Below are 129,687 nucleotides of genomic sequence, written 5' to 3' on the forward strand. Positions count from 1 at the left end.
GCAGGGGGTGTCACGGTCGCAGGGGAGGTTGCGGGGGGCTCGCAGGGGGTGTCACGGTCGCAGCGGAGGTTGCGGGGGGCTCGCAGGGGGGTGTCACGGTCGCAGCAGGGTTGCGGGGGGGGGGCTCCCAGGAGCTGCCTGCCCCGGCCCAGGGCCCGGCCCCCCCGCACGTGCCGCGTGTCTGCCCAGCCGGGGTGACACGTTCTGGGCCCGGGCTCCGGGCGCGGCTGCCGGGTCTGGGCGGGGGGCGGGGCCCGAGCTCGCGCGCTCCCGCCGCAGGGTCCCGAGCGGCGGGTCCGTGTCTCGCGCCAAGAGGCGGGGCCCGGTGACGTCGCTGTGGCTCCTCGCTCTGATTGGTTCGTGGAGGCCCGGACCCAGCCCCCTTCCGAATCCCTCCCCCCCGCCCTTAGTGTTTCTGGGGCAGCCCGTCACTCCCGGCGCGACAGCGGCATCAGGGGAGTCCCCGTCACTCGGGCGCGAGAGCAAGGGGCGGAGCAAAAACGTCATTGATGACGCCATACGGGGGCGGGGAAATCGCTCGTCACTCTCGCCTTACAGCCGGGGGTTCCCTTGTCACTCGGGCTTCAGAGCAAGGGGCGGGGCGAGCAACGTCTCTGAGCGGAGCCCCTCGGTCTGAGCTAAGCCCTGGCGCGGGACTCTCATCGGAGTCATTGACCGCTGCGCATGCGCGGTCTGACCGCGCCCGCGCCCGCCCCCGCCCCCGCCCCATTCCCTGCGTTCCCGGCCGTGCTCAGGCCCCGCGCCGCGCGCCCTGAGGCGGGAGCCGTTGGGAGGGGCCGTTGGTGCCGTTACTCGCTGAGGGGCTGGCCGCAGCGCAGCGCGAGGGAGCTGGGGGGAGGGGCTGCGACTCCCCGGCCTGCGCTGCGGGTGGGTCCGGCGCTGGGGATCGGCCCCCCTCGGGCTCTCGGCCCCTCCTGATGCTCCCGCCGGGCGGGGGGTGCGCGGGGGACTGTGGGGGGGATTTGAACACGGGGGGGGGCCTGGCTGGGCAGCGGGCTGAGGGGCGCAGGGGAGGCCCTGTGAGGGGCGGGGGGGAGCAAAGCTTTTGGGGTTTTTTTGGTTTTTAATTTTGATTTTTTGTATCCTCAGTGCTGGTGCCTCAGGCCCCCGCCCCCCCGGACCTGCCCCCCCCATTGCCGAGCGCAGGGAAGTGGCTGCCCAGCCCAGAGGCAGCCATGGCTGCAGAGAGCCCCGTGGAAAGTGTCCGGGAGGAAGCGCCGCGTCCCGTCTGCCTGGAGGATTTCACAGCCCCTGTCGCTCTGGAGTGTGGGCACAATTCCTGCCAGGCCCCCCTCAGCCCTCAGGGCAGAGACACTGAGCAGCAGGGACCCCTCCGGCCCAACCGGCAGCTGGCAAACGTGATGGAACTAGCCAAGCCGCTGAGTTTCCAGGCAGCACAGAGAGCAAGATGGGACGGGGTGTGTGGGGAGCACCAGGAGGCTCTGACGCTGTTCTGTGAAGAGGATCAAACTCCCATCTGTGTGGTGTGTGACAGATCCTGGGATCTAACGATGGCGCCTGTACAGGAAGCTGCCCAGGAGTACAAGGTACAGAGTTGCTGTCCAGTGTAATGGGAAGTAACGTTGGGTTTTAATTACAGGTTAATTTCACTGACTGTTACCGGGCACAGGTGTGACACAGCTCTGTGAAGCCTTCATGGTGCAAGCGATGCTGCAAAAAGTAAATGTTCTGGCTTTGTGGCAACTTACATCAAGTCTTTACAGATACCTGATGTGGGAAATGTTTATCTGAGGCTCTGAATCCTGAAACCCAGCCCTCACTGGTGACAGGAGGGGTGTTTGCACAACGGAAGGTGTTAACAATCAGAGAGGTTTAGATCACAGGAGCTACAGGCCACTCGGTCAGTGACTGGAGAAGAGGAAGTTACAAGCTGTTACTGATTGGAGGAACAGGACTAATAATCTGGCATTTGCCGTATAGACCCGCAGTGGCATCTGGGCCCTGCACAACACCCAGCAAGGGAAAGTCTCTGCCCTAACTGGTAGGGACCCAGCTCCCTGCCCCTCAGCATCACTGAACAGTGATGAATTGTGGCCCTTATGAGGGAAAGATGCCTTGATAAAGCCCCAGGCCAAGCAGGGAGAAGAGGTTTCCCACTAAGATGCTGAACTCCTGGGCTCCTCCATGCGGGGTTAAACTCTGATGCAGCAGCTGGCACTAGATGAGGTTGCTGGGCTGGATGCTGTGTGGGACCCCAAGCACCTTCAGTCTACCCATAGCAGGGCTTCAGGAAGCACAGGTCCATGCCAGGCAGAACTGGGATTCAACTGGATTGTAGCAAGAGTTCAAACTGGTTAACTGATGAGCTAAGTTTATCGGTGCCAGTTACCGGTTAAACTCCCCACTGCCCCTGCAGTGCCCGCTTACCTCTGGCAGCTAACGTCAGTCTGCAGCTGCTGGGAGTTCCCATCAGCCAGCAGTTCTTGTGGCCACCCACGGCAGACCTCACGAGAAATCCCCGATCCCAGGAGAGCCCATTTTCACTACCAGCCCTGCCTGTCAGCAGGTTAAAAAATACTGTCATTGATAAAATTGTAATCAGTTACATGATTAATATTGTTAACCATATTTACCTCCCTAATCCCCACCTGCATCATTCTTTATGAATGTGGCACCACCGATCTGTCCCTCACCCTCGCAGGTGTCCTGCTGCATCCTCAGGGTATGTCTACACTACAGCATTAATTCGAGTTAGCTTAATTCAAATAAAGTAAGATAATTCGGATTAACGCGTCTACACACGAAATGCAGTTTGAATTAGCTTTTTGCTAATTCGAACTACCACGTCCACACTGAGTGAACACAGAATCAGATTTAAGGCTGGCTGGAACCAGGTCAGGGGTCGGGCATCAGGTCAGGAGTGTCTTTATGTGTCTGTTGCCTGAGGCTATGTGAGGCTTGTGCTTAAAGTGACACACACACACCCCGTCCCCACCCCCTGGGCAGCCAATTCTTAGGTTTCCCTGCATGCTTTCCTGCCTCGCTGCAGGACAGCAAAGCATTTGTGTCTCGGAGTGCTCTGGTTGCCCTCACTCGAGACACCATAGCACTCTGCATCATGGAGCCAGAGCTGCCCCTGGGGACTCTGGTGCGTCTCATGGATGCGTTGCTACCAGCCTGGCTGCACCTGCTGCAGGCTGCCATCCGGGACATCCATCGGGGGGCTGTCAGTATCCAGAAGGCCCTGTGGGAGAGCGTCCACCCTGAGGAGCACTCAGAGCCTTCCTGGTTTGCCCCACTGGGGGCTTGTGCCTCATTCCTCCCTCACGTGGTTCCACTTACCCCTTCCTAATTCTCCTTCCTGATGTCAAATAAAATACACGTATTTTCATAAATAAAGACTTTTGGTTTAACAAAACTGGGGGGGTGGGGGGGTTGAAACCCTGGTGAGACTTGGGAAAGAAGGTGGGAGAGGGAAGGGGGACACCTCGGAAGAGGGAGCTGGAAGGGGGAGGCAAGGGGAAGAATGGGGAGGAGAATCTCAGGGTTGGGGGTTTTGCCGGCCTTCCTGTCTCCCAGCACTGTGTGCGGGAGCCTTGGCATTCCCAGGGGAGAGGAAGCTGGTATGGAGGGTGAGGCGAGGGAGCTGGTGTGGGGGGAGGAAGAAGTGGGAGGGGGAGGAGGAGTGATAGCTGGGGTGGCCACGGGGGCTGGAGCGGCAGCAGGCACCAATCTCTGCACCAGGTTCTGCAGGTGGTCGTGGATGGCACGGCCCTCCTCCAGCAGCTCCCACAAGCCCTCCTGCCGCAGCTGCAGGTCTTCCTCCACTCAGTGCCCCTGGCAGCAGGCCTGCCTGACATAGAGTGCCAGGTGCTGCCAGTTATACTCCTCCAGGTGCCAGGTCATCCTGCTGGCCCTGGTGCGGGAGGCTGTCCTGGGCGGGGTGGTGTGCCCTGCACTTGCAGCTGTGGAGAAACAAGAGACATGCTCAGTTATCCCTGGGGACACAGTGGGTGAAACCCTGCCCCGCTCTGCAAGGCAAGGATGGCAGGTCACCGCACCATCATGTCCTACTATCCCCGGGAGTGTGAATTGGCACGGGATTGCACCCATGCCCATGTGCTGTATATAGTGTGGATGAGTGGGGGCGGGGGAGGGGAGATGTGCCCTGCCTGTGGCCAGACAGCCCGCCTCCATCACATCCATCTTATTTGCCTCTCTGAAGCATACAGGACAGAGAAGGAGCAGTAAAATCAGCATAGTCTATGCTGGCTCATCTGATCCTGAGAAGCTAAAACATAGATATGAGAAGAGAGCGATTAAGGCAATAAGCTGGCCTTGAGGCTGCGAGAACTGCCACCGGCTGGCACCTATGTTGATTCGAACACACACACAGTCCCTGGGAGAGGAATTTCCCACTGAGAAAAGAATCCCTAGTAATTCCAATTTAGTTATCTCTCTTACAAGTGTAAATTAAGTTCACAACTCCCTTGTAAGAACTGGTCTCACAAAAGACAGACCAGCATCAATTGGCATTACAGATAAGAAAGAGAAATACATGACCCCATGAGTATAAAAGATGGGCCCAGCACACACTCACTTTGAGTGTCATTCTACCCTCTACCTGCTGGTCGGGTTAGGTGTTTGACCTCCCGAGGTTCTATGGGGACGCCCACCTCGTATTTTCATCTTTCCTAGGAATTGAGGGACCAGCCCTGGCCTGACATGCTGGAGTCGAGAGGCACAGAAGGGGGTAAAAATTGTACCTGGATGTGGTCCTCTGTCTTAAGTGTACACATAGAAAGAGTAAGCTGTTACTTGGTACCATTATTTCTATTTTTCTAGCTTTATCTTCTTTGTAACCATTTTTAAGATCTATATTTTGCTAGTAGTTAAGAAATAGAACAATAGCCATTGCAACCATATAATTTATAAGCTTCCTCAATAAACCTGTAACTGTTTAAGCTTTAACCTGACTCCTTCAGTTGCTGTAATAGAACCAAGCACAATTTAAAAGAACTTCAGCCGGTCTTAAGGGACAGATATAGGGAGCCCTGACCGTCGGCTGACACTGCCTCTGTTTAGAGGGGGCTTCTGGAGGGAGGGCATTGTGCAGTGTCTCTCCCAGGGGTCAGGAGCATGTCATGTGCCTTTATACATACATGCGAGTGGGTAACAGTCCAGGGCCCCTGTGTGGCAGTCAGCAAGGGCCATGTGCCCTGGCTGATGCAGTACATGCACAGGTTGCTGTATGATCCATGGTGGGCAAGGACCACATGCGCAGTCCCTGGGCTCCCTCCCTGCCCCACATGTCGAGGCATCACATGTTGAGGCCTCCCCAGCCTCGGATGACACTGGCATCAGGCTTACTGGGATGGCTCTGGGTTCCAGGTTGCGCGGCAGGCTCCCTCCAGGCTCCTGGCTGCCATCGTCATCCTGCTCCTCCATGCCCTGGTTAGGGCCCTCTGCTCCAGGGTTGATTACCACCTGGGGGGCATGCACTATCTGAGCCCCCAGGATGCGGTACAGGGCATCAAAATAGGGGAAGGGGTCTGGGTCCGCCACTGGTTGGGAGCTGCTCACTGTGGCCCTGGCATAGGCCTTCTGCAGCTCCTTAATTTTCATGTACACCTGCTCCTGGTTGCGCCTGTGGCTTTGGTGGCCAGGCTGTTGGCCATCTCTCGGTAGACGGCCGTGTTCCTCCATTCAGTGCAAAGATCATGGACATTGGAGGTCTCCCCCCAAACCTCTATCAGGTCTATGATTGCCGCACTGGACCAGGAAGGCGCTTGCCTTCTCCATCCCCTGGCAAGCTCCTGGGAGCTGCCAGAATGGTCCTGGAGAGCGGTGGAGGGCTGGCTGGCACTGGGTGGCTGGCTCATGCTGGCTCCTGGGTCGGGGCAGTGCCTACGGGCTCTGGGCTGGCAGGCCTGCGGCTGGCACAGGCGCTATGGTCAAACAGACTCTGCCCCTTTAAGGGCTTCAGGCCTGGGGGAGGGGAAGAGGGAGCAGAAGAGTTTCCCTGGTTTGGCCCAGAGTGTCCACCAGGGGAAACTGGGGGGGGGGGGGGGGGGGGGGGGGGGGGCTGGAGGCCCCCTATTTCAGAATAAGCGTCTACACACTTATTCTGAATTAGCTAATTTGAGTGTGGCGTTACTCCTCGTAGAATGAGATTTACCAAACTCAAATTAAGCACCCCGCTATTTCAAATTTAATTCAAAATAGTGGTTTTCCTGTATTGTGTAGATGCTATGAAAGTTAATTCGGAATAACAGGTGTTATTCTGAATTAACTTTGCTGTGTCGATATACCCTCAGTCTCCTCCTGTCTCTTTTTCTATGGACAAAGCCATGTCCAGGGCTGAGTCCCTGCTGGACAGGGCAGAGCTCCAGAAATTTGGGACTGTGCCACTTAAAGGCAGGCAAATGGGCCCCCGACATCTCATGGGGTTTGTCCTCGTGATTATATCTTTTTCTTCAGAAAAAATTGGAGGCCCATTTGAAGACTCTGAGGGAGGAGAGAGAAAAGCTGCTGGGAAGGAAAACAACAACAGAAGGGAAAAGCCAGGAGTATCTGGTAGGTGCCTGAGGCTATGGACCAGCAGGGACTGGCAGTGGGAGGGCTGTGTTAGGAGGCAGACTCCTGTGTGGCCTTGGTGAGGTTGGGCTTGTTTGTGTCTCCTGGATCATGATTTGCTGGGTGAGATACATGTGTAGACAGGCCCTGAGCATCCATGTCAGTGCATGAGTTAATGTCCAGCCTTTGTGGCTTTCCCAGGGGACCTGACTGTCCCTCTGAAGGGCTGTCTGCTCACTTGGTGTATTAACATGTTTCTTTCTTTTTCCTCCCTGGGTATCTCTGTCAGGCTGGTGCTGAGTCCTGCCTCCTCCTGCTCTGGGTCTGAATTCCCAGAGCCCATGAATAACAGAAGATGTTTCCCATGACACAGACCAAAGGAGATGCTGGGAGAGATGTCTCTGCCTAGTAACCACAAAGTAGAGTCAAATGTCACAAATTTTAGGGTTTTCCAAGAAATTCTCCCTGCTGCGCACTCAGCTTACCATGAAAGGGCTGTGGCTTCATCCGTGCCCCTGACCAGCTCTTTCCCTGTTTTCATACAGAAATGGACACAAGCAGAGAGGCAGATGATTGTGGCCGAGTTTCAGCAGCTGCGGCAGTTCCTGGAGGAACAAGAGCAGCTCCTCCTAGCCCAGCTGGAGAAGCTGCACAAGGAGATTTGGAGGTTCCAGACTGACATTTTCAGGAAACTCTCCGTGCAGATTTCCCGTATCAGCGAGCGGATCAGTGAGCTGGAGGGGATGTGTCCGAAGCCAGCCAGTGAATTCCTGCAGGTGAGACCGAGGGAGAAACGTCCCAGCTCCCCACTCAGGGAAGGGAGGCTCCTGAATCACAAACGCTGGGGTCCAGCTGTCAGAGCTCAGTGTAACACCTTGTGCATTGCTGTCATGCTGTGACAGGCCGGGTCTGGGCACTGCTGAGGGCATCTGCTCAGGGCAAATTGCTCAAATTCAGGGCTCCTTTCAGCTCCAGACTGGAGACCTTCCCAAATAGGTCACAAACAAGACCCTCAGAGCGCTTCTGCTGCCTGCCTGGACAGCCAAAAGCCTCACGAGCAAAACCTCTCTGACACCTCAGCACTATCCATGCCCCAGACGGCCCCAGGCTCATACACAGGTGAGGGGTTTTAGAGCTCAATCTCATCTACCCCGAACAAGTTCTGTCCGGTTCCAAGAAACCAGCCACAGATTCCAGGTCAATTTACACTCTGGATCTTACCCACAAGATCAGGCTGAGCCAATTGTTTAGAATCTACAATCTAAACTATTATTATTACAAGAAAGAAAGGCATGAGAGTAAGGTTGTTAAGAGTATCATACATTACATGCATCGAATCTCCCAGTTCTCGATGTAGGCCTGCAGCAGAGATGTTATAACTGCTGGTTTAAAAGCCTATGTCAGAATGGGTCCACAGTTCTTCTCGGCTCGTGATTCCCTGCAAGGCCGTATCTGGGGATCAGTAGCAGATCTGAAGACAAAAATGGAGGATGCCACATGGCATTTTATACCCCTTCCTCTGGCTTCTTCCAAGTTGGAGGGAGTCACATGGTCACAGGCCAGGCATCCAGGTTCTCTCTCTCGGGTGGGTCTCCGGTACTTAAGAGACCTATTGTTTGAAGCAGCCTTGCTCGTTCTCATGTCCATAGGCAGAGCTTTGCCCAATGCTCAGCCACATACAGAGAACTTTCAATATCCACACAGAGTACATGCTTATAACTTCACACACAGACGTTATACAGGTACATGAATAGCATACATGAAATTAGAAGAAAGTATATTTCTATTTGACACCTCCCTTTGAACCATTTTTGGGGAAAACCCCCTTCCATAGGTGTAGCAGTGATCTGGCTGCTCCCCTAAAATCCAGTAACGTGACACATGCGAGTGACTCTTGTGCTTTGTAGAGTTACAGGCATAGAGCTATTAGGGATGGAATAGCCCCATTCACTCAGAGGATCCATGTTCCTGGGGCCGGAGCAGGGCCTCTCTTCCCATGTTTGCAAAATCCTTTCCCTGAGGTCCTCTGTGTGTGTCCAATGGGGCTGAGATTCTTTTCTGTGTCTTTTTTTCTAGGACGTCAGAAGCACCCTGAGCAGGTAGGTGGCTCTCGCTCCCCTCACACTGCACAGAGCAGGGAAAGGGTTTGGAACAGATGTTAGCACCACATCTCCCCAGAGCTCTACAGCCAGATGTTAGATACAAATATCTCTGACTCATTTAATTTTGAGGGTCTCATCCTTGCACTTTAGACTCTGGAATTCCTCACATTCAGCCCAGAGCAGCAGCGACCAAGAGTCTGTCCCACCCAAGGGTTGTTTGGAGACCTGTATGGAAGGAGCTGGGGAGAGGGGAGCTGGTGTCTCAGTCTAGTCCCTAGTGGACAGATTCCTTCAGCCCTTCACCTGGGAACCTCCTGTCCATTAGCTCCTGGAGGCCAAGGAGTGAGTTGAGTTGGCCATGGAGACTCAATTCCCCTTTCGTCCTCCAGTCAGTCTCCCCAGGCCAGAAGTGAAGAACAGCAATGGGACCTTTCAGGGGAAGGTTGCGTGGCCATGGGATGTGTTGTCCCTGCTCCCAGGCTTGGAGAATTGGAGGATTCTAACTCCAGGCCTGTTACAGTTGAGACTTACTAGCCAGAACTTATCAGCAGTAACTAAATACAATCACATTGAATTGTTTCTGTCCAGGTGTGATATGGGGCAATTCCAGCTGCCAGAGATTTCCCCTGAACTGGAAGAACAAGTCAGGGGTTTCTCCCAGAAAACAATTGCTCTGTCGGAGACTCTGAGGGAGTTCAAAGGTACCTGGAAGGGATGGATGAGGGGAAAGTGTTTCAAGTATCTGAGACCATTGAATCTGGCCTCTGAAGCCAACCTTCCTCTGCCTCAATTCCCATGTGGAGAATGACGGCCTCATCACTCTGCTCTCCTTAGACACTTCTGCGAATCCACCCAGCTGCTTGCAGATAGAGCCAGTGGTCTGCAAACTCTGAACCTCCCATTCAGAGATCAAAATGGCTAAAGTTACTGTGATGACCACGTGTCCCACCACCACAGCTCCAGGTTATGATAAGAAGCAGTAAATGAATGAGATACCAAGTGGGAGGGGGTGAGGAGGGAAGAGTAAATCTCATTTCCACTTGTCTCTCCTAGGATGGGTGTGAGGCTGCAGGGATATTGGCTCCATTGCTGGGAGGTGCCCGAGTGAGAGGAAATGAAAGTTTCAGACTTTTTCATACTAGATACCTGAGTGTGTCCCTGTCTGGTCTCTAATAAAATTAAAACGTGGAATTTAGTGTGGAGACATTGTTATAAATAGGAGAGCCTGGAATCTCACCTCTCTTATTCCTTCCCTAACCAGACACGCTGCCCTCTGCACTGGAGAGAGCAAGAAGAAAATCCCTGGGAGCTTTCAGACAAGGTGAGTTTGCAGGTGGGAATTCTTTAAATGATGAGAAAATTCCTCTGAAAACATCTTCATAGGATTGTCATTGAAGTTACCAACCAAACCCAGTGACAACGATGCACAGAGCCCTAAATCTCACCCAGTGATCAGTGAGGAGACCCAGGGGCACTGCATGGGGACCTGTGGACACTTTGAATAACACTGGTCTCTGGGGTGTGGTGCTAAAGGGGTGGAGTTAAAGCACGTAAGGAATGGCACTTTCAGGCTCAGATTTCACTGCTCAGTCAATTTCAATCTGGGGTTGGTTTCAAACAAGAAATAGGCTGAAAGGCTGAGAGCTGACTGGCTTCCACAGCATCCGTTTGTTCAAGGCAAGAAACTGCTGGATCCCCAAAGGCTGTTAAGTCCAGTGCAGGCCCAAGCCCTCAGATCCAGCCCATGGATGCCACTCCCCATCTGCAAGTCACTTAGGGTATGTCTACACTACAAAGTTAGTTCGAACTAACGGACGTTAGTTCGAACTAACTTTAATAGGTGCTACACTAGCGCTCCGCTAGTTCGAATTTGAATCGAACTAGCGGAGCGCTTAGTTCGAACTAGGTAAACCTCATTTTACGAGGACTAACGCCTAGTTCGAACTAGCTAGTTCGAACTAAGGGCTGTGTAGCCCTTTAGTTCGAACTAGTGGGAGGCTAGCCCTCCCCAGGTTTCCCTGGTGGCCACTCTGGCCAACACCAGGGAAACTCTATGCCCACCTCCCGGCCCCGGACCCCTTAAAGGGGCACGGGCTGGCTACGGTGCCCGTGCCAGGTGCAAGCCTGCCAGCACCCAGCTAGCAGACCCTGCACCTGGCACGGCACAGAGCCACCCACCCGATGCCCCCCAGCCCTCCCCCTCTTGCCGGGACCAGGCTGGCGGCTCCCGGGAGCTTGCCCTGGACCGCAAGAGGCGGGCACCTTCCTGGGCTAGTGCGGACATCGTGGACCTCGTCCACGATCTCCGCACTAGGCACAGGAAAGTGGCTGTCTAGGGCAGGAGAGCTGCCAGCCTGGCCACCCAGGACCAGGTGTGCATGAAAATCAAGGGGGTCCACTGAGACCCCCGACACTGAGCCCTGAGCTTACAATGGCCGTCCTGGGTCAGACCAAAGGTCCATCTAGCCCAGTAGCCTGTCTGCCGACAGCGGCCAACCCTAGGGACCCTGGAGGGGATGGACCGAAGACAGTGACCAAGCCATTTGTCTCGTGCCATCCCTCTCCAGCCTTCCACAAACTTTGGGCAGGGACACCACTCCTACCCTCTGGCTAATAGGACTCCCTGGACCCAACCTCCATCACTTTATCTCACTTCCCTTTAAACTCTGTTCTAGTTGTAGCCTTCACAGCGTCCTGCAGCAAGGAGTTCCACAGGTTAACTATTTGCTTTGTGAAGAACAACTTTCTCTTACTAGTTTGAAGCCTGCTACCCATTCCTTTCCTTTGGTGTCCTCTAGTCCTTCTTTATGGGAACTCAGGAAGAACTTTTCTGAATGCACCGTCTCCACCCAACCCCTGCTTTTAGAGACCTCTATCCTGTCCCCCCTCCGTCTCCTCTTTTCTAAGCTGAACAGTCCCAGTCTCTGTAGCCTTTCTTCATCTGGGACCTGTTCCCAACCCCTGATCATGTTAGTTGCCCTCCCCTCTCCCAGCCTTTCTCTTCCCCTCTCCCACCTCCTTTTCCCAGTCTCCCCCAGTTTTGTTCAATAAAGACAGAGTCAATGTTGGAAGAAACGTTATCTTTATTTTGTACATCAATAAGAAGGGGGGCTAGGGAAGGGTAAGTGGAAGGAGGTGAGGGAGGAATGGGGTACGAGCCCCCGATGGGGAGGACTGGGCTGGCTCTGCGGGCTTCTGGGGGTGGAAGCTCTCCTGCAGCCCCCCAATTACTCCCTCTCCCCAGATGGCAGCCTGTGGCAAGTGCAGCCGGGCTGATGGCCGAGTGGTGTGATGTGCCCAGTGTGAGCACTCAGGGCACTCCAAGCCAGAACTTCTTTGCAAGCGGGGCACCCCTTAGAACTGTGTGTCCGGGGTGGGGGTCGGGACCCTTTAAGCGCAGCCCTAGGCTAGCCTGAGACAGCATCTCCACGCTCTAAGTCCTCCTCTGATGCCCTGCCGGCACGGCTTCCGGCCATCCTTAAGCCCTGTTCAGAGTCCACTCAATGTGGACTTGCTAGTTCGAACTAGCAAAACGCTAGTTCGAACTAGTTTTTAGTTCTAGATGCGTTAGTTCGAACTAGCTTAGTTCGAATTAACTAATTCGAACTAAGTTAGTTCGAACTAGCGCTGTAGTGTAGACGTACCCTTAGAAAGTGACAGCCCGGAGGGGAAGGGGAAAGGCTTCAGGGGCTTCTTCCACCCCCAGGGCAATCTCATTGGTGGATATCTGGCCAGAAAGAAAGCACCGTGCCCCCTCCCGTCTGGATCATAATTATACACACCCACATGGCCCTTCAGCCTGTGAGAGGGTTGGGCAGGCTCCCTGCCTGCCTGAGGTGCTTGGCCTCGGGCCAGGAGTCACTCAGATAAATCTCCTGTCTAGAGCTTGCCTCTTACACCCCAACTTTTCCTTTCCCCTCCTAATCTCTGCTCCCCACTCCTGCCCCCCACTCTGCATACCCAAACTCTGTCCTCCTCGTGGAGCTATATATGCAAGAGCTCTCAGTGGTCAGAATCCCACAGCCCCTTATTTGTCCACCAAGTCACTTCTCTAAATTAAAGTTACTTTAACTATCTAATGAGTAGTTGGCTAATCCAGTGTCCTAGATCACAGCCTGTCTCCTTCTCCCAATGTCCATCCCAGACCCTGCATTTCCTGCATTCATGTCATGGAAGAGTGCAGCTCTCAGCCACTTTCCATTTGGCCCCCCATCAAAATGTATTGCCCACGCTGTTGACTGGATAAGGCTCAGTGAGAGTCAATAAGTGAATGCTGACGCCAGACTATTTCAGGCTAGAAAAGAGATACAAATGTTTGATAGGAAAGAGGATTTTCTGCTGAAACAAATGAGCAAAGAACTGGTGGATTCTCCCTTCTCTTGATGTCTTGAAATCACTGGGGAACTTTCTAGAAAATACACTGTGGGGAATCAGAGCTTTGTGCCTGGGTAATTGGACTAAGTGTAATGGCTTGTGCCATAGAGGGGGTCAGACTGCATGACTAAGGATATCTTCTGATCCCATGAATTTTAAGATCTCATCCTGCTAACACTCAGCACACGTGTTTAATAATAAGCATCTGAATGGTGGTGTTAACTTCACTGATTCTCTGTTGTGGAAAGGGTTTATAACGTCTCTGTCAGATGAGAGAGCAAAGTTTGTGCTGCAAACCCATGAATGAAGACTAAGGGTTTTAAATACAGCAGCCTAAATTTAACCTATGTCCATGGTCAGCAAATGAATATGTGGCTTGTTATCAGAAACACTGGGTGCTGAGAACTAAATCCCATTGTTACAGACGCAGTAATGTTATAACTCAAGCTAGGTAGAGACAGAAATGAATGTGTATTTGGGATCTAATTCCTGTGCACTGTTTATGGAATTTCTAGACTAAAACTTTTGCTCACATTGGCAGAGTCTAGCATGTGTGTCAGGGACAGAGTCTGGGGAGAATGGGGGTGTGGAAAGGATTAAAGTCCCCTCTGAATTGTCTTCAATTCCCCTTTTCCCCCTGCCAGGCTGCAGAACACCCATGTCTGTCTCCGCCTCAGCCCCTAGCCTGCAGAGCCAGGGACAGGAAATGGCCGTGGCGGAACCAGTGAGCTTTGAGGAGGTGGCTGTGTATTTCTCTGAGGAGGAATGGGCTCTGCTGGACCCGGGCCAGAGAGCCCTCTACGGAGATGTGATGCAGGAGAATTATGAGGCCGTGAACTGGCTGAGTAAGGATTCTTGTCCCCTTGGGTAACAAAAGGTGGGTGGGCTCTGGAGCAGCTGAGTTGGGTTTGGTTCAGGATCATTCATTGTCTTTGCCCACAATGTCACAAGTATCTGCCCCAATAATCCTGGCTCTTGCTTGAAAGACTGTCCCCTCCGTATCCCTTCCCAGGGAAAGGAGGTTCAGGGACATAATAGTGGTGCTGCTTTTCCCACAGCTAAGGTCTCATTGCGCTTCCCCCCCATCTTGTGCCTTGACCAGAGGTGTGAGTAGAAGGGCTCAGGTAGGAACAGCCGGTACCAGAGGTCGGGCTCTGGATCTGGGTCTGGCTGCTGTTAGTGGCTGCAAGGTCCCCCTGTGGCAGTGAGCTCAGCCACTGTAAAGAGGGTGCAGTTCCCAGAGTTCTTCCCTGCCTGTAGCTAGTCTCTGTGACATGCTAGTACTTGCCAGTGGGATGGTCTGCATGCTGGGGCTGAGGGAGGGTGGATGCTCTGCGAGTATTTTGTCGGAGGTAGCTCTGTAGTAGAGAAACATGAGCAGAGCTCCCCTTGCATTTCAGGCACAGGCTGGGTTTTCTTTTCAAAAGTTCAGCTTCATTTTCTCTGGGGCTCACTTGCCTCTCTGTGCAGTGGAGATAAATCATGTCATCCATGTTGTCTGTGCGGCCCTGGAGGGGCACCAAATCAAAGGCCAGGCTCACCACAAGAGCCAGACTAGGAAACCACACAAAGGCTGCTGCTGGCAGAGAAGAACGGAGGCTGCAGAGGGGGAGCTGAGCAACAGCCACAAGCACCAGAGAAACAGCACGGCCCAGCTCTGCCCTGGCTTCCCCCAAGAGAAGCCCAGCACCACCCTGGGCAGCCACAGGAATGGCAACTGTTGTGGGCACTGGCAGGGTCCAACCAGACACAGGCAATTTGTAAAAGGAGCTTGGAGCATAGGCAGGACTTGAAGCAACCAGCCAAGGATTCACTTAGATGCTCAGGCAACTTCCTGTTCCTCCTTCTAGCCCAAGTAGAGCATCTGAGCCACAGATCAGGGGCAGCCCAGCTCCCCCAACCAGGAGCTTTTTGGGCACAGCCTTGGGGAGCTAGAGCTTTGCTGGGTCCTTCCTCTCCAAGTCCTAGTAACCTGCCATGTGGCAGCTGCAGTCTGAACTCGTCCTGGGGACCTTGGCGTCAAACCTGCATGCCCTTACTAGAGCTCCCCTTCTGAGCAGTGTGTTTCTGTCTGGCCCCGGGATGTGCAGGGATGGAACAAGCAGTGAGGAGGACTGAGTTTTCCTTAGAGAGTGCAGCAGAGCACTCAGCTCCTTTGGGGAATAAGCTGGACCATTCCCAAGGTGGGGTGGGGGAGGGTGATGTACCTTTAATGCAGCTGAGTGTGGCCTGGGCTCTTGTACCAGCCAGACCCCAGCCTCTGCAAGGTGGGGAAAGGAGCCTCTCTGGGTGGGTGACTCTGATCCTGGCTCTGGAAGCAGCAATAGCACAGACCTCAATGAAGAAGATCAGCACTTGGTTCACTGCTCTCCGAACAGGATTTCCAGTCTCTCAAACTGATGTGATCTCCTGGGTGGAGCAAGAGGGGGAGTTGTGGGTCCCAGATCCCCAGAGCTGTGAGGAAGGAGAGAGCATCAGCAGCACCCACACAGGTGAGCAATCAATTAAACTGACTCAGAAACCAATTTGTCTCCTTATAGCAGGTGTAACTTGTGTGTTTTCATGAAGTCTAACTGACTTGTCAGCCTGTCTTCAACTCCAGTCAGTGTGCTGGGTGGGGGAAGGGTGGGTTCTCTCCTCTGTGGAAGGGTTATGAAGGAGGACGATGAACTCAGCTTATGATAATTTAACCATTATTTGAGTGTGTCCCTTTTTCTATTCCTCTTTCAGTTCAACACTAATTCCTGTCTGTATTATTTCTCTATCCCAGCAGGTGATGGCATGCTGACTGAGAAGCATGAGAAGAGTCTTCTGCAGGAAGAACGGGAGGAAGTGGCTCCATGTGAGATGTTATTAGGAAGATCCGAAGGGCATATTTTCCAGACACGTGAAGAAGGAGAGAGCTATGAGAGTCAGCATACCCTAGAAAAGCAACAGGGAAACCATTCAGGAGTAGGACAGGGTAACTCCAGTCACAGGAGCAGAAGGGAGAAGAGAGACACAGAAACTGTTCAACAGGAAATCCCCCATCAACAGTCACCCTGCACTTGTAGTGATAGTGAAACTCTTATTGAACATCAAAGAGCCCACACAGGAGAGAAGCCCTTCAAGTGCTCTGACTCTGGGAAAAGCTTCAGTGAGCGCACTTACTTTACGAACCATCAAAAAATACATCCCAGAGAGACACCTCGTAAATGCTCTGATTGTGGGAAAAGCTTCAGTAGCAGCTCACACCTTGTTACTCACAGGAGGAGCCACACAGGAGAGAAACCCTTCAGCTGCTCAGACTGTGGGAAAAGCTTCAGTAGCAGCTCACACCTTGTTACCCATAGAAGGAGTCACACAGGGGAGAAACCCTTCAGCTGCTCTGACTGTGGGAAAAGCTTCAGTAGAAGCTCAGACCTTGTTACCCATAGGAGGACCCACACAGGAGAGAAACCTTTCAATTGCTCTGACTGTGGGAAAAACTTCAGTAGAAGCTCAGACCTTGTTAGACACCGGATGAGCCACACAGGAGAGAAGCCCTTCAGCTGCTCTGACTGCGGGAGAAGCTTCCGTAGAACCTCACACCTTGTTATCCATAGGATGACTCACACAGGAGAGAAACCTTTTAGTTGCTCTGACTGTGGGAAAAGCTTCAGTCAGAAGTCAAACCTTGTTACCCATAGGAGGGGCCACACAGAGGAGAAACCTTTCAATTGTTCTGACTGCGGGAAAAGCTTCAGTCGGTGCTCCTGTGTTACTAGCTATCAGACAATACATACCAGAGTCACCTTTTAACAGCTCTGAGTGCGGAAAAGGCTTCAAACACAGGTCAGACTTTGTTAAACAGAAGACAACCCACAGAGGGGAGAGAACCATTCAGCTGCTCTAACTGTGGGGAAAGCTTCAGTCAGAACTCAAATCTTGTTAGCCTTCAGAGGACCCACGGAGGGAAGAAACCTATAACCTGAGTTCCCTTAAGCTGTTTGGCCAGGTGGCTGTGGTGCAGCATATTATATAAGCTTATAGGGCTTTGGTGAGGAGAGATACCTCTACCCACTGGTCTCAATCCTGGCCCAGATGTGCTGTGGTCAGAGGACAGTTGGCTATCCCATGGCCCCGGCCCCAGCCCCAGAGCTACCATGTCAGGAAGAGGTGTGTCTTCCTCCTCCTCCTCCTTCAGAGTAGCACCTAAGCTGGAGGAGTGAGAGCTCATGGGATTTTTCTCTCCTCAATGTAGCCTTTCCATGACTTACGTGTAAGTCCCCTCCATCTTTGAGATAACACCCACAGCTGGAGCCCTCAACCAGTATTCCCTCTAAGATTTTCCATCCACGAGTGGAGCGAGTTTTTTCTTGAGCACAAAGAGTGACATTCTGTGCGCTTGTTTGGATGTGTGCCACTGTGATGCACAGGAGTTACTGAGAATTTTTGCATACGCACACACCTATTTTATTTACTCGTGCGCGCGTGCACACACACACACACACACACACACACGGCTCGACAAATACGTTTAGATTTCAGTCAGTTGCCCTGTTCCCCGGCGATCCGTGCATGAGCAATGCAGGTCTCGCGCATCGGAGGTGCGGGGATGGCAAGTGGTTTTCGCCAGGATCGTCTAGCTGTGTGTGTGTGTGCGCGCGCGCATGCACACATACATCCAATTTAAATTATGGAAGAAAAATACTGAAACAAATGATAATGAATATGGTTCATAACCCTGCACACACGCACCCTGAAAACTTCCCAGCTTGACACTGTCTCATTCCCACCTAGCCTTGCTCCACTGTTCCTGCATCCATTAGTTCCCCATCTGCTAAACCCCCACCCTGTGCACCCTTTACCACCAACCCTGCATTGTGTCCTCTTTGCCCCTAACTTCTGCAGTGTTCCTTTCATCCCAACCCCTGCACTTTCCTTACAGTCTAATCCAAAGTGGAGTAATTTGTAAAAAATGAATGCATTGTCCCTCACCATTGATTCTAAAGCTCATTCTGCAGTTGCAAGTTAATGACATTCAGCATATGAATTTAGGGATATCACCAGAAAATTTCATCCAGCTCTTTTTCCACATTACTGCGCTGTATATAGGACATATAACCAACAATTAGATTATTTCTTATATATCTTCATTCTTTAGACCCCTGTGAATCACAGAAAAGTCTCTTTCATTTGTCATCATCAATTTCATATTGATTTAGCATGAATAGAAAATAATCTGCATCTATTAAGAAAGTTGTAGTTGCTTCTACCCAGTGTGTGTGAGAGAGAGTGAGATTGAGAGAAATAATTTCCATGGGAAGAAAAATAGTCATCGGCACAGTCAACACTAGTGACTTGATTGATGCCTTCACAAGCAACAAGGCTATAGCCAGTGACAGAGAATTGTTCTCCTTGACATGGTTTAAGCTCGTAAATATGAACAGGGCACAGAACATTTCTCTAGTCATTTGCCATCTATTTTATCCTTCAGATAACCTGCAGATTTACCTTTTGAGATCCTGAGATAGAGCCCAGAACTTAAAACCCTCCTGAGAGCTGGAGCAATTGGGAGATCACAGCGGACTTTAGATGACCTGTGCACATAGGACCGAACTCCCGTCTGCCCTTCCCCCTCTTCTTCTTTCATTACACCCAGGCCTGGCCAGCCTTGGGTAGTGAGTGTGTGAGTATGAAAGTGGGTTAGGGCTTGGGCACTAACGCTTCCTTCCTTCCTCTGACATAGGAAGCACCCATCACTCTCTGCTGTTATTGTATTATTTTATCAATAAAGCTTTAAAACAGACACTTGGTGTGTTCCATCATCGCCTCCCTTAACGATCCTGTGGCCTCAGCTTGATCACCTGACACCTGCAGGCAGATTGGTAACTGAAATCTGACTCACACACACATACTCTGCCCTGTGTTGGGAGCAAAGGTAAAGAGAAGTATTGGGGTGGAGGGGTCATGTTCCTTGCTCTTGCTCTGCCTCTTCCCCCAGACATTGGCCAAAAAATTAGTAACAGAATATTTGTGCAAGTTTATGTACAGAAAAAAACTGACTTAAGCATGTTTCTGTGGTGTAGTTGTTTGCTTTACATGCAAAAGGCCTCTGGTTCAAAGCCAAGCAGAAACGGGGGGGAGGGGTGTCTGCTCTTATTGTGGTTCCCCTTGGCCCAACTTCCAGGCTGAGTAACAAAGAAATGGCAGGAGCCCTGTCCCAGGGGGAGGGGCCAGTGTGTGTGAGGGTGTCGTCCAGACAGGCAGCCCCAGGCTGAGAGGACAGAGCTGCCCCACATCTCTAGCGCTCCTGAGGCTGAGGGGATCCCAGCACAGACACAAGAGCAGCAGCCTTGGCCAATGGCCCCAGGTTTGCGGGGACCATCCCTGGCTCCCCGCTCAGACTGGCCAAGGGGGCACGTTGGTGCTAACAACATGCTCAAGTGGTGCCATGTTGCAGCCAGGCCCACAGGGAGTGTTTCTTGTGGCATCACCTGATGCCCCCCCAAGTGTGGCCCTTGCACTCACCCCCTGCTTTTCTCCTGGCCCACCTGGGGCTGACAGGAAAGAGACCCAGGGCCAGGCTGGAGACAGGGGAAAACAGGAGACAGGAAGCGCCCCGGACTGGAGCCCAGATCCCCTTTCCTCCCCTGGGCACCTTGAGCAGGGAGGCTGGTGCTGACACCTCCAAGGGAAGGCTCAGAAGCCACAGAGCAACTGAGGCAGGGCAAGAGGGGGGCAGAGCCAGACCTAAGTGTGGCTGGAGCCACAGAGCCCCCTAGCCGGGCTGTTCCCCACCCTCTGGCTGCCAACCGCTAAGCAAAGACCCCACCCACCAGCACATGGGCAGCTGCTGATGCTCTGTGATGAGTGTGAGAAGGGGGCAGGAAAGAAGGGCCCAGGCCCCTGTCAAGTTCCCTTACACCTCCCACTCCTGGGGGGCAGGAGATGTTGCCCGAAGAGGCTTCTTCCCCACAAATTAGAAGCAGAGAAACACCCACGGCCCCGAACTTGCTCTAAAAAGCCCCCTGTGCTCTGTGGTGGAGACAGGCCCCAGGGAGGCAGAGTGGCTTGGGTGAGGAAGTGCCTGATACCCCTGTGAGAGGTGCCAGTTCCCTGGGGGTGGGGCAAGGTCTGGCTTTTTGAGAGGAGGAAGGAAGAGGGGAGGGGGCTACTGCAAAACTTGGCCTTCTGGCTGGCTCTGCCAGTGAAAACCAGGAAGGAGGCCCCTGTAGAATATGGGGATCAATTCCACTGCCTCTTGCACACAAAGCAAGTACTCTGCCCCTTGAGCTAAATCCCCTGCCATTAGGTGCTCGCTCTAGGCCATCCAGCTCATTCCAGAGTCCACAACATCCCTGCAACTGCCGCTGGCTCTTCTCTGAAAATCCCACTAGTGACTCTGCTGGGGGGTGGCAACCTCAGCTGATTTGAGTTTGGTGCTAATAATTTCAGGGTGCTGTGTTCAGGCACCTTGCTGGGCCTTGCAGGCTGGTCTGTTCTCCTTTAGCTGCCTGCTCTGGGTAGGGAGGCCAGAACAAGAACCAGGCTGAGCAGCTTGCAAGGAGCAGGCAGGAGTCCTGGTGGGAGGAGGGAGCAGCAGACACAGACCCCATGCAGCCCCAACCTCGTGGGAGGGGGCTCAGGCCACCCCCTTCCTTCCTCTCTCTCAGCTCCCTCCTCCTGGGGCTGAAAGGGATTTGGATCCTGGATCTGCCTGCCCAGACACCTTCCCCAGTGGCAGGAGAAGATGCTCATCTCTTGCCCCCATTGACACCAATCCACTGACCTAATGACCCAAACTCTCGCTGCCTGCAGTGTCCAGATGAGACAAGTGAGTGAGTTTCTCTGTCCTCCCCTACTGCTTAGCTGGCTGGCAGCACATAAGGTCACAGGAGACTATCCACATGCACCCCTACCAGCACATCACCCAGAGCCACAGCCCTTGTGCCCGTATCTAGGGTCAGCTCTGGGTGAGCTTTAGCCAAGGAAGCAGCAACTCTCAGGAAGGGTTGGGAGGGACCAGGGCAAATCACATAAACATGATTTGCCATTGCCAAATTGCGGTCAGAAAGGTGATATAATGATCAAATGGGAGTATCTTAGAAAGAGAAGAAAAGGCCCGGACACATATAAGCACATGCCAACCCCTGGGGTTGAACCAGAAACTGTTAGATTGTCAGTCTAACTTTATCCCAGCTGAGCTACTTTCAGCAGCCCTGTCAAGCTGTTCATTCTCCGTCTGGGCTGTTGGGCAGCCGGGCTGCACAAAATGGACATCGTCATGTCCTGCCCAGGAAGGCGAGACTGGCCTTTCCACAGCGCCCCTCCCCCACAGCCAGAGCCAAGGTTCCCTCTAAGCCAGGCCTGGGCAGTACAGGCCAGCGGGCTGGATCCAGCCCATCAAGACACTCCCTGGTGGCCCCACCCCCGCAAGCTGCTGAGAACAGGGACTGCTGGGCCGTTACTGTCCCTGCTCCCAGCACAATCCCATTGGCTGATTTCTAGCCATGTGAAGCACCATCCCCCCTCCACTCAGGCTCTTATTCACCGACCCACATGGGCCCTGCAGCTTGTGTGGGGACAGGGCAGACAGGCTGCCTGAGAAATGTGCTGGGCTGCTGGCTGGGAGTGAGCCAGGTAAGTCTCCCAGCCAAAGCCTGCCTTTGGCACCCCAGCCCCTCCCTTCCCTCAACCCACTGGTACCCCACGTAAACCAAACCCTCTGCACCCAAACTTAACCCATACCACTCCCAGATCATTGCCCATCCCTGCTCTAAGCTGTGCAGCAGCCCAGCCCCAAAGCTATTTACTGATCCCTGCCCAGCCAAGGGCTCCAGACTGCCCACAGAGCTGCCATGTCCTCTCCAGTGCCCTTTCACGGGCACTGGGGAGGCCTGAGTCCAGGCAGTGCCCAGCAGAGGCAGAGGGAAGGGCTGGTACTTGGGGTGGGGCCGGGGGCTGTTCTGAAAGGCTGCAGGTGCCGTTAGACCCTTTTGTCCTTCCCTGTCTCACCCCAGCGCTGAGCAACACTCAGTGTCGGTCTGAGCATCCGTCCTGCTCTGGGACGTGTCTCTGTGGCAGGAACCTGCCCAGGCGGCTCTTGCAGTGAGGCCCCTCCCTGGCAGCACCGAGCAGTGAGAGCTGAGTGAAGGGGGAGGCAGGACCAGGGGGAGAAGGCTCCATGACTGTGTCAGAGGGAGGCTCTGCCCTGGCCAGTGGGGAATTGTTGCCTCTCCGAGGGGCCCAGGCCTGGTGGGTCATTTCCCCAGGTTACTGAGTGGGGGCTGGAGCCAGTTCTGGGTTGTCTCCTTCAACAACCAAACTGAACCAATGGATCTTGTGCCGACCTGACACTGCGCTGGGCTAGTGCTGTGTGTGCCACAGAGCTTCCTGTAGCGCTGGAGAGGGGAGGGGCAGTTTGAGTCACCAGCTCTGCCCCTTCTGAAAATGGCGAAGGATAGGTGGGAAGGAGCCTGAAGTAACCTCTTGGGTCTCAACTGCTGTAACATGTAACAGTGAGGTGAGAAAAATGACCATACAGTGGCCATGTGAAATTTCAGGCTGGTTTCACTAGAGATCCTGAGGGTGCAACCTCTGCAGCTCCTGCAGCCATGGAGAGTCAAGGTCTGTGGGCATCAGGTGCTTCTCACTTGTGGGGGAGAAACCTCTTGGGACTTGTGATTTCCTTCTTCCCTACACACCTCTCCAGTCAGCCTTTTCCTGAACCAGCAGTTCTTCTCTTCTGTATCCCAGAAGGACATAAGTAAATGTGAGCAAAGGCTGCAGCAGTAACTCCACTGCCTTACTTCTTACCTTACGTCTCCGTTCCTTTCAAAGGTCTCCACTGCCTCAGGACCCGCTTCCTCAGGGCGCTGCCCCTCTGCCCCTGGGCTGGGAGCAGGAGACTCCACAGTCTCTGCACTTGGGCTGAGAAGTCTCACTGGGACTCGTCTGTTGATGGGTTAGTCAGCCCGATGGCCAGCCGGATCCATTCGGTAGCACTGCCTGAGAGGGAGCTTTACAAGTGCCCAGTGTCCATTGGGATTTTCTGGGGCTCTGTGTAGGGGATTGGGCTTGGCCATCTTTCCACGGGAAATGCCTCTTCTTTGGAACAGCAGCTCCCAGGAGTTCATGGAACTTCTTCTTCTCAGCTTGGGAAAGGGACGACTAAGAGGCAATGAGACAGAGTTTTGTGTAATGATGACAGGGGTGCAGAAAACAATAAGAATTTTTTTCTCCTACTCAAAATCCCGGGTGACAGAATTTAACTGGTAAGTAACCAAGTTAAAAATAAACCAAAAAGAAGCATTTTTGCACCCAGTGGAACTCCTTGCCAGAGGGTCTTGTGAAGATGAAATCTACAAGAAGGTCCAAAACAGAACTGGATAATTTAATGCAGGAAAGGTCAATCAATGGCATTTAACCAGGATGGACAGGGCAGGTGTCCCTAGCTGGTGTATTCTAGAAGCTAGGAATGGGTGACAGGAGGGATCACTTAATAACTGTCTGTCCTGAGGATTCCCACTGGGCAATGGAATTGTCTGCTGTTGTGAGACAGGATCCTGGGCTAGCTGGACAACTGGAAAGGCCCGTCTGGCTGTTCTGATGTTCTGTTTGGTTTCTGTTCTTGTCCCCTTTGGGCAATGGAAAATGGACCCATATCCTGAAGGGGAGAGAAAGTCCGTGAGTGAAAGGCTAGTGTAGGTAAGGAAAAAGGCTTAGTCATATGTCCCTGATGGTCTAGTGGTTAGGATTCAGTATGTTCACTGCTGAGGCCTGGGTTCAATTCCCAGTCAGGGAAACCAACCTTGGCTTTCACATGACAAGTGTCCATTCATCTTACCTTATTGTTACAGCAGCTGTGACCCAAGAGGTTCTCTCAGGGCCCCTTTCCCACCTCTCCCTCACTGCCAAGGCAGCACCTGCCATTTTCACAAGCCCTTCAGAAGGGGCAGAGCTGGTGACTCAAACTGCCCCTCCCCTCTCCCATGTGGGCAGCCCTGCAGGAAGCTCTGTGGCACACACAGCACTAGCCCAGCGCAGTGTCAGGTCTGCACAAGATCCATTGGTTCACTTTGGATGTTGAAGGAGACAACCCAGAACTGGCTCCAGCCCCCACTCAGTAACCTGGGGAAATGACCCACCAGGCCTGGGCCCCTCGGAGAGGCAACAATTCCCCACTGGCCAGGGCAGAGCCTCCCTCTGACACAGTCATGGAGCCTTCTCCCCCTGGTCCTGCCTCCCCCTTCACTCAGCTCTCACTGCTCGGTGCTGCCAGGGAGGGGCCTCACTGCGAGAGCCGCCTGGGCAGGTTCCTGCCACAGAGACACGTCCCAGAGCAGGACGGATGCTCAGACCGACACTGAGTGTTGCTCAGCGCTGGGGTGAGACAGGGAAGGACAAAAGGGTCTAACGGTGCCAGCAGCCTTTCAGAACAGCCCCACCCTCAAGTACCAACCCACACCTCAGCTCTTCCCTCTGCCTGTGCTGGGCAGTACCTGGACTCAGGCCTTCCCGATGCCAGCCTAAGGGCTCTGGGGAGACATGACATCTGTGGGGCTGGTCTGCTATACAGTTTAGGGCAGGGGTGGGCAGAGGGCAATGACTTTTGATAGGGAACCGTTCCCAGGGCTGCACTTTTCCATGCTATTATCGGAGGAGGTGGGGGACTGGGATGCAGGTTGGTGCAGACAGGAGCTTGGGGCAGAGGACTGGGGTGCAGGATCTGGGAGGGGTGAGGGTCCAGCGGGGCAGAGGGTTTGGTTTATGTGGGGTACCAGTGGGTTGAGGGAAGGGAGGGACTGGGGAACCAGAGGCAGGCTCTAGCTGGGAGACACTCCCAGCAGCCAAGCACATTTCTCAGGCAGCCCCTTCCCTGCGCAGGGGGCACAGGTCACACGCCTGGGTGAATAAGAGCTTGTGGGGACTGGCCAGGGCTTCAAGCAGGCAGCTCCCATTGGCCACAAACAAGCTGGGAGCAGGGACCAGGCATGAAGCCTTTTCCTCTACAGCTGAGAGACACAAAGGCCCAGCAGCCCCTTCTCTCAGCTGTGCGTGGGGGCAGGGCGAGCAGGGAATCTGCCTGAGGCTTCTTGCTGCCATGTTGGGTGGCTTCATGGGCTGGATCCAGCCCGCTGGCCTGTATTGCCCAGGCCTGGCATAGAGGGAACCTTGGCTCTGGGCTGTGGGGGAGGGGCGCTGTGGAAAGGCCAGTCTCGCCTTCCTGGGCAGGGCATGACGACATGCAGCCCGGCTGCCAAACATCCCGGACAGAGAATTACAGGCCAGACAGGCCTCTTACCACAGCCAAAGTAGCTCAGTTGGGAGAGCGTTAGACTGAAGCTCTAAAGGTCCCTGGTTCAATCCCAGGCTTTGGCATATACTGATAGGGGCTAATAACTTCAAGTTAGTGGGTTTGCTTAGAGCTGTCATCAGAAGCTGCCTTGTAAGAGGGAAGCTGAGCTGCAGCGTGGGGCTCTATTCTTTTAGGGAGCAGGTACAAGGGCTGCACTTGCAGGATATCAAATGACACCACAAGAAACACTCCCTAGAGGACAGGCTGGAACCTGGCACCACATGAGCCTGTTGTTAGCACCAATGTGCCCCCCCTGGGCCTGAGGAGCACTAGAGCTGTTGGGCAGCTCTGCTCTCTCAGCCTGGGGCTGTCTGTCTGGGCCATGCACTTACACACACTGGCCCCTTTCTAGGACAGGGCTCCTGCTGTTCCTTGGCTACTCAGCCTGGGAGTTGGGCTTATCCCAAGCAGAAGGGTGTTTACTTGGGGAGACACAAATAGGAGCAGAACTTTCTGTTCCCACTTTCTGCTTGGCTTTGAACCAGGAGCCTTTTCCACGTTAAGCAAACATAATAACCACTACCCCACAGAAACATGCTTGTCAGTTTTTTTCTGTACATAAACTTGGACAAATATTCTGTTACTAATTCTTTGCCCAAGGCAGAGCAAGAGCAGGAAACAAGATACCCCCCCCCCCCCACAGTACTTCTCTAGACCCTTTGCTCCCAACACGGGGGGGGGGGTTCCTCTGAAGGAGTGACCCACATCATATCCCCAACATTTCTGCCCTTCATGGATGGACCTTTGGGGGCAGGCCCAGACGCTCCATCCTCTCACTCAACTCCTATCACACACTAGAGCAGGGCAGCGCCATGGGGTAGGGCTGAGCCATGGGGTGCTGGGCAAGGGGCAGAGGCTGCAGGAGCTGAGAGTTTCCCTAGAGCTCAGGGACCCATAATGAGGCCCCATACCCCGTGTCTCTCTCGGAAAGGCTCAGAAAGGGTTTGACTGGGGATGGGGAGAGTGGCTCAGGGGTTGTGCAGCTTGTTGTCTGCTTAGGGGTGTGGCCAAAACACAGGCCTCGCTGTGAGCAGGATTTGAACCTGCACAGGGAAACCCTATTGGATTTCAAGTCCAACGCCTTAACCACTCGGCCATCACAGCTATGAAGGCAGCACTGCCCCAGAGCCAGGGAAACTGGTAACTAATCCCAGTGCCCAGACCTGACGTCACCTCCCCCACCGAATTCACACAGCAAACCTGGCTCCCCGAGAACAGGGGGAGCTTGGGGGCTCATTGCTGGGCCATGGAGTGACGCATCAAACCAGCCCCCTCCTGTGGGGCTGTGAGTGTTGCTGTCCCTGCTGTACAGACAGGGCCATAGATTCACTGGTCTCATTAGCATCCCTTTTCCAGAAAAGGTGCCAACATAGACACAGCCAGCCTGTGTGTCTGTGAGTGCAGGAGTGACATATATATATATATATATCATATGCATATGATAAGTATTGATTATTCTATGTGTGTTCAGTAAATGTGGCGTGTTGCCTTATCCCTCTGAAAAAGATCCCTAGTACTTCTTTTAAGTACAACACTTGCTGCCTGTCTACACTGACGAGGAGTTCTTGCGCAAGAACACTGACGTTCTAATGTGTGAAATCAGGGCTTCTTGCGCAAGAACTATGATGCTCCCACTCAGAAATAAGCCCTCTTGTGCAACTGTTCTTGCACAAAAGGCCAGTATAGACAAGGACCATGAATTTCTTGCGCAAGAAAGCCCTATGATTAAAATGGCCATCAGAGCTTTCTTGCACACGAGAGTGTCTACACTGGCATGGATGCTCTTGTGCAAAAACACATCTCTTGCGCAGAGGTACATGCCAGTGTAGATGCTCTTGTCTGGAAGAGTTTTTGCAGAAGAACTCTTCCGCAAAAGAGTTCTTGCGGAAAATCATGCCAGTGTAGACGTAGCCACAGGGGAGAGAACGCTCATGCAGTGTAGATGCTCTGCAAGTTTTGGGGCAAGAACAGGTGTTCTTGTTCAAAAAGCCTGCAGTGTAGACATGGCCTTGGAGCATCTGCACTATGGCTGTGTCTAGACTGGCCACTTATTCCCGAAATCAGCCGCTATTCCGGAAAAACTTGCCAGCTGTCTACACTGGCCGCTTGAATTTCCGCAAAAGCACTGACTTCCTACTGTAAGAAATCAGTGCTTTTTGCGGAAATACTATGATGCTCCCGTTTGGGCAAAAGTCCCTTTTCCGCAAAACTTTTGTGCAAAAGGGCCAGTATAGACAGATGAGATTTAATTTCTACAAAAAAGCCCTGATCGCGAAAATGGCAATTGGGGCTTTTTTGCGCAAAAGCGCGTCTAGATTGGCCAGGGACGCTTTTGCGCAAAAGTGTCCATGCCAATCTAGATGCTCTGTTCCGAAAATGGTTTTAATGGAAACCTTTTCTATTAAAAGCATTTCCGGAAAATCATGCCAGTCTAGACACAGCCTATGAGTGTGTTTTTGCACAAGTAAATTTACAGCTCATCAGAAGAGAGGGCTTTTTGTGCAAGAGTTATTCCTCTTTCTATGAGGAATAAGCCTTTTTGCGCAAGAGCTCTGACTTTTTCCAGGAAAGCGACCAAGTATTGCTCTGTCATCACTGAAAGATGTTATGGCAGCTGTGACCCAACAGGTTACTTAGAGTTCCCTTCCCAGCCTCTCCCTCCCCACCTGCAGGAAGCTCTGTGGCGCACTCAGCACTAGCCCAGCTAGTTGTTGAAGGAGACAACCCAGAACTGGCTCCAGCCCCCACTCAGTAACCTGGGGAAATGACCCACCAGGCCTGGGCCCCTCGGAGAGGCAACGATTCCCCACTGGCCAGGGCAGAGCCTCCCTCTGACACAGTCATGGAGCCTTCTCCCCCTGGGCCTGCCTCCCCCTTCACTCAGCTCTCACTGCTCGGTGCTGCCAGGGAGGGGCCTCACTGCTTGTCAGTGTTCCCGTTCCAGGAGCAGGGTGAGTTTCGTCTTGTGCACCAATATTGAGTTTGTGGGCACTTGTTTAGGGGAGAGCCCCCGCGGCATCTGCCAGTTACTAACAAATATCTTAGCTACATGTTATGGGAGAAAGACACTACCCCAAGGGATAATTAACACCGGGCTGTGGCTAGTATCTGTCTCCCCCAGGGCCACTAGGGAACAGATGGGAGACAAGGCATGAGGCAGATCCAAGGGGCTGGCTAAACCCAGTGTAAGAAGCAAATGGAAAAAGACCCAAAAGCAGGTGAGAGAACAGCATGAAAACATCAGGATCAGGACCAGAGTAGCACATATAAAACCACGAACTCAAGAAAAGCCAGGACAGGATGATAAAGTGAAATCGCTACTCCTTTCAACTTCAAAACTAATTTAGAACTTTTTGACAGTAGCCAACCACTCAGCCTATGCTCTCTGCCTCCAGCTTCCCAACAGGAAACAAGGACCAATCATCAACAGCAGACAACAATTAAATCAAAGCAACACTGTCAGCTTGCTTCATGCTCAGAAAAAAACACTATCACTCATCCTCATGGCTAGTGAAACCAACCACTTACAACTGCATTTCTCTAATTACCAACTATAGAAATGATCTCTGAAAGTACAGTCTTAGCAGCCTGCTCGCTACACACCCACACTCCTGTGCATTCACTTTCTCCTCATGGGGAATGTTTTCACACAACACTTAAAAAACTAAAGGACAGAAATAATCTCAGCAAAGTGCTTGTCCCATTCAAACACGCTCCACCAGGTTTAGAAATCTGCATATTAGAATATGCTCCGTGTCCCTGTTTACAGAAACACGTCTCCTGATTAGCATGTGGAGCACCTGGTAGCCAATCAAAATCTCCTGCTGTTTCTTCCTGAAACTGCAGTTCCTGGGGCTCCTCTAAGTCAGTGGTAACAAACTTCCAGTCCGCGGACCAGCAAGGGGCCGAAAACCCCCTGCCTGCCAGGCAGAAGTGGAAAGTGACTAAGTAGAAATACTTGATTAAACTACTCAAGACCTTTTTTGAGTATTTGTACTTTCCTCAAGTAATTTATTTTTGTCACACTTTGATTTTTATTCAAGTTATTTTATTTTTTTAGACAATATTGTACTTTTTACTCCACTCCCATGTCCAGAGGCGCTGGGTTACTCACGACTCGCATCATTCTGATTTGCTAAAGCCCAGCTGCATGTGCAGGAAACGAGTCATCCAAGAAACATCCAATCCACAAGCACAATGCCCCTGCCAAGGAAGAAGCCTTTTAATAGCTGCTCCAACACCTTGTCATTCAAACCCAGTATCCCTGCAGGCCCTGCCAGCCTGAGACCTGAGCGAGCAGGGCGGCTGCCCAGGGCTCCGTGCTGAGGGGGGGATATGAGCAGTCTCATGTGACCTTGCCTGGGGCCAGGCAGCTAAACAGGAGGGAACCCAGCAGCCGGGGTCATGGAGGACAGAGGCACTTGCTTGTGTCTGGTGAGTCCTCTGCTCTGGTGGGAGCAGCAGCAGGGTGGGTGGGTGCCGGGGGCAGGGGCTCCCCATTCTCCCTGGGACAGAGGCCCCTGTGGAAGCCCTGTGGGGGGAGGTGGGGCAGGCTGTGCTGGAAGAGGCTGGGGGTGGGTATCTGAGGGGGTGGGGATTGAAGAAGCGTCTTTGTGGGCACTTGGGCCCGTGTGCTCTGATGCTCACTGACGAGCTGGCTGACCATCACACCCCAGCAAGCCCCCCAGCTGCTCTCCCAGGGCTGTGGCTGACCAGCCTACACTGCTGCCAGCCCGGGCTCAGCTCTGCCAGCGACCTGCCCAGCCACCTCCCTGCCAGGGTCTGCAGACGTGTCATCAACAGGCTGGTCAGCAGCAGCAGCTGCAGTTACCTGGGCACCGCAATAAGGGAAGACCCTGTGTTTCTGCCTGGCTTTGAACCAGGGACCTTTTGCATGCTAGGCAAACATGATAACCACTACACCACAGAAACACATGTCAAGGGATGGAACTTGTCTGACTGTTCTGTTCCTGGCTCTTTCTAACACCCTGCTCTGCAGGGGAGGGGGATGCTCCTTGTGAACACTCCACCTCTTGTTCTCAGGGAAGCGCCTCATTTCCTCACCACCCCCTTGAGATTTGTAGCTCAAAGCTGGAGCTGCTGTGGCAGGAGGTGAAGCTACAGAAGCTGACAGGGGACAATCAGCAGGAGGAGGGTTATTTTTTCTCCTCCCTGGGCTGATGTGGCTAGAACTGAGGAGAAGAAAATCCTCTTCCCTTCTCCTCAGAAGATGGAAATTGCAGTTGGTTCTCTCTTTGGTTCTACTAAAGCTGGACCCCAGGACTAGACTTTTTCTTTCTAAAACCATGGTGAAAGCTGAGAGCCAACTTCTCACAGGCTGAGAATGTGAGTTAAGGAAGGGCACCGCCCAGCATGGGGCTCGAACCCATGACCCTGAGATTAAGAGTCTCATGCTCTACCAACTGAGCTAGCCAGGCTGGGTGAAAAAATGGCTCCTAATATCCCATCTCATGGTAACAGGAGCCAAGTGTTCTCCACTGCCTGACTCAAGGCTCTTTCTTGCCCCTAATGGGGGGTTCTGGTCTGTGGAGAGGTTTGAACTCAAACCCCACTCCCGACACACGCACTTCTTTCCCCACGAGGAACGGCCCCATTTCCATCTCTCCAGGGACAGGAGAAGGGCTCTGGCCTGGTCTCTGCAAAATGCTCAGCCTGTTTCATTTTCTGCAGGAACGAGTGGGATCCATGCGCCCTGTTCCCCAGTGAGAGGTATGTGTCCTCTTCCCCCTTTCCACAGACACAGCAGGCCAGGGGGCTATGAGCCTCCAGAGGCCCCTTCCTACCTGGCCTCCCACAAAACTGGGGGGAAAAGCTGCTAGACCCAGCCCTCCTGGGCCAAGCCATGGCAGAGGTAGCAGGATTCACTCCCATCGTCTCCTGCCTGTGCCCTGGTGCTGAGGGGCCGGCCTCTTTCCTGCTGCCCCAACTCTTATTCCCACAATGCACTTTGTGCAGGGGCCATTGGTCTTTCTGCCAAGGTGCGTGGCTGGGAGCCAGGACTCAGGACCCTTCCTAAAATATACAAATCCCCTGTCCCCTCCAGGGGCCAGGTGAGTGACTTGCCTTGCATATGTGACAGCATCAGACCCCTCCCACCCGTCTGCTCAGTGTGCAGACCAAGCCCAAGGGTAGCACCTGGGTTGTGTGTTACACAAAAGCCTCTTGTTCCCTGCCCAGTTCCCAACATTGGCTGCTGATGCTAACTTCCATGGGGATGTAGCTCAGTGATAGAGTCTTTGACTGCAGATCAACTGGTCCTTGTCTCAACTCCAAGTGCCCCCTTGGAAAAAATTCCTTCTAGTGTAAACATTTTCCTTTCCACTTCCATCACACTCTGGCTTTACATTGCTTGAGGTTCTTGACATTAATAAGATCCCTTAATGCAGATCTACTCAACATTGGGATCCCTGGCAGCCATAATCAATGGCATTTAACCAGGATGGACAGGGCAGGTGTCCCTAGCTGGTGTATTCCAGAAGCTGGGAATGGGTGACGGGAGGGATCATTTAATAACTGTCTGTCATGAGGATTCCCTCGGGACAATGAAATTGGCTGCTGTCGTGAGACAGGATTCTGAGCTAGTTGGACAACTGGCATGGCCCAGTCTGGCTGCTTTGATGTTCTGTTTGGTTTCTTTTCTTGTCCCCTCTGGGCAAGGGAGAAGGGACCCCTCATCCTGTGAAAGGCTAGTGCAGGTGAGCAAAGAAGCATGTGTCCTGTTTCCTATATTGTATTATTGTAGTAATAAACCTTTAGATGTTAGATGCTAAAGGATTGGCTCAGCGTGATTTGTGGGTAAGATCCAGAGGGTAAATTGACCAGGGATCTGGCTGAAAGGTGAGTTCAAGGGGAAACCTCACAAAGGAGATTCCAGGCAGCCAGGACATGGGGGTCTCTGAGGTTGTTCTGTGAGGTCACTGCTTCCCAGCCAATGAGCTGAGGTGCTGTAAAAGTTCCTTGTGATGTCACTGCTGCCTTGCAGGCTCATGTCCTGCCCCTGGCCAGCCCCTTGGCATGTGTGAGCTGCTCTCCCTGCCCCCCTCACTCAGGGCTGGTTCTGGGGCTCAAGCAGGGAACATCAGAGGCTGGTCAGGGGGCCACATTGCTAGGCCAGGGACCCTCCTGTGGGGCTGTGAGTGTTGCTGTCCCTGCTGTACAGACACGGCCATAGAGCCTCAGGAGGCTGCAGCAGTGGGAGACACTTCCCTGGTTTCGGGAGGGAGACGAGATGAAAAGGCTCATGATTTGGAGCCAGCTACAGATACCCATGGAAAGCTGATTTTCAGAGGCGTGTGATCACCCCTTCCTGTGTATCTGGCTTCTTCAAAGTCTGCACCCAAATACTCTTCCCTTCCTCGACAGGTGAACCCCACCCCTGCTGAGCAGCCCTCCCTGCAACAGCATCCCATGGGCAAGAAAGCCAAAGTCCTCTGCCCACTGAGCTGTAGCTTTCTGTGCCCAGGGGGCCAGACACCGCCTGGGCTCGATGGCTGGAGGGAAATGGGGAACGGCTGCACTTTGGGAGTTAAAAGTGTTGTCTGGAAACATAAAGAGCCATTTTAAAGACACTTTGGAGGAGGCCACCATGGCTTAGCTGGCTCTCCTGTCCCAGCAATTGCAGTTAGAGCCCTGCCTTGCCAGTGCCAGCAGCTTCTGCAGGGGCTCCAGGCTTGTGATTTCCTTCTTCCCAATACCCCTCTCCAATCAGCCTTTTTCTGAACCAGGAGTTCCATGGGTGGCCACTGGCCAGGGGAGGCCTTTTCTGTGTCCCAGAAGGGCATAAGTAAATGTGAGCAAAGGTTACAACAAGGCACCACTGGGAGTTGAACCCAGGATCTCCTGTTTATGAGGCAGGTGCTTTAGCCAGCTAAGCCATGGTGCCCTCCTCCAAAGTGTCTTTAAAATGGCTCTTTATATTTCCAGACAACACTTTTAACTCCCAAAGTGCAGCCGTTCCCCACCTCCCTCCAGCTCTTGCCATGACTCAAGGCCTGCGCAGCCCAAGACATTTGATCCAAAACAGAACTGGATAATTTAATGCAGGGAAGGTCAATCAATGGCATTTAACCATGATGCACAGGGCAGGTGTCCCTAGCTGGTGTATTCTAGAAGCTGGGAATGGGTGACAGGAGGGATCACTTAACAATTGTCTGTCCTGAGGATTCCCACTGGGCAATGAAATTGGCTGCTGTCATGAGACAGGATCCTGGGCTAGTTGGGCAACTCACATGACTCAGTCTGTCTGCTTTGATGTTCTGTTTGGTTTCTGTTCTTGTCCCCTCTGGGCAATGGAAAATGGACCCGCATCCTGAAGGGGACAGAAAGTGGTCTGTGAAAGGCAAGGGTAGCTAAGGAGAGGCCCATATTCATGTTCATGTGTCCCTGATGGTCTAGTGGCTAGGATTTAGCACTTTCACTGCTGAGGCCTGGGTTCGATTCCCAGTCAGGGAAGCCACACTCGTCTGTATTAATGAAATCTGCTGAGTCTTTGCCCTTTTCCATCATGGGGAGTGCCTGTGGGTTGAGGGAAGGGAGGGGCTGGGGTGCCAGTGGGAGACACTGGGGGAGACACTCCTAGCAACCAAGCACATTTCTCAGGCAGCCCCTTTCCCTGGGCAGGGGGTACAGGTCACACGCCTGGGTGAATAAGAGCTTGTGTGGACTGGCCAGGGCTTCAAGCAGGCAGCTCCCATTGGCCACAAACAAGCTTGGAGCAGGGACCAGGCCTGAAGCCTTTTCCTCTACAGCTGAGACACACAAAGGGCCCAGCAGCCCCTTTCTCTCAGCTGTGCGTGGGGGCAGGGCGAGCAGGGAATCTGCCTGAGGCTTCTTGCTGCCATGTTGGGTGGCTTCATGGGCTGGATCCAGCCCGCTGGCCTGTATTGCCCAGGCCTGGCTTAGAGGGAACCTTGGCTCTGGGCTGTGGGGGAGGGGCGCTGTGGAAAGGCCAGTCTCGCCTTCCTGGGCAGGGCATGACGACATGTGGCCCGGCTGCCAAACATCCCAGACAGGCTTTTTAAAGGCAAAGTAGCTCAGTTAGAAGAGCATTAGACTGACGCTCTAAAAGTTCCTGGTTCAATCCCAGGCTTTCGCATGTGCTAACAGGGGCTAATAACTTCAAATGTTAATGGGTTTGCTTAGAGCTGTCATCACAAGCTACTCTGTAAGAGGAAAGTTGATCTACACGCTGGGTATCTATCCTTCCAGGGGAAAGGTACAAGGGCTACACTTGCAGGAAATCAGGTGGTACCCTAAGAAACACTCCCTGTTGGCCTGGCTGGACGATGGCACTGCATGTTATTAGCACCAATGTGACCCCCTGGGCCTGAGGAGCACTAGAGATGTCAGGCAGCTTTGTCCTCCCAGCCTGGGTCTGTCTGTCCGGGCCAGACACTGGCCCCTCTCTTTCTAGGACAGGGCTCCTGCTTTTCCTTGCTTTACTCAGCCTGGGAATTGGGCTTATCCCAAGCAGCAGGAGCTGTGTTTACCTGGGGAGCCACAATAAGAGCAGAACCCCTGCTCCACTTTCTGCCTGGCTTTGAACCAGGAGCCTTTTCCACATTAAGCAAACATGATAACCACTACCCCACAGAAACATGCTTGTCAGTTTTTTTCTGTACATAAACTTGGACAAATATTCTGTTACTAATTCTTTGCCCAAGGCAGAGCAAGAGCAGGGAACAAGACCCCCCCCCCAATACTTCTCTAGACCCTTTGCTCCCAACACGGCGGAGGGGGGGGCTGTGTGCCTCAGGAGGAGTGACCCACATCATATCCCCAGCATTTCTGCCCTTCATGACAGGCCCAGACGCTCCATCCTCTCACTCAACTCCTATCACACACTGGAGCAGGGCAGCCCCCAGGGGTAGGGCTGAGCCATGTGGTGCTGGGCAAGGGGCAGAGGCTGCAGGAGCTGAGAGTTTCCCTAGAGCTCTGGGACCCATAATGAGGCACCATGCGCCGTGTCTCTCTCGGAAGGCGCAGAAAGGGATTGACTGGGGACATGGAGAGAGTCTCAGGGTTTGTGCAGCTTGTTGCTCTGGTTAGGGGTGTGGCCAAAACACAGGCCTCGCTGTGAGCAGGATTTGAACCTGCGCAGGGAAACCCTATTGGATTTCGAGTCCAACGCCTTAACCACTCGGCCACCACAGCTGTGAACACAGTAATGTCCCAAGACCAAGGAAACTGGTAACTAATCCCAGTGCCTAGACCTCACCTCACCTGCCCCACAGAATTCACACAGCAAACCTGGCTCCCAGAACACAGGGGAAGCATGGGGGCTCCTTGCTGGGCCATGGGGTGAAGCATCAAACCAGCCTCCTCCTGTGGGGCTGTGAGTGTTGCTGTCCCTGCTGTACAGACAGGGCCATAGAGCCAGGGAGAGGTTCACTGAACAAGCCAAGGGCACCCAGTGAGTTAGAGCCCAGCCCTGCCCCCAGCTCCCTGCCCCACAGACCAATGTGCTGACTCCCTGGCTGCCCTGGGGCTATTTGCATTGGCCTCTTTTGCTGTCTTTTCTGCTGTGAGACATTGGAACAGTTGGCCAGGGCGTCCTGCAGTTCCCATCTCCCTCTGTGCAGGTGCTGTCCAGAGCCCCTACTCGCAAACGCTGACACTGCTGTTAGGTCCAGACCAGAGGTGAGTGTTTAAGGGTTATTTCGGAAGAAGGGTTTTCTCCCCAAATAACTGCATCTAAACAGTGTTTTTTATTTCATAATAAAGTATTTTGAAACAGCACCCGGACGCGATTATGCAAATGTAACGCAGGATATTTAAATCCCGGTTTCAGTTACAATTTTGAATGTCTCCATTTGCATCCCTCTCCTGAAGGAGACTGCAAGTGTCAACATGTCCCGGGTGTTGCAACCTCCCAGCACTCACCTGATGTTCCCTCCCCGCTGCCTGAAGACGTTTGGGAGTCCTCCTGCGTCTCCTGGAGCTGCAGGTCATCAGTGTTGTCATCCTGAAGCTGCCGCCGCTGCTGCCCAGGTGTCTCCATCCCAGACTCCACAACTATCCCTGGAGACAGGGGCTCCCCACACCCCGGGATTCGGTCCAGTTCCTCACAGTATGCACAGTGCTGCGGTGCTTCCCCAGAGCGGGACCTGCCCTCATGGGCCCTCACATACCCATCCCGCAATTTGTTGACCTTGGGTCTGACTTGGTCTAGGATGCAGGAGGGGGGAGGTGGCCTTTCTCTGCAAGGCCATCAGCCATTGGACCATATGTTAGATAATTTCATGGAGGTTAGGTCCATAAAAGCTATTAGCCAGGGAATAGAAATGGTGTCCCTGGCCTCTGTTTGTCAGAGGCTGCAGACGGATGACAGGAGACAAATCGCTTGATCATTGTCTTCGGTCCACCACCTCTGGGGCACCTGGTGCTGGCCACTGTCGGCAGACAGGACACTGGGCTAGACGGACCTTTGATCTGACCCAGTATGGCCGTTCTTATGTTTTTATGTTCATAAATGTTGCATTCCTCCTCCTGGACTGCCGGGCCTGCAGAGACTCCCCCTCGGATCACAGCTCCAAGAGGGTCTTTATCTCTGGCCCAGACACTGACAGTGCCCAGTGTTTCTGCCCCTTGCTTGGTCCTGTGATGTGTCCCTGGAGGGGTCTCTGGGGGCTTGTGCCTGTGACATGGCTCTCCGAAAGGCAGACGTGCTCGATCTAAGGGAAAGGACCCAGAAACAACACTTTACAGCAAAAAACACAAGGACGGCTCTTGGTCCTCATCCCTGGGCCACAAAGAGTATCCAGAAGTCACTTCCCCACCTCTCCCTTGGCTGCTCTAGAGCTTAGTCCAAAGTCTGATAAACTCTACTCTCCCACCCAACAACCTCTGGGACTCCTCTCCTGCCCAGCTCCTTAAACCATGGAGAGTGCAGGGCAGTCACTACCCCAGCGTCACCACTTCTGGTCTCTGCCTAATAGCCAAGAAGTTCTGCTTTACCCAAACCACACAGGCACCCTCTCGCCTCATGGCAGATGTAGGATTTCCTCACTAATTTTCTCAGCAAGTTTTCAGGCAGGCATTGGTGGTATAGTGGTGAGCATAGCTGCCTTCCAAGCAGTTGACCTGGGTTCAATTCCCAGCCAATGCAATTTAAAGAGGGAGCATCAAATATCCTTACTGAGGCTTTACTTGAACCCTGAAAAATGGGACCGGCAGGCTACCTTTTGTGGCTTTTCATCCTCTCCGAGAGCATGCACAGTAATGTGGTTCCTCCCTCACATACCTCTGCTGCGATTCCTTGACCTTGGCTCTGACTTGGTCTAGGATGTTGGAGGCTCATAGCCCCCTGGCCTGCTGTGTCTGTGGAAAAGGGGGAAGAGGACACATACCTCTCACTGGGGAACAGGGCACATAGATCCCACTCCTTCCTGCAGAAAATAAAACAGGCTGAGCATTTTGCAGAGACCAAGCCAGAGCCCTTCTCCTGTCTCTGGAGAGATGGAAATGGGGCCATTCCTTGTGGGGAAAGAAGTGGGTGTGTCGGGAGTGGGGTTCGAGTTCAAACCTCTCCACAGACCAGAGCCCCAATTAAAGGGCAAGAAAGAGCCTTGAGTCAGGCAGTGGAGAACACTTGGCTCCTGTTCCCCTGAGATGGGATATTAGGAAGCTTTTCCCACACATCCTGGCTAGCTCAGTTGGTAGAGCATGAGACTCTTAATCTCAGGGTCATGGGTTCAAGCCCCATGCTGGGCGGTGCCCTTCATTAACTCACATTCTCAGCCTGTGAGCAATTGTCTCTCAGTTTTCACCAGGGTTTTAGAAAGAAAAGTCTAGTCCTGGGGTCAAGCTTTAGTAGAACCAAAGAGAGAACCAACTGCAATTTCCATCTTCTGAGGAGAAGGGAAGAGGATTTTCTTCTTCTCGGTTCTAGCCACATCAGCCCAGGGGGGAGAAAAAATAACCCTTCACCGGCTGATTGTCCCCCGTCAGCTTCTGTAGCTTCACCTCCTGCCACAGCAGCTCCAGCTTTGAGCTACAAATCTCAAGGGGCTGGTGAGGAAATTAGGCGCTTCCCTGAGAACAAGAGGTGGAGTGTTCACAAGGAGCATCCCCCTCCCCTGCAGAGCAGGGTGTTAGAAAGAGCCAGGAACAGAACAGTCAGACAAGTTCCATCATTTGAAATGTGTTTCTGTGGTGTAGTGGTTATCATGTTTGCCTAACACGCAAAAGGTCCCTGGTTCAAATCCAGGCAGAAACACAGGATCTTCTCTTATTGCGGTGCCCAGGTAACTGCAGCTGCTGCTGACCAGCCTGTTGATGAGCCCAATGCTCATGTGACAGGGTGGGTAACGTCAGCTGATAATGCCCCTGGGTGCCAACCTGGGGAAGCCAGATAAATTAGGCCAGGCAGCTGCTTGTGCCTTGGCCTCCCCTGACCTGTGAGGCTGGTGCATTGGGCCGGCTCTGTCTGCTGCCTCCCTTGTGTGACTTGCCCAGTGTAACAGGCCAAATGTCGGAAAAGCCTCTTCCAAAAAAACAAACAGACAAAAAAAAAGCAGAAGAAAAAGCTGCACAAATTGGGTTTGGAAATTTGCGTAGCTTTTCCCAGAAGAGCAGTGTAGGGCAGACATAGCCTGAGTGTTGCTCAGCACTGGTAGGAGACAGGGAGGGATAAAACGATCTAATGGCACCTGAAGCCTTTCAGAACAACTCCCAGCCCCAGCAACAAGAACCAGCCCTTCCCTCCATCCTCACTGGGGTCTGCTGGGAACTGTCTGGACTCAAGCGCACCCCAGTTTCACCCTAAGGATTGCCTGTTCTGTAAAAGCTGCACCCTGGAAATGAGAACGCAGCTAAAGTGACACTCGTGGGACTTGAACCCACAACCTTTGAATGTCTAGCTGGGCTCACATGAATCACTGCAGCTTAAAATAGTGCTAGAAAAGTAGCCATGTTAGTCTAGGGTAGCTGAAACAAAATACAGAAAAAACCAGTTTCTTGCCATTTCAACCAGAAAGGACATTATCTCAATGACTTAATTACCTGCATCCTGCTTCAAAAGCCTTTTAAAACTGCACTTTAAAGGGAATCCTCTGAACTGTTATTCATGCTAAAATTCGACACTTTACGGCGGGGTCCTAACAAAGACTCTAGTTATCTTACCCATTACAAAGATAGCTTCCCCAATTATCACCTCTAATATCATTAGCTCACAGACATTTACCTTCCCCCCCGGCATCCCCGTTCTGTTCTGAAATTGGATTTGTCCTTTTCATATGTGTTCGGTTTTTTTTTGTATCCTTTGATATATATGGTGGTGACAATTTTCTTCCACTATTTGATCTGAGGAAGTGGGTCTGGCCCACGAAAGCTCATCATCTAATAAACCATCTTGTTAGTCTTTAAAGTGCTACATAGTCCTGCATTTTGTTGCAGCTTAAAAGCCCAACATGCTTTCCATTGCACCACAGAGCCTGATATCTCCACTCTCTGCTTTGCAGCACGGCAATTGCTGGTGGCAAAGAAAGGGGAGCCAGGTCTGTCTCTTTTCGGAGATCAGGTAGGAAGAGGGAGGGGGCCACTCAGCCCCTGACAGTAAAAATAATGGATAAGAGCTGAACTGCAGTTGGAGAATGTGGGCATCGATCCCACTGCCTCTCGCATGCTAAGCAAGCGCTCTACCACTTGAGCTAATTCCCCTGCTGCATTTACAAAGGCTTTTCTGGAGGCACTTAACCCTAACCCTTCTCCACAGTGACATCTGTCATCTAGGTTAGTTAGTCGTGGGAAAGGAGAAGGCTCCGAAAAGGCCTCAAGGGCAACTCTCAAGGAGACTCCCTGCAGCAAAGCCATGGGGGGGCTCTGAGATGGCCCCTGCCCTGCAGCCTGTCCCACCTGGCCATTGTCATGGACTCTCTGTGAGGTCACCACCTCCCAACCTCCTTTAGCCAATAAGCTGAGGGGCTGCGAAAGGCCCTTGTGATGTCACTGCCACACCCACCCCTGCCCTCCAGGGCTAATGTCCTGCCCCAGGCAGCCCCTTTGCATGGCTGAGCTGCTCCCAGGGGTGAAAGTGACACATTTCTCACAGGGAGTCCTGGGAGATGAAGCAGCTGGAGGGAGCCAGGAGAGCAGAGGCCAGCCTGAGAGCTGAGAGTCAGAGGTGCCCACTGCATTTTCCCACCACAGGTCCCATGGTGTAAGGGGCAGCACTCAGGACTCTGAATCCTGCAATCTGAGTTCAAATCTCAGTGGGACCTACTAAGGCTGAGCTGGTTGTTACAAGGTTGAGGTGCTTTGGCTTTTATACCCTGAGGTTCACTGGAGAAAATTTTGTTCCTCTTGCTGGGTGTCTGAGGCCACTGGAGCTCCATCTCCAGACTGAGCAGGTGGGTGGGAAGGGCCTGATGCCATCACAGCTGCAGGGCAGGTCACCCACCTGACTTCTGAGCTGAGCCCGTGCTGGAGGCAGCCAGAGAGTGTGAGCGGGTCAGAGGGGGAATTGGGGGAAGGGTCCTGAGTCCTGGCTCCCAGCCATGCACCTTGGCACAAACACCAATGGCCCCTGCACAAAGTGCACTGTGGGAATAAGAGTTGGGGCAGCAGGAAAGGGGCCGGCCCCTCAGCACCAGGGCACAGGCAGGAGAAGATGGGAGTGAATCCTGCTACCTCTGCCCTGGCAGGAGGGCTGGGGTCTAGGTATTTTTCACCCCAGCTTTGTGGGAGGCCAAGTAGGAAAGGGCCACTGCAGGTGCACAACCCCCTCGCTGCTGTGTCTGTAGAAAGGGGGGAGAGGACACACACTTGTCACTGGGGAACAGGGCGCATGGATCCCTCTCGTTCCTGCAGAAAATGAAACAGGCTGAGCACTTTGCAGAGAACAGGCCAGAGCCCTTCTCCTGTCCCTGGAGAGATGGAAATGGGGCCGTTCCTTATGGGGAAAGAAGTGGGTGTGTCGGGAGTGGGGTTCGAGTTCAAACCTCTCCACAGACCAGAACCCCACAGTATGGGCAAGAAAGAGCCTTGAGTCAGGCAGTGGAGAACTCTTGGCTCCTGTTATGCTGGGATGGGATATTAGGAAACTTTTTGTACAGAGCCTGGCTAGCTCAGTTGGTACAGCCTGACACTCTTAATCTCTGGGTCATGGGTTCAAGCCCTATGCTGGGCAGTTCTCTTCTTTAACTCACTTTCTCAGTCTACAAACAATTGGCTCTCAGTTTTCACCAGAGTTTTAGAAAGAAAAAGTCTAGTCCTGGGGTCCAGCTTTAGTAGAAGCAAAGAGAGAACCAACTGCAATTTCCATCTTCTGAGGAGAAGGGAAGAGGATTTTCTTCTCCTCAGTTCTAGCCACATCAGCTCAGGGAGGAGAAAAAAATAACCCTCCGCCCACTGATTGTCCCCGTCAGCTTCTGTAGCTTCACCTCCTTCCAGCAAATTGAAGAAGGCCGGGTCCCCCCCTGGGGACTCCAACCCAAACCCTAGGACCAAGGGATTTACAAGCCAGATGATCAATGTTTGCTGCACTTCTCCCTCCCCCAAACTATGCCAAACCTCAAAGGTAAATTCTACAGCCCCAGCAGCTGGGGGGGATGTGCATTTCAGAGCCTCTGCCCGCTGAGCTGTAGCCTTCTATGCCCAGGGAGCCAGACACCGCCAGGGCTGGAGGGAAATAGGGAATGGCTGCACTTTGGGAGTCAAAGGTGTTGTCTGGGACCATAGAGTAGAACAGTTTCACCAAACTCCCTGAGGAGGCACCATGGCTCAGTTGGCTTTTCCTGAACCAGCAGTTCCATGGGTGGCCAGGGGAGGCCTCTTCTGTGTCCCAGGAGGACCTAGGAAAATGTGAGCTGCCACCACACATGAATCCCTCACCGCTGCCGGAGCCACTCCCTGTGCTCAGCGGCCGGCTGCTAGCATGTGCAGGCTGGGATGCTGTGTGCAGGCAGCCTGCACGTGCAGGATATGATGTAGTGCGCTGTGAGTGGAATGGCCCCATTCCCGCCTCCCTTCCCGCGCTGATCCAGTGGCCGAAAGGGGCTGTGGCTGTTGCTGACAGGGAAGTAGCTGGGAGGCAAGATGCTGGCAGCAAGAGAATCCGGCTGCCTCTTTGCCCTGGGTCTCAGTGCACCATGTTAACTGCAGCCACCTTGACCAAACCTCAAACCAGCTGGACTAGCCAGCCCACATCACAGTGAGTCACTAGTGACCCTGTCAGAGAAGAGCCCTTGGCAGTTGCAGAGACATCGCTGCAGCTGTGTGAGGCGCATTTCTTGAAAGGGCCACTTGTGAATTGCACTTTCATTTGCCGGCTAGCTCAGTTGGTTAGAGCATGGTGCTAATAATGCCAAGGTCATGGGTTCAAGCCTCATGCTGGCCACAGAGGTGTTTGTTTTGTTGACTTGCCCTCATTTTGCCTCCTGCTATGGACAGGGAAGCAGAAGCAGGCAAAAGGCTCAGGTGTTTGCAGGACTCAGGCCAGAGAGCTGGTAGGAGGAGGCTCCAGCCTGCACAGCCCCAGTGGCTGAAAGGGCCTTGGCCTGGCCAGCTTCCCCCAATAGCAGGGAAAACTCTTCTCTTCCCTCCATTGTCCCCAGTGGGGTGACCTGATGCCCAAATTCCTGCTGTAGCAGTGGCTACCCCAAGGTTCCCTGCAGGGGTCAGGCTCCCCAGCACAAGGCACAGAGGGAGACTTAATGGGTGTGTCTAGACTGGCCAGTTTTTCCAGAAAATCAGCCACTTTTCTGGAAAAACTTGCCAGCTGTCTACACTGGCTGCTTGAATTTCTGCAAAAGCTCTGACTCCCTACTGTAAGAAATCAGTGCTTCTTGCGGAAATACTATGCTGCTCCCGTTCGGGCAAAAGTCCCTTTTGCGAAAAACTTTTGCGCAAAAGGGCCAGTGTAGACAGTTGAGATTTGTTTTGCGCAAAAAAGCCCCGATGGCGAAAATGGTGATCGGGGCTTTTTTGCGGAAAACCGCGTCTAGATTGGCCACGGATGCTTTTCCGCAAAAAGTGCTTTTGCGGAAAAGCATCCGTGCCAATCTAGACGCTCTTTTCCGCAAATGCTTTTAACGAAAAACTTTTCCATTAAAAGCATCTCCGGAAAATCATGCCAATCATGCCAGTCTAGACTTAGTCCCAGCGTTAGGTAAGAAATTGTCTCTCATGAACCTAAGCGGAAGGAAGGCAAAGCAGTGGAAGTGGGAGGGTTTTGCAGCCAAACACTAGCAGGTCCCACTGAAATTTGGACTCAGCTTGCAGGACTCCCAGGCCCAAGTGCTGCTCCTTACACCATGGGACCTCCACCCAACAGCACTTCCTCAGCTCAGTGACTCAATTATGCTGAACTGGAGCCTCAGCTCATGCCCACTGGGACCAGCTTTGCTTGTTTTCCTTCCACCCAGAGCCCCCTTCTTCTCCTGGACTGCAAGAAGCATCCCTGGGACAAACCCAGGCCTCTGCCTCCCGACAGCCAGCCCCACCCCCACAGGATTTGGTAGAACAAGAGGGAGGGTTCTCCTCAACCACTGAGTCCCAGAGCCTCTGGTTTGCCTCCCTCAGCTTGGCTTCCATTCTCTGTCCTATTCCTCCTTGGGCCAGTCTCACAAGGAGGCAGCAGGAAGAGGTGGCCCCATACCTAGCCTCAGGATGGGCAGCAAGACCTGAACTTTCCTGGGCACCAAGAGGAGCTGCAATGAAAGCAGAACATCTGTTTCTGCCTGGCTGTGAACCAGGGACTTTTTGCATGTTAGGCAAACATCATACCTACTACACCACAGAAAGCCACAAAAGTGCTTAAACTTGGCTAACTATTCTGTTACTAGCTCTTTTTCCAGCACCATGATGGGGAGGGGAAAGCAACTTTTCATGGAAAATTGCTGTGAGCTCTGAGTCTGGCAATTAATCCCTATAATTAGTATAAACAATTAGTAACACACATACTAAATGGAAACAAATCTGCCTACAACAAGTCACAGCCGGAGAGATCTCTGAAAACATCCACTCCATATGCAGCCACAAATGTGATGTTAGAAATTATTTTAAAAGGCCTTGACAATAAGACAGTGACTATCATATTACATCTCTGTAAATCCATGCTGTGCCCACAACTTGAGCACTGACTGGAAATGTGGTTGCCTTATCCCCCTCTCCCTCTGAAAAAAAAAGAACCATATCTTTGCATTAGAAATTTCAGACAAGCACAACAAAAATGATGAAAGGGTTGGATCAGCTGCCACATGAGGCGAGATTGGGACTTTTCATCTTAGAAAGATGGAGACAAAGTGGAAATAAAATAGAGGTCTATAAATCATGGCAGTTGTTGAGACTGTACATAAGCAAAGGTATTTTTCTTCTTCCCATAATAGAAGAACTAAGGATGCGCCATGATATTAGCAGGTTGAAAACAAACAAAAGGAAGTATTTCTTCACACAACGCACAGTCTATGGCTATGTCTAGACTGCAAGCCTCTTTCGAAAGAGGCTTTTTCGAAAGATACTTTCGAAAAAGCCTCTTTCGAAAGAGAGCGTCTAGACTGCACGCGGATCTTTCGAAAAAGCAAGCCTCTTTTTCAAAAGAAAGCAGCAAGTGAGTCTGGATACTCTCTTTCTAAAAAGCCCTGTTTGCTTTCAAGAATGCCTTTTTTCAGAAGAGCACTTTCGAAAAAAGGCGTTCTTCCTCGTGAAATGAGGTTTACCACCGTCAAAAGAAAAGCCGCGTTCTTTCGATTTAATTTCGAAAGAACGCAGCTGCAGTCTAGACTCAGGTGAAGTTTTTTTCGAAAAAAGGCTACTTTTTTCGAAAAAACCCCTGAGTGTGGACACAGCCTATCTGTGGAACTCCTTACCAGAGGATGTTGTGAAGACCGGGACTATAAGGGCATGTCTATACTTGGAAATTATTTTGAAATTGCTTAAATTGACCTAATAACATCCACTCTAAGAAAATAGAAATAGCATGTCCTCAGTATGGGGAAGCCTCACAATTAGTCCGAGGCAGGCTCTGTTAATGTTCCTTCCTGGGGGCATGGAATTCAAAACAGAGAAGCAAGGCTGGGAGCAGCTGAAGCCAAGAGCCCTGTTATACTATGGCAACCATCTCTGAGGTGACATGAAATCCCCTTTCCTATTTCTAACCCTGAAATATCATCATTTTTATTATGTCATTCCCAGCCTCTTGATCTCTGACTGCAGATAGTAGCCTGCCAGAGACGCCAAGACCTATTGACTAAGGCTTCTACCAAAGCATGGAATTGAACCAGGGACCTTTAGATCTTCAGTCTAATGCTCTCCCAACTGAGCTACTTTGGCAACTGCTTCAAGGTGTCTGAGGCCCAGGCTTCTCTCAGGCATGTTCTGTCCCCACCAATATTCAAGCGAGATGCTGCTGCCAGTGGCCCTGCAAGGCAAGTTGAGTTTTGCCTGCCCCCCTACTCTGACTTGCACTTGGCCCCATTCCTGCCTCTCTTCCCGGGGTGTTCCAGTGGCTGAAAGGGACTGTGGCTGCCAATGCAGGGAAGAAGATGGGTGGGGGGTCATGCTCCCTCTGAGACTTTCCATCCATGGGCGGAGTGAGTTTCATAATGTGCACCACTAGTGAGGTCGTTTGCGCTTGTGCGGATGTGGGCTACTGTGGTACCTGCCAGTTACTCACAAACAGCTTAGCTAAATATAGCTTTATACTTTTATAGGAGAAAAAATACTGAAACAAGGGATGTCATTCCTGGTTACTTGCTACAGCCTTCGAACTCTGACTACAGGGCTAGGTCTACACTGGGAGGTTCTCGCGCAAAAAATCCTGAAACCCGGCCCCTTGTCCTATCATTAGAGAGATGGAAATGGGACTGTAGAGTGGCTGTTAGGCGGGGAAAGAGAGGTGCTCCCGCCGCCTCCCTGAGCAACTCACACATGTAAGAAAACTGCCATTGGAGGGGTCTGCATAGGTGTCAGGATGGCCGAGTGGTCTAAGGCGCCAGACTCAAGGACCTGTCTTTCCCTTAGTTGGCTGTTCTGGTCTCCAAATGGAGATGTGGGTTCAAATCCCACTCCTGACACATCCTCTTTTCTTATATCATCTCTTTTATGTCTAGAGAGGTGACCTCATAACCCCATTTCTCCTGACATTGTAGGAGCCCTTGCTCCTCCCACATGCTCATGAAAGCATTTCTCCTAGGCTGCATCTACACAGCAGCGTTCCTTGGGCATAACGGCCACTATACTGCAATAACAATGGGAGCATCTACACAGCAATTCCATTATTCCGACTTCTGTAACGCTCCATCCAGACCAGTGGCCTGAGGAGCCAGGAGGTTTCCAGGCTGCAGACAGCCAAGCCCACAGGCAAAGACAAAGCAAAGTCCCAGCCACTTCCTGCTCAGCCCAGCGGGGTCTCTGTGTGGCCCCCAGACCTTTTGTTTGCCGTTCCCCAGGTGCAGGGGCCCAGATTCAGCAACACTCACAGGCCCCACAGGAGGAGGCTGGTTTCCTGCTTCACCCCACGGCCCAGCAATGAGCCCACAGATTCCCCTTGTGCTCGGGGAGCCAGGTTTGCTGTGTGAATTGTGTGGGGGCAGGTAACATCAGGCCTGGGCACTGGGATTATTTACCAGTTTCCCTGGGGGCCCTGCTGTTTTCACAGCACAAATATCTTTCCCATCCCCCGAGTCGTCCCTTTCCCAAGCTGAGAAGCAGAAGTTCCATGAACTCGTGTGAGCTGCTGTTCCAAAGAAGAGGCATTTCCCGTGGAAAAGATGGCCAAGCCCAGTCCCCTACACAGAGCCCCAGAAAATACCAATGGACACTGGGCACTTGTAAAGCTCCCTCTCGGGCAGCGCTACGGAATGGATCTGGCTGCCCATCGGGCTGACTAACGCCATCAACAGACGAGTCCCCGTGAGACTTCTCAGCCCAAGTGCAGAGACTGTGCAGTCTCCCACTCCCAGCCCAGTGGCAGAGGGGCAGCGCCCTGAGGAGACGGGTCCCGAGCAGCAGAGACCTTTGAAGGGAACGGAGACGTAAGGTAAGAAGGAAGGAGAACAAGTCACCTCTTCCCAGGTGAGATGTGGTGGGAAACTACCAGACCCGGTGCAAGCTGAGCTCCAAGGACTGGTTCCTGCCCGATGGCTCCTTGCAGGGCCTGGCTTGAGAAGCACCAAGGAGCAGTGTGTGGCCAGGAGAAAGGGTACAGAAGGAACGTGGATGAAGGATCAGGGTGGGGGAGCAGGAAGAAGGGAGGGTGGCAAAGGAAGCTGGGTGAGCTGGGGGGGAAGAAAGCAAGGGGAACGGGGTGGCTGGGGTCTGGGCATGAGGCAGGACATTATGTGGCTTTGTGTCCACTTGCACCAAAGGCCACAGCCACACTGCCCTGAAGGTGCACAGCAATGGCACTTCCAGGGTGGGTCCTGGACTCTGTGGCTGCAATTACCTGGTCCCAGGTAAAGCACTGCTGAGAAGTCTCAGCCCCAGCCCTGCATCCTCCTATCTCAGCCTAACCTGCTGAGCTGTCTCCCACATGCTCCTGAAAGCCAGCACACAGGCCACCCATCCCTGCACCAGGAGGCAGGCCTTAGAACTGCCTTGTTGGCACCCAGGGGAAGTGCAATAATAGGAGATGCTGTGTTTCTGTCTGGTTTTGAACCAGGGACCTTTTGCATGTTAGGCAAATGTGATAACCACTACACCACAGAAACACACTCAATAGTATTTTCTGCTGCACTTAAACTTGGGCAAATATTCGGTTGCTAACCCTTTGACCAACAGAGATTGCTGCGGGACAAAGGAATTCTCTGTTGTCAGTTTTGTGCCCTCAGGAAGGGACCAAACTGAAGGAGGCCGGGCCCCCACCTGGGGACTCCAACCTAACCCCTGAGACCAAGGGGTTTACAAGCCAGAGAATCAAAGTTTGCTTCATTTTGCCCTCCCCCAACCCTGCAGAAACTCAAAGGCAACTCCACAGTCCCAGTGGCTGACGGAGAGGTGCATGTTAGAGCCTCTGCCCACTGAGCTGTAGCCTTCTGTGCCCAGGGAGCCAGACACCGCCAGGGTGGGAAGGCAGGAGGGAAATGGGGAATGGCTGAACTTTGCACGACAATGGTGTTGTCTGGGACCATAGAGTAGAACAGTTTAGAGGTGGGTCTGAGTAGGGCACCGTGGCTTAGCTGGCTAAAGCATTTGCCAAATAAACAGCAGCTCCTGGGTTCAGTTACCATTGGTGCCTTGTTGCAGCTTTTCCTCACATTTACTTAAGCCCTTCTGGGACACAGAAGAGGCCTCCTCTGGCCACCCATGGAACTGCTAGCTCAGGAAAAGGCTGATTGCAGAGGTGTGTGGGGAAGAAGGAAACCACAAGTCCCAAGAGGTTTCTCCCCCTCAAGTGAGATGCTCCTGATGCCCACAGACCCTGACTCTCCATGGCTGCAGGAGCTGCAGAGGTTGCACCCTCAGGCTCTCTAGGCCCTGACTCCTTCACACATTCACAAGTGTGTGTGGTGCTGACTCTCCTGTCCCAGTAATTGCAGTGAGAGCCCTGTTATTGCCAGTCACAGCAGCCCCTGCACTGGCTCCAAGCTTGTTGTTTCCTTCTTCCCAACATCCCTCCCCAGTCAGCCTTTCCTGAACCAGAAGTTCCATGGGTGGCCAGGGGAGGCCTCTTCTGTATCCCAGAAGGACCTAGGAAAATGTGAGCAAAGGTTACAACAAGGCACCACTGGGACTTGAACCCAGAATCTCCTGTTTATGAGGCAGGTGTTTTAGCCAACTAAGCCATGGTGCCCTCCTCCAAAGCCTCTTTAAAATGGCTCTTTATGTTTCCAGACAACACTTTTGACTCCCAAAGTGCAGCCATTCCCCATTTCCCTCCAGCCATGGAGTCCAGGCGGTTTCTGGCCTCCTGGGCACAGAAAGCTACAGCTCAGTGGGCAGGTGGCTTTGGCCTCCTTGCCCATGGGATGCTGTTGCAGGAAGGGCTGCTCAGCAGGGTCGGGGTTCACCTGTCGAGGAAGGGAAGAGTATTTGGGTGCAGACTGGCTAACCTAGTGAGGAGGCTTTAAACTAGGTTTGATGGGGGCAGGTGACCAAAGCCCACAGGTAAGTGAACAACATGGACACCTGGGAGATGGGGCAGAAATGGGAGAGAGCAGGGGCTGTAACCGCAGAGATAAATGAGGGACGAGGGACCACTGGGAAGCAAAATCTAATCTGTGTCTTAGATGCTCGTATAGACACATGGAAATGATGGGTAATGGGCAGGAAGAAGTTGGTATCACAGGGACGTGGTGGGATAATACACTTTATTGGAATTTTGGCACAGAAGGGTAGAGCTTGCTCAGGAAGGACTGGCAGGGAAAAAGGGAGGAGGAGTTTCCTTCGATATGAAACATGCAAACACTTGGCCTGAGGCAGAGTTGGACACACCAGATAGACTTCTCAGGACAAAGGGGTAAAACCCCAGGGGATGTCACACTAGGCATCTATTACCGACACCTCCCCAGGCAGAAGAGGTGCCTGAGGCTTTTTAAACAATTAACAAAATCATCCAAAGGGCAGCTGGTTTCACACACACTCAGCCTCACCCACAGCTGGGAGGCAGTTTGCAGGTAGCTGAAAAGAAACAGAAGAGGGGAAATGAGCCTGGCAGAACCAAGTCTTGGGATTCTTCTGTATCCAGATGTGCTAAGCATCTGGCAGCCATGCTCCCAAGTGCTGGTCTGTTCCCACCCTCCCCAGACAGGTGAATCCCCTCCGCTGGGTGTTACAGGCTGGACTTTGCCTGCCTGATTTTAGCCAGAGAACTCCTCCCTGTGAGGCAAACATGACACCCTCTGGACTGCAGAAACCAGCCCCTTGCCTTATGGAAGAGGGAAGGAGCCCCTGGAAGCACTTAGCCCCTGGCTGGCTCTGTCTGTGGAAAAGAGGAAGCAGCAAACATCTATCACTGGAGAATGTGGGCATCGATCCCACTGCCTCTCGCATGCGAAGCGAGCGCTCTACCACTTGAGCTAATTCCCCTGCCTGTAAGTAGCTTTTCCTGCCCCACCCACCTTGTTCCTGAGCCCACAATGTCCCTTCTGATAAACCCTCATCTAAAACTCAGCAAATCTCCAGAGAAGTTGCGGTTCCTTTACAAGACTCTGCACAGCTCAGTTCCAATCAGCCGGTCTTCCCTAGAGCCCGGAACATCGACCGTGGCAGCGTCGCTCTTACGCCCAGCGTAGACACGGCCTTAGAGTGACACAAACCAGCCCCAGACACATTCCTGGCTAGGACCAGTCACAGTCTGGGCTCAGTGAGGGTCCGTCCTACCTGAGACGTGTGTGACACAAAAGCCTCCTGTTCCCTGCCCAGTTCCCAACACTGGCTGCAGACCCCGCGATATTTGGTGCCTTGGCTGCTGTCCCTGCTGGCAGGGAGCTGTCCCGCACCTGCAGTTCATCCGCCTCCCGGAGAGGCAGCAGCTCTGTGAGGGGGAGAAGCCGGGGAATTTCCCTGCTGTGTATAAAACCATCACTGCCGGCCCGGGCTGGGCCAGTGCGCTGGCATCCCTCATGTCTGGAGCATCTGCCAGGGAAAAACTGAAACCACATCAGGAGATAAGGGGTCAGGGTCCCTCCTGGCAGGAGCTATAGGGAATGGGGTACCTCTACTTCTCCCCAGCAGGAAATACTGGGTCAGGGGTCCCTCCACCCCTCCCCAGGAGGAGCTATGGCACCAGGGGACCCTCCACCCCCCAGCAGGCGCCAATGGGTGCCATGGGGGCTCACACACAAACAGGGTCACACGCCCTCAATATCGGTGCCCAGGGCAAAACTCGCTCTGCTCCTGGAACAGGAACAGTAACTAGCAGTGAGGCCCCTCCCTGGCAGCACCGTGTCAGACGGTTTCTTCTCGGCCTGGTGCCTCCTGAATGCCGGGAGGAGCTGCCTGGGTCGAGGGGCTGCAGTTCCCTGGAGAGAGGGGCTGGCTACATCTACCCTGCAGACTTCTTGCTCAAGAACTGTTTTGTGCAAAAGGTCTTACACAACAGTGTGTCCACACTCCCATGTGCTTTTGCACAAGAGAAGTGCTTTTCTGTAAGAGCGCCCATGGCAGTGTGGACGTTCTCCTGCGCAGGAAAGCTCTGATGGCCATTTTAGCCATAGGGCTTTCTTGAGCAAGAAACCCCTGTTACCCATCCACACTGCCTCCTTGTGGATGAGTTATTGCACAAGAGGGCTTATTCCTCGTGGGGAGAGGAATAACTCTTGTGCAAGAAGCCCTGTTGTCTGATGCTGCACTATAAATTTACATGTGCAAGAACGGGCCTGCAGTGTAGACGCTCTGCAAGTTTTTGTGCAAGACCATCTGCTCTTGCACAAAAAGCCTGCAGTGCAGACACAACCCTGGAATGTAGACACAGCCTGAGAGAGACAAGGAAAGGAAGTGGCCAGAACCTCCCCCCGGCAGGCTGGTCCTCAACAGGGTGGGTGAGTCTACACATCACCCTTACCTCAAAGTGAGCTGTGCAATGTGAGCGGGCTGCCCGGGACCCCCAGGGGAAGGTCTGTGGGGAGTTTCCAAGGCAACAACAACATTTCATAATCTACACTCATGTGATTGTGATTTATTCCTCCACTAATAAGTGTCTCTGAAGGGATGAGAAATGCAGGGCCCAGGTGCAGGGAGCCGGGTCACGTTCTCCTGCCTGAGTCTCTGTCCTGGCTGAAGCCTGGCGACAAAGAGAAGAGGCCAATGCAAACAGCCCTATGGCAGCGAGGGAGTCAGTACGTGGGTGCATGGAGCAGGGATCTGGGGACAGAGCTGGGCTCTAACTCATTAGGGCTGTGTCTACACTGGCATGAATTTCCAGAACTGCTTAAAACGGAAATACTATTCCGTTTTCAGTTTTTCCGGAAAAGGAGCATCTACATTGGCAGGCTGCTTTTCCGGAAAAGCCCTTTTTCCGGAAAAGCATCTGTGGCCAATGTAGACGCGCTTTTCCGGAAACGAGCCCCGATCACCATTTTTGCGATCGGGGCTTTTTTCCGGAAAAGGCTACTGGGCTGTCTACACTGTCCCTTTTCCGGAACAGTGTTCCGGAATAAGGACTTATGCCCGAGCGGGAGCAGAATAGTTTTTCCGGAATAGCGGCTGATTTTGTACAGTAGAGCATCGTTGCTTTTCCGGAAATTCAAGGGCCAGTGTAGACAGCTCGCAGCTTATTCCGGAAAAGCAGCTGATTTTCCAGAATAAGTGGCCCAGTGTAGACACAGCCTAGGGGTGTGTCCCATACCTCAGAATAAGCGATGCAATTGTATAGCTTATTTTGAGTCAATTTTGAAATAGCTTATTTTGTAATTTGGTGCTGACTACACAGCACTTAGTTCAAAATAAATCGCTATTGCGAAATGTCCCTCACTCCTCCTGCCATGAGGTTTGCAGGGACGTTGGAATAGTGAGCCCGTTATCGTTTGAAACAAGGGGCTTGCTCTTAAGACATGTCTGTGTGATATGAGCACCATGTTCTAAACTTCCGAGCTAGCCGGCCCACGGGTGTCAGTCCCGCAAGTGTCCCTTTCAGAAAGGAGCCTCAGGCCGCCACAGAAACCTTGTGGGGTCTAGAACAAGGTGGGTGGGGTAGGTGAGGTGCTCATATGCAGAGAGTTAACTCAAATGGGAAACCCCTTGCTTTGTGTGCAAAAAGTAGTGGGGTTGATGCCCATGTTCTCCAACTGCAGCTTTGTCCTGGTTTCTAGTTTTCAGTGTTGGGGGCTCAGTGACCCCCATCCCTCTTCCTACGTGCTCTCCCAAAAGAGACAGACCTGGCTCCCTTTCCTTTTCCTGCAGCAATTGCCAAGCTGCAAAGCAGAAAGTGGAGATATCAACACCAACAGTCCATCAGGCTCTGTGGTGCAATGGAAAGCATGTTGGACTTCTAAGCTGTAATAGTTAATGTGAGCCCAGCTAGTCATTCAAAGGCTGTGGGTTCAAGTCCCACCAGAGTCACTTTAGCTGCTTCCTCATTTCCAGGATGCAGCTTTTACAGACCAGGCAATCCTTAGGCTGACACTGGGGTGGGCTGGCATCCTGGCAATTCCCAGCAGACCCCAGTAAGGGTGGAGGGAAGGGCTGGTATTTGGGGGTTGTTCTGAGAGGCTGCAGGTGCCAATAGACCCTCCATGTCTCCTACCAGTGCTGTGCAACACGCAGGCTCGGAGCTTTGCTGGAAAAAGCACCAGTCTAGACGCAGATCTTTCAGAAAATAAAACCTTTTCCAAAAGATCCCTTAATCCTTATTTTAAGGGTTTATTTTCTGAAAGATCCGGCAAAGCTCCGAGCCAGAAAAAAGCGGAAGCCATTTGTATGCAAATGAAGTATTTAAATCCCCGCATCATTAGCAATTGCGATGTGTCTAATTTGCATCCCTTTTACGGAAAAGGGATGCAGTCTAGACACAGCCTTAGTGTAGATGTAGCCTCTGTGAGTTACCAGCAGTGGGGCTGTTAGTGTCGGCATCTAACTAATTGCACCATTAGGCCATGTCTTCACTCAGGTGGTGATTGCTGCTGCAATCCATCTCCCAGAGCTTGATTTAGCATGTCTAGCTAAGCCTCACTAAATCAAACCCCTAGGGTACCTCCTGCTCTTTGCTACTATCCTACTCCCACTGTGAGGACACCACCAAGCTCAACTGAAGGTAAAAACAACTCCAGATACATGTTGAAGAATAGTGGGAAGAAAAGACCCATTGACCTGGCAACAAGGCACCACTGGGAGTTGAACCCAGGATCTCCTGCTAACCAGGCAGGTGGTTTAGCCAACTACACCATGGTGCCCTCCTTATAAGCAGTCTTAAAACTGTTCTACTTTATGGTTCCAGACACTCCCTTCCCATTCCAAAGTGCAGCCGTTCCCCATTCCCCTCCAGCTCTTGCCATGACTCAAGGCCTGCGCAGCCCAAGACATTTGACTGGCAGCTGGTACCCAAAACCTTTTTGTCAGTTGTAGCACCAGGCCCCAAAGGGACAGACCCAAGGCAGTCGCCTGGTCCTAAGGCCGGGCCTGCAGCCAGGGGGAGGGAGAAGAATCTCTCCTTTCAGCTGGAGTTGAATCAGCAACCTAAGGGCACTTACTGAGCTCCCGCTACAGGCCTCTGCTCTGCCAGCTGAGCTATGGAAGGTGCCTGGGGCAGGATGCTTTGCCCAGGTGGCCCTTGGACGAGTGTCAGGGCAAGAGCCCCCCGAAGGGGACGGCCTCCCAGGGGAGGGGCAGAGGAACCCAGCAGCACAGGGGTGTCACAGGCGCTTCACCCGCAGAAGGACCCTTGAGTGATCCAGGCAGAAACGCCGCGTCTCGCTCCCTGCAGCTCCCCTTGCTGCCCTGGCAGGCGCTGCCCCTTCTCCCACTGGCCTGGGCCTGGCCTCCCTCCCCCGCCCGGCACCACAGAAAGCCCCTTGGCGTGAGCCTGGGCAAGCCAGAGGCCTCAGGCCTGTCCCCTCTGAGGGGCTTGTGCCTCGGCCTCCTCTGCCCTTGGTGCCGGCTCTCCCGGCTGCCCCTGAGCGCTGCTGGCCAAAGGAGGCAGCAAGGCAGGAGAGGGGGGAGGAGCAAGTCCCGCTGAGGCCGACAGCTCGGGCTCAAGCCTCCAGCCTCAGCACAAAACCTTCAGCCGGGCCCGTGTGGCTCCCTCCTGCCCCCGCACACGCTCACAGGGGGAAACGTGCCCCATGTCCCATCCCCGCGCCAGGCCTGGGCGACGGGCTCAGCCCTCAAGCAGCCCACAGGGCCTGTGAGGGACGGACTGAGAGCAGGGCCCCACGGACACCCCCCCGTCCTGCCTCACTGGCCTGTGTGCGGCGCTGGCACGGGACAGGCAGGAACGGCAGCCGGGGAGAAAGCAGCTTGGACTGACGGGCGAGTCTCACTTGCTGACCAGACTCCCAGCCCTGGGCTCTGGGGCAAGCCCAGGGGGGCAGGAGAGGGGGTGTGAAGAAATTCCAGGGGAGGGGGAAGAGGTGACCCAGCCCTCCCCTCGTCAATTTTTTTTCTTTTTTGCTCAACAAGTTTTGCTGCTATTTGCGGGGGGGGGGGGGGGAGGGGGGGGAAGATGAGGGAACCACTGCAAGGGGATGACCCAGCAGGGACTAAAAGTGAGTGCTCCAGGTGAGGTTTGAACTCACAACCTCAGCATGTCTCCTACAAGTACTGCCTTATAAGTACTGTGCGCTGACCCATTGCGCCACTGGAGCAGATATTTGCAGTGCTTCTTCAAAGTCCTTAGATTGAAAAAGTCAAGAAGCACAAAGTGGAATTGAAGTTTCTGCTTGTGCTCTTGTTCTTTCTTTTCACAGGCAGAGCCAGGGGGCTCCGTGCATCCAGAGACCCCTCCCTCTTCCTCCCTGGTCTCTGAAATAACCCTCCTTAGTGGGGCACAAAGCTGCTGGGAGTGGTGGAGGCCAGAGCACTAGAGATGAGTTGCACGTGGGTTAGTGCTCCCTTTGCACATGAGAGGTAGCAGGATTCACTCCCATCTTCTCCCACCTTCTCGCTGGTGCTGAGGGGCTGGCCCCTTTCCTGCTGCCCCATCTCTTATTCCCACTCTTTTTCCCACAATGCACTTTGTGCAGGGACCATTGGTCTTTGTTCCAAGGCATGTGGCTGGGAGCCAGGACCCTTCCCAAAGTATACAACTCCCCCGACCCCCGTTCTGCTCACACTCTCTGCCCTGCAGCTGTGATGGAATCAGTCACGTGAGCACAAGTCTGCTCACAAAGCTCTAATGGGCCTCACACAAGCAAACCCCCCCCTTAGTGAACCTCAAGACAAGGAAGCAAAAAAGCCTGGAGCACGAGGACCTCCCAGCAACCACCCCAGCCTGTCCCACTGAGATTTAAACTCAGATTGGAGGATTCAGAGTCATTAGTGCTGCCCCTTACACCACAGGACCTAGACAGAAGGCCTGGGGTAGACATGTGGGACACTCAGCTCTCAGACTGGCTTCTGCACTCCTGGCTTCCCTCCAGCTGCTTCATCTCTCAGGACTGTCTGGCTACATCTACACGGCACGTTTATTTTGGAATAAGCTATTCTGGAACAGTTTATTTGAAAATAGCACGTCTACACTGCAGGGAAACCTCAAAATGAGTCTGAGGAGGCTTCCCTAATGTAGACGTGTTACCTTGATTTAGAGCCCCAGGTTGAATAACTTAGAATGGCCCTAGGGAGGGGATATTTTGAAATAGCAGAAGTGGAGCATGTACACGCGCCTCATTTTGAAATAGCTATTTCAGAATAGGCATTTTTCTGCATACAGTGAGGTCTACAGAAGTTGGAATCAGCCTTCCGTTATTTCAGAGTTATTTCAAACTAACGGAATTGCTGTGTAGACTCTTGCCTTGTTATTTTGGAATAACGGCCATTGTTCCAAAAGAACTTTTCTGTGTGGACAGAACCTCTGTCCTGCCCCAGTTCTGCTGCTTTCAGGAAAACTCCTTGTTAGGACCAGTCACAATCTAGGGTCAGTGAGGGACCATCCCAGCTGAGATGTGTTACACAAAAGTCTCTTGTTCACTACCCACTTGTCAATACTGGCTGTAGACACTGTTCTCACATGGGGGTGTAGCTCAGCGGCAGAGTGTTTGACTGCAGATCAAGTGGTCCTTGGTTCAAATCCAAGTGCCCCCTGGGAGAGTGTTGATTCAATGAAGACATTTACCTTTCTTGAATTTCCATTGTATGTGAACTGTTTAAATCTGTGGTCACCAACAGGTTGATGGCAGGGCCTTGAGCAGTGGCTTGCAAGGTGTCCTGTCTGCTCTGCCCCCATTTCCCTCTCACCCCCAAGAAGCTCCACTACTTACCTCCAGTGAAAGTGGAGGTAGTGTGGGCTTCCTGGGGTTGGACAGAAGTCCTACAGCTCAGTGCCACTTTGGGAGATTCCAGAAGTGCACTGGCTGCTCTGCTGAGTGTACTGCAGGAGGGATGGAGCATGGGCTCCCTGCACTGCACAGGAGGGGTGAGTCAACCCTGCAGGAGGCTTCCCTGCACTGGGGGGTTGGCCCCAGGGGCAGGCAAGCACTGGTTTCCCTGGGGGGAAATCCTTGGAGAAAGGAGATGTAGGGGACTCTCTGCCTCTGCCTCCACTTGCTCCCCAGCTGCAGAACTCTGTAACTCTGTTCCCCCCCCCCACAAAATGTATATGTAGTATATGTATATATAAATGCTTCATTATAGATTTAGATTTAAATAGCATGATTCATGCATAAAAACCAGAAAACAGACAGACCATTTATCCATTTATTTCAGAACTATAAACACGTGATTTTATGTATCGCATAGTTTAAAAATAAACTGTTCATCAGAGTGTGTAAGTAAGGGCTGGGGATAGCAAGTGATGGACAGGAGGAGAATAGAGAGGGCAGGGCTCCAAGGCAGGGGTGGGGCAGTGGAGCTTTGCGTGTTCGGAGATTTAAAAAGCGACCTTGGGTGTGAAAAGGTTGGGGACCCTGCTCTAGTAGCACCTTAAACCCTAAGAAAACATGTCGATGGGATCGTGAACTTTCGTGGGCACAGCCACTTCTTCAGATGACCGGAGTGTTAGAGTCTAGATCCCAGAATAAATAAGGCAGGGGAAGAAAAAGAGAGACACGCTAGGTCTGTACTACACCCTTTTCCCACAAAAGCTTATGCAAATGAAGCTGTGCTTCATTTGCATAATTAATTAGGGACCACTTTGGCACAAGAGGTTTTTTTCCTGAAAAACTGAGAAAGAGCCGCTCCTGCACAAGAGGGTCCCAGGCAGGGGCAGTGGCCGGTCTCTGCAGCGGGGGTCCCGTTGCCTCACATGCAGCAGCTCCTAGGCCAAGTGCAGCCTGTAACCCCAGCGGGGGGACTCGCCTGCCCGGGGAGGGCGGGAACAGACCCGCACTGGGGAGCCTGGCACAGCTGCGTGGGAGGGGCATGAAAGGACCCGGGGGGGGGGGGGCAGCAAAGGCACCAGTTGCCCCGCCCCCACCTTGTCAGTTTTATTTGGTGTCACGTGATCTCTACCCCCCCCCCCGCCCAAGCTGCCCAGTTGCCCCGCAGCGATGTTTCTGCCCCGCCCCATCTGACACATCACCTGCTGCGCCCGCCTCCTCCCGCCCACTTCACCTCAGCGCCTCCGAGTCCTCCTGCCCCGCCCCCGCCCCCGCGCGGCGCTGACCAGAAGCCGAACCAGGCGCGCGGCGAGTAACGGCCCCAACGGCTCCTTCAGAATTCGCGCCACAGAGTCAGACGCCCAGGCGGGCGGGGCAGGGAGCGGCGGGCGGGACGCTCTGAAAACCCGGCCGGCGCGCGGCAGAAGAAGGGGGGAGGGGTAGGACCGCGCGTGCGCGGCGGGTCAGTGACTCCGGTCTGGCATCCGCGCCCGGGCTTAGCTCTGACCCGGAGCTGCCTGGCCCCGCCCCCGCCTCGCGCGATTGGGCGCCCGGGCCGGGCGGCAGCAGCGAATGCAGGGGGCGGGGCCGGCACCGCGTGTCACGACGCGGGGGGTTCCGCACGTGCCGCAGAGCTGGAGCGGGGGCGCTGCTGCGAGTTCGGCCCGACGGGGCCTTTCCCCGGGGTGAGAGCGGGGCGGGGCCCAAAGCGGGTCACAGCCCGTGTCACAAGGGGGCAGCTGGGGGGGGCACAGAGCCCCCTGGGGCCCATGGGCCTGAGCTTGTGGGGCCCGAGGGGAGGGGAACTCGAGGGCCTGGAGCAGGGGCTGTGGCCGCTCTGGGTCCTGCCCTGGGGCGGGGGGGCCCTTATCACCCCCATTCTCCTCCCCACCTGGGGCAGTAGAACACCCTGTTGGGGGGGGCAGCCCCGACTTAGCTGCTGGGGGACACTGGCCCCCAAATGGGCCCTGTCTCTGATGATCATTAATGACGGGGCGAGTCACGGGCCTCAGCAGCACCCCAGTATGATTCAGTGCAAAGGGGAACAGAATTTGATTGTGAAACATGAGGGGTAAATGGGGGGGGGGGGATTAATCCCACTGCCCCTTCAGGGTCCCTCCCCAGGCCCAGCTCGCTGCAGGGGACACAGTCCTTCAGCTCCTGCCTACGCCTATAAACAGGAGCACCACCAGCTTCTGGTGCCTTAAGAAACCCCTGGCCCTGTAGCATCAGAGAGACTAGCAAAAAATCTGGAGAGTGTCATGAGCTTCCGTGGCACAGCCCACTGCCTCAGACGGCAAACACGGAGCAGGGGGAGGTGCCCATGAAAACTCGTTGATTTTTAAGCTTCTTTTAGTTACAGACTAACACACCTCCCCCTTTTAACCAGGCAAGGGTCTGTGTGTCTGTAACTGCCTGGGAGTTTTCTTAGGTAGCTTGGTGCTTATTTGGGGTATTTCTGAGGGTCTGACTTCTGTGGCGGGTTTTTTAATTTCTGCATTTCCATCCAGCAAGTGTGATTGGCTCCGAGTTGTACAACCTGCTTAGAAAAAAATAAAGCAGCTTGAACAGGCTACGCTGCTTCCTCTGATTGGGAAACAAAACCAACCCGCAGGGCGGGGTTGCAGAGGGGCCATGGCTTCCGGGAACCTGGCCAGGAGCTTCCAGGATGAGGTGACATGTCCCATCTGCCTGGAGTATTTCACAGACCCAGTGACTATTGAGTGTGGGCACAACTTCTGCCGGGCCTGCCTCAGCCAGTGCTGGGGGGAGTTGGAGCCCAACTTCTCCTGCCCCCAGTGCAGAGAGACCATCCCACACAGACACCTGCGGCCCAACTACCAGCTGGGGAACCTCGTGGAGCTGGTGAAACGCCTGCGGCTCCCGGCAGGGCCAGCGCCCGAGGGGCAGCCAGGGTGCGAGAGGCACCAGGAGGCCCTGAAGCTCTTCTGCCAAGAGGATCAAGCCCCCATCTGTGTGGTGTGCGACAGGTCCCGGGCTCACCGCGCGCACACGGTGGTGCCCATCGAGGAGGCTGCCCAAGAGTGCAAGGTAGGGACCAGACTTACAGGGCAATTTCTCTGCAGCGCCAGAGCCCCCTGCGTGTTCTGACCTGCCCTGGGTAGAGCCAGGGGCCTTCCCGGGAACACGACCCAGCCACATGGAGCTGGGCCAGGCCCAGCAGTGCTGCTGGGCAGTTACCAAGGGCTGGAGGGGGGGGGGGGCCTGCTCCCCCTGCCTCACTGCTCCGTGGCGCTGTTCTCGCTGGGCACGAGCCAATGGCTCCAAGCAGCCCCCAGAGCCGCTGTCTGTGTTTGCAGGAGCAAATCCTGAGCCGCCTGCAGCGTCTGCGGGAGGAGAGAGACGCGCTCCGGGGCCTGGAATCCGACTGCGACGAGGAGAGCGAGAGGCTCCTGGTAGGTGCCCGGCCCTGCCCAGCCGCTTTGCATGGTGGGGGAGGAGCAGTGACAGCATCAGGCGGGTCTCTGTGCTGCCTGGTGTCTGGGTCCTTCAGAAGGTTAAAGGGTTTCCATGGTTAATGCAGGGACACAGCTCAGGGTCACTTCAGTGTGGGGCGGCCTCCGCTCACAGCTACCTGGTATAAATCAAGAGTGACCCTACTGGGGTACAGGTCAGGCTCCTCTGTTACCCTGGTGCTAGTTCCCACTGGAGTCAGTGGGGTTTGGGTCAGACTCTTGGGGGACGCTGGTGTTAGTTCCCACTGAGGTCAGTGAGTTCACCCCAGGCTGGCTGGGAGCAGCCTCTGGCTCTGCCTTTCTCCCATGGGGGGCAGGGGTGAGGCCTGTCAAACTGCTCTGTATGCCCAGCTGTGGCAGGGTCAGGCTGAGGGAAGATCTGTGCTGACCCCCAGGTGTGAGTGTCAGACACCCCAGGGATACCAGCAGCTGGCTTGGGCCCCATTTCCCACGGCCTAGGCTGCACCTCAGTCTGTTGGTGCAGTGATGGGGGTTGGGGTGATTTTCGGTGACATTTTTGCCCTGGGACAAGCCCTGGGCCAGGCCCAGCCGTCCGGGCAAAGACACGGAGTGAAACGCTCTGCGCAGCCCGGACAAGGCCCTGCCACTTCTCACGGCCCCGCTCACCCGCGACCCGGCCCCGTCCGCTCTGCGCCCCCAGAGGCAGACGGACGTGGAGCGACAGCTGGTGGGTTGGGAGTGCAAGCGGCTGCGGCAGTTCCTGGTGGAGCGAGAGCGCCTCCTGCTGGCCCGGCTGGGGGAGCTGGACGAGGAGATTGGGAGGAGGAGGGAGGAACACGCCGCCCGCCTGGGCGAGGAGATTTCCCGGCTCAGCGCCCTGATCTCAGAGCTGGAGGAGAAGCATCGGCAGCCGGCGCTGGAATTGCTGCAGGTGAGACGGGGGGTCAGACACGCCTGGAGCCCAGTGCAGGGAGGGGTGCCCCTGAGTCACTGGGGGCTCACAGGGTAACTCGGGGGGGGGGGGGGAGCAGGGCCCGGGGTGGCTGCAGGGCCGGGGCCCCAGGACTGCAGAGAGGCAGGAGTTTGAGCCATTGGGAAGGCTGGTGAAAAGCTGCCCCCCCCCCTCCCGCAAAGCAGCTGGTGAAAAGGGCTTGACTCTCCCTAGCACAGCCCTTCAGTGGGTCTGCCACCTGGGGGAGCAGCCTGTGGGGCAGGGGAGCAGTGTGACCTCTGTGGGGCAGGGGCCGGGCTGGGCCATGGGCAGTGACTCTCTGCTCTGTCTCCTTCCCCTCTAGGGTGTGAGAAGCGCCGTGAGCAGGTACGTCCGGGCTCCGTCTGCCCCTCACCCCCGTCATGCTGGGAGCAGGCTCAGAACCCAGGCAGTGACTGCAGCCCCAGCCCCCCACCATGGGCCTGTCTCACCCTCTGAACCCTGCCTCCTCCGTACCCACCACCCTGAGGCCACTGCCGGGGTGTGATGCACCCTGGGAGGGGACTGCCCCACAGCTCTGGGCTGGGGAACCTCCCTGGGACCTGGCTGGTTCAGGGGGTTATTAATAGAGCTGAGGCTGGTCATCCCAACGGCCCAGCTGGGACCCGGCCCCAGCTTTGGCATGGCCCATGGGGGGCCTGTGGGGAAAGAGCCAAGTGTCCCAGGCCAGGCCTCGGGGGGGTGGGAGTTTCCTCATCCGGAGCCTCCACCCCATGGAGAGTGACCCGGCCCCTGGGGGCTGAGCGGAGAAGCTGAGGAGTGGCTGGGCCTGGAGAATGGGCCCCTCTCTCAGCCCTGGGAGCGGCCCAGCCAGGTCCTAGGGGGGCACATGGGCCAGGCCGGGTGTGTGGGAGCTGGGCCTGGTGCTGCCTGGGCTGTTTTCCCTCTGGCTGGAGAGAGGCCCCCAGGCCTGGCCTGGCAGGAAAAACCCCCCTGAGCATCCAAGGTCCGGGCCCTGTGAGCTCTGCCTGTGGCCCAGCCCCCACCCGCTCCTCTGTCTGGCTTTGAGGGGCTGAGGCAGGAGACCAATAACGCCCTCGTGTCTCTGCAGGGGCGAGGAGGCGACGTCGCCGCATCCTGCGCCCAAGTGCCCGGAGCTGGAGCGGAGAATCCGGGACTTCCCAGGAGAGAACAGTCTCCAGGGGGCCGTGACGGGATTCCTGGGTACGGGGCGGCGCTGCTGGGGGCTCCTCTCTCACTGTCTGGGGATGTGGGGAGGGGCGTGGAAAGGCCCAGCTGGGTCCCTGAGACCCCAGGGTCTGCTCCTGGGGGGCTGGCGGGTTCCTGGGCAGGGGGAGCTGCACTGAGCAGAACGGCAGGATCCCAGAGGGACGTGGATGGTGGAGAACAGGCGCAGGAAGTGAAGGTGCCTCCCTCGCTGCCCCGGTCCCTGTGGCCGCCCCCTCCTGCTGCCAAGCAGAGTCCCCCAGCCCAGCCTGCGCGAGCCCAGGGGCAGGGGGGGTTTCTGGGGACGCTGGGAGCTGGTTGCCGTGGGAGACGACGTCACAGACTCAGGGCCCGAGTCCCAGCTCCCTGGACGTTCACGGAGCCTCCCTAACTGACACCAGCCACATGCCTGGGCCTGGTGTCTGAACCCCTTGGGCCAGATGCTCAGAGCTGGGCAGGTGCCCAGTGAGTCACACAGGGGCCTGGCGGGAGTTTCAGCAGCCCCGGAGCAGCTTGGGCCCCGAACTCCCACTGGTGCCCATAGGAGTTGGGCACCTCCCCTGTTCCAGTGCGTGTGAAATCCCAGGGGCTGTGTGGCTGGGGGTGGAAACATCTGAGAGAAGCTGGCTCTGGGGCCTTGCTCCCCAGGACCCTCTGGCAGCGCGGGGCAGAGCTGGGCCGTGAGCCCTGGGCACTGCCCCCCCACTGATGGGTTTTTCTCTTCCCTTCCAGGGGCGCTGGCTGCGGAGAGAGGTGAGGATCCTGGGGTGCTGCCCTAGGGCCGGGCACCGCAGCTGCTGGGAGCCTGTTCCCCCACCTGGAGAAGCCCCATGGCTGGGCGGGTGTAAGGGAATCGGCGCAGGGGGGAGTCCAGCCGGGGAGCATGGGACAGAGCAGCCGAGGGGAGTCAGAGGCTGTGGGGAGCCAGGGCAGAGCTGGGGGTGGTGGAAGGAGCCAGGACATCCCTGCTCCCGCTCCGGGGGGCTCTGCGGTGGGAATTCTCACCTCTCTCTCTCTCTCTCTGCTTGTTCCAGGACTCAGGCGAGCCCGAGGATTTGCAGGTAATTGGCTTTGCACTGGTGTCGGTGACGCCATCTCCCGCTCTGGGGAGTGACTGGCTCCCGGAAGCCTCCCCCCCCCCCGCCTCCGGCACTGTGCCAGTGCTTCAGGCCTAGGAGATGGCCCGGCCCTTGGGAGAGCAATAACACCAGACCCTTGGGCTCACCCCAGTGCAGGGACCCCACAGGCAGGGGCTGGGAGTCAGGGGGCCTCACACACCCTGCTGGCAAAGCTGGAGCCTGGGGAGGGGCTGGGGGGTGTTATGGAGCCAGGTTGTGACTCCAGAGCTAAGGCCAGGAGCCGCTTCTCACCTGAACCCTCTCATCCCCCCTCGGTCTGGGGCAGGAAGCGGCTTCCTGGCAGGGTCCCCTCGGCGCTCTGCAGCCTGGGGAGAAAACTCCGGGCGTGTCCAGCCAGTGGGGCTGGGCCCAAGGCAAATCCAGGGTCTGTCTTTGGGCCCTGTTTCCTGTTTAATTCAGCTTCATTTTTGCACACGAGGTTTTTGCGCAAAAAGGCACCATCTAAACCTCTCCTTTTATGCAACAGTCTCTTGTGCAAAAAGCGGCTGCTCGTTAATTATGCAAATGAGGTGTGGCAGTATTCCATGCTTTGCCTCATTTGCATATTTCTTGCACAAAACAGCGCAGTAGCCAAGGGGTTTGTCTGCTCGGCCCAGGGCAGTGAGTCTCCAAGCCGGGGGGAGCACACAACAGAGGGGTGGCTGTGTCAGCACAGGCCGGGCACAGGCCCTGATACCTGGGGGGGCTCAGTAGAGAAGGTCGTGTGAGAACAGCCCCCAAGCTCTTCAGGGCTATTTAGTGCTGGGGCACGAACCCCATAATCAGTGTCTGCCCCTCCCAGCTCTGGCACGCGCTGCCCGCCTGTGTAGCCAAACCTGCCATGTCTGCAGAGCCTGGTGTGAGACCCCCAGCGCGTCTGCCTCAGGGCTGGACGAGGGGAGCCAGGAGGGTGTCTGGGGCAGTTGCTAGCTGCCCCCCTGGGCTCTGGGAGGGGCTCTGTGGCCAGTGCCGGTGCTAGGAGATGCCGGGGCAGCGGCAGAGGGTCTGTGCCGCTCACAGGGCCCAGGGGACACGTCGCTCTGGGCAGAGAGTTCAGGCTGGAGCCGAGTCTCTGGCAGCCGGGTCTGTGGGCTGAGATCAGGGCTGGGGGGATTTTCCTGGCCAGGGCACATTTCACAGCCGCTCTGGAGTGTCCCAGCTGGTGCCCTGAGCCCGGCCTGCCCATCATCACGAGGGGCTGGGGCTGGGGACAGTCCCTCCCTGCCAGTCACTGGGCCAGGGCGCCTCAGCTGCCCAGAGTCCAGCCCCCAGTCCCAGCGACCTGCAGTTACTGACCCATAACTCAGTGAGGGGAGGGGCACGGCCCTGGGACAACAGTGTCTGAGGCCGTGGGAGCCGGGTTCCCTTGCACTGATGCAGCTGCCCCCGTGCAAACCCCCAGTGCAACCACATGGGTGTGAACTGGGACTGGCCCCCAGGTGAAGGGGGCAGGAAGTGGAGAAATGGCCACTCCCTCATACTCCACTCATTGGCAACAGCCCATTGGTTTGCAGTTGCACTCCCCTCCCATCCCCCGCTGCCCTGCCCCTCCTTTCAAGTAGGAATAAGGGATCTTGCGGAAAAGGGTTTATTTTCCTCAAGATCCCGTCTAGACTGGCGCTTTTCTCCGGCAAAACCCCGAGCTGGAAAAAAGCGGCAGCCATGTTCATGCAAATGCCGCGGGGGATATTTAAATTCCCCGCAGAATTTGCAATTCCAACTGGTCTCATTAGCATCCCTTTTCCGGAAAGGGGTGCCAATGTAGACACAGCCTTGGTGCTGAGAGATCCCCTCCCCCAGGCAGGCCCAGCCCAGCTCTGCTGCTGCCCGTCACTCAGACACTAAAAGGGTCCCAACATTTCCTGACTCCACATGGTACCTCAGTGGTTTGTGCCCAGCCCCAGGCAGAATGGATCCGGGCAGCCCAGCTCTGTGGGCCGGGCCCCAGGCAGGGCAGGCGTGTCCCTGTCAATACAGGCTGGGCCTGGTGCCTCTCTCACGAGCTGTTGGAGGTGGGAGGCTCACTCATGCCCTACTTACAAACTAGTGGGTTGGCAGCCAGACTAGCCCCACCGGCACAGACAGCAGCCAGGAGAGCTCGTCCGGGCCCTGCTGACACACCCGCCCTGCGCGCTCAGGGGAGAGTCAGGAGCTGCCCAGCGGATCAGCAGAGCGTTCACATGGCCACAGCCCGTGTGTCTCCTGGGCGCGCCGCAGTGCACGTCATAAAATGTATTCTGCACACGGCTAGGCACAGTTGGAGGGAGCACTGGTGTACACCCCTCGGGGGTCCTAGGGAAATCCCGGCTGGAACCTGCCCCTCCCTTCACCCCCCTCTGTCCTCATGGTGCCTGTTTCTCTTGCCCCCATGGTCTCCCTTCTTCCCTTCTCATCTGCCCCTCCCCTTCCCTCTCACAGCATCAGCCTGTCCCCTCCCTCCCCCACCCTGACACCTTCCCACCCTTCCCCCGCTCCTCCTGCCCTTTCCCTTCACTGTCTCCCTTTGGCCCCTGATAGCCCTGGTGCCTGCTCCTCCCTCTGCCCCATTGCTGCCACCCCATCTGCTCATCCTCTGCCCCCCATTCTTTACCCCTCCCCCTGATAGCCCTCTAGCCCCCTGGCGCCCACCCTTCCCTCACCTCCCCACCCACTGAGGATCAGACTGTCCACCCCGCCCCCATCTGCCTTGGTACCTTCCCCATCCCTGTCCCCTGGCATTTACTCTCCCCTGCTCTCCCCTTGGTGCTTTCGCTTTTTCCTCCTGCCCTGCTCCCTCCCCTCAGCACAAGCCCCTTTCCTCTCCCCACCCTCACCCCTGCTGCCTGCCCCCTCCCCTCACACTCCTTCCACCGTCCCCTTAGTTCTCCCCTGTCCTCTGTCTCCCGATCCTGCGCCTATCATCCCCCTCCAGCCCCTGGTACAAGCCCCTCTGGTCACTGCTCCTTTGCCTCCCTGAGGCCCCTCTCTGCCTTCACCTCCATCAGAATCACAGAACTGGCAGGGACCTCGAGAGTCATTGAGTCCAGTCCCCGGCCCTCATGGCAGCACCAAGCACCATCCAGACCATCCCTGACAGGTGTCTGTCCAACCTGCTCTTCAATATCTCCAAGCATGGAAACTCCACAACCCCCCAGGCAACTTATTCCAGTGTCTCACCACCCTGACAGGCAGAAAGTTTTTCCTCCTGTCCAACCTCAACCTCCCTAGTTTAAGCCCATTGCTGCTTGTCCTGCCCTCAGAGGCCAAGGAGAACAATTTTTCTCCCTCCTCCTGTGACACCCTTTTAGATACTTGAAAACCGCTCTCATGTCCCCTCTCAGTCTGCTCCTTTCCAAACCAAACAAGCCCAATTCCTCCAGCCTCCCCTCCTAGCTCAAGTTCTCTCGACCTTTCATCATTCTTGTTGCTCTTCTCTGGACCCTCCAATTTCTCCACCTCTCTCCTGAAATGTGGGGCCCAGAACTGGACACAAGACTCCAGCTGAGGCCTGATCAGCGCAGGGCAGAGCGGAAGGACGACTCCTCGTGTCTCGCTCACAGCGCTCCTGGGAATCTGCCTCCCTGGGGCCTGCTCTTCCCTTTGCCCCTCTGCCTACCTGGGGTCTCCTCCCTGGGCCCCCCTTTGGGTCCTGTGGTGTAGGCCCCACCCCATCTCTGCCCACATCTCCTCCCCACTCTCCCTCCCTAGAGCCTGCCCTTCCCCACACCCTTCTGTCTGCCTCTGTGCCCCTCTGCTCCCTTCCTCCCCCTCTACTCCCTGGTGTCCGCCCCTCCCTCTGCCCTCCTGAGGACTGCCCCTTCCCACACCCCTCTGTCCCCTTGTGCCTGCTCCTCTTGCCCCACATTGGCCCTATGGTTGCTCTCTGCCCCATCATCTGCCCCTCCCCTCTCCTCTCCTCTCCTAGTATTACCCTGCCTCTCCCCCCACTGACAGCTTCCCATCCCTCCCCCGCTCCTCCTGCCCTTTTCCCGCTCTGTGTCTCATCACCGGCAGAGGGGCCCTGACTCCCCTCAGACAATAACACCCCCCCCCTGCACAGCGATTAACGGGGGGGCAGGTTAATTTCCCCCTGACCCCAGGGACCTGCCCCTGCCCCCGGCCCTGACTCTGTGACTCTCTCCCCAGTGGACGTGACGCTGGATCCAGACACAGCAAATCCCAAACTCATCCTGTCTGAGGATCGGAAACGTGTGAGACTTGGAGACATGCACCAGGATCTGCCCGACAACCCCGAGAGATTTGACCCTTGTATCTTTGTCCTGGGTGCTGCAGGCTTCATAGGCACGAGGTGTTACTGGGAGGTGGAGGTGGGAAACAAGACCGGCTGGACTCTGGGGGTTTGCAGGGAATCTGTGAGCAGGAAGGGGAAGGTCATATTCACACCTGGGAACGGATACTGGGCCGTGTGGCTGAGGGACGGGGGATACAAGGCCTGCATCTCCTCCCCGACCCCCCTCCCCGTGAGCACCAGGCCTAGCCGGGTGGGGGTTTTCCTGGACTACGAGGCGGGCGAGGTCTCGTTTTACAATGTGACTGACAGGTCCCATCTCTTCACCTTCACCGGCACCTTCTCCGGGACGCTCCGCCCTTTCTTCTGTCCCGGTCTCAACGCCGGGGGCACCAACGCGGCTCCCCTGACCATCTGCCCGGTGCCGGCCCTGGCAGGAGGGAATCCCTGCTCCTGACAGTGACCCTGCGGCACCGACTGGCCCTTCCTCCTAGGGGCAGGGCTTGGATACTGCAGGTACCTGGATGTTTTGTGCCAACCAGTCACTGCCCCTTTCCCTTTGCAACTGGAGCTTCCACTGGAAAACCCGACACCTGGCAGCCCAGCCCAGGCTGGGTGAATGGGACCCCCTGGCTGGAAGGAGCCCAGGCTGCTTTCCATCCCCTGTCCCAGGTTTACTGCACCCAAGCACAGGGTGAGGCTGGTAAGAAACACGGCCAGACAGTGGGTGGGGTTTGCTGCCCTCACCTTGCCCCGTCCCCTGGGCCAGCGTGCGCAGATGGTACGGGACGGGGGAGGGGACCTCACTTCTCTCAGTTTTCTACTGCTGTGAAATCTCAATGTCAAACATGAAAGAAAAAATGTCTTCTAATTTAGAAGCCTGTCACTGTAAGAAGGTGTCGGCACAACATTTTCCTTTAAATTTTAACAGTTTTTTATTAAAAATCAATTTTTAGAAATGGAATTATTGACCTTTATTCTTCCCTCATGTCTATATCAACATCTGACAGGTTCACATTTGTATATATCATGTGTATTTCAGCTGTGACACTTCAAGAAATCCAAAACATTTCACTGAACCCAATTCATTATGGCAGTATCAGACTGTTCAGTCACAATGTCCATGTGTCATAACCAGCACAGCGCTACACGTGTGTGACTCTCCCTCACTCTCATCTTGATTGGCTCTCTCTAGACAGCAGAGCACATACACCCCATACAGCGCTGCACCTTTGAACATTCATAGGTGAAAAATCATAGAACGAATTAACCAATCTTGTTTGTAACATTCTTTCAACTTCTGGCTGCGTTAATTCCTGCGATTTTCAACTTTCTAGCCACATATCATTGGTAATCAAGATATAGCCCCTCCCTGCCTGCTCCTGCATCATTTAATATCACTCCTTCCTCAATCTGACATCCTGCCTTCCTCTCCATACAAATCTCTGCTGCAATATCCTCTTTCGTTTATTTTTCTGTAGAAATATTATTTGCAGTCAGTGTCCACTGTTGATTTCAGAGCAGCATTGGGCTCTTCATGTCCTTGGTTTTAAAAACACAACAAATGCAGTTTGGTAAAGAAACAGAGAAGGGATCCTTTTACCGAGTCTTCACAGATTAACTTAATTGTATTAACGGCACTGGCATGGAGTGTGGTGAAGCTCATAACATGGAGTGTGGTGAAGCTTTCTTCCCAGGCATAAAGCAACTGAAAAGATGATATTTTTGTTTGTCATACATTTAGGGGATGTCTGCACAGCGGTGTTATTTCAGAATAACTGACTTTATTTTGAAATAACACGCGCATTGCAACAGCGAGCCATTATTTTGAAGTAATGTTGACCTGGGGGCACCGTGTCTCTCATGGTGGTGGTTTGCTAGGCCAGTGTGGACACCTCAGGCGTTAGAGGAGTGGGATCCAATTCACTGCGCAGTCACAGGTCAGGGTAGGCGAGGCCGAGCTGGTTATTGCAAGGGCCACAATGAGATTTACTTGTCCTCAGAAAATATACCCTGCACTCGAAGGGGTGGTCTACCCTGGCCGAGGGACAGTGCTGAAAAAGGCCGGGCAGTGTTCCCTCTAAGGTGTGCGCCTATACAGCCACACACAAAAAATGACCCACCCACCCCACCTCCACAGAGGTGAGTGACGTGCTCTGGTGGGTGGGGCCTGCTGTGGTCTCTTGGAGAGGGTGCCGTAGGGGGTGCAGGGCTTTCTCTGGTGACATCCTGCATGTTGTGGCCACATGGCAGGGGGAGGTGGGGAAAGGGCCTGTGCCGAGGCCACATGGTGGAGGCCGGTCAGGTCCTATTCCGGCCACGTGGTGAGGAGGGCTTGCTCTGGAGGCTGGGGCTTGCTTTGGGAGCTGGCCCCTGCCACGTGGCTGGGGGGAGGCTGCTCCAGTGGGGAGCCAGGGCCTGCCACATAGTGGGGCCACAGCCTGATCTGAGGGCCTGCTGCAGTCATGTAGCATAAGGATGGGGTAGGCAGGATCTGCTCTGGCAGCCAGGGCCCTGGTCTGGTGGCTGGAGGCCTCCACCAAGGCCAGGGGTGGGGGGGTGAGGAGGCTGCTCCCACGACTAATTCCAACGCTTTCCCAGGGCTGGAGCTGGGCTGTGGTGCAGCTGCTCCTGGGGCTGTGCCCCTCTCCCCCTCCGTACCTCTCTTCTCTCAGAGCCCCCTGGCTCCCAACTCTCTCCCCTCCAACTTTCTCCCCCAGGTGGGAGCTCACAGCCCGCCCCCCGAGGGGCAGCCTAGGGCATCCTAGGAGTTTGCTGGGAGGCTTCCCCAGCCAGGCTGAGTCAGCTCTCCTGCTCCCTGGGTGAGAGGAATCACTGCATGGTCAGCTCAGCTCTAGCGGCGAGTTCAGGGCTGTTGCCTGCTGTGTGGGTCTGGATGCTGGGCTAGGAAGTTATAGTTTGAATTTTGGTGCAGTTGTGTGGCCTGCACCTTGAGCCCTGCACCCCTTCGCGGTGAGGGGAAATTCTGGGACCGAAGCAGCCTGGTTCCTGCCTGAAGAGGGTCCCTGCGAGAAGAGAGCAGCCCCTCTGCAGTGACTGAGTCATCTCTCAACCTGAGGTAGTTCATAGTGTGTGAGGGCACCAACTCAGCCTGGCTGGGGAAGCCTCCCAGCAAACACCACAAACTGGGACTCAACAGTGGAGACATAAAACCCAGCTGAGGGATCCTGCCTTCAAGTCCCTAGAGGCTAGTTCTCAGGGGGAACCCTGCATGCAGGCCTGGGGCTTACTAGCTCCCCTTGCCCTGCTGGCTCCAGACTCCCCTCCACAATGGTCTCTCCTTCCCCCTGGGAGGGGCATCTCACTCCCCATGGGTTGCAGGGCAGACTCTGTCCCTGGTAGGGAGGGGGAGGAAAGGCAAACTCAGAGCCTCTCCCCGAGCTGCCAGCAGACAAGGCCCCGGGAATCTAAGTCATCTCCTTGGGGGTTACAGATGTGTTTGGATAATCTCGTGTGACCTTACCTGGGGCCAGCCAGCTAAGCAGGAGGGACAGGGCAACGTTTCTCCTTCCTCTGCCGGAGAGGGAGCCAGCTCATTCCCATGAGCCCACATACAGATGGGGCAGGGTCTGGAGAGGTGACGCAGCTGAATGGCAGAAACAAGGAGAGCAGAGTGTCAGCTACCAGCTGAGAACCTCAAGCATGTGGCAGCGTGATGGTGCCATAGTGGAAGGGGCAGGGTTCCGGATTTTACGTCCTATAAGCTGAGTTCCAATCTCAGTGGGGCTTGCTAGTGAAATGTTGGCTTGTGTCAATCCTTGAGAATTGATCTTCTTGCCCCTCTCACTCAATTCTACTTTCTCAATGTAAGGACTTTGGAGAAAACTCTATTCCAGTGGTGCAATGGGTTAGTGCACAGTACTTATAAGGCAGTGCGCATAGGAGACATGCTCAGGATGTGAGTTCAAACCTCACCTGGAGCAGTGGTTTTCAGTCCCTACAGGGCTGTCCCCTTCCATTGAACTCTGTAGGAGCTGGGATTCCAACTCAGAGGAGACTGTCAGTCAAAATTCCCCCTTCACAGATTATGGCCTCATCAGAGTGAATGGTGGGTGGCCAGGATCTAAGGCCAAGTGGTCTCCAGGGTCTTGTTGCCCATCTTCTCCCCTTACCTGTCATCAGCAGCAGCTACTGTCCCTTTCAGCCATTGGGTCAGCTCTGGCAGGGAGGCAGGAAATGGGACAAAGTAGCCAGACAAGCTGAGGGAGGCAGGGCAATTCTGATCTCTGCATCTCCCCATGTGAGGGTTTGTCTACACATCATTCCTCTTCCCAGAGAGCAATGCAAATTCAGCTGAGTGACATTGCAAATGAAGCGGAGATTTGCATAATCATGTCTGGCCGCTATTTCAAAATACCCTATTTTGAACTAACAGGCGCTGTCTAGACACAGTTCTTTCAAAAGAAAACCCTTCTTTCAAAATCACCCTTACTCCTTATGAAATGAGGTTTAAGGGTTATTTCTGACGAAGGGTTTTCTCCCGCAATAAGTGTATCTCAACAGCGTTTTGTATTTCAAAATAAAGTGTTTTGAAATAGCACTGGTCTGTGAATATGCAAATGAAGTGCAGGATATTTAAATCCCAGCTTCATTTACAATGTTGAGTGTCTACATTTGCATCCCTCGCAGATTCTCTGGGCACTGACACTCCCAGGGAATCACAAGGGCACGTGGCGCTGGCTCTCCTGTCCCAGCAATTGCAGTCAGAGCCCTGCCTTGCCAGTGCCAGCCACAGCAGCCTCTGTACCCGCTCCAGGCTTGTGGTTTCCTTCTTCCCAACACTCCTCCCCAATCAGCCTTTTCCTGAACCAGCAGTTCCATGGGTGGCCAGGGGAGGCCTCTTCTGTGTCCCAGAAAGGGACAGGAAAACTTGAGCAAAGACTAAAGCAAGGCACCACTGGGATTTGAACTAAGGATCACTGATTTACAAGGCAGGTGCTTTAGCAGGCTAAGCCATGGCACCCTTCTTGGCTACACCTGCAATATGGAGCTTTTCCAAGATAACTTTTGTATCTGGGAAAAACTATGGCCCGTCCATGGAACAGGTCAACTTTTTGAGATCAGTTTCCAAAAAGTGAGCGTGTTCTTTCGGAAGCCCTGTATTCCTCATTTTATTAGGAATAAGGACTTTTCTGAAAGAGGAGGTTTTCCCCACATTCGGGCCCGTGTAGATGGGCCAAATGTCAGAAAAGCCTCTTCTGAAAAAAAAGTGTCTCCAAAACTGTTCTAATTTATGGTCCCAGACAACACCTTTGAAGTCCAAAGTGCAGCCATTCCCCATTTCCCTCCAGCCTTGGAGGGGTCTCAAGGCCTGTGCAGCCCAAGAAATGTGATTAGCAGCTCACACCCACAATCTTTTTGTCAATTGCAGTGCAGCCTAAGGGTCACTTACCAAGCACGCAGGACAGTCCACCACTCTACCGGCTGAGCTATCGAAGGGGGCCTGAGTGCTGCTGGTTTGTCCATGTTGGCCCGTCTACAAGTGTCAGGGCCTGTGCTCCCACAAGTGAGTGGCATCGCAGAAGAACCCAGAAGCACTTCCCATGCAGAAGGACCCCTGAGCTAGATCCATTCATGCCACCGCAAAAGAAAACTAGCTGGGTTCTTCTCATGAGTCTTTTTTTGTTTCAATGTCTCCAGGACTGCAGAAGGGGCAGATCCAAAAGAACCAAACCGGTCGAGTGCATCTGGGTCCTGCCTCTCACTTGTGCTGCTCGCTCTCCCAGACTGTTCCTACGCCCAAGGCAATAGCTCCACACCCAATGGATGGGTTAGCAGAGGCCAGGGGGCCATAGGCAGAGTCTGGAAGCTGCTGGTACCAGCTCTAGTTGAAGCCGTGTGATACTCTCCCCTCCCCCATCACGGCATGGACAGGTCACAGCCCCCAACCAGACTCTGAAATGGCCCCTGCATTTCCCCTGGCCCCATGGGGCTGGCAGGAAAGAGGCCCAGGGCCAGGCTAGAGCCAGGGGAAGCAGAAGGCAGGAAGAGCCCCAGTCTACACAGCTCCTTTTTGTGCAAAAGCCTCTTGTGCAAAAACGGACCCCAATTAATTATGCAAATGAACATGGCAATATGCTAATCTGTGCTACATTTGCATGAGGTTTTGCGGAGGAGAGATGCAGTATGGAGATAGCCTAGGTGGTAGATAGCCATGAAGTAACATAGACTCAGGAAAAATCCCTGGGCTGCAATCCTTAGTTACACACAATAAGAATAATTCACCAGCTCAGACGTGATTTCTAAACCCCCAAACAAGGAAAATAATAAAACCTGATGGACTAGGGCAGTGGTCCCCAATGCGGTGCCCGCAGGCGCCATGGTGCCAGCTGGGCCATTTATGTGGCCTGCAGAGCAATCTGGGCTGGCCCGGGCATGCGGCAGGTGCCAGTCCCAGGAGCATGGGCGGCCCCTGCCTGGGGTCACGGCACATGCTGGTGCCGGCCCTGGCTCCGAGGTCGCGGCACAATCCGGTGCTGGCCCCGGGCGCGTGGCGCATGCTTGGCCCCGCCCCCAGACACGTGGCCCATGAGTGGCCCCACCCTTGGAGGCGCAGAGCGTGAGCGGCCCTGCCCCCAGGCACCCAGCATCCCCAAAACATTGGGGACCACTGGACTAGGGAGACTTTTCCCTACCCACACATTGCAGGAAATCCAATTGTCTGCAAGTCAAGACTGTGTGGCCTAATGGATAAGGTGTCTGACTTCGGATCAGAAGATTGAGGGTTCGAGTCCCTTCACAGTTGTGTTTACCTTCCTTTGTCTGTGCTCATGGATCCTGATGCTACTGCCCTGAAAAGGTCCTATGTGACAAAGTGGTTTTTCTATAACCCCATTGGAAGGCCTGTAGCTGTTCAGTAGGTCTAAACTATGGGGGATATTGCAGGGCAGGAGGGTGGTGGTGCCAGGAGAGAAGTGGTGGCCTGTCTTGTAGGGGGAGAGCATCAGCCAGCGGGGAGGGGGATGGATAAGGGGGTGCACAGATCCTGAATACAAATGTAAAAGCCTTTTAAATATCCCCACTGCTGACAGTGAGGTTTGAAGGCACTGCCATGTGTCAGTATTGAGTTTCACTATATAAACTGGGGTCCAAAAAGGAGACCATCAAGAAGAAGAAAAGGGGAGAAGAGAAGAGGAAGGAAAAGGGAAAGGAAGACCAAGAAGGAGGAGAGAAGACCTTGAAGCAGAACTCACCTCCAAGGCAACCTGAGACCAAAACAGCCAGGACTCCTCTGCACAGCTGTTGCAATGGTTTGCTGTGTGAATTCTGTGGTAGGTGACATTAGGCCTGCGCACTGGGATTATTTACCAGTTTCCCTGGGTTGTTCCTGTCTGCAGCTGTGATAGCCAAGTGGTTAAGGTGTTGGACTTGAAATCTAATAGGATTTCCCTGTGCAGGTTCAAATCCTGCTCACAGCGAGGCCTGTGTTTTGGCCACACCCCTTCCTAGGGCAACAAGGGCCTCTGTGAGTTACCAGCAGTGGGGCTGTTAGCGTCTGCATATAACTAATTGCACCATTAGGCCCTGTCTTCACTCAGGGGGAGAGTTGTTGCTCAAGAAGCCGCCAGTGGACGCTCTACCTCGACTTAGAGTCTCCTAAAGCTTAAGTCTGCAAACAGGTGAGGAACTAGCTCAAGTGACAGAGTGCTCATTTTGCATGTGAGAGGTAGTGGAATTGGTACCCATGTTTTCCAGTAACCTGTAGGTTACTTTTTTTGTTTTTGCAAGCAGAGGCCCAGGTGCCTGCAGTGGCCCCTCCCTCTTCCTCCTCATTCAACTCAAAAGCCACCACGGCTTAGTTCCAAATCTGCAAACCCCATTGCCCGAGGGATAGCGCCTCTTCCGAAATAGCTACTTTGCAATAGCCGAAGTGTGGATGCTCCACTGCAGCTATTTCAAAATAGCTCCTCCCCAGGGCCAGTCGAAATAATTACTCCCCAGTGCCTGCGGGGGCACTAAGTCGAGGCTTCCCTGCAGTGTGGACGTGCTAATTTGAAACAAGCTATTGAAAAACAAGCCCACTGTGTAGACGAACCTTGAGAGCTGAGTGGCGCTGTTAGTGTCCCTGCTCCCGGCACAATCCCATTGGCTGGTTTCTAGCCATGTAAAGCACCACCCCCCCTCCACTCAGGCTCCTATTCACCGACCCACATGGCCCCTGCAGCCTGTGTGGGGGCAGGGAAGGCTGCCTGTGAAATGTGCTGGGCTGCTGGCTGGGAGTGAGCCAGGTAAGTCACCCAGCCAGAGCCTGCCTCTGGCACCCCAGCCCCTCCCTTCCCTCAACCCACTGGTACCCCACATAAACCAAACCCTCTGCCTCCCTGAATGCACACCCCTCCAAGATCCTGCACCCCAATTCTCTGCCCCAGGTCACAATCCAACACGCTGCAACCATTCCTGCACCCCTGTCCTCTGCCCCATGCTCCTGTCTGCACCCAACCTGCATCCCAAACCCCTCCCCCCGTTAATAGCATGGAAAAGTGCAGCCCTGGGAGTGGCTCCCCATGAAAACTCATTGCCCACCCCTGCCCTAAACTGTGCAGCAGCCCAGCCACACAGCTACCATGTCTCCCCAGAGCCCTTAGGCTGGCACCAGGGAGGCCTGAGTCCAGGCAGTGCCCAGTGAGGGCAGAGGAAAGAGCTGGGATGTGGTGGTGGGGCCAGGGGCTGTTCTGAAAGGCTGCAGGCACCGTTAGACCCTTTTATCCTTCCCTGTCTCACCCCAGCGCTGAGCAACACTCAGTGTCAGTCTGAGCATCCGTCCTGCTCTGGGACGTGTCTCTGTGGCAGGAACCTGCCCAGGCCACTCTCGCAATGACTAGGCAGCTGTCATGGGAAAGCTGATACTGATTGCCCTGACTGGGAACCAAACCCAGGCTCACCCACATTAGCCTTTCACAGGCCATTTTATGTCCACTTCAGGATGGGGGGGGTCCACTGTCCATTGCCCAGAGGGGACAAGAACAGCCAAACAGAGCATCAAAGCAACCAGACTGGGCCACGCCAGTTGCTCAACTAGCCCAGGATCCTGTCGTATGACAGCAGCCAATCTCATTGCCCAGTGGGAATCCTCAGGGCAGACAATTGTTAAGGCACCACCCCTTGGGCGGGGGGAGCCTTGAGGCAGGAAGTTGAAGGGGGGAGTTGTGATAGGACAGTACCTGTAAGAAATTCAAGAGTGGAGTGTGGGCGGCTCAGGGCAGGGATTTGGGGTGTGTGTGAGTGGGGGGGGGCTCAGGGCAGGGGTGAGGATGGGGGAGGGTAGAGAAGTCAGGGCACAGGATTAGGGATGTGGGGGAGGCTTGGGGCTGGGACTGTATGTGTGTGTTGAGGGGATCCCACTGCTCTGGGCTCCCTGAGGCCCTTTAGCACGCAAGGGCTTTCTCTGCAGCGCACTTGAGCTACGTCTACATTGGCATGATATTGTGCAAATACTCTTTAACGCAAGAGAGCATCTACATTGGCATGTGCCTTTGCACAAGAGCTTCCATGCCCAGTGTAGATGCTCTCTTGCGCAAAAAAGATCCGATGGCCCAGGCAGCGGCTTTGCTTGGGTGTCCCTGGTCTGCTGGGGGGGGGGGGGGTCCAGTGGCTTTGCTGGACCCCCCCAGCAGACCAGGGAGACAGGAGCAAAGCTGCACAGGCAGCATCCCGCCGCCTGTGCGGCTTTGCTCGGGGGCAAAGGAGCAAAGCCACATGGGCGGCGGGGTCCCTCCGCCTGTGCGGCTTTGCTCGGGTCTCCCTGGTCTGCTGGGGGGGAGGGGGCTCAGCTAGTGCGCCCCCCCCCCCCCAGCAGACCAGGCTGTTGTTGCGGGACGCCTTGGGTAGAGCAGCTGGGGTGCTGCCGGGTTGGTCCTGTGGGAACCTACCAGGCAGCGCCCCAGCTGTTCTGTCCCAGGCTCTAGATTCAGCAGCTGTTGAAACTGATCAGGCTGATTCCAGGAAGCTGGGGGCAGAGCAAATCTGCCTAGGGCTTCCTGTAGTCAGCCCCTGGTCAGTTTCAGTGGCAGCAGCTGAATCTGGAGCCAGTTCCGACTTACATACAAATTCAACTTAAGAACAAACCTATAGTCCCTATCTTGTACGTAACCCGGGGATTGCCTGTACTGTAAATTTACTTGTGCAAGAACACTAATGCAGTGTAGATGATGTGCACATTTTTGTGCAAGAACAGTTTTTCTCAAGAAACCTGTCATGTAGATGTAGTCTAAGGGTTTATATTCATTTAAAGAGTTCACGTACAATGGAAGTCCAGGAAAGGTGAATGTCTCCATTAAATAGACACACTTACAGGGGGCACTTGGGTTTGAATAAAGGACTACTTGATCTACAGTCAAACAGTGTGCTACACCCTCATGTGAAACACGTGTCTGCAGCCAGTATTGAGAACTGGGCAGGGAACAAGAGGCTTTTGTAGACAACACATGTCAGGTGAGACGGTCCCTCACTGACCCCAGGGTGTGACTGGTCCTAACAAGGAGTTTGTCCTGAAAGCAGCAGAGTTGGGGCAGGACAGCGGTTATGTCCACACAGAAAAGTTCTTTTGCAACAATGGCCATTATTCCAAAATAACAATGCAAGAGTCTACACAGCAATTCCCTTCTTTTGAAATAACTCTGAAATAACAGACGGCTAATTCCAACTTCTGTCAACCTCATTGTACGAAGAAAAATAGCTATTTCAAAATGAGGCCTGTGTAGATGCTCCACTTCTGCTATTTCAAAATAGCCCCTTCCCAGGGCCATTCTAAGTTATTCTTCTTGGGGCTCCATAATGGAGAAAACTTGTCTACATTAGGGAAGCCTCCTCGGACTCATTTTGAGGTTTCCCTGCAGTGTAGACGTGCTATTTTGAAATAACTATTCCAGAAGAGCTTATTCCAAAATAACTGTGCCGTGTAGATGTAGCCAGAGAGTCCTGAGAGATGAAGCAGCCGGAGGGAAGCCAGGAGAGCAGAGGCCAGTCTGAGACCTGAGTGTCCCAGGTGTCTACAGCACCCCCCTCCCCCCACCATCATCTAGGTCCCATGGAGTTCAAATCTCAGTGGGACCTGCAGGGGCTGGGGTGGTTGCTGGGAGGTCCTCAGGCTTTTCTGCTTCCTTGTCCTGAGGTTCACCAAAGGCAATTTTCCTGGTCTCAGGCCCAATGGAGCTGACTGAGCAGGCTTGTGCTCAGGTGCCTGATGCCATCACAGCTGCAGGGCAGGTGGCCCATCTTACCCCTGAGCTCAGCCTATGCTGGAGGCAGCCAGAGTGTGAGCAGAATAGGGGAGGGAGGGAAGATTTGTATATTTTGGGAAGGGTCCTGGCTCCCAGCCACATGCCTTGGGACAAAGACTAACAGCCCCTGCACAAAGTGCATTGTGGGAATGAGAGTTGGGGCAGCAGGAAAGGGGCCGGCCCCTCAGCACCAGCGAACTGGTGGGAGAAGATGGGAGTGAATCCTGCTACCTCTCACGTGCAAAGGGAGCACTAACCCACGTGCAACTCATCTCTAGTGCTCTGGCCTCCAGCAGCTTTGTGCCCCACTAGGGTGGGTTATTTCAGAGACCACAGAGGAAGAGGGAGGGGTCTCTGGATGTGCGGAGCCCCCTGGCTCTGTCTGTGAAAAGAAAGAACAAGGGCACAGGCAGAAACTTCAATTCCACTTGGGGCTTCTTGACTTTTTCAATCTAAGGACTTTGAAGAAATGTTTTAAATACTTGTTCCAGTGGTGCAATGGGTCAGCGCACAGTACTTATGTGACAGTATTCATAGGAGATATGCAGAGGTTGGGAGTGCAAACCTCATCTAGAGCAGTGATTTTTAGTCCCTCCTGAGCTGTCCCCTTGCAGAAGTTCCCAAACTTTTTGGCATCACGCCCCCCCCCCCCCTTTTTGATTTTTGAAAAACCCTCATGCCTCTCTCCAAAATAGCAAAAAAAAAAAAAAAAAAACCAGCTTGATGGGGGGAGGGCTGGGTCACCTCATGCCCCCCCTGGAATTTCTTCACACCCTCTGGGGGGGCACGACCCCCAATTTGGGAACCCATACCCTGCAGTGAACTCTGGGAGAGGTGGAATTCCACCCAGAGGATGGGATCAGTGAAAATTTGCACTTCACATATTATGGCCTCATCACAGTGAATGCTGGGGGGCCAGTACTTGGTTCAATGTCATGTGCCTCCTTCAAAAGTTGATTATCCTAAGTGAAGCATTTGCACCTCCAGATGTCATGTCTTAGCTTTCGATTGAACAGGGATTGTTAAAATGTCAGCAAACCCCTCGTGTGCTCTTGTGCCAATGAACATAAACCAGGCAGACGGGTCCCTCAACTGAAACCAGCTCAAACCTGCTGGGTGTCTGGTTTCTATTCCTGTCAGTCGAGAAAGGGGGAGATCTGAACGCCCATTGGCTGTTCTGTACAGAAGAACAAGAACCACGTCCAGCTGGAGAGGAATTGCTGTGATCAATCTTCTGGAACTTGATTCAACGAGTCAAACTAAGACTCACTAAATCAAACCCAGAGCACACCCCCACCAGCTTCCAGTACTCCTGCTCTTTGCTCCCTTTGGCTTCCCGCTGTGGGGACATGGCCAAGCTCAACTGAAGGAAGCCGACACCAGTTACATATTGAGGGATGGTAGGAAAAGCAGACACATTAGCCAGACACCACTGGGGGCTGCCTCCCCCATACTTGGCAGGTGCCTTGACCAGCTTAGCCATGGATCTTTTCTCCCAGCTGCTCCACATGTTGCCATTGCCCATCCCTTGGGAGGGGAAAAGAGTCACCCTCCATGGCTGTAGCAGCTTTGCACTTGCAGGATCTCTGGGCGCTGACCCCCGCCCACCCCAGGGCATCACAAAGGCATGTGTTCCTGGCTTTTCTGTCCCAGCAATTGCAGCAAGAGCCCTGCCTTGCCGGTGCCAGTCACAGCCACAGCAGCCTCTGTACCCGTTCCAGGCTTGTGGTTTTCTTCTTCCCAATGCTCCTCCCCAATCAGCCTTTTCCTGAATTGGTAGTTCCCTGGGTGAACAGGGGAGGCCTCTTCTGTGTCCCAGGAAGACATAAGAAAATGTGAACAAAGGCCACAGAAAGGGATCACTGGGAGTTGAACCCAGGATCTCCTGGTTACAAGACAGGTGCTTTAGCCAGCTAAGCCATGGTGCTCTCCTTGGAAAGCCTGGTGAAACTGTTCTATTCTATGGTCCCAGACAACACCTTTGACTCCCAAAGTGCAGCCATTCCCCATTTCCCTCTAGCCCTGGTGATGTCTGGCTCCCTGGGCACAGAAAGCTACAGCTCAGTGGGCAGAGGCTCTAACATGCACATCTCCCCCAGCCGCTGGGACTATAGAGTTTACCTTGAGATTTAGTGTTGCTGGAGGGAGGGAAAAGTGAAGCAAACATTGATCGTCTGGATTAGAAACCCCCGTGTCTCAGGGTTTGGGTTGAAGTCTCCGGGACTGAAAACCACCCCTGAGATCTTATCTGCCCTGAGCAAGGGCAGCAACTGTGAGTGGGGGTCAGAGAAAGTTTGGGCACGTGAGTGGGACACTTACATGGCTGGACTAACATTGCTGGCAAAGGACACTGCTCAATCCTCTTGAGCGGGGACTTACTTGCGGGTTGGTTCTGAACCCTGCTTGTGCCTAGGCCTGACATAACCTGCCCCACAGAATTCACACAGCACATGGGGCTCTCAGAACACAGCAGAAGTTTGGGGGCTTGTTGCCAGGCTGTGGGGTGAAGCATCAAACCAGGCCCCTCCTGTGGGGCCTGTGAGTGTTGCAGAATCTGGGCCCCCTGCACCTGGACAACAGCAAAACAAATGTCTCGGGGCCCCACAGAGACCTGCCTGGGCCTGGGCCATGAAGCAGGAAGTGGCTGAGGCTGCGGCCAGCCAGGGAGCTTCCTGGCCCCTGCGATTGCCGGCATTAGGGTTGCCAGATGATTCAACAGAAATACTGGACTCACTTGACACTACCTCACAATCGACATTACAGCTTATTTAGAAAATACCCGACATTTCTATTTCCTCATTTACACTTTCTCAGTTTGTTTCCTGAACAGAAAGCTCAAATACTGGACAGTCCGGTTCAGAACTGGACCCCTGGCAACCCTAGCCAGCATGGAAGCAAAGCGTAAGGCTGTGAGAGGAGGCCTCCTGTCACCTCCCCCGGCCTGAGGCAACAGGGCTTCCTCCTCCCCTCTGAGGAGGGAGCAACAGAGGCCAGGCTGAAGGTTTTGTGCTGGGGCTGGAGGCTTAAGCCCGAGCTGTCAGCCTCAGTGGGACTTGCTTCTTCTCCCCACTCCTGCCTTGCTGCCTCCTTTGGCCAGCAGCGCACAGGGGGCAGCCGGGAGAGCCGGCCGCCATGGGCAGAGGAGGCCAAGGCACAAGCGTCTCGGGGGCGACAGGCCTGAAGCCTCTAGCTTTCCCAGGCTCACGCCAAGGGGCTTTCTGTGGTGCTGGTAGGAGAGGGATGCCAGGCCCAGACCAGTGGGAGAAGGGGCAACGCCTGCCAGGGCAGAAAGGGTTGCTGCAGAACGTGAGACATGGCGTTTCTGCCTGGTTTCACTCAGGGGACCTTCCCTTTCTGCTACCGACTCTTCTCCTGTTACCTGAGAGACTGAAATGGGGCCATTCTTGTGGTAAAAGGCCAGTGTGCCCAGGCCTCCCCACACAGACCAGAGCGCCCCACTGGGGACAGGACAGAGCCTTGAATCAAGCATTTGAGAACACACTGATCCTCTATCCTGTGACAGGGTATTGCAGGAGGGACACTGTACACAGAGTGGCTAGCTCTGTTGGTAGAGTATGTGACTCTTAATTTCAGAGTCATAGGTTCAAGCCCCATGCTAGACAATGCCCTCCCTTCAGTTACATTCTCTGCATACAAGGCAATTCAGTCTTAGCTTTCTCCAGCTCTCAGGTAGGAAAAGTCTCTGATTTCTCTAGTAGAACCCAGGAGGAAGGACACTAACTAACATGTCCAGCCTCATAGGAGAGCAGAAACAAATTTCCCCCAAGAAAGAAGGGGGGGAAAAAACCCCCTCTCAGTATCTGATTGCTCCCCTTCAGTACTCTGAAGCTTCCTGTCCTTTGGCATCAGCTCTGTGATGGGACAATAAGAGCATGTCTGCACTGGAGAGCTATTTGGAAATAAAGTGCCTGTCTACACAGCAGAATAGTGATAGAAATGTAGCCGTCTACACAGCAAGCTGTTATTTCTAATTAAGTACAAGTTGGCAGGCTTCCTACTCTGACTCCAGTAACCCCCATATCATGAAGAGTAAGGGAAGTCAAAGGGAAAGGTCTCTTCCTGTCAATAGCACCCAAAGCCAAGTTAAGCTATTTTGACTTCAGACTTCAGCTACACAAACAAGTAGCTGAAGTTGTGTATCTCAGTTTGACTTTTGCCCTGCTGTGTAAACATGCCCTAAATGAGCTACTAGTTAAGAAGCTGGCAAAGGATCCCTTCCCATGGTATTATAGCACCAGGGAAGGGTACACACCGGGGCAGAAGGCAAAGCAGCTGGGGCTGTGTGAGAGACTGGAGTGGGCCTGAGGGTGCAGAGAAGGAATTGAATGGAGAAAGAGGGGGGGGGCTCTTTCCACCTGGGTTTGACACAGACCTTTTGCATGGCAGACAAATAGGATAACACCAGGGAGCAGAAACAAAAGGCAGAGGAAATTTTTCAATGAAAGCTTCAAACCCCTCACTTGCAGGAACCGTTTACATCCATCGACATTTACAAAATGCTTCCCCACAAACATCTTTCCAGCCTGTGTGTCTCTGGGAAAGATTTCTGCCAAGCCCGGTCCCAGCCCACTGGTCAGAACCCCCTGAGAAACAGGACACCCTCACTCCCAGCCATGTCCCCGCCCAGGTGAGGAAGGTGAAATGAGCCAGAGGCTGCTGCCCGCTGGGTCAACAGAAGAGTGGGTTGACTGTTCTCAGGGACACCACAGCAACATCCCTGCTTCCCCCTCGGAGGGGGTTTCCTCAGGGCCAGACAGAGCCATTCCAGCACCCTGGGTAGTCAGGTTAATTGCACCCTGCATTGGGGAAGGGCGCAAGCATGGCCCAGCCCTTGCCCGGAATGTGGGAGAGGGCGCACGGAGCTGGCGGTGGCAGGAGGCATGTGCCTTGCCTGGCCACCGCTGCTGGTGCTCAGCCTGGTGCCACAGAGAGCAGACCGAGCCTGACCGTGCAAGGGCCTCGTAGCCGTGGGGGGAAGGGTGCTGCTGGCCAGTGCTGCGGGGATTAACACAGCCCCTGTCTTGGGCGGCCGCTGTAGGGTGACTGGTGGGAGCTGCTGCAGCTTGCAATACGGGCGCGTGGCACCTGAAGGCAGTTATCAGCTGTAAGGGTTGCACAGCACCCCTTATATCAGGCGCCCCAGGCAGCTGCCCAGCTAGCCCATGCCTTAATCCGGCCCTGGATTTCCTGCATAGAACAGCACAAGCCCCAGCCTCCAGAAGAGGGGTTCCCAGTTGGGGATCTCCGGTAGCAGCCATGGGATGGTGGGAGCCAGTTACTGCAGAACAAAGGACACCAGGGCTATGTCTACACTCGTGGCTTCTTGCACAAGTACAGCCGTTTTTGGGCAAGAATCAGCAGTGTCCACACTGCCTGCCTGCTCTTGCTCAAGGAAATTTACAGTACCACGTGGTAAGAGAGGGCTCCTTGCGCAAGAGCGACGCTCTTTTTTAACAGGTGTAAGCCCTCTTGCGCAGGAGCTCCTACTCAAGAGGGCAGTGTGGACGCTCGGCAGGGATTTCTTGTGCAAGAAAGCCCTATGACTAAAATGACCATCAGAGCTTTCTTGCGCAAGAGAGCACCTACACTGCCATGGGCGCTCTTGCACAAAAGCACAGCTCGCAGATGGCAGTGTGAATGTTTTCTTGCACAAGAACCCTTGCACAAGATGTTCTTGTGCAAGAAGCCATGAGTGTAGACATAGCTCAGGAGTGGGAGAAACTAACCATCTGCTTTATTTGCAAAGGAGAAACAAAGAAACTCTTGTCCCCATCTCCACCCCCCTCAGCCTGGCACTTTGCACCCCAGCCAGGGCCGGATTAACGCATGGGCTAGCAGGGGTGCCAACCTATGAAAGCACCTGATTGAAGGGGTAAGGGATGCCGCATCAGGTGCCCCCATAGGTTGCCACCCTGGGGCAGAGATGTGCATGCAGCACGCGCCCGCTGCCCAGGGTGCAAGAACCCTGCAACCAGCCCAACTCTCCCAGGCACCCCCAGAGAGCAGCACTCACATATGGGGGGCAGGAAAGTGGAGAGACTCCCTGAGACACCAACTCAAAAGGAATCTTTCTGGGTATGTCTGCACTGAGATAGCAGCCCAGTGGCCAGGCTGTAGCTAGCCCAGCTCAGCTGTACCTGGCCTGGAGAGTTTTGGTTGGGAGATTAGAAACCTACAGACAGGGGCATCTCTGGGAGGTGGGGGGGATGTCACCATGTCAGGGCAACTGTCATGCCCCCCCCATCTTCCTTTGCTCCAGCCCCACCACTGAGATATATTGACCATAGTCATTGCTTAAACTGCACACAGAGCTTATGGCAAAGGCTAGCATATGGTTAAAATACAATGAACATTCTGGTAAGTTATCAGAGGGGTAGCCGTGTTAGTCTGAATCTGCAAAAGCGGCGAGGAGTCCTGTGGCACCTTATGCTCCAACACTTCAGTTAGCCTATAAGGTGCCACAGGACTCCTCGCCGCTTTTATTCTGTTATGTTCTCGTTTGTGTTGTGCTGTCTGCACATCTAACTAACCAGAGATCAAAGTGCATGACCCGATGGCCTTCACAGACAGACAAAACCCACAACACAGGGTAGGTTATTCAACACGTTCACATTTATAAGAGTGAAACATAAGGAAATCTTTTAAGCCTCAGAATCTAGGAAATAAATAAACTTACTCGTTTTCTTCTGCAGTGGCTAAACCTGCTTTATTTCTTGCCGCATTACATGTCTGTGTTAGTTAAAAAGTTCTATAGGTCATTGTACTAAAACAAAAACACAAGTTCACCTGAACAAATGATCTGGAGTAGTCCAGAAAAGCCCAGCAGGAACTATACCCAGAGATGGAACCAGGGCTCTGAGATGGGACCAGTCACACTCTGCTGGGAGGTTCATTGGGATTTCCCTGTCCACACCAGGTCTTTCTCCTGCAGCCCTCAGACGCCGGACTTAGGACCACAGAAACCACACTGGGATTCCTGAGTATGGGGAGCCCAGGCCACTGGTCAGTGACCCTTGGGGTGCATCTACACAGCAGCCTTATTTCGGAATTACAGTGCATGTCTACACCGCAAGCCATTATTTGGAAATAACATCCACCTGGAAGACTTGGTCTTTTGACCAGGCTGCATCTGAAGGAAGGAGCCAAAGACCCCAGGGTGGGGGAGAGCCCTGGTTTGGAGGGGTAGCTGGGAAAGAGGTTTTAGGGGGAGTTTGTAAAAGTTTGTACTGAAGTTTCAGTGGAGCACTAACAAAACATTGTTTGTTACCTTTGAGTCTGTAACCTGCTTTGCTCTGCCTGTTCTCACTTATCACTACTTAACTCACAGAGCTTGTACTTAATAAAACCACTTTTACTTACTATCAAGCCCAGTGTAAACAATTACTACCTATGGGAGCAATCCGTGTGCACTTTCCCCTTTCATTACTAAATGGGGCTTACCCCATTCTTTGGGGTTTGATCCCATTTGGGGAGTGCTATCCCAGGAAGCTGGGCCCTAAACTGCTCTCTCCTCAGACCTGAAGAGGTTCAGCATCTGTAGCACTGCTCAGAGGCGGGGGTGGGGGCAGGAATCTCAGCTCAGGGGAGACTAAGGAGCTGAACCAGCAGGACCAGGTGGTGAGAAGCCCCAGAGAGTAGAAAGGTGAGTGGCAGTGGCCAGGTCAGTACCCCAGGAGGCCCTTCCAGAGAGGTCTTCTGAGACCACAGCCACTTGGCCAGGCAGCTTAAAGGGAACTCAGGTTATATGTTTCTCCCCTCTGTGGCTCCTCCAAAGGCTAAGAAGATTTGAGCTCTGACTGAAGCTTTCCCCACAGTCAGAATAACTGAATGGTTTTCTCCCCTCTGTGGACTGTTTAATCTTTAACAAAGTCTGACCTGTGTTTGAAGCCTTTTCTGCAATCAGAGCTTTTATAAGGCGACACTCTTGTATGTATTCTGATAGCTAGTAACGCAGGAGCACTGACTGAAGCTTTTCCCACAGTCAGAGCAATTGAAAAGTTTCTTTCCTGTGTGGGTTCTCTTATGGTATAAAAGGCTTGAGCTGCGACTGAAGCTTTTCCCGCAGTCAGAGCAACTGTAAGGTTTCTCTCCTGTGTGGATCCTGCTATGGATAACAAGGTCTGCGTTTCTTTTGAAGCTTTTCCCGCAGTCAGAGCAATTGAAAGGTCTCTCTCCTGTGTGGGTCCTCCTATGGGCAACAAGAATTGAGCTACTACTGAAGTTTTTCCCGCAGTCAGAGCAAGTGAAGGGTTTCTCTCCTGTGTGGGTCCTCCTATGGTTAAGAAGGTGTGAGCTTCTTCTGAAGCTTTTCCCACACTCAGAGCAGCTGAAGGGTTTCTCTCCTGTGTGGGTAATCCTATGTCTAACAAGGTCTGAGCTGAAACTGAAGCTTTGTCCACAGTCAGAGCAATGGAAAGGTTTCTCTCCTGTGTGGCTCTTCCTATGGGTAACAAGGTTTGACTTCTGACTGAAGCTTTTCCCGCAGTCAGAGCAATTGAAAGGTTTCTCTCCTGTGTGGATCCTGCAATGGTTAATAAGTTCTCCATTACTACTGAAGCTTTTCCCACAGTCAGAGCAGTAGAAGGGTTTTTCCCCTGTGTGGGTCCTGCTATGTCTAACAAGGGTTGAAATCTGACTGAAGCTTTTCTCGCAGTCAGAGCAATTGAAAGGTTTCTCCCCTGTGTGGCTCCTCCTATGGGCAACAAGGTATGAGCTACTACTGAAGTTTTTCCCGCAGTCAGAGCAAGTGAAGGGTTTCTCTCCTGTGTGGCTCTTCCTATGGGTAACAAGGTTTGACTTCTGACTGAAGTTTTTCCCACACGCAGAGCAATTGAAAGGCTTCTCTCCTGTGTGAGCCATCCTATGGATAACCAAGTGTGAGTTTGTACTGAAGTTTTTCCCGCAGTCAGAGCAATTGAAAGGCTTCTCTCCTGTGTGAGCCATCCTATGGATAACCAAGTGTGAGTTTGTACTGAAGTTTTTCCCACAGTCAGAGCAGTTATGGGGTGTGTCTCTTGTATGTATTTTCTGATGGTTTGTAAAGTGTGAGTGCTCACTGAAGCTTTTCCCAGAGTCAGAGCACTTGAAGGGCTTCTCTCCCGTATGGACCCTTTGATGTTCAGTAAGAGTTTCACAGTCACTACACGTGCAGGGTGACTGTTGATGGGGGATTTCCTGTTGGACGGTTTCTGTGTTTCTTTTCTCCCGTGTGCTCCTGGAGGTACCCTGTCCCTCTCCTAGATGATTTCCCTGCTGCTTTTCTGGGCTATGCTGACTCTCACAGCTCTCTCCTTGCTCACGTATCTGGAAAACATGTCCTTCAGATCGTCTCAATAATAGTCCACATGGAGACACTTGCTCCAGTTCTTCCTGCTGAAGACTCTTTTCATGGTTCTCAGTCAGTGTCCCGTCACCTGTTGGAATAGAGGAATGATCCAGACAGGAGTTATTCTCCACGATGAACTGCAAGGAAACTCTAAAAGAGGAATAGAAAAGGGGACACACGCTCAAATAATGGTCAAATTATCATGAGCTGAGTTCGTTGTCCTCCTTCACAACCTGTCCACAGAGAAGAGAACCCAGCCTTTCCTCGCTCACCACACTCTTACTGGAGTTGAAGACAAGCTGAACAGTCAGTCAGACTTCATGAAAACACACAAGTTACATCTGCTATAAGGAGACAGAAATTGGTTTCTGAGTCAGTTTAACTGATTGCTCACCTGTCTGGGTGTTGCTGATGATCTCCCCTTCCTCACAGCTCGGAGGATCTGGGATCCGCAGCTCCTCTTGCTCCACCCAGGAGATCACATCAGTTTCAGAGACTGGAAATGCTGTTTGAAGAACAAAAAACCAAGTGCTGATCTTGTTCATTAAGGTCTTTGCCATTCCTGCTTTCAGAGCCAGGATCCGAGTCACCGACCCAGAGAGGCTCCGTTCCCCACCTTGCAGAGACTGGGCTCTGGCTGGTACAAGATCCCAGGACACACTCACCTGCAGTAAAGATGCATCACTCACCCATCTTGGGAATGGCCCAGCTCATTCCCCAGGGCAGCTAAGCGCTCTGCTGCACTCTCTAGGGTACAACTCAGACCCCCTCACAGCCCGGTCTATCCGCCCGGAATCCCACAGTTGGACAGGAACACACTGCTCAGAAGGGGAGCTCTAGTGAGGGCATGAAGGTGTGACACCAAAGTCCCCAGGTAGGGCTCAGACAGCAGCTGCCACATGGCAGGTCACTAGAACTTGGAGATGAAGGACCCAGCAGATCTCTAGCTCCCCAAGCTCTGCCCACAAAACCCCTGGCTGGTGGGCTGGGCTTGCCCTGATCTTTGGCTCAGATGTTCTACTTGGGCCAGGAGGAGGCAGAGGAAGTTGCCTGAGCATCTAAGTGAATCCTTGGCTGGTTGCTTCACGCCCTGCCTATGTGTCACACTCCTGATCCCAACGGCCTGTGTATGGGTGGGCCCTGCCAGCTGCCCACAACAGTTGCCATTCCCATGGCTGCCCAGGGTGGCGCTGGGCTTCTGTTGGGGCAAGCCAGGGCGGAGCTGGGCCGTGCTGCTTCCCTGGTGCTTGTGACTGTTGCTCAGCTCCCCCTCTGCAACCTCCATTCTACTCTGCCAGCAGCAGCCTTTGTGTGGTTTCCCAGTCTGGCTCTTGTGGCCAGCCTGGCCTTTGATTTGGTGCCCCTCCAGGGCTGCACAGAATCTATCACCTTTACACCTTGTGAGTGTGTTTCCCTCAGCTTTGGCCCACCCCTTCTTGGAACTTCATTTTCTGTTCAGAAGATCCACCTGGGACATGACCATGGAGATCACTGTGCTACTGCTGTTAAATAAGATAATCATAGTCATCACATCAGAACATTCCCATTGACGTGGCACCCAGCACACTTCGCAAAAGGTTTCTTGCAGCTGTGTATGTCCATTCTTTTTGAACTAGAACAGGCTGGGCTTTGGCAGAATGGTGGAACACTGGGGACCAACTAACCAGGAAAGCGCATTCCTGAGCAGGAAGAGGCCAATCAACACACATCTCCACAGTAGCTGGAAAAACAGTCCTAAGAGAAGGCTCAGAAAGACACTGACCCTTGTGCACAAGAGCGGGATGAGAGGATAATGGATACAGATGTTTTGTTCAAAATAAACAGGCAGGAGGCTAAGGGGGTAGAACACATGGAACATGCATCTTGTTTGTGTCAATGTATGAGAAGTCACAAGAGGGGCATGTTGATGCTGGCTGAGGGGCAGCATTCTCACTGCTGACTTATTGGTACCGTTATTGGGTTGGGACAAGTCTCACTATACCTGTGCCTGAGGAGCTGGGACACTAGCACCCTGCTCCTTTTCACAATAAACTTGGCCGAGTGCCTTAGCCTCCAAATGGAGCCTGAATCTTTCTTAGTGGCAACCCTGAACTGTGCTGCATGGATAAGCCGCAGGCTCTGCCAGTGCTGCTGGCATCAGAGCTCCAGAAAGAGCCACCCTGAACAGCCATAACAACGCTCTGTGGCGCTAGCAGCAATTCTAATGGCATTGCAGTCACTGTGGGAAGCAAAATTATCAATCACAGCAGCACCTGGGAACTCTGGTATAAATCAGGACCCCACTGTGCTATTGGGGTGCACAAATGGAGCTAAGCATCACCCCTCTTTAGTGCTGGTATCCTTCCCAGCCCTGAGAAACAGGGACACACTATAATAGCTATTGCAGAGAGAGGTGACTGCACACAGAGGCTGCGTCTAGACTGGCATGATTTTCCGCAAATGCTTTCAACGGAAAAGTTTTTCCGTTAAAAGCATTTGTGGAAAAGAGCGTCTAGATTGGCACAGATGCTTTTGCGCAAAAGCATCTGTGTCAATATAGACGCGGTTTGGCGCAAGAAAGCTCCGGTGGCCATTTTCGCCATCGGGGCTTTTTTGCTCAAAACAGTTTTTACCTATCTACATTGGCCCTCTTGCGCAAAAGCATTTGTGCAAGAGGGCTTTTTCCCGAGCGGGAGCATCAGTGTATTTGCGCAAAAAAGCTGACAATCATACATTAGATAGTCAGTTTTCTTACGCAAATTCAAGCGGCCAGTGTAGACAGCTGGCAAGTTTTTGCACAAAAGCAGCCACTTTTGTGCAAAATCTTGCCAGCCTAGAAACAGACAGAGAGTTTAAGGGACTTGATTAAGGTCACACAGGAAGACTGTGATGGCCAGAGAACTGAACACAGGTTTCCTGAGCATGAAGCCAGACATTCACACAGGAAGAAGAAGTCCCTACTCGAAAATATTGCACTCTAAAAACACAACACAGATGATGTGATTTATCTCCATTGCACACAGAGGCAAGTGAACCCCAGAGAGAATAAAGCTGAACTCCTGAAAGGAAACCCAACCTGTGCCTGAAATGCAAGGAGAGCTCTGCTCACGTTTCTCTACTACAGAGCTACCTCGGACAAAATACTCAGAGCGTGAACTGCCTCATCCACCCTCCCTCAGCACCAGCATCCAGCCCCTGTCACTGGCAAGAACAGCATGTCACAGAGACTAGCTACAGGCAGAAAGGACTTAGGGAACTGCACCCACCTTCCACTGGCTCAGCCCACTGCCACAAGGGGAACCTGCAGGCACAAAGATCAGACAAACCAAGAGCCAGACCCAGACCTCTAGTACCTGCTGTTCCTGCCTGAGCCCTTCTACTCACACCTCCAGCCAAGGCATAAGATGGGCAAGATAGGGGGGAAGAGCACTGAGACCTTAGCTGTGGAAAGAGCAGCTCCACTCTTACGTCCCTCAACCTGCTTTCCCTTGGAGGCAGTATGGAGGAGAGTCTTTCACAGAAGAGCCAGGATTATTGGGGCAGATACTCATGATATTGGGGGCAAAGACAATGAATGATATTGAACCAAACCCAACCCAGCTACTTCAGCGCCCACCCAGCTTCCGATACCCGAGGGGACAGGAATCCTTACTCAGCCAGTTCACAGCCTCATAATTCTCCTGCATCACATCCCTGTAGAGGGCTCTCTGGCCTGGGTCCAGCAAAGCCTATTCCTCCTCAGAGAAATACACAGCCACCTCTTGGAAGCTAACCAGCTCCGCCACAGCCATTTCCTGTCCCTGGCTCTGAAGGCCGGGGGCTGAGCTAGAGACAGACATGGGTGTTCTGCAGCCTGGCAGGGGGAGAAAGTGAATTGGAGACATTTCAGAAGGGGCTTTAATCCTTTCCACACCCCCATTCTCCCCACACTCTGTCCCTAGTGACGTGACACACGTGTTAGATTCTACCACTGTGGACAAAAGTTTTAGTCTAGACATTCCATTAACAGCGTACGGGACTTAGATTCCAAATCCATATTCATTTCTCTCTGCACCTGGCTTGAGTTACAAGATTACTGCATCTGCAACAATGGGATATAGTTCTCAGCACCCAGAGTTTCTGATAACAAGCCACATATTCATCTGCCTGAACATGGACATAGGCCAAATGTAGGCTGTTGTATTTGAAAGCCTTAGTCTTCATTCACAGATTTGCAGCACAAACATTGCTCTCATCTCACAGAGATGTTATAATCCCTTTCCAAAACAGAGAATCAGTGAAGTTAAGCATCTGAATGGTGGTGTTATTATTAAATACGTGTGCTTATTATTAAACACTTGCGCTGAGTGTTTGCAGGATGAGATCTTAAGATTCATGGGATCAGAAGATATCCTCAGTTATGCAGTCTGACCCCCTCAGTGGCACAAGCCATTACACTTAGTCCAGTTACCCAGGCACAAAGCTCTGTTTTCCCACAGTGTATTTTCTAGAAAGCCCCCAGTGATTTGAAGACATCAAGAGATGGGAGAATCCACCAGCTCTTTGTTCATTTGTTTAAGCAGCTAAACCGCTTCCCTATCAAACATTTGTGCCTCTTTTCTTGTCTAAAATAGTCTGGCTTCAGCTTCCAGTTATTGGCTCTCACTGAGCCGTATCCACTCGACAGGGTGGGTAATTCATTTTCATGGGGTGGCCAAATGGAAAGTGGCTGAGAGCTGCACTCTTCCATGACATAAATGCAGGAAATGGAGGATCTGGGATGGGCACTGGGAGGAGGAGGATGCATGGGGTAATGGTTTGGGATACAGGACAGATAGAGGGGTCTAGGAGGGAGTTTGGGTGAAGGAGCCTTTCAGCCTATTTATTGTTTGAAACCAACCCCATATTGAAACTGACTGAGCAGTGAAATCTGAGCCTGAAGGTGCCGTCCGTTTTGTGCTTTAACTTCACCCCTTTAGCATCACAAACCTATTGACCAGTGTTTCTCCAAATGTCCACAGGTCCCCATGCAGCACATCTCGGGCTCCTCATTGATCACTGGGTGATTTAGGGCTGTGTGCACCGTGGTCACTGGGTTTGATTGGTAACTCCAATGACAATCCCATGAAGATGTTTTCACAGGAATTCTCACATCACTTAAAGAATTTCCACCAGCAAACTCACCTTGTCTGAAAGCTCCAAGCGATTTTCCTCTTGCTCTCTCCAGTGCAGAGGGAAGAGTGTCTAGTGGGGGAAGGGATAAGAGAGGTGAGATTCCAGGCTCTCCTATTCATAACAATGTCCCACTCTGAACTCTGCATTTCAATTCTATAAGAGACACACTCAGGTATTTAGTATGAAAGAGTCTGAAACTTTCATTTCCTCTCTCACTCGGGCACCTTCCAGCAATGGAGCCAACATCCCTGCAGCCTCACACCTGTCCCAGGAGAGACAAGCTGAAAATGAGATTTACTCTTCCCTCCTCATCCCCTTCCACTTGGTTTCCCGTTCACTTACTGCCTCTTGTCATAACCTGGAGCTGTGGTGGCGGAACACGTGGCCATCACAGTAACTTTAGCCATTTTGATCTCTGAATGGGAGGTTCAGTGTTTGCAGATAGAACCAGGGGTTTGCAAGCAGGTGGGTCTGTTCGCTCAGTGTCTCTAAGGAGAGCAGACTGACGGGGCCATCATTCTCCATGTGGGAATTGAGGCAGGGGAAGTTTGGCTTCAGAGGCCAGATTCAATAGTCTCAGATACTTGAACCGCTTTCCCCTCATCCATCCCTTCCAGGTACCTTTGAACTCCCTCAGAGTCTCCGACAGAGCAATCGTTCTCTGGGAGAAACCTCTGACTTGTTCTTCCAGTTCAGGGGAAATCTCTTCCGGCAGCTGAAATTGCCCCGTCTCACACCTGGACAGAAACAATTCAATGTGATTGTATGTCGTTTACTGCTGATAAGTTCTGGCTAGTAAGTCTCAGCTCTAACAGGCCTGGAGTTAGAATTCCTCCAATTCTCGCAGCCTGAGAACAGGGACAACACATCCCATGGCCATGCAACCTTCCCCTCAAAGATCCCATTTCTGTTCTTCACTTCTGTCCTGGGAAGACTGGCTGGGGGTGCAAAGGGGAATAGAGTCTCCATGGCCAACTCACTCCTTGGCCTCTAGATGCTGAGGGACAGGAGGTTCCCATGTGAAGGGCTGAAGGAATCTGACCACTAGGGATTAGATTGAAACACCAGCTCCCCTCAACCCAGCTCCATCCACACAGGTCTCCAAACAGCCCTCAAGTGGGACAGACTCTTGATCCCTGCTGTCCTGGGCTGAATGTGCTCAGTGCCCAGCAGTGACAGGCCCATGTTCCACCCCACAGTCCTGCGGCAACCAATCCCCAGGGAGGTGACAGTTCTAAGAAACACTTGATCCTGAATGGGGAATTCCAGAGTCTAAAGTGCGAGGATGAGACCCTCAGAATTAAATGCGTCAGAGATATTCATGTCTAACATCTGGCTGCAGAGCTCTGGGGAGATGTGGTGCTAACATCCGCTCCAAGCCTTTTCCCTGCTCTGTGCAGCGTGAGGGGAGTGAGAGCCACGTACCTACTCAGGGCGCTTCTGCCATCCTAGAAAAAAAGACACAGAAAAGAATCTCAGCCCCATTGGACACACACAGGGGACCTCTGAGAAGGGATATTGAAAACCTGGGAAGAGAGGCCCTGCCCTGGCCCCAGGAACATGGATCCCCTGAGTGAATGGGGCTTTGCCATCTCTAATAGATCTGTGCCTGTAACTCTACAAAGCACAAGAGTCATTCACATGGCAGCAATGCACAAGGTGTTACACTGAGATCTGACAACTGGGACTGAGCACTTGTGATTCAGAAGCCCCTCTTCGCTGTGTGAGGAGCTGGGATGTCTGTCCCTCAGTCTCACCTGCAAGAATTCACTTGCTGGCTTCTGACATGTCCCCTCCAGCTCACCAATCCCCTCACTGATACGGGAAATCTGCACAGAGAGGTTCCTGACAGTGTCAATCTGGAACCTCACAACCGCCTCATCTAATTTCTCCAGCTGCACTCATGCACTGACACGGATGCTCAAGGCCTTTTTACAGCCAGCGATTCATAATCCAGGAGAAACGCAAACAAGCCCAACCTCACCAAGCCCACACAGGAGTCTGCCTCCTAACACAGCCCTCCCACTGCCAGTGCCTGCTGGTCCATAGCCACAAGCACTTACCAGATGCTCCTGGCTTTTCCCTTCTGCTGTTGTTTTCCTTCTCAGCAGCTTTTCTCTCCCCTTCCTCAGAGTCTTCAAATGAGTCTCCAGTTTTTCCTGAAGAAACAGAAATAAGCACGAGGGCAAACCACATTAGATGTTGGGAGCCTATTTGTCTGCCTTTAGGAGAGTCCCAGTTTTGTGGAGCTCTGCCTCTGTCCAGTAGGGACTCAGCCCTGGACATGGCTGTGTCCATAGAAAAATACACAGGAGGAGACTGCGGATGCAGTAGGACACCTACGAGCATGGGGGACAGATCGGTGGTGGCACCTTCGTAAAGAATGATGCAGGTGGTTAACAATACTAATCACGTAACCGATTACAATTTTATCAGTGTCAGTATTTTTTAACCGGCTGACAGGCAGGGTTGGTAGCGGAAAGGGGCTCTCCTGGGGCCAGGGATCTCTTGCGAGGTCTGCCGGGGTGGCCACAAGAACTGCTGGCCAATGGGAACTCGCGGCAGCTGCAGGCTGATGTTAGCTGCCAGAGGCAAGTGGGCACTTCAGAGGCAGTGGGGAGTTTAACCAGTAACTGGTACAGATAAACATTAGCTCATCAGTTAACCAGTTTGAACTCTTGCTACAATCCAGTTGAATCCCAGTTCTGCCTGGCATAGACCCGTGCTTCCTGAAACCCTGCTATGGGTGGAGTGAAGGTGCTCGGGGCCCCACACAGCATCCAGCCCAGCAACCTCATCTAGTGCCAGCTGCTGCATCAGAGTTTAACCCCTCATGGAGCAGCCCTGAAGTTCAGCATCCCAGTGGGAAACCTCTTCTCCCTGCTGAGCCTAGGGCTTTATCGAGGCATCTTTTTCTCCTAACAGCCACACTTCAGCACTGTTCAGTGATGCTGAGGGACAGGGAGCAGCGTAGTCTAACAATTGGACCAGGGTTCGGGACCGAACTCTATCCCTGATCTGTTTGGCGACTATGAGCAACTTGCTGCCCCACCTTCCCTTCCCACAGTTTGTCTAACTGGACTGTGACCTGCTCAGAGCAGGGACTTCCCCGTGCTGGGTATTGTGCAGGGTCATTGAGGATCTGTAAGGCAAATGACAGCTTATTATTCCTGGTCATCCAATCAGTAACAGCTTGTAACCTCCACTTCTCCAGTCCCAAGGCAGCTCACTGACAGAGTGGCCTGTAGCTCCTGTAATCTAAACCTCTCTGATTATTAACACCTTCCCTTGTGCAAACACCCCTCTTGCCACCAGTGAGGGCTGGGTTTAAGGATTTAGAGCCTCAGAGAAACATTTCCCACATCAGGTATCTGTAAAGACTTGACATAAGTTGCCACAAAGCCAGAACATTTACTTTTTACTGCATCTCTTTAATCATGAAGGCTTTACAGAAGTGGTCACCAACCAGAAGATCGGGATCTACAGGTAGATCTTGGAGCCTCTGACAGGTGATCTTGACTGGTTTGGCCAAGAGGCTATCAAGTGCAGCACTTCAGCTGCCCCCTCTCCCTCCTGCTGCACATCTCCTGCCCTTTGCCTTGGAGCTGTTTCCTTCTCCCACCCTGCAGTCTATCTCCACAAACAGAGGGAGTCTGTAGGCTGCTTTTGAGAGTGGTGCAGGGGCGAGCCTTCCTCAGCCCCACTGCACCACCACAGAGGAGCCACCTGTAGCAAGCAGTGTGCAGCTGGAGCCTGTATCCTGAATCCCTGTTCTAGTCATGTACCTCTCCTGCACCCCAAGCCTCTTCTCTAACCCTGAGCCCCCTGAGCTCAAACTCCCTTACAGAGTGTGAACCCCCTCCTGCACTCCAACCCTCTGCCCCCTGCTTGATGAAAGGGAGAAAGGATGGGGAAGGGAGAAGGGATGCAGTGAGCAGAGATGGGGCCCCAGAAAAGGGTCACAAAGGAGGTGGGGCAAGGGTATTTGGGTTTGAGGTAGATCCTGGGTTGCACTTAAATTCAAAAAGTGATACTTTAAAAGGCTGGAGACCACTGCTTTACACTGGTTGGTTCACATCTGTGGCCGGTAACAGTCAGTGAAATTAGCCTGTAATTAAAACCCAATGTTATTTCCCATCACACTGGACAGTCACTCTGTACCTTGTACTCCTGGGCAGCTTCCTGTAAGGGCACCACCATGTGAGCCTGGGATCTGTCACACACCACACAGATGGGAGTTTGATCCGCTTCACAGAACAGCTTCAGAGCCTTCTGGTGCTCCCCACACACCCCGTCCCATCTTGCTCTCTTTGATGACTGGAAACTCAGCGGCTTGGCTAGTTCCACCATGTTTGCCAGCTGCCGGTTGGGCTGGAGGGGTTCCTGCTGCTCAGTGTCTCTGCCCTGAGGGCTGAGGGGGGCCTGGCAGGAATTGTGCCCACACTCCAGAGTGACAGGGGCTGTGAAATCCTCCAGACAGATGGGACGCGGCGCTTCCTCCCGGACACTTTCCACAGAGCTCTCTGCAGCCATGGCTGCCTCTGGGCTGAGGGTCGTGTCACTCTCCTGAGCTCAGCAATGGAGGAGCAGGTCCGGGGGGGGGGGGGGGGGGGGGGGGGGGAGGCGTGAGGCATCAGCACTGAGGACAAAAAAACCCATCAAATTTAAAAATCAAAAAAGCCCCAAAAGCTTCGCCTCCCCCCAGCAGGGTCTCCATTGGGCCTCCCCCGCCCCCCCATCGCTGTGCCCCTCATGGCAGGGCCCTCCCCACCCTGTGTTCAAATCCGCCCCCCCGCACACTCTGCAGCCCCCTCACAGCAACAGGAAGCGCCAACAGCCCGGGGGGGGGGGGCGACCGCAGCGGTGGGAGAGGCCATCGCCCAGCTGGACCCGCCCCCAACGGGCGCGCCCCAATACCCAGCCCCTCCCCCACCCAGCAGCGAGTAACGGTCCCAACGGCCCCTCACAACGGCTCCCGGCTCAGGGAGCGCGGCGCATGCGCAGTAACCGCGGCGCAGTCTGGTCCCTTTCCCTGCCCGCGCGCGGAGCGATGGGCGGGACCCGCCGAAAACCCAACCGCGGCAGTAGAACGGGGCGGCCCGTCAGACTGCGCATGCGCAGCAGCTCCGTGACTCCGACCAGACTCCAGCGCCAGGGCTTAGCTCAGACCGGGCGCTGCTTGGCCCCGCCCCCCGGCCTGAGGCTACTTCCGCTTCTCGGAGCCCGGGCCGGTGTATAGGCAAAAAGTGAACCCTCTGTTTTTGTGACTGTCACAGTTTCTGTCATACATACATGACATTCGGTACAACTGCTCAGGAATTGCTACCTTTGCTCCCCCTCCCTAAACGGGGGTTTTGTCCGCGCACAGGGTCTGGCAGTGTCCCCCCGCCCGGGGTTAACCAAGGCTACCACCCCCCACCCCCCTGATTTTTCAAATTTCGCCCCTCTTCTGCAGCTAAAAAAAGAAGATTGATGCCTCCAGCCGGTAAATTTCTGCCCCATGCTCAGAACCAGACACACACACCCCTGCAATTTGCCCCCTTCATCATTTTAAACACCTCCGAAGAGGAGGGGGCAAAGCTGAGGAGGCAGTGAGGGCAGAGAGAGGGCAGCGGCTACAGCGAGGGACACTGAGTTTGCTCAGTTCGGTGCGCATGCTCAGTGCACCCAAAGTAGCAAATCCTGAGAAGTTAAATGTTCCGGTCGCACGCGCACCCTCGGCCCCACGTGGCCCGCACTGGCCGGCGCCGGGGAATTTCGAAAGTGCGGCACAATCCTCCCCGCCCCCCCCTCCTCCTCCCCCCGCCGCCGCCCTATCCCGCTGGCGCGGGGCATGTTGAAGCCTCCCCGAGTCCCCGCTCGCCCTAGAACCCACCAGACCTGAGTCCACGTGGAGCCGCGTCCCCCTCGGGACACTCGCAGCGCGCGGGCAGAGACGGGCCAGGGCTGCGCCAGAACCGCTGCGCATGCGCAGTGCCCGGGCAGGAGCCCACAGTGGCACCGCCTCTCAGGTGAGCATCCCCCGCCCCCCTCCACGCGCCGCCCCGGGACCCACCAGACGCGCTGGGCAGAAGCCGGGACTGGCCCACGTGGGCATCTCTCGGCCCCGCCCCCGCAACAAAGGGCCGGTCCCAGCCTCCCCCCCCCCCCCGCAGCCACGTGGAGCCCAGAGCGAACCTGCAACCCCAGCAGCGCGCGCCGGCCCCGCCCACCTCGGGACACGCCCCCCGCTCCCAGCCCGGCAGGGAGGGAATCCCCCGGGTCGCTCCACGCGCTGCAAAAGCCCCGCCCCACCTGCGAGCCGGCCCGGGCTCCGAGAAGCGGAAGTAGCCTCTGGCCGGGGGGGCGGGGCCAAGCGGCGCCAGGTCTGAGCTAAGCCCTGGCGCTGCAGTCTGGTCGGAGTCACGGACCTGCTGCGCATGCGCGGTCTGACGGGCCGCCCCGTTCTACTCCGCCGCGGGCAGGGAAAGGGACCAGACCTCGCCGCGGTTACTGCGCATGCGCCGCGCTCCCTGAGCCGGGAGCCGTTGTGAGGGGCCGTTGGGGCCGTTACTCGCTGCGGGGCGGAGGGGCTGGGACCCGCCGTCCTGCGCTGCTGGTGGGTCCGGCGCTGGGTATCGGGGCGCTTCCTGATTCTCGCGCCGGCCTGGCGGGGGGTGGGGAGCTGGGTGGTGCCGGGCGGGGCTGAGGGGGCTGCAGAGTGTGCGGGGGGGGGGGGGATTTGAACACAGGGCGGGGAGGGGCCCTGGCCTGAGGGGCGCAGCGATGGGGGGGGGCGGTTCTGGCCGGGGCAGTTCGCGGGGGAGGCCCAATGGACCCTGCGGGGGGGGGGAGCGAAGCTTTTGGGGCTTTTTCGGTTTTTAATTTTGATGGGTTTTTTGTCCTCAGTGCTGGCACCTCTCGCACCCACCCCCGGACCTGCCCCCCCACTGCTGAGCTCAGGAATGTGACACGGCCCGGTCCCCAGCCCAGCGGCAGCCATGGCTGCAGAGAGCCCCGTGGAAAGTGTCCGGGAGGAAGCGCCGCGTCCCGTCTGCCTGGAGGATTTCACAGCCCCTGTCGCTCTGCAGTGTGGGCACAATTCCTGCCAGGCCCCCCTCAGCCCTCAGGGCAGAGACACTGAGCAGCAGGGACCCCTCCGGCCCAACCGGCAGCTGGCAAACGTGATGGAACTAGCCAAGCCGCTGAGTTTCCAGGCAGCACAGAGAGCAAGATGGGACGGGGTGTGCGGGGAGCACCAGGAGGCTCTGAAGCTGTTCTGTGAAGAGGATCAAACTCCCATCTGTGTGGTGTGTGACAGATCCCAGGCTCACATGGTGGTGCCCTTACAGGAAGCTGCCCAGGAGTACAAGGTACAGAGTTGCTGTCCAGAGTGATGGGAAATAACATTGGGTTTTAATTACAGGCTAATTTCACTGACTGTTACCAGACACAGATGTGAACCAACCAGTGTAAAGCAGTGGTCTCCAGCCTTTTAAAGTATCACTTTTTGAATTTAAGTGCAATCCAGGATCTACCTCAAACCCACATACCCTTGCCCCAACTCCTTTGTGATCCTTTTCCAAGGCCCCGCCTCTGCTCACTGCATCCCTTCTCCCTCCCCCATCTTATCTCCCTTTCATCAGGCAGGGGCAGAGGGTTGGGGTGCAGGAGGGGGTTCAGGCTCTGTAAGGGAGTTTGAGTTCAGGGGGCTCAGGGTTAGAGAAGGGGCTTGGGGTGCAGGAGAGGTACATGACTAGAACAGGGATTCAGGATAGAGGCTCCAGCTGCACACTGCTTACCACAGGTGGCTCCTCTTTGGTGGTGCAGTGGGGCTAAGGAAGGCTCACCCCTGCACCACTCTCAAAAGCAGCCTACAGACTCCCTCTGTTTGTGGAGATAGACTGCAGGGTGGGAGAAGGAAACAGCTCCAAGGCAAAGGGCAGGAGATGTGCAGCAGCAGAGAGAGGGGGCAGCTGATTGGTGGCTGGTTGGTGACCACTTCTGTAAAGCCTTCATGATCCAAGAGATGCTGTAAAAAGTAAATGTTCTGGCTTTGTGGAAACTTATGTCAAGTCTTTACAGATACCCGATGTGGGAAATGTTTCTCTGAGGCTCTAAATCCTGAAACCCAGTCCTCACTGGTGGCAGGAAGGGTGTTTGCACTGGGGAAGGTGTTAATAATCAGAGAGGTTTAGATTGCAGGAGCTACAGGCCACTCTGTCAGTGAGCTGCCTTGGGACTAGAGAAGAGGAGGTTACAAGCTGTTACTGATTGGATGACCAGGAATAATAAGCTGTCATTTGCCTTATAGATCCGCAATGACATCTGGGCCCTGCACAATACCCAGCATGGGAAAGTTCCTGCTCTGAGCAGATCGCAGTCCAGTTAGACAAACTGTGGGAAGGGAAGGTGGGGCAGCAAGTTGCTCATAGTCGCCAAACACATCAGGGATAGAGTTTGGTCCTGAACCCTAGTCCAGTTGTTAGACTGCACTGCTCCCTGTCCCTCAGCATCACTGAACAGTGATGAAGTGTGGCTGTTAGGAGAGAAAGATGCCTTGATAAAGCCCTAGGCTCGGCAGGGAGAAGAGGTTTCCCACTGGGATGCTGAACTTCAGGGCTGCTCCGTGAGGGGTTAAACTCTGATGCAGCAGCTGGCACTAGATGAGGTTGCTGGGCTGGATGCTGTATGGGGCCCCAATCACCTTCACTCCACCCATAGCAGGGTTTCAGGAAGCACAGGTCTATGCCAGGAAGAACTGGGATTCAACTAGATTGTAGCAAGAGTTCAAACTGGTTAACTGATGAGCTAACGTTTATTGGTGCCAATTACCACTTAAACTCCCCACTGCCCCTGACGTGCCCACTTGCCTCTGGCAGCTAACGTCAGTCTGCAGCTGCTGGGCGTTCCCATTGGCCAGCAGTTCTTGTGGCCACCCTGGCAGACCTCGCAAGAGCTCCCTAGCTCCAAGAGAGCCCATTTCCGCTACCAACCCTGCCTGTCAGCAGGTTAAAAAATACTGTCACTGATAAAATTGTAATTGGTTACGTGATTAGTATTATTAACCACCTGCATCATTCTTTCTGAAGGTGCCACCACCGATCTGTCCCTAGGCTCGTAGGTGTCCTGCTGCATCCGCAGTCTCTTCCTGTGTATTTTGCTATGGACAAAGCCATGTCCAGGGCTGAGTCCCTGCTGGAGAAGGGCAGAGTTCCTCAAAACTGGGATACTCTTAAAGGCAGATAAATGGGCTCCCAACATCTAATGTGGTTTGCCCTCGTGCTTATATCTGTTTCTTCAGGAAAAATTGGAGACTCATTTGAAGACTCTGAGGGAGGAAAGAGAAAAACTGCTGAGAAGGAAAACAACAGCAGAAGGGAAAAGCCAGGAGTATCTGGTAAGTGCTTGTGGCTATGGAGCAGCAGGGACTGGCAGTGGGAGGGCTGTGTTAGGAGGCAGACTCCTGTGTGGCCTTGGTGAGGTTGGGCTTGTTTGTGTTTCTCCTGGATCATGAATTGCTGGCTGAGATCCATGTGTAGAAAGGCCTTGAGCATCCGTTTCTGTGCATGAGTTAATGTCCATCCTTTGTGGCTTTCCCAGACATCCTCCCCAGGTGAGCTGAATGTGCCCCTGTAGGACTGTCTGCTCACTTGGTGTATTTATATGTTTGCTTCTTTTCCCTCCCTGGGTATCTCTGTCAGGCTGGTGCTGAGTCCTGCCTCCTGGTGCTCTGGATATGAATTCCCAGAGCCCATGAATAACAAAAGATGCTGCCCATGACAGACATGGGAACATCCCTTTCAGAGGAACATGGGGCAAAGGAGATGCTGGGAGAGACACATCTGCCTAGTAATCACAAAGAGGCAAACTTTAGAGTTTTCCAAGAAATTCTCCCTACTGCGCACTCAGCTCCCTGTGAAAGGGCCGTGGGCGCCATCCATGCCCCTGACCAGCCCTTTCCCTGTTTTCACACAGAAATGGACCCAAGGCAAGAGGCAGATGATTGTGGCTGAGTTTCAGCAGCTGCAGCAGTTTCTGGAGGAACAAAAGCAGCGACTCCTAGCCCAGCTGGAGAAATTAGATGAGGAGATTGGGAGGTTCCAGATTGACACTATCAGGAACCTCTCTGTGCAGATTTCCCGTATCAGCGAGAGGATTGGGGAACTGGAGGGGACATGTCAGAAGCCAGGAAGTGAATTCCTGCAGGTGAGACTGAGGGACAAACATGCCAGCTCCTCACACAGCGAAGAGAGGCTCCTGAATCAGAAGTGCTCGGTCCCAGTTGTCAGATCTCAGTGTAACACTTTGTGCATTGCTGCCATGTGAATGACTCTTGTGCTTTGTAGAGTTACAGGCACAGATCTATTAGAGATGGCAAAGCCCCATTCACTCAGGGGATCCATGTTCCTGGGGCCAAGGCAGGGCTGCTCTTCCCAGGTTTGCAAAATCCCTTCTCAGAGGTCCCCTGTGTGTGTCCAGTGGGGCTGAGATTCTTTTCTGTGTCTTTTTTTCTAGGACGTCAGAAGCACCCTGAGTAGGTACGTGGCTCTCACTCCCCTCACAGTGCACAGAGCAGGGAAAAGGCTTGGAGCAGATGTTAGCACCACATCTCCCTAGAGCTCTACAGCCAGATGTTAGACATGAATATCTCTGATGCATTTAATTCTGAGGGTCTCATCCTCGCACTTGAGACTCTGGAATTCCCCATTCAGGGCACAGTCTGACCAAGTGTTGCTTAGAGCTGTCACCTCCTTGGGGATTGGTTGCCGCAGGACTGTGGTGTGGAACATGGGCCTGTCACTGTTGGGCACTGAGCACATTCAGCCCAGGACAGCAGGGATCAAGAGTCTGTCCCACTGGAGGGCTGTTTGGAGACCTGTGTGGAAGGAGCTGGGTTGAGAGGAGCTGGTATCACAGTTTAATCCCTAGTGGACAGATTCCTTCAGCCCTTCACATGGGAACCCTCCTGTCCCTCAGCATCTGGAGGCCAAGGAGTGAGTTGGCCATGGAGACTCTATTCCCCTTTACTCCCCCAGCCAGTCTCCCCAGGCCAGAAGTGGAGAACTGAAATGGGATCTTTGAGAGGAAGGTTGCATGGCCATGGGATATGTTGTCCCTGCTCTCAGGCTGGGAAAATTGGAGGATTCTAACTCCAGGCCTGTTAGAGCTGAGATTTACTAGCCAGAACTTACCAGCAGTAAATGACATACAATCACATGGAATTGTGTCTGTCCAGGTGTGAGACGGGGCAATTCCAGCTGCCGGAAGAGATTTCCCCTGAACTAGAAGAACAAGTCAGAGGTTTCTCCCAGAAAACGATTGCTCTGTCGGAGACTCTGAGGGAGTTCAAAGGTACCTGGAAGGGATGGATGAGGGGAAAGCGGTTCAAGTATCTGAGACTATTGAATCTGGCCTCTGAAGCCAACCTCCCCCTGCCTCATTTCCCAACATTATACAATCACATGAAGAGCATATATGAAATCAGAAGAAAGTAGGCTTCTATTTGACACCTCACATGGCCCCCCCCCTTTGTGCCACTTCTGGGGCCAACATCCTCCCATGGGTGCAGCAGTGATCTGGCTGCTCCCCTCAAAATCCAGTAGCGTGACACCTCCCATTCAGAGATCAAAATGGCTAAAGTTATTGTCATGGCAACGTGTCCCACCACCACAGCTCCAGGTTATGATAAGAGGCAGTAAGTGAATGAGAAAACAAGTGGGAGGAGGTGAGGAGGGAAGAGTAAATCTCATTTACAGCTTGTCTCTCTTGGGACAGGTGTGAGGCTGCAGGGATATTGGCTGCATTGCTGGGAGGTGCCCGAGTGAGAGAGGAAATGAAAGTTTCAGACTCTTTCATACTAAATACCTGAGTGTGAGTCTGTCTGGTCTCTAATAGAATTGAAACGCAGAGTTCATCATGAGGACATTATTATAAATAGGAGAGCCTGGAATCTCACCTCTCTTATCCCTTCCCCCACTAGACACTCTGCCCTCTGCACTGGAGAGAGCAAGAGGAAAGTCCCTTGGAGCTTTCAGACAAGGTGAGTTTGCTGGTGGAAATTCTTTAAGTGATGTGAGAATTCCTGTGAAAACATCTTCATGGGATTGTCATTGAAGTTACTAACCAAACCCAGCGACCACGGTACACACAGACCTAAATCACCCAGTGATCAGTGAGGAGCCCCAGGGATGCTGCATGGGGACCTGTGGACATTTGGAGAAACACTGGTCTATAGGTTTGTGATGCTAAAGGGGTGAAGTTAAAGCACAAAACGGACGGCACCTTCAGGCTCAGATTTCACTGCTCAGTAAGTTTCAATATGGGGTTGGTTTCAAACAATAAATAGGCTGACAGGCTCCTTTACCCAAACTCCCTCCTAGACCCCTCTATCTGTCCTGTATCCCAAACCGTTACCTCAAGCATCCTCCTCCCAGTGCCCATCCCGGATCCTCCATTTCCTGCATTTGTCATGGAGAAGTGCAGCTCTCAGCCATTTTCTATTTGGCCCCCCCCCATGAAAATTTGGCCCTCCTCTTCGAATGGATACGGCTCAGTGAGAGCCAATAATTGAAAGCTGATGCCAGACTATTTCAGGCTAGAGAAGAGGCACAAATGTTTGATAGGGAAGCGGATTAGCTGCTGAAACAAATGAACAAAGAACTGGTGGATTCTCCCATCTCTTGATGTCTTCAAATCACTGGGGGACTTTGTAGAAAATATACTGTGGGGGAAACAGAGCTTTGTGCCTGGGTAACCAGACTAAATGTAATGGCTTGTGCCACTGAGGGGGTCAGACTGCATGACTGAGGATATATTCTGATCCCATGAATCTTAAGATGTCGTCCTGCAAACACTCAGCACAAGTGTTTAATAATAAGCACACGTATTTAATAATAACACCAACATTCAGATGCTTAAAGTCACTGACTCTCAGTTGTGGAATGGGTTTATAACATCTCTGTGAGATGAGAGCAGTTTGTGCTGCAAATCTGTGAATGAAGACTAAGGATTTTAAATACAGCAGCCTGCATTTAACCTATGTCCATGTTCAGGCAGATGAATATGTGGCTTGTTATCAGAAACACTGGGTGCAGAGAACTGGATCCCATTGTTGCAGACACAGTAATCTTGTAACTCAAGCCAGGTACGGAGAGAAATGAATATGGATTTGGGATCTAACTCCTGTACGCTGTTAATGGAATATCTAGAGTGCAACAGAGTGCTTAGCTGCCCTGGGGAATGAGCTGGGCTATTCCCAAGGTGGGGGAGTGATGCATCTTTACTGCAGGTGAGTGTGTCCTGGACTCTTGTACCAGCCAGAGCCCAGTCTCTGCTAGGTGGGGAAAGGAGCCTCTCTGGGTGGGTGATTCAGATCCCAGCTCTGGAAGCAGTAATGGAAAAGACCTTAATGAACAAGATCAGCACTTGGTTTTTTGCTCTCCAAACACAATTTCCAGTCTCCAAAACTCATGTGATCTCCTGGGTGGAGAGAGAGGAGGAGTTGTGGGTCCCAGATCCTCTGAGCTGTGAGGAAGAGGAGGTCAGCAACACCCAGACAAAAGGGGAATCAGTTAAACTGACTCAAACCAATTTCTGTCTCCTTATAGCAGATGTAACTTGTGTGTTTTCATGAAGTCTGACTGACTGTTCAGCTTGTCTTCAACTCCAGTCAGAGTGTGGTGGGCGAGGAAAGGCTGGATTCTCTTCTCTGTGGAAGGGTTGTGAAGGAGGACAACGAACTCAGCTAATGATAATTTGACCATTATTTGAGCGTGTATCCCCTTTTCTATTCCTTTTTTAGAGTTTCCTTGCAGTTAATCGTGGAGAATAACTCCTGTCTGGATCATTCCTCTGTTCCAACAGGTGACGGGACACTGACTGAGAACCATGAAAAGAGTCTTCAGCAGGAAGGACTGGAGCAAGTGTCTCCATGCGGACTATTGAGACGATCTGAAGGACATGTTTTCCAGATACGTGAGCAAGGAGCGAGCTGTGAGAGTCAGCATAGCCCAAAAAAGCAGCAGGGAAATCATCTAGGAGAGGGACAGGGTAACTCCAGTAGCAGGAGCACAGGGGAGAAAAGAAACACAGAAACCGTTCAACAGGAAATCCCCCATCAACAGTCACCCTGCACGTATAGTGACTGTGAAACTCTTACTGAACATCAAAGGGTCCATATGGGAGAGAAGCCCTTCAAGTGCTCTGATTCTGGGAAAAGCTTCAGTGAGCACTCACACTTTACAAACCATCCGAAAATACATACAAGAGACACACCCCATAACTGCTCTGACTGTGGGAAAAATTTCATTAAAAACTCACAATTTGTTATCCATAGGATGGCTCACACAGGGGAGAAGCCTTTCAATTGCTCTGCGTGTGGGAAAAGCTTCAGTCAGAAGTCAAACCTTGTTACCCATAGGAGGATCCACACAGGAGAGAAACCCTTCAATTGCTCTGACTGCGGGAAAAACTTCAGTAGTAGCTCATACCTTGTTACCCATAGGAGGAGCCACACAGGGGAGAAACCTTTCAATTGCTCTGACTGCGAGAAAAGCTTCACTCAGATTTCACACCTTGTTAGACATAGGATGACCCACACAGGAGAGAAACCCTTCTATTGCTCTGACTGTGGGAAAAGCTTCACTAGAGGCTCACACCTTGTTACCCATAGGAGGATCCACACAGGAGAGAAACCCTTCTATTGCTCTGACTGTGGGAAAAGCTTCACTAGAGGCTCATACCTTCTTACCCATAGGAGGATCCACACAGGAGAGAAACCTTTCAATTGCTCTGACTGCAGGAAAAGCTTCAGTCACCGCACAAGCCTTTTAAACCATAAGAGGACCCACACAGGAAAGAAACTTTTCAGTTGTTCTGACTGTGGGAAAAGCTTCAGTCAGTGCTCCTGCATTACTAGTCATCAGAATACATACAAGAGTGTTGTCTTATAGAAGCTCTCATTGCAGAAAAGGCTTCAAACATAGATCAGACTTTGTTAAGAGGGGAGAAAGTCATTGAGTTATTTTTACTGTGGGGAAAGCTTCAGTCAGAGCTCAAATCATCTTAGCCTTTGTAGGACCCACAGAGGGGAGAAACGTATAACCTGAGTTCCCTTTAAGCTGCCCGGCCAGGTGGCTGTGGTCCCAGAAGACCTCTTGGGGAGGGCCTCCTGGGGTACTGACCTGTCCACTGCCACTCACCTTTCTGCTCTCTGGGGCTTCTCACCATCCGGTCCTGCTGGGGCAGCTCCTTAGTCTCCCCTGACCAAGGCCCCGAGCTGAGATTTCCGCCCCCACCCCTGCCTCTGAGCACTGGTACAGACGCTGAACTTCTTCAGGTCTGAGGAGAGAGCAGTTTAGGGCCCAGCTTCCTGGGATAGCACTCCCCAAATGGGATCAAACCCCAAAGAATGGGGTAAGCCCGGTTTAGCAATGAAAGGGGAATGTGCACACGGATTGCTCCCAGAGGTAGTAATTGTTTACACTTTGCTTGATAATAAGTAAAAGTGGTTTTATTAAGTACAAGCTGTAGGAGTTAAGTGGTGATAAGTGAGAACAGGCAGAGCAAAGCAGATTACAAACGCAAAGGTAACAAATGCATCTGAGGAAGTGGGTCTTTGTCCACGAAAGCTTATGCTCCAACACTTCAGTTAGTCTATAAGGTGCCACAGGTCTCCTCGCCGCTTTTGCAGATTCAGACTAACACGGCTACCCCTCTGATAACTTACCAGAGTGTTCATTGTATTTTAACCATATGCTAGCCTTTGCCATAAGCTCTGGGTGGAGTTTAAGCAATGACAGTGGTCAGTATCTCTCAGCAGTGGGGCTGGAGCAAAGGAAGATTGGGGGGGGCATTACAGCTGCCCTGACACTGTGACATCCACCCCCCTACCCCCCAGAGATGCCCCTGTCTTCAGGTTTCTAAACTCCCAACAAAAGCCCTCCAGGCCAGGTACAGCTGAGCTGGGCCAGCTATAGCCTGGCCACTGGGCTGCTATCTCAGTGCAGACATACCCAAAGCGGGTCCTTTTGAGTTGGTGTCTCAGGGAGTCTCTCCACTTTCCAGCTCCCCATGTGTGAGTGCTGCTCTCTGGGGGTGCCTGGGAGAGTTGGGCTGGGGGCAGGGCCAACCTGAGTCATTCTTGCACCCTGAGCAGCGGGCGTGTGCTGCATGCACGCTTCCGCCCCAGGGTGGCAACCTATGGGGGGCACCTGATGCCGCGTCCCTTACCCCTTCAATCAGGTGCCTCCATAGGTTGGTGCCCATGCATTAATCTGGCCCTGGCTGGAGGTGCAAGTGCCAGGCTAAGTGGGGTGGGGATGGGGACAAAAGTTTGTATTTGTTTCTCCTTTGCAAATAAAGCAGATGGTTAGTTTCTCCCACTCCTGAGCTATGTCTACACTTGTGGCTTCTTGCACAAGAACATCTTGCGCAAGGGTTCTTGTGCAAGAAGTCTTGCGCAAGAAAACGTCCATACTGACATGTGCATGCTGTGCTTTTGTGCAAGAGCACCCATGGCAGTGTAGGCACTCTCGTCTGCAAGAAAGCTCTACTATATTGGGAAATTGCCAAAGTAGCTCAGTTGGGAGAGCATTAGACTGAAGATTTAAAGGTCCCTGGCTTTGGCAAAAGCCTTTGCCAATATGGCTTAGTCTGTTTTGGCATCTCTCCATCTCTGGTAAGCAAACGTCTGCAGTCAGAGTTCAAAAGCTGAACCAAGAGGCTTGGAATTACATCATAAAGATGATGATATTTCAGGGTTAGAAACAGGAGAGGGGATTTCATGCCACCTCAGGGGTTGTTGACACAGGAGAACAGAGCTCTTGGCTTCAGCTGCTCCCAGCCTTGCATCTCTGTTTTTAATTCCATGCCCCCAGGAAGGAACATTAACAGAGCCTGCCTCGGATTAATTCTGAGGCTTCCCTATACTGAGGACACAATTTCTATTTTCTTAGACTGTAAGTTATTAAGTTGATTGAAGCAATTTCAAAATAGTTTCCAAGTATAGACATGCCCTTATAGTCCTGGTCTTCACAACATCCTCTGGCAAGGAGTTCCACTGGTTGACTGTGCGTTGTGTGAAGAAATACTTCCTTTTGTTTGTTTTCAACCTGCTAATATCATGGAGTACCCTTAGTTCTTCTCCAACCCTCTTCCAGCCAGCCCTGCTCCCCTCCTGACCGGTCCCCCCTCCTCCTGTTCTGAGATCATGTGTGTCCGTTATTGTTTTGAAACCCAACTGTTAACCCTAGAGGCGTGGTGATGAATATTCCCATGCCTTATTTGCATACGTTCTTGTGCAAGAAAGCACAATGTAGCTGTAGCGAGAAGGTTCTGGAGGCTGGATACCAGCTTGGACTTGTGGGACTGGCTGGTCATGGAGTGGTGGGATGACCAGTAGTGGCTGCAGAACATTTGAATGTGCAAGATCACCTTCCTAGAGTTCTGTGCCTGTCTCGCACCCACCCTCCAGAGACACAACACCCACCAGGGGTCCACCATCCCCCTGCAGAAGTGGATTACAATCACCCTCTGGAAGCTGACCACCCCAGACAGCTACTGCTCAGTGACCAACAATTTGGGGTGGGAAGTCCACTGTTGGTGCCCTGCTCATGCAGGTAAGGAGCTCATGGGTTGCTGTTCCTGCCCAGATGGGGGGGGGGGGAGGGGAAAAGGTTGGATAAGGGGGACACTCAGGAGAGCGGGTTGCGGAATGTGTGGGATAGAGTGGGGGTGCAGGTGCAAATATGCAAATAAAATGTTACTGATCTGCCAAAAGTTTGTGAATGGGTTTGCTGGTCCACAGTGTTCAAAAGGCTGGGGAACGCTGGCCTAATCCAGCTGGGTCTGGCTAAATATAAGCCAGGGGAAACACTAGGTTAAGGGGGGATTCCCCCCCTCCCCCTTAGAGCTTTGTCCCTTGCAATCTCTGGGAACGTTGGGTTTTTCTTTTCTGATTTTCCTTTCCCCTGTTTCCCTCCTCACTGGTGGGGAGGGGGCGGCTTTCTAACCCTCGTGGTGGGAAGCCCTGTTACAGAGGTGGGATGGTCAGATGCCCTGAGAGCAAGTCCCTGGGACAACTGGGGCGAGACCTTTCATGCTTCTGCCCTTTTTCTGCTGGCTAAAGTGTTGGGCTTAAGTCTGTCTGTTTGGGTTCAAACCCTGCCCCTGGTTCCTGCTGTTATGGAGAGACATGATTTAGATCAGGGCTACTCAACATGTGGGCTGCATGCAGTTTGGGTTTCCACAGGACTCAACAGGCAGCCCATGGGTGGGATCCTTTGAACGTGGCCTCCACTGGAGACATGCTTCACAACGGCGAGGAGACTCCAAGGTGGGGTTAGCACTGAAAGACACAAGCAGATTGGCTCTAAGATCAAGTGCCTCTTTGCCCTGGGTCTGCCGGCCGCCAGCCACCTTGACCAACCCTCAAACCAGCTGGACTAGCCAGCCCACGTCACAGTGAGTCGCTAGTGGCCCTGTCAGAGAAGAGCCCATGGCAGCTTCAGAGATGTTGCTGCAGCTGCCTGAGGCGCCTCTCTTGAAAGGACCCCTGGTGAGCTGCATTTCTGTAGGCCAGCTAGCTCAGTTGGTTAGAGCATGGTGCTAATAACATTAAGGTCATGGGTTCAAGCCCCATGCTGGCCATAGGGCTGTTTGGTTTGGTTTGGTGACTTCCCTTTCTTTAGCTGCCTGCTATGGACAGGGAAGCAGAAACAAGCAAAAGGCTGAGAGCTTTGCAGGGAGCAGGGCAAAGAGCTGGTAGGGGGAGGCTCCAGTCTGCACAGCCCCAGTGGCTGAAAGGGCCTGGGCCTGGCTTCCTGTCCCCAAAAGCAGGGGAACTGATGCCCAAATTCCTGCTGCTGCAGTGGCTACCTCAAGGCACCAGCTGGGGGGCAGGCTCTGGAGCCCAAGCCACATGGGGAAACTCAATATGGCCTGGAGCGTGTGTACCCTGCACAGAGGCTGCTGCTGGTGGCCTGCTTCAGTGGCCCAGCAGCTCAAGTTCCCCTGAACCAGCTTCTCCCCATGGAACCACCCCAGCAGAGCCAGACAGAGGCATGGGCGAGCCAGGCAGCTGCCCAGGGCGCCAACCAATGGGAGGCACCTGATGGCAGCTGTAAGTGCCCTTACCCCCATGGCTGTGGGGCCCTGCATGGCCCAGCATGCGGGCCATCAGTGCTGGCCAGGCCGGGCTGCGCAGTGTATGCACCGTGTGCCCTGGGGGCGGGCCCCAGGCTGCACGCCAGCGGCCACGGCTGGCCCACACATGTGCTGTGCACCCTGGGGGTGAGCCCATGCTCCCTGAGGGGGCAGGCCCGCTCATGTGCCACGTGCCCGGGCCCAGGGTGCCAAAAGGGCTCGGGCAGGCCCTGCACTCCAGAGTGGCTGAGGCCCCCTAACATGAGACAGTGGGACCACCAGAGGACGGTGCCAGCCTGAGGCCTTCCTCCCAGCCTCCTCCCCCTCCCAGGTCCTTTCCCCAGGCCCTCCCCAGTTCTACATTCCCCAACCAGAGAGTTTGTTCTTTCAACAGGGAAAAGTCCTGTTTGTGTTAGCAGCGGGGGGAGGGGGAGAGGAAAGTGGGAAGGGGGTGTGTTGGTATGTGTTGGGGGGATTGGTGTGTGTTGGGGGGGTGAAGGCACAGAGGAAAAAAAATGAGGAGCAATGTTAGTTAGAACCAGGGCCGGCTTCAGGTATTCTGGTGCCCTGGGCACGGGTATGTGGCGCCGCTCCTGGGCGCATGGCGCATGCATGGGCCCACCCATGGGGAGAGGGCCTGCATCCCTACGGTGCACAGGCCTGCCCCCAGGGTGCACGGCTCATGCGCAGCCCGGTTACAGCTGCTGGCGTGTAGCCTGGGACCCGTCCCTGGGGTGCACGGTGCATGCATGGCCCAGCCACGGCTGCTGGAGTGCAACCGAGGGCCTGCCCCTAGGGTGCACAGCTAAAGCTCGGCCCAGTATGGCCCAGCCGTTGCAACTGGCGTGCACGCAGGGCCGTGTAGGGCCCCGGGTTAGAACCAAGGGGCTTGGTTTGAACTAATGCAGCAGCCCCAGAGTGCACTTTCACTTTCAAAACAGCACATGGGTGAGCGTATGCAAATGAAGCACTTGCTATTTAAATCCCTGCTTCATGTGCAACTCTGGAGTGTCTACTTTGCTAGAAATAAAACCCCAGTGTAGATGCACCCACACAAGGGCTCAGCCACAGGAGCGAAGATTTCCACCAAGGACTGGGATTGAACAAGGGGGCCCTTAACGCTTCACATTAATGCACCCCCCACAAAGCTACTTCAGGGGCTACTCTCACATCCCCACTTCTCCCTCAGGGATGCTTTACTCCACAGCTGTGCACAACAGAGATGCTGTTGCTCGTGGCCCTGCAAGGCAAGATGAGCTTTGCCTGCCCCTCACACCCTAACTCGCTACTTGGCTATTTCTTGCCCCCCTTCCTGTGCTGACCCAGTGGCTGACAGGGGCTGTGGCTGCTGATGGCAGGAAGAAGATGGGTGGTGAGACCCTGGTGTCAAGAGGGCCCACCCTCCTCTTTCCTCCTTGGGCCTGGCTCTCAGCATGGGGCAGGCGGGGGCGCCCTGAGAGGCCATGCTGGCCACAGGGGTGTCTGGTTTGGTGACTTGCCTTTGTGTAGCTGCCTGCTATGGACAGGGAAGGAGAAAGAAGCCCTGGGAGGTGAAGCAGCGTGTCGAAGCAAAAACACGCTCCTCTGTGTTTAGGCAGCTAACAAGCAGCTTTATTAATTAATAAAGCACAGCATGAGCCAAACGTGGTCACAGCAGAGCCAGACCCAGTAAAGCTACTAATACAATCAATCCTAGTATCTTTATACCCTTAACCAAACAGTCTGACGTCAGGGCATCCAATTACAGAAATCCTCAATTAAATTTGGAAAAACAAAGCCTTATCAACAAGATGGCGGACAGGTGCGAGGGAGTACATCTCCTGTCCCAACCAGCCCAATTAACACATACCAATAGCCCATCCTGTAGGCCTCTTCTCACGGGGTGACAGAAAGTTCACTCTGGTCTACGTGCTTGAGAGAAAAGCTGAAATGGTTTCTGATATACAAGATGGCTTCTAGCTAAATATGAAAATGGTTTCTACAGCTTCTACAACTCCCCCCTTTTAGCCTTTTAAAGGCTAACCTTGAAACCATTTTATACCTCCATTTTCCATTAAAGTATTTATGTACATTTCTTGTTCCTTTTTCTGCTCATCCTATTTTAACATCATGAGTTCCACATTCCCTTTGGTAAGGGTCTATCTTGTGTTTTCTAGAATACAAGAAATACAGCATTTGATTAACAAGAAACAGCAATAAGCACAAAAGAATATAGCCAATACTAAAACTACTCTTTGCAAAATCCAAGTTCCCACATGTCCAAACCAGCCTCCCAACCAATCCCAGAGGGTCCAGTCTTCCCCCTGCCTTAGGCGTTTCACAGTTCTTTTAATTTCTGAGGCATCTTCCTTTACTTCTTTGCTGGTGTCAGAAATATACCCACAGCATTTTCTTCTTACTAAGGCACAAACCCCGCTCTTACTAGCTAGGACATAGTCTAGGGCCATTCGGTTTGGCTTTTTCTCACCCTGGCTCCTGAACCGTTACATGTCTAGCAGTACTTTTCAATTGGGGTCAAGGCTAGGCGGATATACCCTGGGTTAGTAAACCCTTTATCCTGCCAAGTATCATTTGGCTTAGTTTACTAAACAGTGTGCCGTTTATTTGAGTGTTGTTTAGTGGGACTGGAATCATTGGGATGCCTCCTTCTGAATATACCGGACTGTGAGCACATATCCAGCAACCTGTAGAATTAAATTCTTGGGAAACTTGGTTCATTAAAAGCATAAACACATTTGAACCATATAGGTTATAACTACTAAATATTAAAAATAAGATTAAGCATAAGCTTAACAGGAATTGTTTGTCCAGCCTCATGCTGGCTGTTCTTCAGGACTTCGTAGTTTGCTTCACCTATCGCTGGCAGGTTCTTAGCTGGTACCTTAGCCTTGGTCTCTCAGGCTCGTCTGCTTCTGGGCCTGGATTGCCGGTACCAAGCCTGTGCTGATCCTCGTTTACTTCTGGACCTGGGTTTCTGGTACCAGGTCTGTGGTGATTCCCATCTGCTTCTGGACCTGGGTCTCCAGTACCAGGTCTGCGGTGCTCCTTGTTGGGGACAACCTCTGTAGGGACTGGAACGGGTTTGCAGTGGGATGCGTGAATCCAGGTGGGCAATCCTTCGCACTTTACAGCAGTATGGGTGGTCAGAAGGACTTGGTAGGGATCCTTTCACCGGGGTTTCAGGGCAGTCTTCCGCTGGTGAACTTTCACGCAAACCCAGTCTCCTGGTTGTAGTTTAAGGCACAGCTCAGTCGGGGCCTTAACCTGTGAATGATAAGACTGTACACACCTCATAAGTTCCTGGCAATACTTGACTATGCTTCTTTTAACGAGTGTGGCATCAGCCAGGTCAATTTCTGGGCTGCTTAACAGTCTCATAGGTTGGCCACATGCAATTTCATGTGGACTGAGTCCAGTTTTCTGATTAGGAGTGGCTCTCATGCTCATTAGGGCAATCGGGAGTGCTTCTACCCATGTTAATCCAGAGTTCTCACATATTTTAGCAAGTTTGTTCTTTAAAATCCTGTTTCATCTTTCTACTGTTTGTGCGCTCTCTAGGTGTCGTGCACAGTGCAGTGCTTGTCTGGTACAGTAGTACTTTTCCAGTTTTTTTTTTTAACAATTTGCCCAGTAAAGTGGGTACCTTTATCACTGGAGATCACAAGGTGTATTTCCCATGATGGGATGTAATAATTTAGAAGTTTCTTAGCTACTGTGATGTCATCATGTTTCCTTCAGGGATAAGCTTCTACCCATCCCAAAAACAAGCAAACAATAACCAGCACATTATTCAAAAGATTGACATTTAAGCAATTGAATAAAGTCCATTTGTAAATTCAGAAATGGTCCCAAAGGCGGAGGTCTGGTTGCCGGAACTGTCTTTACAGGTTTACCCACGTTGTGGGCTTGGCAGACAGGGCAAGCCAGACAGTAATCTTTGGCTGCTTGGGAGAATTTGGGAGCAAACCAATTTTGTTTTAAGGATTGCTACCATCCCCCCTTTTGCCAACGTGCGACAATCTAGGGAGCACGGGGGCAAGGTGAGGTAGCAAGACCACTGGGGCAACAATGTGGCCATCAGAGCTGCACCACAAGTGGTCTGGGTGCAAGGTGCACCCTGCCAGTCTCCACTCCTGCTTTTCTGATTCTGGGGCTTGGTTTCGCAGGAGGGCCAGTTCTGAAAGAGACGGCGTAGGAGCTGGCGATGGTAGGAGAGAAGGGAAAAACAGCAGGTAGAGGAGCAGATTCCACTACATTCCAGACAGTACAAACTGCATAGCCTGCTACTAAAACTCTACTAAAATTATAAAGGCAAGAACCATTTATATAAAGCACAATGTTAAGATTATTCAAGGGACTTAAATTATTCTTTCATTAGAACAACAATATTGTACACACAACGTTTGAAATACATATATCACAATCAAGATACACACAAGACAAATCTGGACAGAACACAAACTTATGTCATGACACAGAACCATGGTTTTTTTTTTTTTTCCTTCGGTTAATTTTCATATGATATTAGCGCTTCTTGATGATCTGAAAGACAAAGAAAACATTTCTACCCCCGTCGGGGTGGCCCATTATAACTTAAAATACTGCCTAAGATCTGCTAGGGGAACTAGTTACATCTAGTTCCTTACCACTTCTATGGGTGAGTGAGCTGTAACTTTCTGAGAACAAGAGAGCTTCATCGGTACTCGTGACCTTCCACTCTCTTGAATTACCTCTGAGCTGCTAGCTTTCCTTATCAGTGGCATGCCTCAGTTTTTCTCTTGTACTGCAGACCAGGCTTATTTTATTTACTGCTACAGAAACTCTTAGAACAAGGTGCTTGCTAGTTACTATTCCAGCAAGCAAAAAGGTTTTCCTTTCCTGAAAAGAATCACATGCAATGTTACAGACTTACTTATGGGGGACAGTGCTCCCCCCCCTTCCAGAACAGACAGGCAGTTTGCAGACACACACAACCTTGGATCTGAAAGCAAGCCAAAAGTGCTATCAGCTCAGCCTTGACCAGAAACACTGTGAAGTTTCTGGGCTTGGATTTTTTTAAACAATAATTAGGTTCCTTGGAAGACACATTTAACCCTTAGGGTGCAGGTTTTACAAATTTACAATGTATAGATTCTATTCTTTTATGCGGTTAACCAATTAAGTTTCAGTAGAATTCCTTATTTTCTCTTTAATAGATTTAACAAAGTGTCTGTAGCTAAATGTTTAACTTGACTGTTTCATTGCTAAGATGATTAAAAGAGGCTGCAAGAAACAAGTCATTTCTTAAAGCAGGTTTGTTTGTTTTTTTTCCTCCCCTTTAGGATTTGGAGGAACACTTTCTTTAAACTATTAAACTTATTTTAAACTTTGTGTTTTGCTTTGGATCGGGCAAGTTTGTTACAGGAGCCCGTGTTTTCAAAGGGAAGAGCTAATTCCTTTCAGTTATTTTTCATGTTTCCTCTCTATCTGTGTATGCGTTATAAAGAGGGATAGAGGGGTGATGTTGTGCCAGATTTTCCCCCTAAGCTTGGTTGATATGGGTGTGCCAACTGAGAATTTTATTTTCTTTTTTTTTCCACTTCTTATGTATTATTTTGGCACAGAGGTGCTGCAGCAACTTTTAAGTTACCTATCTTACTGCAGGGTGGATTTTTGCTTTTCTGAGCTTTACTTTCATCCCTCATAGCTTTAATTTTTCCTCTTTTCCAATTTGTTAAATGCTTACAGGTCCTTGGACCATTATGCACGTACATGTAGTACACAGGGGTGCCTTTCGGCAGAGTGGGGGGGTGTTTAGACTAACCCCCACTTAAACTAACTTTACACACTCCAAAGAAAGAGTCTGCCGGGTCTAGAGTGTCAGACCTTAGCAGCTCATGAAATAAGGGGAGTCGTCACTCCCTCACATATCCGCTGAGTCTCGAGGTTCAGCTGACCCCCCCCCCCTTGCGTTCAGAGCTCCCTCCTGGGAGAGCCCTGGTGCAGCTGGGATCAGCTCAAGTCTCAGACCTATGCAACGGCATTCATTCTTCACTCATTACATTCATAGTCATTTTCCACACACATTTTTTTTTCCTTTTTCACATTTTTCCTATAGTTTCCACATTTAGCTGCATCTTTATTTATTGTCTAGTTCCCATGGGTTTCTATTAAGTGACGCTGCCCTAAGACACCCGGCACTTAATATCAGACTTCATTAGGATCCTATACCAGAAAACACTTATTATAAAGGCACTGGAATTCCTGTAGACTGACCTACCCCCATTTTCTGCGCGTGCTTAATTCTGTAAGACACCGAACCAAAGTCCGCCTGCTTACACCATATTCTGCAAGTCACCGAATCAGGATCCACCTGCTCGCTCTGCGAGTCACTGAATCAGGATCCGCCTGCTCGCTCTGCGAGTCACCGAATCAGAATCCGCCTGCTTGCTCTGCAAGTCACCGAAACAGGATTCGCCTGCTTGCTCTGCGAGTCACTGAATCAGGATCCGCCTGCTCGCTCTGCGAGTCACCGAATCAAGAATTCACCTGCTCGCACTGGTCCCCCCCCTTTTTGTTGCGAAGCACTGGACTCAAGGTCCACCTGCCTCGCAGGGGTTTCCGGCACCTGCCCCAGCCCGGCAGAACACCACGTCCTGGCGCCTGGAGACAGCCTGGCGGAATGGGGCACTATGGCCTGGGGTTAGCCTCAGAGGTCAGTACTACGCCCACAAATAACAGAGAGAGACAACAAAGCTTCCCCACAGTTCCGTGTGCCGAGAGAGAGTAATGGCACCACACCAGCTTTTAGCGTCCGAACACAGAGGGTCCAGCGCATGGCTGCCTCACTAGAGACACCGGTGTGCCCTTTTGGAACTGTGACACATAAGACAGGCCTAATAGACAAAGACAGACACAGACAGACAAAAATGTTAGCCGCTCCACAAAATTGAATTCCGTAGCTCCCCTTACCCCGATGGCCGGCCGTCACTCCAAATCCCAAGCCCTCAACCAGGAGATTTTGTAACAGGTATCCCCTTTACCTTCTCTTGAGCGCTCTGAGAGGTTTGGAAGTGGAGTGCCGGTCCGTCCATATGGGCAAGTGGCGCGTTAGGAATCTCGGTGGAACCTCCAAATTGTCGAAGCAAAAACACGCTCCTCTGTGTTTAGGCAGCTAACAAGCAGCTTTATTAATTAATAAAGCACAGCATGAGCCAAACGTGGTCACAGCAGAGCCAGACCCAGTAAAGCTACTAATACAATCAATCCTAGTATCTTTATACCCTTAACCAAACAGTCTGACGTCAGGGCATCCAATTACAGAAATCCTCAATTAAATTTGGAAAAACAAAGCCTTATCAACAAGATGGCGGACAGGTGCGAGGGAGTACATCTCCTGTCCCAACCAGCCCAATTAACACATACCAATAGCCCATCCTGTAGGCCTCTTCTCACGGGGTGACAGAAAGTTCACTCTGGTCTACGTGCTTGAGAGAAAAGCTGAAATGGTTTCTGATATACAAGATGGCTTCTAGCTAAATATGAAAATGGTTTCTACAGCTTCTACAAGCGGGAGGGAAGCAAGGAGCAGAGTGTCAGCTGCCAGCCGAGAGTCACAGGTGCCCTCTGCCTCCTGGGACCACCCCTCCCTGAGCCCCCAGCCCCCTGTCTCTCACCGTGCGCCCCTTGGGGAGTCCACTCGCTCTGGGCTCTGGGGGCCTCCCGCTCCCGTAGGGAATGACACAGCCCTGTGCCCTAGCCCAGAGCCACTCCCAGCCCGTGTGAAACAGGAGGGTTCATTGAGCATCTGACACAGCACAGGGACCCAGGCAGGTAGCAGGGGCTGCGGGTGAGGAGTGAGGGCACCAGAGGGGGCAGGGAAACAAGTAGCACCAAGACTCTTGCCACCAGGGTCTGGCCACCCGACTCCCTGCCCAGGCTGCTGGGCCCCCGACCACTTCAGCTGCCAGGTCAGCCCGGGAGCTAAGGCAGGAATGGGGGGAAGGAGCCAGTCAAACTGCAGGTGGCAGGAAACACCAGTCTCGCCTTCCTGGGCCGGGCACGACGGCATCATATTTGTGACACGGCTGCCAGACATCCCGGACAGTTAATAACCAGCTAGAGGGGTTTATGGGTAGCTCAGTGTGCGGAGCCTTAGATGAAATATTTAAAGGTCCCTGGTTCAATCCCAGGCTTTGCCATGTCTCTCGGTGCAGCAGGGCCCTCTCTGGTCCCCTTGCTGTGCTAGTGCCCTGTGACATCCCCTCATCCATCTTAGCCACAGCCCAGCACTGGAAACTCCAGTCCATCTGATTAACCCCCTTCGCTTCCAACCCTCCCTCAGAGTCCTTGCTTTCTTGGCTAAAGTCCCCTCCCTTGTGTGTGTGGCTGGCAGGGGTTACTAGATGGATCCATTTGCATGTAGCTTCACTGAAACCCCCCTTGTTGGCCTGCGCCCAGGTCAGTCCGTGTCACTGGCTCAGGGATTTCTCCCCCCAGCACACTGCAGAGAAAGCCCTTGTGTGCTAAAGGGCCTCAGGGAGCCCAGAAACCAAGTTAAAAATAAACTAAAAGGAAACATTTTTGCGCCCAGTGGAACTCCTTGCCAGAGGATGTTGTGAAGGTGAAATCTACAAGAAGGTCCAAAATAGAACTGGAATATTGAATGCAGGAAAGGTCAATCAATGGCATTTAACCAGGATGGACAGGGCAGGTGTCCCTAGCTGGTGTATTCTAGAAGCTGGGAATGGGCGACAGGAGGGATCACTTAATAACTGTCTGTCCTGAGGATTCCCTCCGGACAATGAAATTGGCTGCTGTCATGAGACAGGATCCTGGGCTAGTTGGACAACTCACATGACTCAGTCTGGCTGCTTTGATGTTCTGTTTGGTTTCTGTTCTTGTCGCCTCTGGGCAAGGGAGAATGGACCTGCCACCCCATCCTGAAGTGGACAGAAAATGGCCTGTGAAAGGCTAGTGTAGGTGAGCAAAAAGGCAAGTTTCATGTGTCCCTGATGGTCTAGTGGTTAGGATCCAGCACTCTCACTGCTGTGGCCTGGGTTCGATTCCCAGTCAGGGAAACCAGCCTGTGGTTACATGTGACAGCTACCTAGTCTCTTTTCTCACCTATGTGACAGCAGCTGTGACCCAAGAAGTTACTTCAGGCTCCTTCCCACCTCTCTGGCACTGCTAAGACAACACTTGCCATTTTCAGAAGGGGCAGAGCTGGGTCACTCAAACTGCCCTTTCCCTCTCCCATGTCTGCAGCCCTGCTGGAAGCTCTGTGGCACACACAGCACTAGCCTGTGTAGTCAGGTTGGTACAAGATCCATTGGTTCAGTTTGGTTGTTGAAGGAGACAGAACTTGCTGCAGCCTCAGTACCCTGCGGAAATGACCCACCAGGCCTGGGCCCCTCGGAGAGGCAACGATTCCCCACTGGCCAGGGCAGAGCCTCCCTCTGACACAGTCATGGAGCCTTCTCCCCCTGGGCCTGCCTCCCCCTTCACCCCCTTCACTCAGCTCTCACTGCTCGGTGCTGCCAGGGAGGGGCCTCACTGCTAGTCAGTGTTCCTGTTCCAGGAGCAGGTGAGTTTTGTCTTGTGCACCAATATTGAGGTCGTGTGTCTCTGTTCAGGTGTGAGCCCCTGCGGTGCCTGCCAGTTACTAACAGTTACTAACAAATATCTTAGCTACACATTATGGGAGAAAGACACTAACCCAAGGGATAATTAACTCTGGGCTACAGCTAGTCTCTGCCTCCCGCAGGGCCACTAGGGAACAGATGGGGGACAAGGCATGAGGCAGATCCACGGGGCTGGCTAAATCCAGAGTGAGAAGCACATGGAAAAGACCCAGCAGCAGGTGAGAGAAAAGCATGAAAACATCAGGATCAGGACCAGAGCAGTTCGGCTATGTCTACATTGGCAAGATTTTGTGCAAAATCTTGCCGCCCGTCTACACTGGCCGCGAGTATTTGCGCAAGAACACTGAGTTTGTAATGTACAAAATCAGTGGTTCTTGCGCAAACACTCTGACGCGCCCACTCACGGATAAGCCCTCTTGTCAAGTATTCTTGCGCAAGAGGGCCAGTGTAGACAGCAATGTTAATTTCTTGCGCAACAAAGCCCAATGGTTAAAATGGCCATCGAATCTTTCTTAAACAAGAGAGCATCAATACTGGCACGAATGCCTTTGCGCAAAAGCACATGCCAGTTTAGGTGCTCTCCTGTACAAATGCTTTAATGGAAAAATTCTTGCATTAAAAATATTTGCACAAAGTCATACAAGTGTAGATGTAGCCTACAAGTAAATCCAGGAATTAAACAAAAACCAAGACGAAATGATAAAGTGAAATCCCCATTCCTCTCTACTGCAAAACTAATTTTGAACTTTTTGACAGTAGCTAACCACTCAGCCTGTACTCTCTTCCTCCAGCTTCCCAACAGGAAAGAAAGAACAATCATCAACAACAGACAGCAATTACACTAAAGCAACACTGTCTGCTTGCTTCATGCTCAGAAGAGAACACTGTCACTCATCCTCATGGCTAGCAAGACCAACCACTTTCAGCTGCATTTCTCTAGTTACCAACTATAGAAATGAGCCCTGAAAGTACAGTCTTATTAGCGCCCCCTTCCCTACACACCCACACTTGTGTGCATTCACTTTCTCCTCATGAGGAATGTTTTCACACAACACTTAGAAAACTAAAGAACAGAAATAATCTCAGCAAAGTGCTTGTCCCATTCAAACACGCTCCACCAGGTTTAGAAATCTGCATATTAGAATATGCTCCATGTCCCTGTTTACAGAAACACGCCTCCTGATTAGCATGTGGAGCACCTGGCAGCCAATCAAAATCTCCTGGGCTACGTCTACACTGGCACCCTTTTCCGGAAACACAACCCTTTAGTCCAGAGAACACATCTGCTCTTCTGAATTTTATGAAGAGATGTTCCAAAAAAAAAGGTTGTTTTTTTTTTCTGACATTTGGCCCAGTGTAGACAGGCCAAATGTTGGAAAAGCCTCTTCTGAAAAAAGAAGCAGAAAAAGCTACGCAAATTGGGGTTTGCAATTTGCGTAGCTTTTTTCAGAAGAACAGTGAGGTGTAGACATAGCCTGAGTGTTGGTCAGTGCTGGTAGGAGACAGGGAGGGACAAAAGCATCGAACGGCACCTGCAGCCTTTCAGAACAACACCCAGCCCAACCCCAAGTACAAGCCCTTCCCTCCACCCCCGTTGGGATCTACTGGGAACTGTCTGGACTCAAGCCCACTCCGGTGTGAGCCTAAGGATTGCCTGTTCTGTAAAAGCTGAACCCTGGGAATCAGTAAGCACCTAAAATGACTCTGGTGGGATTTGAACCTATAACTTTTGAATGATCAGCTTGGTTTATATTAACCACTGTAGCTTAAAAGTCCACCAGGCTTTCCATTGCACCACAGAGTGGTAGTCTTGCTATCTCTGCAGCATGGCAATTGCTGGGTGGAAAGAAAGGAGACCCAAGTCTTTCTTTTTCAGGAGAACAGGGCCACTGAAAGTAAGGGGTGAGAACTAAGCTGCAGTTGGAGAATGTGGGCATTGATCCCACTACCTCTCACATGCTAAGCGAGCGCTCTACCACTTGAGCTAATTCCCCTGCTTGCAAAAGCCTCTCCTGCCCCACCTACCTTGTTCCAGAGCCCACAACATCCCTGTGGCTGCCCAAGGCTCCTTTCTGAAAGGGCCACTTGTGAGACTGACACCCGTGGGCCGGCTAGCTCGAAGGTTTAGGACGTGGTGCTCATATCACACAGATGCGTCTTAAGAGCAAGCCCCTTATTTCAAACCATAACGGGCTCGCTATTCCGACGTCCCTGTAAACCTCATGGCACAAGGAGGGAGGGGCGTTTTGGAATTGCGATTTATTTTGAAATAAGCGCTGTGTAGTCAGCACCGAATTACAAAATAAGTTATTTCAAAATTGACTCGAAATAAGCTACATAATTTGCATCACTTATTTTGAGCTGTAGGATGCACCCCTAGGCCTCGTCTAGACTGGCATGATTTTCCACAAATGCTTTTAACAGAAAAGTTTTCCATTAAAAGCATTTGCGGAAAAGTGTCCGTTCCACTCTAGATGCACTTTTGCACAAAAAAAGTGGCCACTTTTGTGCAAGATCATGCCAATGTCCACATAGCCCAGGATCAGGACCAGAGTAGTAGAAATAAAACCAGGAACTCAAGAAAAGCCAGGACAGGATGATAAAGGGAAATCCCTCCTTCTCTCTACTTCAAAACTAATTTTGAACTTTTTGACAGTAACCAACCACTCAGCCTGTGCTCTCTTCCTCCAGCTTTCCAACAGGAAAAAAGGAACAATCATCAAGAGCAGACAGCAATAACATTAAAGCAACACTGTCTGCTTGTTTCATGTTCAGAAGAAAACACTATCACTCATCCTCATGGTTAGCGAGACCAACCACTTTCAGCTGCATTTTTCTAATTACCAACTATAGAAATGATCCCTGAAAGCATAGTCTTAGGAGGGCCCTCCTCGCTACACACCCACCCTCATGTGCATTCACTTTCTCCTCATGGGGAATGTTTTCACACAACACTTAGAAAACTAAAAAACAGAAATAATCTCAGCAAAGTGCTTGTCCCATTCAAACACGCTCCACCAGATTTAGAAATCTGCATATTAGAATATGCTCTGTGTCCCATTTTACAGAAATATGCCTCTTGATTAGCATGTGGAGCACCTGGCACCCAATCAAAATCTCTTGCTGTTTCTTCCTGAAACTGCAGTTCCTGGGGCTCCTTTAAGTCAGGGGTAAGTCTGTGGACCAGCTGGGTCCAGGAAGCTTTGCCTGCCGGGCTGAGGTGGAAAGTGACTAAGTAGAAATACTTGATTACGCTACTCAAGACCTTTTTTGGGTATTTGTACTTTACTCAAGTTATTTATTTTTGTCACACTTTGACTTTTAATCAAGTTGGGTTTTTTAGACAATATTGTACTTTTTACTCCACTCCCATTTCCAGAGGCGCTGGGTTGCTCACGATTTGCATCCTTCTGATTTACTAAAGCCCAGCTGCATGTGCAAGCACCAGTCATCCAAGAAATAGCCAATCCACAAGCACAATGCCCCTGCCAAGGAAGAAGCCTTTTAATAGCTGCTCCAACACCTTGGCTACGTCTACACTGGCCCCTTTTCCTAAAGGGGCATGCTAATTTTCAACTTCAGAATAGGGAAATCCGCGGGGGATTTAAATATCCCCCACGGGATTTAAATAAACATGGCCGCCGCTTTTTTCCGGCTTGCGGAAAAGCCGGAAAAAACGTCTAGACTGGCGTGATCCTCCGGAATAAAGCCCTATTCTGGAGGATCTCTTATTCCTACTTTGAAGGCTTATTCATCTGTCCCTTATTCATCTGTCCCTGATGGTCTAGTGGCTATAATTCAGCACTTTCATTGCTGGGGCTTGGGTTCAATTCCCAGTCAGGGACACCTTTGCTTTCACATGACATGTGTCTATTAATTCATCTTAACTTATTGTTACAGCAGCTGTGACCCAAGGCAGTATGGACACAGGACACAGGACAGGGGTTTCTTGCACAAGAGAGTATCAGCACTGCCATGGAGCCTCTTGCTCAGAAGTACAGCTCACACATGGCAGTGTGTGGGTGTTTCTTGCACAAGAAACTGCCCCTGCAGACTAGCCAAAGGGACCTTTGGAGCTGAAATCCAGTCCCCCTCCTAACAGCAGGACAAAACACCACCCACATTACTGTTTCTCCAAATCAAGTATCTACCTGGAGCAGGGTTTGAACCCACGCAAACAAACATCTATTGGATTTTAAGTCCAACACCTTAACCACTCGGCCATCCTAGTGGAGTGAAGTAATCCAGAAGGGTGAAAGTTCTCTCTCCAAACAGCCCAGGGACTGCCTCTCAGAGCATCTGCCCATCCCAACTCTGTGCCAGGGCTTCCCACTGAGAGGCTGAGAGAGCCGCCCCCTCCTTGCCAGTGAGGAAGGAAGCAGGGAAAAGGGAAACCAAACAAGACAAAACCCAACCTCTGCGGGGATTTCAAGGGACAAAGTCCTGGTGGGAAAAATCCCCCCCACACACACACAGACCTTCACCCAGTATTTTCCCCACCTTGCATTGGGCCAGCCCCCCATGGATCAAGCCAATATTTCCAGCCTTTGTTTTTACAGCATGGACAGTCAAACCCATTCACAAACTTTTGCCAGACCAGTAGCATTACAGTTCCATGTTTGCAGGGCTTGCCAAGGGGCTGCGAACCCCGCTCACCAGCCGCGCAGAATCGCACACTGCGCATGCACAGACTGCACTGAGCACCGCACCAGGCTAAAGTCTACTCACCACGGGCAGATTGCCCTAAGTGCCGAGCCCTGCATATCTGCATACGCATTATGCAAATAAGTGTAGATATCTGCAAACACTGATCTGCTCGCTCCCCCAACCTCGCACATGCTGGGAGCAGTTTCCCTGGACCCAGGCTGGGATCAAACCCCCTCTGCTGGGAACAGCCCTGGGCCAGATTCTCCTCCTACAGCCCCGGGGCGGCTGCTCTCTGGAGAAGGGGGGGGTCTCTCTTACCTGCCCCCGCAATGGGCAGGGACTGGGCTGGGGGCACTGCCCTGGGAGAGGTTCCTGAGGAGAAGCTTTCCCCCTCCTGGCAGCCGACACTGGGGGAGCTCTGAGACTCCAGGGCAAAGGCCTCCAGCCCGCCAGGTCCTGGGATTAGGAGGCCCTGGAACCAGGCCCCCTGGAGTAGCATTGTGGCCAAGGGGCTCTGACCCACAGGGGGACTGGCCCCAGAGCCCAGGGCCCGGGAGGCTGGTCAGCAAGTGAGACTCGCCCGTCAGTCCAAGCTACTTTCTCCCCGGCTGCCGTTCCTGCCTGTCCCGTGCCAGCGCCGCACGCAGGCCAGTGGGGCAGGACGGGGGGTGTCAGTGGGGCCCTGCTCTCAGTCCATCCCTCACAGGCCCTGTGGGCTGCTGGAGGGCTGAGCCCGTCGCCCAGGCCTGGCGCGGGGATGGAACATGGGGCACGTGTCCCCCTGTGAGCGTGTGCGGGGGCAGGAGGGAGCCACACGGGCCCGGCTGAAGGTTTTGTGCTGGGGCTGGAGGCTTGAGCCCGAGCTGTCGGCCTCAGTGGGACTTGCTCCTCCCCCCTCTCCTGCCTTGCTGCCTCCTTTGCCCAGCAGCGCTCAGGGGCAGCCAGGAGAGCCGGCACCAAGGGCAGAGGAGGCCGAGGCACAAGCCCCTCAGAGGGGACAGGCCTGAGGCCTCTGGCTTGCCCAGGCTCACGCCAAGGGGCTTTCTGTGGTGCCGGACGGGGGAGGGAGGCCAGGCCCAGGCCGGTGGGAGAAGGGGCAGCGCCTGCCAGGGCAGCAAGGGGAGCTGCAGGGAGCGAGACGCGGCGTTTCTGCCTGGTTTCACTCAAGGGTCCTTCTGCGGGTGAAGCGCCTGTGACACCCCTGTGCTGCTGGGTTCCTCTGCCCCTCCCCTGGGAGGCCGGCCCCTTTGGGGGGCTCTTGCCCTGGCACTCGTCCCAGGGCCAAACTCGGCAAAGCAGCCTGCCCCAAGCACCTGTCCATAGCTCAGCTGGCAGAGCAGAGGCCTGTAACGGGTGCTCGGCAAGTGTCCTTAGGTGGCTGATTCAACTCCAGCTGAAAGGAGAGATTCTTCTCCCTCCCCCTGGCTGCAGGCCCGGCCTTAGGACCAGGCAGCTGCCTTGGGTCTGTCCCTTTGGGGCCTGGTGCTACAATTGACAAAACGGTTTTGGGTACCAGCTGCCAATCTAATGTCTTGGGCTGCGCAGGCCTTGAGTCATGGCAAGAGCTGGAGGGGAATGGGGAATGGCTGCACTTTGGAATGGGAAGGGGGTGTCTGGGACCATAAAGTAGAACAGTTTTAAGGCTGCTTACAAGGAGGGCACCATGGCTTAGTTGGCTAAAGCACCTGCCTTGTAAGCAGTGGATCCTGGGTTCAACTCCCAGTGGTGCCTTGTTGCCAGGTTAATGGGTCTTTTCTTCCCACCATTCTTCAACATGTATCTGGAGTTGGTTTTACCTTCAGCTGAGCTTGGTGGTGCCCTCAGAGTGGGAGTAGGATAGTAGCAAAGAGCAGGAGGTGCCCTAGGGGGTTGATTTAGTGAGGCTTAGCTAGACTTGCTAAATCAAGCTCTGGAAGATGGATTGCAGCAGTGATCTCCACCTGAGTGAGGACATGGCCTAATGGTGCAATTAGTTAGATGCCGACACTAACAGCCCCACTGCTGGTGACTCACAGAGGCTACATCTACACTAAGGCTGTGTCTAGACTGCATCCCTTTTCCGTAAAAGGGATGCAAATTAGACACATCGCAATTGCTAATGATGCGGGGATTTAAATACCCCTCGCTTCATTTGCATAAAAATGGCTTCCGCTGTTTTCTGGCTCGGAGCTTTGCCAGATCCTTCAGAAAATAAACCCTTAAGATAAGGATTAAGGGATCTTTTGGAAAAGGTTTTATTTTCCGAAAGATCTGCGTCTTGAGTGGTGCTTTTTTCCAACAAAGCTCGGAGCCGGTGTGTTGCACAGCACTGGTAGGAGACATGGAGGGTCTATTGGCACCTGCAGCCTCTCAGAACAACCCCCATCCCAACCCCCAAGTCCTAGCCCTTCCCTCCACCCTTAATGGGGTCT

The 129,687-nt window shown here is 53.2% G+C and overlaps 3 protein-coding genes, 27 non-coding genes and 1 pseudogene across 36 annotated transcripts; 17 read left to right on the forward strand and 14 right to left on the reverse strand.

Annotated features, from left to right (window-relative positions):
• Positions 1-723: 723 nt before the first annotated feature.
• On the forward strand, positions 724-19,069 carry LOC102457128 (zinc finger protein RFP-like). 4 transcript variants are annotated; one of them, XM_089770974.1, is made up of 11 exons: positions 724-888; positions 1,111-1,568; positions 4,681-4,788; positions 6,463-6,558; positions 7,104-7,334; positions 8,635-8,657; positions 9,249-9,361; positions 9,922-9,981; positions 13,679-13,879; positions 15,413-15,526; positions 15,805-18,966. In XM_089770974.1, the coding sequence occupies exons 2-11, from the start codon at positions 1,197-1,199 to the stop codon at positions 16,812-16,814; spliced, it is 2,328 nt and encodes a 775-aa protein (XP_089627100.1). In that variant the 5' UTR covers positions 724-888; positions 1,111-1,196; the 3' UTR covers positions 16,815-18,966. The 4 variants fall into 4 exon arrangements, with proteins under 4 accessions (XP_089627100.1, XP_089627101.1, XP_089627103.1 ...); XM_089770975.1 differs by having other exon boundaries at positions 15,808-18,962; XM_089770977.1 differs by lacking the exon at positions 15,413-15,526 and having other exon boundaries at positions 18,493-19,069.
• A 4,661-nt stretch (positions 19,070-23,730) lies between these two features.
• TRNAE-UUC (transfer RNA glutamic acid (anticodon UUC)) lies at positions 23,731-23,802 on the forward strand. Its single transcript has one exon. It is a non-coding gene; the product is annotated as a tRNA-Glu (tRNA).
• Positions 23,803-25,306: 1,504 nt separating this feature from the next.
• Positions 25,307-25,379, forward strand: TRNAF-GAA (transfer RNA phenylalanine (anticodon GAA)). Its single transcript has one exon. It is a non-coding gene; the product is annotated as a tRNA-Phe (tRNA).
• Positions 25,380-26,378: 999 nt separating this feature from the next.
• On the reverse strand, positions 26,379-26,460 carry TRNAS-CGA (transfer RNA serine (anticodon CGA)). The gene has a single exon. It is a non-coding gene; the product is annotated as a tRNA-Ser (tRNA).
• Positions 26,461-28,722: 2,262 nt separating this feature from the next.
• LOC142821677 (small nucleolar RNA U3) lies at positions 28,723-28,938 on the reverse strand. Its single transcript, XR_012898365.2, has one exon. It is a non-coding gene; the product is annotated as a small nucleolar RNA U3 (small nucleolar RNA).
• A 1,277-nt stretch (positions 28,939-30,215) lies between these two features.
• Positions 30,216-30,288, reverse strand: TRNAV-AAC (transfer RNA valine (anticodon AAC)). Its single transcript has one exon. It is a non-coding gene; the product is annotated as a tRNA-Ala (tRNA).
• Positions 30,289-30,721: 433 nt separating this feature from the next.
• On the reverse strand, positions 30,722-30,794 carry TRNAK-CUU (transfer RNA lysine (anticodon CUU)). The gene has a single exon. It is a non-coding gene; the product is annotated as a tRNA-Lys (tRNA).
• Positions 30,795-33,185: 2,391 nt separating this feature from the next.
• TRNAM-CAU (transfer RNA methionine (anticodon CAU)) lies at positions 33,186-33,259 on the reverse strand. The gene has a single exon. It is a non-coding gene; the product is annotated as a tRNA-Met (tRNA).
• Positions 33,260-33,756: 497 nt separating this feature from the next.
• Positions 33,757-33,828, forward strand: TRNAE-UUC (transfer RNA glutamic acid (anticodon UUC)). Its single transcript has one exon. It is a non-coding gene; the product is annotated as a tRNA-Glu (tRNA).
• Positions 33,829-35,447: 1,619 nt separating this feature from the next.
• Positions 35,448-35,529, reverse strand: TRNAS-CGA (transfer RNA serine (anticodon CGA)). The gene has a single exon. It is a non-coding gene; the product is annotated as a tRNA-Ser (tRNA).
• A 1,882-nt stretch (positions 35,530-37,411) lies between these two features.
• Positions 37,412-37,483, forward strand: TRNAG-UCC (transfer RNA glycine (anticodon UCC)). Its single transcript has one exon. It is a non-coding gene; the product is annotated as a tRNA-Gly (tRNA).
• A 532-nt stretch (positions 37,484-38,015) lies between these two features.
• TRNAK-CUU (transfer RNA lysine (anticodon CUU)) lies at positions 38,016-38,088 on the forward strand. Its single transcript has one exon. It is a non-coding gene; the product is annotated as a tRNA-Lys (tRNA).
• Positions 38,089-38,520: 432 nt separating this feature from the next.
• On the forward strand, positions 38,521-38,593 carry TRNAV-AAC (transfer RNA valine (anticodon AAC)). The gene has a single exon. It is a non-coding gene; the product is annotated as a tRNA-Val (tRNA).
• Positions 38,594-40,523: 1,930 nt separating this feature from the next.
• TRNAQ-CUG (transfer RNA glutamine (anticodon CUG)) lies at positions 40,524-40,595 on the forward strand. The gene has a single exon. It is a non-coding gene; the product is annotated as a tRNA-Gln (tRNA).
• A 4,977-nt stretch (positions 40,596-45,572) lies between these two features.
• On the reverse strand, positions 45,573-45,645 carry TRNAF-GAA (transfer RNA phenylalanine (anticodon GAA)). The gene has a single exon. It is a non-coding gene; the product is annotated as a tRNA-Phe (tRNA).
• A 634-nt stretch (positions 45,646-46,279) lies between these two features.
• TRNAL-CAA (transfer RNA leucine (anticodon CAA)) lies at positions 46,280-46,388 on the forward strand. Its single transcript has 2 exons — positions 46,280-46,317; positions 46,343-46,388. It is a non-coding gene; the product is annotated as a tRNA-Leu (tRNA).
• A 1,562-nt stretch (positions 46,389-47,950) lies between these two features.
• Positions 47,951-48,023, reverse strand: TRNAV-AAC (transfer RNA valine (anticodon AAC)). The gene has a single exon. It is a non-coding gene; the product is annotated as a tRNA-Val (tRNA).
• Positions 48,024-49,031: 1,008 nt separating this feature from the next.
• On the reverse strand, positions 49,032-49,105 carry TRNAM-CAU (transfer RNA methionine (anticodon CAU)). Its single transcript has one exon. It is a non-coding gene; the product is annotated as a tRNA-Met (tRNA).
• A 1,162-nt stretch (positions 49,106-50,267) lies between these two features.
• Positions 50,268-50,340, reverse strand: TRNAA-CGC (transfer RNA alanine (anticodon CGC)). The gene has a single exon. It is a non-coding gene; the product is annotated as a tRNA-Ala (tRNA).
• A 2,868-nt stretch (positions 50,341-53,208) lies between these two features.
• On the forward strand, positions 53,209-53,313 carry TRNAR-UCU (transfer RNA arginine (anticodon UCU)). Its single transcript has 2 exons — positions 53,209-53,245; positions 53,278-53,313. It is a non-coding gene; the product is annotated as a tRNA-Arg (tRNA).
• A 2,146-nt stretch (positions 53,314-55,459) lies between these two features.
• TRNAI-UAU (transfer RNA isoleucine (anticodon UAU)) lies at positions 55,460-55,553 on the reverse strand. The gene is made up of 2 exons: positions 55,516-55,553; positions 55,460-55,495 (listed from the first exon to the last, which is right to left on the reverse strand). It is a non-coding gene; the product is annotated as a tRNA-Ile (tRNA).
• A 1,363-nt stretch (positions 55,554-56,916) lies between these two features.
• On the forward strand, positions 56,917-56,988 carry TRNAC-GCA (transfer RNA cysteine (anticodon GCA)). The gene has a single exon. It is a non-coding gene; the product is annotated as a tRNA-Cys (tRNA).
• Positions 56,989-58,709: 1,721 nt separating this feature from the next.
• On the forward strand, positions 58,710-69,094 carry LOC142821535 (zinc finger protein RFP-like; annotated as a pseudogene). Its single transcript, XR_016347366.1, has 9 exons — positions 58,710-58,906; positions 59,732-60,272; positions 60,542-60,637; positions 61,359-61,589; positions 61,954-61,976; positions 62,701-62,813; positions 63,549-63,569; positions 63,851-63,877; positions 68,060-69,094. The product of XR_016347366.1 is annotated as a zinc finger protein RFP-like (transcript).
• Positions 69,095-74,855: 5,761 nt separating this feature from the next.
• TRNAR-UCG (transfer RNA arginine (anticodon UCG)) lies at positions 74,856-74,928 on the forward strand. Its single transcript has one exon. It is a non-coding gene; the product is annotated as a tRNA-Arg (tRNA).
• A 591-nt stretch (positions 74,929-75,519) lies between these two features.
• Positions 75,520-75,601, forward strand: TRNAS-UGA (transfer RNA serine (anticodon UGA)). The gene has a single exon. It is a non-coding gene; the product is annotated as a tRNA-Ser (tRNA).
• Positions 75,602-86,135: 10,534 nt separating this feature from the next.
• Positions 86,136-98,501, reverse strand: LOC142821599 (uncharacterized). The gene is made up of 7 exons (XM_089770989.1): positions 98,043-98,501; positions 95,945-96,040; positions 95,307-95,329; positions 94,503-94,618; positions 93,891-93,950; positions 89,143-89,253; positions 86,136-88,836 (listed from the first exon to the last, which is right to left on the reverse strand). The coding sequence occupies exons 1-7, from the start codon at positions 98,412-98,414 to the stop codon at positions 87,332-87,334; spliced, it is 2,283 nt and encodes a 760-aa protein (XP_089627115.1). The 5' UTR covers positions 98,415-98,501; the 3' UTR covers positions 86,136-87,331.
• Positions 98,502-99,722: 1,221 nt separating this feature from the next.
• On the forward strand, positions 99,723-110,245 carry LOC142824465 (zinc finger protein RFP-like). 3 transcript variants are annotated; one of them, XM_089771023.1, is made up of 8 exons: positions 99,723-100,479; positions 100,770-101,233; positions 103,165-103,260; positions 103,839-104,069; positions 104,379-104,401; positions 105,100-105,215; positions 105,844-105,903; positions 106,916-107,867. In XM_089771023.1, the coding sequence occupies exons 2-8, from the start codon at positions 100,862-100,864 to the stop codon at positions 106,921-106,923; spliced, it is 906 nt and encodes a 301-aa protein (XP_089627149.1). In that variant the 5' UTR covers positions 99,723-100,479; positions 100,770-100,861; the 3' UTR covers positions 106,924-107,867. The 3 variants fall into 3 exon arrangements, with proteins under 3 accessions (XP_089627149.1, XP_089627148.1, XP_089627147.1); XM_089771022.1 differs by having other exon boundaries at positions 99,724-100,479; positions 107,665-107,867; XM_089771021.1 differs by having other exon boundaries at positions 100,281-100,479; positions 107,727-110,245.
• An 11,748-nt stretch (positions 110,246-121,993) lies between these two features.
• On the forward strand, positions 121,994-122,065 carry TRNAE-CUC (transfer RNA glutamic acid (anticodon CUC)). The gene has a single exon. It is a non-coding gene; the product is annotated as a tRNA-Glu (tRNA).
• Positions 122,066-123,391: 1,326 nt separating this feature from the next.
• On the reverse strand, positions 123,392-123,607 carry LOC142821713 (small nucleolar RNA U3). Its single transcript, XR_012898399.2, has one exon. It is a non-coding gene; the product is annotated as a small nucleolar RNA U3 (small nucleolar RNA).
• Positions 123,608-125,291: 1,684 nt separating this feature from the next.
• LOC142821724 (small nucleolar RNA U3) lies at positions 125,292-125,507 on the reverse strand. Its single transcript, XR_012898413.2, has one exon. It is a non-coding gene; the product is annotated as a small nucleolar RNA U3 (small nucleolar RNA).
• A 3,426-nt stretch (positions 125,508-128,933) lies between these two features.
• TRNAT-UGU (transfer RNA threonine (anticodon UGU)) lies at positions 128,934-129,007 on the forward strand. The gene has a single exon. It is a non-coding gene; the product is annotated as a tRNA-Thr (tRNA).
• The last annotated feature ends 680 nt before the right edge of the window (positions 129,008-129,687 follow it).

The sequence above is a fragment of the Pelodiscus sinensis genome, chromosome 19, assembly GCF_052426305.1.
Source record: "Pelodiscus sinensis isolate ZL-2025 chromosome 19, ASM5242630v1, whole genome shotgun sequence".
Taxonomy (NCBI): domain Eukaryota; kingdom Metazoa; phylum Chordata; order Testudines; family Trionychidae; genus Pelodiscus; species Pelodiscus sinensis.

Excerpts from the sequence above, each read along its gene's own strand:
- LOC142824465 (XM_089771021.1), top strand. The coding sequence starts at position 100,862 with ATGGCTGCAGAGAGCCCCGTGGAAAGTGTCCGGGAGGAAGCGCCGCGT. Across the intron at positions 101,234-103,164 it reads AAGCTGCCCAGGAGTACAAG|GAAAAATTGGAGACTCATTT; the intron begins GTACAGAGTTGC and ends CTGTTTCTTCAG. Across the intron at positions 105,216-105,843 it reads GACTCTGAGGGAGTTCAAAG|ACACTCTGCCCTCTGCACTG; the intron begins GTACCTGGAAGG and ends TTCCCCCACTAG.
- LOC102457128 (XM_089770974.1), top strand. The coding sequence starts at position 1,197 with ATGGCTGCAGAGAGCCCCGTGGAAAGTGTCCGGGAGGAAGCGCCGCGT. Across the intron at positions 4,789-6,462 it reads TAAGTGTACACATAGAAAGA|AAAAAATTGGAGGCCCATTT; the intron begins GTAAGCTGTTAC and ends CTTTTTCTTCAG. Across the intron at positions 6,559-7,103 it reads GGAAAAGCCAGGAGTATCTG|AAATGGACACAAGCAGAGAG; the intron begins GTAGGTGCCTGA and ends GTTTTCATACAG.
- LOC142821599 (XM_089770989.1), bottom strand. The coding sequence starts at position 98,414 with ATGGCTGCAGAGAGCTCTGTGGAAAGTGTCCGGGAGGAAGCGCCGCGT. Across the intron at positions 94,619-95,306 it reads GGCAGAAGCGCCCTGAGTAG|GTGTGAGACGGGGCAATTTC; the intron begins GTACGTGGCTCT and ends GTTTCTGTCCAG. Across the intron at positions 89,254-93,890 it reads GCTTGGAGCTTTCAGACAAG|CATTTCCAGTCTCTGAAACT; the intron begins GTGAGTTTGCTG and ends TTCTTCAAACAG.